Source organism: Aegilops tauschii, chromosome 3 (genome assembly GCF_002575655.3).
Source record: "Aegilops tauschii subsp. strangulata cultivar AL8/78 chromosome 3, Aet v6.0, whole genome shotgun sequence".
NCBI lineage: Eukaryota > Viridiplantae > Streptophyta > Magnoliopsida > Poales > Poaceae > Aegilops > Aegilops tauschii.
Genome location: NC_053037.3, coordinates 624,570,134 through 624,713,531, shown reverse-complemented (window position 1 = coordinate 624,713,531; position 143,398 = coordinate 624,570,134). Strand labels below are relative to the sequence as shown.

At 44.4% G+C, this 143,398-nt stretch overlaps 7 protein-coding genes, 1 long non-coding RNA gene, 11 other non-coding genes and 1 pseudogene across 19 annotated transcripts; 9 read left to right on the top strand and 11 right to left on the bottom strand.

The window, feature by feature from the left end:
- Positions 1 to 55,467: 55,467 nt before the first annotated feature.
- LOC109766783 (small ribosomal subunit protein uS19m) lies at positions 55,468 to 58,054 on the top strand. Its single transcript, XM_020325569.4, has 4 exons — positions 55,468 to 55,673; positions 55,788 to 55,855; positions 55,977 to 56,288; positions 57,646 to 58,054. The coding sequence occupies exons 1-3, from the start codon at positions 55,593 to 55,595 to the stop codon at positions 56,260 to 56,262; spliced, it is 435 nt and encodes a 144-aa protein (XP_020181158.1). The 5' UTR covers positions 55,468 to 55,592; the 3' UTR covers positions 56,263 to 56,288; positions 57,646 to 58,054.
- A 2,274-nt stretch (positions 58,055 to 60,328) lies between these two features.
- TRNAM-CAU (transfer RNA methionine (anticodon CAU)) lies at positions 60,329 to 60,415 on the top strand. The gene is given in 2 exon segments: positions 60,329 to 60,366; positions 60,380 to 60,415. It is a non-coding gene; the product is annotated as a tRNA-Met (tRNA).
- Positions 60,416 to 62,126: 1,711 nt separating this feature from the next.
- Positions 62,127 to 62,200, top strand: TRNAI-AAU (transfer RNA isoleucine (anticodon AAU)). Its single transcript has one exon. It is a non-coding gene; the product is annotated as a tRNA-Ile (tRNA).
- Positions 62,201 to 62,261: 61 nt separating this feature from the next.
- TRNAV-AAC (transfer RNA valine (anticodon AAC)) lies at positions 62,262 to 62,335 on the bottom strand. The gene has a single exon. It is a non-coding gene; the product is annotated as a tRNA-Val (tRNA).
- Positions 62,336 to 62,776: 441 nt separating this feature from the next.
- Positions 62,777 to 64,870, bottom strand: LOC109766784 (uncharacterized). Its single transcript, XM_020325570.3, has 2 exons — positions 64,573 to 64,870; positions 62,777 to 63,412 (listed from the first exon to the last, which is right to left on the bottom strand). The coding sequence occupies exons 1-2, from the start codon at positions 64,732 to 64,734 to the stop codon at positions 63,260 to 63,262; spliced, it is 315 nt and encodes a 104-aa protein (XP_020181159.1). The 5' UTR covers positions 64,735 to 64,870; the 3' UTR covers positions 62,777 to 63,259.
- A 7,250-nt stretch (positions 64,871 to 72,120) lies between these two features.
- Positions 72,121 to 72,671, top strand: LOC120976306 (uncharacterized). Its single transcript, XR_012181115.1, has 2 exons — positions 72,121 to 72,299; positions 72,401 to 72,671. It is a non-coding gene; the product is annotated as an uncharacterized lncRNA (long non-coding RNA).
- A 2,883-nt stretch (positions 72,672 to 75,554) lies between these two features.
- On the bottom strand, positions 75,555 to 76,275 carry LOC109766781 (metallothionein-like protein 2C). Its single transcript, XM_020325567.4, has 2 exons — positions 75,970 to 76,275; positions 75,555 to 75,861 (listed from the first exon to the last, which is right to left on the bottom strand). The coding sequence occupies exons 1-2, from the start codon at positions 76,104 to 76,106 to the stop codon at positions 75,762 to 75,764; spliced, it is 237 nt and encodes a 78-aa protein (XP_020181156.1). The 5' UTR covers positions 76,107 to 76,275; the 3' UTR covers positions 75,555 to 75,761.
- Positions 76,276 to 79,001: 2,726 nt separating this feature from the next.
- LOC109766780 (metallothionein-like protein 2C) lies at positions 79,002 to 79,672 on the bottom strand. Its single transcript, XM_020325566.2, has 2 exons — positions 79,392 to 79,672; positions 79,002 to 79,279 (listed from the first exon to the last, which is right to left on the bottom strand). Exons 1-2 carry the CDS (start codon positions 79,526 to 79,528, stop codon positions 79,180 to 79,182), a joined length of 237 nt encoding a protein of 78 aa, XP_020181155.1. The 5' UTR covers positions 79,529 to 79,672; the 3' UTR covers positions 79,002 to 79,179.
- A 3,569-nt stretch (positions 79,673 to 83,241) lies between these two features.
- Positions 83,242 to 83,315, top strand: TRNAI-AAU (transfer RNA isoleucine (anticodon AAU)). Its single transcript has one exon. It is a non-coding gene; the product is annotated as a tRNA-Ile (tRNA).
- A 65-nt stretch (positions 83,316 to 83,380) lies between these two features.
- Positions 83,381 to 83,454, bottom strand: TRNAV-AAC (transfer RNA valine (anticodon AAC)). Its single transcript has one exon. It is a non-coding gene; the product is annotated as a tRNA-Val (tRNA).
- Positions 83,455 to 96,777: 13,323 nt separating this feature from the next.
- On the bottom strand, positions 96,778 to 96,909 carry LOC120962191 (small nucleolar RNA SNORA57; annotated as a pseudogene).
- Positions 96,910 to 99,319: 2,410 nt separating this feature from the next.
- LOC109766779 (11S globulin seed storage protein 2-like) lies at positions 99,320 to 101,282 on the bottom strand. The gene is made up of 2 exons (XM_020325565.3): positions 100,295 to 101,282; positions 99,320 to 99,686 (listed from the first exon to the last, which is right to left on the bottom strand). Exons 1-2 carry the CDS (start codon positions 101,248 to 101,250, stop codon positions 99,536 to 99,538), a joined length of 1,107 nt encoding a protein of 368 aa, XP_020181154.1. The 5' UTR covers positions 101,251 to 101,282; the 3' UTR covers positions 99,320 to 99,535.
- Positions 101,283 to 104,810: 3,528 nt separating this feature from the next.
- On the top strand, positions 104,811 to 104,884 carry TRNAI-AAU (transfer RNA isoleucine (anticodon AAU)). The gene has a single exon. It is a non-coding gene; the product is annotated as a tRNA-Ile (tRNA).
- A 61-nt stretch (positions 104,885 to 104,945) lies between these two features.
- TRNAV-AAC (transfer RNA valine (anticodon AAC)) lies at positions 104,946 to 105,019 on the bottom strand. The gene has a single exon. It is a non-coding gene; the product is annotated as a tRNA-Val (tRNA).
- A 1,008-nt stretch (positions 105,020 to 106,027) lies between these two features.
- LOC109766778 (vacuolar protein sorting-associated protein 25-like) lies at positions 106,028 to 107,674 on the bottom strand. Its single transcript, XM_073495810.1, has 5 exons — positions 107,626 to 107,674; positions 107,317 to 107,370; positions 107,083 to 107,171; positions 106,912 to 106,981; positions 106,028 to 106,305 (listed from the first exon to the last, which is right to left on the bottom strand). Exons 1-5 carry the CDS (start codon positions 107,672 to 107,674, stop codon positions 106,184 to 106,186), a joined length of 384 nt encoding a protein of 127 aa, XP_073351911.1. The 3' UTR covers positions 106,028 to 106,183.
- Positions 107,675 to 107,998: 324 nt separating this feature from the next.
- Positions 107,999 to 108,072, top strand: TRNAI-AAU (transfer RNA isoleucine (anticodon AAU)). The gene has a single exon. It is a non-coding gene; the product is annotated as a tRNA-Ile (tRNA).
- Positions 108,073 to 108,510: 438 nt separating this feature from the next.
- TRNAI-AAU (transfer RNA isoleucine (anticodon AAU)) lies at positions 108,511 to 108,584 on the top strand. Its single transcript has one exon. It is a non-coding gene; the product is annotated as a tRNA-Ile (tRNA).
- Positions 108,585 to 108,649: 65 nt separating this feature from the next.
- TRNAV-AAC (transfer RNA valine (anticodon AAC)) lies at positions 108,650 to 108,723 on the bottom strand. The gene has a single exon. It is a non-coding gene; the product is annotated as a tRNA-Val (tRNA).
- Positions 108,724 to 121,820: 13,097 nt separating this feature from the next.
- Positions 121,821 to 122,462, bottom strand: LOC109766777 (metallothionein-like protein 2C). The gene is made up of 2 exons (XM_020325563.4): positions 122,220 to 122,462; positions 121,821 to 122,109 (listed from the first exon to the last, which is right to left on the bottom strand). The coding sequence occupies exons 1-2, from the start codon at positions 122,354 to 122,356 to the stop codon at positions 122,010 to 122,012; spliced, it is 237 nt and encodes a 78-aa protein (XP_020181152.1). The 5' UTR covers positions 122,357 to 122,462; the 3' UTR covers positions 121,821 to 122,009.
- Positions 122,463 to 126,339: 3,877 nt separating this feature from the next.
- Positions 126,340 to 126,413, top strand: TRNAI-AAU (transfer RNA isoleucine (anticodon AAU)). Its single transcript has one exon. It is a non-coding gene; the product is annotated as a tRNA-Ile (tRNA).
- Positions 126,414 to 143,398: the final 16,985 nt, after the last annotated feature.

Here is a 143,398-nt window from a genome sequence, read left to right as displayed (position 1 = left end):
AAGCACAGTCTTCAAAGGTAACAAGCGTCGGATCCACGCAGGATCAATCTCTTCAGTGATGCTCAATCACTTTGGGTTTGTAGGTGTTTGGGTTTGGGTTTTCCTCACTCGATGATTTTCGCTCAAAGTCCTCGGAGGATGGGATGCTCTCAAATGACAAGTGTCTGTTTCTCTCGGAGCAGCCAACTAGCTAGTGGTTGTAGGGGGCGGCTATTTATAGCCTAGGGAGCAGCCCGACATGATAATACATAAATTCCCTTCAATGATATGACCATTAGGTGGGTAGATATTTTGGGACAGCTAGCGCGTAGCACGGCAACGGTCGGAAATTTGAGTTCAAATTCCTCAGGGCTATCATGTTCCTCACTATGTAGGCAATCCACACTAGCGAATTCCTAACTCCTCAGTCAGAACAAGTTCCTCAGAGTCCAGAAGAACTTCGTCTCTGTCACTGAAGAATATGACTGAAGTGTATGAGATCTCCAATGGCTTCACTCGAAGGGATCGGTAGGTGTAGGATTTTGAGTTGAGCATCACATGGAAATTTTTCCTTAGTATTTCCTCGACCCCCTTTAACAGTACGGTGTTTCCTATGACTCAAGAAAGAGAAAATGAAAGTACGAAAACAAAAGTCTTCACGCTTCATGTTCCTCAAATAAATACCAAGTCTTCAAGGTCACACCAATTTCTTCACTTTCAAAGTCTTCAGAATGTCTTCAGAAATCCAAAGTCTTCAGTCGAAGAACTTCGTTTTTAGGGGTCGACTTTCTCTGTAAATATCAAACTCCTCATAGACTTATAGTCCTGTGTACACTCATAAACACATTAGTCCCTTAACCTATAAGTCTTCAATACACCGAAATCACTAAGGGGCACTAGATGCACTTACACCTGCGAAACAGAGGGGTTAGCACGATGATGATCATATGAGGAACTTTGATCCACGTGAGGAATTTGGTACGTATGAAGACTTGGATCCATATGAAGAATTTGGTCCATATGAAGAGTTTGATCTGGGGTTCCTATTCTTCACAGGTGGTGTCATGAGGACATTCACCGGAATACTTTCAAGGCACCTTTTGGGAACCCAGATTTTCTTCATAGGGGAATCGTTCCTGCAGTTAGTGCCAACGTATCTAGCAAATACTTCACCATTCTGATTTTTGAACAGTTTATAGTTGGAGTCAAATGACTCATCAGAATAATGAGGAGAATCACATGTAAAGCCAGATAAGTTGGATGGATCAACTGGAGGTCCCTTTGCAGCAACCCATGAGGTTTTGGGGTACTACTCAGGCTTCCAATATGTACCATCAGCATTGAGTTTCCTCTCAAAGGCAATACCCTCTTTCCTAGGGTTCCTGTTGAGGATCTGCTTTTTAAGCACATCACAAAGAGTCTGATGCCCTATGAGGCTTTTGTACATGCCTGTCATGTACAATTCCTTCAGCCCTGCATCATCAATGATACTAGCAATGTCCTAAGATGAGGAATTAGTGATAGCAGAGACAGTTGAAGAATTTGTAGCATTAGAAGCATTTGAACATTCAGGTGAAGAATTAGCAGATTCACGCTCAATGCACTCCAAACATGGAGGAACAAATTCTTCCTGAGCAGCGCTGATTTGTTGAACAAGTAATGAATCGCGCTCCTTCTGAAGATCTTCATAACTCACTCTTAGCTTTTCAAGATCTTGCTTTCTTTGAAGAAATTCATAAGAAAGCTTCTCATGATCAGATAAGAGAGTGTTATGATGGCCTTGAAGGTTGTCAAACCTAGACTGAAGTCTCTGAAGATTTTCAGTCAAGGTTTTAGTGCGATCCATTTCTTCACCCAACATATCATCACTTTTGTCTAGCATGTTTTGAACCTTTTCAAAAGCCTTTTGTTGTTTCACAGAAATCTTAGCAAGTTTAGAGTAGCTGGGCTTGAGGTTTTCATCAAATTCATTCTCACTTGATTCAGAAGAGGTATATTTGAGTACCTTGGCACCCTTTGCCATGAAGCAATAGGTGGGAGCATAGTCATCATTGTCTTCATCAGCCTTGTTGGTGGAGCCATTTTCTTCAGAGTTGAAGATAGACTTGCTGATGTCTACTACGCAACCTTCTTCTTGTAGACGTTGTTGGGCCTCCAAATGCAGAGGTTTGTAGGACAGTAGCAAATTTCCCTCAAGTGGATGACCTAAGGTTTATCAATCCGTGGGAGGCGTAGGATGAAGATGGTCTCTCTCAAGCAACCCTGCAACCAAATAACAAAGAGTCTCTTGTGTCCCCAACACACCCAATGCAATGGTAAATTGTATAGGTGCACTAGTTCGGCGAAGAGATGGTGATACAAGTGCAATATGGATGGTAGATATAGGTTTTTGTAATCTGAAAATATAAAAACAGCAAGGTAACAAGTGGTAAAAGTGAGTGTAAACGGTATTGCAATGCTAGGAAACAAGGCCTAGGGTTCATACTTTCACTAGTGCAAGTTCTCTCAACAATAATAACATAATTGGATCACATAACTATCCCTCAACATGCAACAAAGAGTCACTCCAAAGCCACTAATAGCGGAGAACAAACGAAGAGATTATGGTAGGGTACGAAACCACCTCAAAGTTATTCTTTCAGATCAATCTATTCAAGAGTTCGTACTAGAATAACACCTTAAGACACAAATCAACCAAAACCCTAATGTCACCTAGATACTCCAATGTCACCTCAAGTATCCGTGGGTATGATTATACGATATGCATCACACAAAATCTCAGATTCATCTATTCAAACCAACACAAAGTACTTCAAAGAGTGCCCCAAAGTTTCTACCGGAGAGTCAAGAAGAAAACGTGTGCCAACCCCTATGCATAGATTCCCAAGGTCACGGAACCCGCAAGTTGATCACCAAAACATACATCAAGTGAATCACGTGATATCCCATTGTCACCACAGATAAGCACATGCAAGACATACATCAAGTGTTCTCAAATCCTTAAAGACTCAATCCGATAAGATAACTTCAAAGGGAAAACTCAATCCATTACAAGAGAGTAGAGGGGGAGAAGCACCATAAGATCCAACTATAATAGCAAAGCTCGCGATACATCAAGATCGTGCCAAATCAAGAACACGAGAGAGAGTGATTAAACACATAGCTACTGGTACATACCCTCAGCCCCGAGGGTGAACTACTCCCTCCTCATCATGGAGAGTGCCGGGATGATGAAGATGGCCACCGGTGAGGGATCCCCCCTCCGGCAGGGTGCCGGAACAGGGTCCCGATTGGTTTTTGGTGGCTACAGACGCTTGCGGCGGTGGAACTCCCGATCTATTCTGCTCCCCGATCGTTTTAGGGTATATGGATATATATATATAGGTGAAAGAAGTATGTCAGGGGAGCCACGAGGGGCCCATGTGTAACACCCTGAGAATCATGCTACAGTAACTCTCTGTGATTAAGCTAATCATGTTGCTAAACAGGGCTTGATCACATTTGAATCACATTTCTTTTCAAACTCCTAATTCAAACTTCAATTAAATTTAAAGTGGAAAATAAAAGTTTTCAAAAATTAAAACAAAAATGTGGCATACCAACTGGAGCTACCGCCGAACCTTTCTCAGGTTCACGATGTGTTCCATGTGTGACAGCTCCGCCGTTGCTTCAAGGACCCAATCCGAGCTGTGGATCACGAAGTGCTCGAATTGCAGCAAGACCTCTCCTATAAGGAGCATCCGGTCCGCATTCTCGACCAAGCTGAACGCCGCACACGTCAGAAGGCGATGAAGTTTCTCAAAGTTCAGTGGTCGCACCATTCTGAAGATGAGGCCACTTGCGAACGAGAGGATCGTCTGCGCGAAGAATACCCCGCACTATTTCCTTCTACCTCCTAAATCTCGGGACGAGATTTCTTGTAGTGGAGGAGATTTGTAACACCCCGAGAATCATGCTACAGTAACTCTCTGTGATTAAGCTAATCATGTTGCTAAACAGGGCTTGATCACATTTGAATCACATTTCTTTTCAAACTCCTAATTCAAACTTCAATTAAATTTAAAGTGGAAAATAAAAGTTTTCAAAAATTTAAACAAAAATGTTCGGGCCATGCCAGATATTGCACTGATAATTATTGTGGAGAAAACCCATTTTTATAAAATGCCTAAATACTTTAAATGAAATAAAACAGAAAAGAAAATGAATAAATAAAAAGAAAATACAAAAGAAAACAGAACAAACAAAGAAAAAAAACAAAAAAGAGAAGGAGAAGCCCCCCCCCACTGGACCCCTGGCCCAACTGGGCCGACCCCCAGGCCCAGCTGGCCTAGCCCACCTCTCCCACTCGCCCTCCCCTTCCCTGTTCCCCCGACCGGGGTCGGAACAGGGCAGGTCCCCGCCGCACCCCCTCGCCGGCGACGGGGGAGGATAAGGACGCCAGCGCCCCCCCGCCTCCTCGGGCCCCTCTCCCACTCGCCCCCCGCTCACCTCTCGGCCTCTGCGCCTCTCCCTTCCCCCCCCCCAGATCCACGCCGCTCCCTCCTTCCCCACGCCCGACGCGGTCGCCGCCGTTCTCCATCGTTCACGCGGCCACCGAGCCCCGTTCCCCTCCCCGACGTGTCCACGAGCTCTGCCGCGTCGAGCCCGTCCTCCCCGACCACCTGCTCGAGTTGGGACCCCCTACATCGCCCCCCAACGCCGTCGCCTTCTTCCTTGGGTCGCCGCCGTCTCCTTCGACTCCGGCGACTGCTGCTGCTACTAAGCCACCCACGGGCCTCCGTGTGCCGCGCGGTGAGCTTCTCCCCCTCCTCCCCTGTCCTTTCGCTCTCGCGCGCCCCCTAGCTGCTTCCCCCCGCGCGCCCGAACGCAGCGCCGCGGAGCTCGCCGCCGGCAAGGCTCCGGTGACCTTTTGGTCACGGGCTCAAGCCCGTTGCACTCCCCACAGCGCGTAGATGCTCCCCAGCCCCTCCGCTTGCTCGATAGCACGCCGTAGCCCCGTTTCCGTCGGGCACCCGTGCGCGCTGCCGCCTCCGCAGCTCGCCGGCGCCGATTCTGGCCAGGTCCGGTGAAGCTACGGCCACCACTGGATGCGGCGCTGCGAGCTCCTTCGAATGAGCCTAGCCCCGCTCCTCCCCGAGCCCCGTAGCGCGATTCCGGCCAACTCCGGCGAGGGGCCGCCGCTGTTTTGGTCGCCGGAGTCGCTCCGGCGCCGGCCGCCGACGTGGCTGGCCTGGGGCCACCCCAGTGCCACTGCCAGTGGGCCCCGTGGGTCCTAGTTGACTGGGTTGACCCAGTCAACTGCTGACTGGGCAGGCCCAGCCACTGACATGCGGGCCCCGCCGCATAATTAACAAAAAAATGTTTTTATAAATAAAACTAATTAATTAATCTAATTAGGCACTGACAGGTGGGGTCCAGTAGTTAATTAATCTAATTTTAGTTAATTTAATCTTCTAATTAGTCCACTGTCTATGACAGGTAGACCCACCTGTCTGGTTTGACTGGTCAGCCGACCTGTTGACCTGCTGACGTCAGCATTACCTCATGATGACGTCATAATTCATTTTTGCTAAATTCAAATAATTCCAGAAATTCAAATAATCTTTGAAAATTCATATCTTTTAAACCGTAACTCGAATGAAAATGTTTTCTATATGAAGTTGCTCAGAACGACGAGACGAATCCGAATACGCAGTCCGTTCGTCCACCACACCTCCCCAACCTATCGAACTAGCAACTTTCCCCCTCCGGTCCGTCTGTCCGAAAACGCGAAACATCGGGAATACTTTCCCGGGTGTTCCCCCCCTTCGCCGGTACCACCTACTGTCGCGTTAGGACACACCTCGCACTGTTCATTGTCATGTCACGCATCGTCATGCTTATGTTTGCATTGTATTTACTGTTTCTTCCCCCCTCTTCTCTCCGGTAGACTACGAGACTGACGCTGCTGCTGCCCAGTTCGACTACGGAGTTGACGACCCCTCCTACTTGCCAGAGCAACCAGGCAAGCCCCCCCCCTTGATCACCAGATATCGCCTATTCTTCTCTATACTGCTTGCATTAGAGTAGTGTAGCATGTTACTGCCTTTCGATATCCTATCCTGATGCATAGTCTATCCTTGCTACTACTGTTGATACCTTTACCTGCAATCCTACATGCTTAGTATAGGATGCTAGATTTCCATCAGTGGCCCTACATTCTTGTCCGTCTGCTGTGCTATACTATCGGGCCGTGATCACCTGGGCGGTGATCACGGGTATATACTATATACTTTATATACATGACACATGTGGTGACTAAAGTCGGGTCGGCTCGAGGAGTACCCGCAAGTGATTCTGATGAGGGGGCTGAAAGGACAGGTGGCTCCACCCCGGTAGAGGTGGGCCTGGGTTCCTGACGGCCCCCGGCTGTTACTTTATGGCGGAGCGATAGGGCAGGTTGAGACCACCTAGGAGAGAGGTGGGCCTAGCCCTGGTCGGCGTTCGCGGATACATAACACGCTTAACGAGTTCTTGGTATTTGATCTGATTTTGGCCATTTGGTCTATACGCACTAACCATCTACGCGGGAGTAGTTATGGGTATCCCGGCGTCGTGGTATCAGCCGAAGCCTTCTTGACGTCAGCGACTGAGTGGCGCGCGCCGGATTGGACTGGAACGCCACTAGGCTAGGTCTGCTTCCGGCCGCGTACGCAACGTGCAGGTGTGCATAGGGCGATGGGCCCAGACCCCTGCGCGCATAGGGTTAGACCGGCGTGCTGACCTCTCTGTTGTGCTTAGGTGGGGCTGCGACGCGTTGATCTTACGAGGCCGGGCATGACCCAGAAAAGTGTGTCCGGCCAAATGGGATCGAGCGTGTTGGGTTATGTGGTGCACCCCTGCAGGGAAGTTTATCTATTCGAATAGTCGTGTCCCTCGGTAAAAGGACGACCCGGAGTTGTACCTTGACCTTATGACAACTAGAACCGGATACTGAATAAAATACACCCTTCCAAGTGCCAGATACAACCCGGTGATCGCTCTCTAACAGGGCGACGAGGAGGGGATCGCCGGGTAGGATTATGCTATGCGATGCTACTTGGAGGACTTCAATCTACTCTCTCCTACATGCTGCAAGATGGAGAGGTCCAGAAGCGTAGTCTTCGACAGGACTAGCTATCCCCCTCTTATTCTGGCATTCTGCAGTTCAGTCCACTGATATGCCCCTTTACACATATACCCATGCATATGTAGTATAGCTCCTTGCTTGCGAGTACTTTGGAGGAGTACTCACGGTTGCTTCTCTCCCTCTTTTCCCCCTTTCCTTTCTATCTGGTTGTCGCAACCAGATGTTGGAGTCCAGGAGCCAGACGCCACCGTCGACGACGACACCTACGACACTGGAGGTGCCTACTACTACGTGCAGGCCGCTGACGACGACTAGGAGTAGTTAGGAGGATCCTAGGCAGGAGGCCTGCGCCTCGTTCGATCTGTATCCCAGTTTGTGCTAGCCTTCTTAAGGCAAACTTGTTTAACTTATGTCTGTACTCAGATATTGTTGCTTCCGCTGACTCATCTGTGATCGAGCACTTGTATTCGAGCCCTCGAGGCCCCTGGCTTGTATTATGATGCTTGTATGACTTATTTATGTTTTAGAGTTGTGTTGTGATATCTTCCCGTGAGTCCCTGATCTTGATCGTACACATTTGCGTGCATGATTAGTGTACGGTCAAAACGGGGGCGTCACAAGTTGGTATCAGAGCCGACTGCCTGTAGGAATCCCCCTTTCCACACTCCTTGGCCGAAGTGGAGTCTAGACATTACAAAACTTTTACTAACATGGCTGTGTGTCTTACGGGCCCACGTCGCCATTGGGTGGTACTAGGATCTTTTACTCCTCGACCTTTACTCTGGGACTCTGAACTCTCTTCTACTCGGGTTAAACGAATTTACTAACTCTAACACTAGGATCACGTGACCGCATTCACCCCAAAGTTGGATAAGCCATAGTTGTTTCTTAGAGTAGTATTTTGAACAATTCACACACTGTCATTTGACTCCTTTGAAACGTCTTTGCTTTCAGATGGAACCCACGAGGCAGGTCGTTCGCCACACAACGGCCATTGGTGCCTCGGGATCACCTACGGTGCTAGCTGAGATGATGACCTATCTGGGTTATCGCTGGCACCCTGAGTACACCGTCTACGAGGAGTACCAGGACTTTAACCAGGAGCAGTACCGTGCCATCGTCCACCTCTACTCTCGGGAGTATGACTCCACTACTGTGCTGCACACCGCACATGGTGTTGGTGTGACCATCGATATGGCTGTCCACGATGCTGCCTATGCTGCTCTGACACGTCTTCGTGGAGAGTATCAGGAGTTGGACACCTCCCCTTTCAGGCACATTGCTATCGCATCCGATGTTGGTGCGGAGGGATACTATACTGCTGCCTACTCCACTGTCACCCGAGAGCCCTTCTACCATCAGAACCTGGTTCTGCATGCTGATGGGCTGGATCGAGCTAACCGAGCTCTTCGCCACGAGATGTACACCACCCGTCAGCACCTTTACCGTGCTCTGACGCTGTTGCACACCTTTGTCCGATCTGGACAGGTACCGCGTACTGCGATCTACCCAGCCAGGACCGTGATGCCCCACGGTGTCGGTTGGCCAGAGGTGGGAGGCTACTCTCCTGCACTTGGTCCTCTTCTGCCACCTGAGCGTCGGGCTCTACACCTGAGTATCCGCAGCCCCCAGTCTGCTGACGTGGAGGGCTATCCGTTGCCTCACTACCAGCTGTCGGGCTACGATTACCTCCACAGTACCTCTTGGGACTGATGTAGGCTTGCTTGTAGTGTTAGATGCATTCGCCGCGAGCCTGTGTGCCGCCTATGTTGTTTTAGTCTATGTACTGAACTCTGTGTACTGAACTCTATGCATGACCCCTTTGTAAGTTATGCCGACTACCATGTAGTAGCTATCGTGCTCCTTTCATTATGCATGTTTCATCATGAATGATTCTTGTCTTTGCAAATATTTCTCAATGCTGAACTACCCCTGTTATATATTAGCAGGATGGTTAGACCGGGTGGTCGTGGTCGTGGTGGCGATGCCCCACCACCACCTGAGTACATGGCTGGTATGATCCAACAGTTTGAACTGAACCGCCAATTCATGGAAAATATGATGGCTCAGTTTCCTCGCCCCAATATGAACCAGCAGCCAGCCCAAGTGACTCTTCAAGATTTCATACGCCTCAACCCAACCATCTACCGCAGCTCAACTCAGCCTCTGGATGCTGATGACTGGCTCCGTGACATCACCTATGAGATGGAGTCTGCTGATGTAGCCCCTGCCAGCTATGTCACCTTTGCTTCCTTCTTCTTGAAGGGACCCGCAGCTCAATGGTGGGACAGCCACAGGCGTACTATGCCAGCTGGAACAATCATCACATGGCCAGACTTCCAAGCAGCTTTCCGTGCCCGCTTCATTCCTCAAGGAGTCATGGACCGGAAGAAGCGTGAGTTCCGCAACCTCACCCAAGGCAACAAAACTGTCGAAGCTTATCAGCGGGAGTTTCTGGACTTGTCTCGTTATGCTGAAGAGGACATTGCAACTGATGCACGCAGACAGGAGAAGTTCCGTGATGGCCTTCAAGCTGACATCAAGCTCGCACTTCTAGTGCATGACTTTGCTGATTTCGCCACCTTGGTGAACAAGGCCATCAATGTCGAAACTGGTCTGCAGGAATACCAGAGCTCTCACAGGCGCAACCGTGACACGGGCTCATCTTCGGGCCCGCCCTCACAGAAGCGTAAGATATGGATCCCGAACAGCATGTACCGTCCAAATGCATCTGCCCCAAGGCAGACCTATGCTGCACCTCGTCTGCCTCCACCACCATCTAGGCAGTCAAGACTTCCGGCTCCACCATCCCAAGCTCCTGTTCCCACTCCCAATAATGGCTTGTGCTTCAGGTGTGGTCAACCAGGACACCGTGCTAAAGAATGCAACCAGAACCAGAATCAACTGGCCCTTCCAGCAACGGGCCGTGGTAACAACCAGCCCCGCAACAACAATGCTAAGTCTTATGGTCGTGCTCATGCCAACCACGTTGATCTCAACGAAGCTCAAGACCAGCCTGCTACTGTGATGGGTACACTCCTCGTAAATTCAGTACCAGCATCCGTTTTATTTGATACAGGTGCATCGCATTCATTCATGTCAGAAGATTTTGCATACAAGCACGATGTTAAATGTGAGGAGATGAACACCTCTGTATTGGTCAAAACCCCCGTGGGACAGTGTCAAACCTCCTTGGTTGGCATCGATGTCCCCGTGGAAATCGAAGGGCTGGAATTCTATGCCTCTCCCATTATCCTGAAGTCGTCTAACATCGACCTCATTTTGGGTATGGATTGGTTGAAAGCGCATACTGCTTCTATAGTTTGCGCCACTAAGACCGTCCATCTGCTACACCCTTCAGATGAGATAGTTACTTACCAAGCCCATCTGGTACAAAATGCCGAGGCAAGGCTCTATGCATTGAATGCATTGAACGCTGCACCACTTGAGGGCATTGAAAACATTCCCGTTGTGCGTGAATTCCTCGACGTCTTTCCTGAAGAACTTCCAGGGATTCCCCCTGCTAGAGCTGTCGAATTCATCATCGACTTGAAACCAGGCACCACTCCTATAGCCAAGCGACCCTACAAAATGCCGCCGCATGAACTCCTTGAGCTTAAGGAGGAAATCGACAAATCTCTTCGCAAAGGATTCATTCGCCCAAGTTGCTCTCCTTGGGGAGCACCTTCTCTCTTTGTCAAGAAGAAGGATGGGACAAACCGGTTAGTTCAAGACTACCGTCCTATAAACCAAGCTACCATTCAGAATAAATACCCTCTTCCTCGGATCAATGATCTGTATGATCAACTGGCGGGTTCGTCAGTGTTCTCTAAGCTCGACTTGAGGTTGGGCTACCACCAGATCCGTGTTCGCGAAGAGGATATCCCAAAGACCGCCTTCGTGACTCGCTATGGTTCATACGAGTACACCGTCATGTCTTTCGGTTTAACCAATGCTCCAGCCACCTTCTCTCGTCTGATGAACTATATATTCATGGATTACCTCGACAAGTTCGTCGTGGTTTATCTGGATGATATCCTGGTATTTTCAAAGAACGAAGAAGAACATGCTGAACATCTTCGACTTGTGCTGGAAAAGCTACGAGAGCATCAACTATATGCCAAGTTCTCCAAATGTGAATTCTGGCTACCGGAAGTAACCTATCTTGGGCATGTCATCTCTAAGGATGGTATTGCCGTCAACCCTGAACGAGTTCAGGCTATTCTTGATTGGTCTCCTCCCAAGAACGTTAAGCAAGTCAGAAGTTTTCTCGATCTCGCCAGCTATTGCCGTCGATTCGTCGAGAACTTCTCTAAGATCGCCAGGCCTCTGACTAACCTGTTGCATAAGGGTGTCAAGTTCCAATGGACAGACAAATGTCAGGAAAGTTTCGAAGCACTCAAAGACAAGTTGACTTCTGCCCCAGTTCTAGCTCCACCTGATACTAAGAAGGACTTTGTCATTTACTGCGACGCTTCCCGTCAAGGATTAGGCTGTGTCCTAATGCAAGACCGCAAAGTGATTGCTTATGCCTCTCGGCAATTGCGCCCTCACGAAGAGAACTACCCAGTTCACGACCTCGAACTTGCTGCTGTCATTCATGCGCTGAAGCAGTGGCGACATTACCTTCTCGGTAATCGTTGCGAGATCTTCACTGACCACCAAAGTCTGAAGTATCTGTTTACTCAGCCAGATCTGAACCTCCGTCAACAGAGATGGATGGAGCTTGTTGCAGACTTTGACTTGGGTATTTCCTATACGCCAGGCAAGGCTAATGTAATGGCTGATGCCTTGAGCCGCAAGTCTTACTGCAACCACCTCCAGGCTCACAAAGTTCAGCCCTCGCTTGTTGAAGAATTCAGGAAGCTGAACCTCCATATTGTTCCTCCGGGTGCACTCGCTCCCCCTCCTAAGGAGTTTGGCAAGGTGAACCTCCATGTTGTTACCCAGGGTTCCCTCAATACCCTAGTTGCTAAACCAGATCTCGAGGACAGCATCAAAAGGCTACAGAGGTATGACTCTGAAGCCCACAAGATTAAGCGCTACCTCGCAGAAGGAAAGCCCTCATTCTTCACCATTGCTAAAGATGGCACCCTATACTTCAAGGGCCGCCTAGTGGTGCCATGTGCAGAGAAAAACCTGGATATGACACAGGAAGTTATGAAAGAAGCTCATGATACGCCTCTATGTATCCATCCGGGTAGTACAAAGATGTACCAAGACATCCGTCAGAGATTCTGGTGGTCTAATATGAAGCAAGACATTGCTCGTTATGTTGCTGAGTGTGACGTTTGCCATCGTATCAAAGCAGAACATCAAAGGCCTGCTGGAACTCTGCAACCTATCTCTATTCCTGAATGGAAATGGGACCATGTCGAGATGGACTTCGTCACTGGATTTCCCAAATCACAGAAAGGTAATGATGCTATTCTTGTCGTCATTGACCGGCTTTCCAAAGTTGCACATTTCCTGGCGGTCAAGGAAACGATCACTGCTAGTCAACTGGCAACGCTCTATATGTCCAGGATTGTTTCACTCCACGGAATTCCATTGGTTATCAGTTCAGACCGTGGCAGCTTATTCACTTCAAGATTCTGGGCAAGTTTCCAAGAAGCTATGGGAACTCATCTGTCATTCAGTACTGCGTTTCATCCTCAATCGCAAGGGCAAGTTGAACGCGTCAACCAAGTTCTCGAAGACATGCTTCGAGCTTGTGTTATTTCCTTTGGCAAGAAATGGGAGGAATCTCTCCCGTATGCTGAGTTCTCTTATAATAATAGCTATCAAGCTAGTATGAAGATGGCCCCCTTCGAAGTGTTATATGGGCGAAAGTGCCGAACCCCTCTGAACTGGTCAGAAACTGGGGAACGTTCACTCTTCGGTCCGGATATTATCCAAGATGCCGAAGAACAAGTCCGCATTATCCGTGAGAATCTCAAGGCTGCTCAGTCACGTCAGAAGAGTCAGTATGACCGTCATCATAAAGACATGGTCTATCAACCTGGCGAAAAGGCTTATCTTCGAGTCACACCTATGAAGGGTGCTCACCGCTTCGGGATCAAGGGCAAACTAGCTCCTCGCTATATTGGCCCATTCACTATTCTCGAAAGGCGTGGAAAAGTGGCATACCAACTGGAGCTACCGCCCAACCTTTCTCAGGTTCACGATGTGTTCCATGTGTCACAGCTCCGCCGTTTCTTCAAGGACCCAATCCGAGTTGTGGATCACGAAGTGCTCGAATTGCAGCAAGACCTCTCCTATAAGGAGCATCCGGTCCGCATTCTCGACCAAGCTGAACGCCGCACACGTCAGAAGGCGATCAAGTTTCTCAAAGTTCAGTGGTCGCACCATTCTGAAGATGAGGCCACTTGCGAACGAGAGGATCGTCTGCGCGAAGAATACCCCGCACTGTTTCCTTCTACCTCCTAAATCTCGGGACGAGATTTCTTGTAGTGGAGGAGATTTGTAACACCCCGAGAATCATGCTACAGTAACTCTCTGTGATTAAGCTAATCATGTTGCTAAACAGGGCTTGATCACATTTGAATCACATTTCTTTTCAAACTCCTAATTCAAACTTCAATTAAATTTAAAGTGGAAAATAAAAGTTTTCAAAAATTTAAACAAAAATGTTCGGGCCATGCCAGATATTGCACTGATAATTATTGTGGAGAAAACCCATTTTTATAAAATTCCTAAATACTTTAAATGAAATAAAACAGAAAAGAAAATAAATAAATAAAAAGAAAATACAAAAGAAAACAGAACAAACAAAGAAAAAAACAAAAAAGAGAAGGAGAAGCCCCCCCCACTGGACCCCTGGCCCAACTGGGCCGACCCCCAGGCCCAGCCGGCCTAGCCCACCTCTCCCACTCGCCCTCCCCTTCCCTGTTCCCCCGACCGGGGTCGGAACAGGGCAGGTCCCCGCCGCACCCCCTCGCCGGCGAGGGGGGAGGATAAGGACGCCAGCGCCCCCCCGCCTCCTCGGGCCCCTCTCCCACTCGCCCCCCGCTCACCTCTCGGCCTCTGCGCCTCTCCCTTCCCCCCCCAGATCCACGCCGCTCCCTCCTTCCCCACGCCCGACGCGGTCGCCGCCGTTCTCCGTCGTTCACGCGGCCACCGAGCCCCGTTCCCCTCCCCGACCTGTCCACGAGCTCCGCCGCGTCGAGCCCGTCCTCCCCGACCACCTGCTCGAGCCGGGACCCCCTACATCGCCCCCCAACGCCGTCGCCTTCTTCCTCGGTTCGCCGCCATCTCCTTCGACTCCGGCGACTGCTGCTGCTACTAAGCCACCCACGGGCCTCCGTGTGCCGCGCGGTGAGCTTCTCCCCCTCCTCCCCTGTCCTTTCGCTCTCGCGCGCCCCCTAGCTGCTTCCCCCCGCGCGCCCGAACGCAGCGCCGCGGAGCTCGCCGCCGGCAAGGCTCCGGTGACTTTTTGGTCACGGGCTCAAGCCCGTTGCACTCCCCATAGCGCGTAGATGCTCCCCAGCCCCTCCGCTTGCTCGATAGCACGCCGTAGCCCCGTTTCCGTCGGGCACCCGTGCGCGCCGCCGCCTCCGCCGCTCGCCGGCGCCGATTCCGGCCAGGTCCGGCGAAGCTACGGCCACCAATGGATGCGGCGCTGCGAGCTCCTTCGAATGAGCCTAGCCCCGCTCCTCCCCGAGCCCCGTAGCGCGATTCCGGCCAACTCCGGCGAGGGGCCGCCGCTGTTTTGGTCGCCGGAGTCGCTCCGGCGCCGGCCGCCGACGTGGCTGGCCTGGGGCCACCCCAGTGCCACTGCCAGTGGGCCCCGTGGGTCCTAGTTGACTGGGTTGACCCAGTCAACTGCTGACTGGGCAGGCCCAGCCACTGACATGCGGGCCCCGCCGCATAATTAACAAAAAAAAATGTTTTTATAAATAAAACTAATTAATTAATCTAATTAGGCACTGACAGGTGGGGTCCAGTAGTTAAGTAATCTAATTTTAGTTAATTTAATCTTCTAATTAGTCCACTGTCTATGACAGGTAGGACCCACCTGTCTGGTTTGACTGGTCAGCCGACCTGTTGACCTGCTCACGTCAGCATTACCTCATGCTGACGTCATAATTCATTTTTGCTAAATTCAAATAATTCCAGAAATTCAAATAATCTTTGAAAATTCATATCTTTTAAACCTTAACTCGGATGAAAATGTTTTCTATATGAAAGTTGCTCAGAACGACGAGACGAATCCGAATACGTAGTCTGTTCGTCCACCACACCTCCCCAACCTATCGAACTAGCAACTTTCCCCCTCCGGTCCGTCTGCCCGAAAACGCGAAACATCGGGAATACTTTCCCGGGTGTTCCCCCCTTCGCCGGTACCACCTACTGTCGCGTTAGGACACACCTCGCACTGTTCATTGTCATGTCACGCATCGTCATGCTTATGTTTGCATTGTATTTACTGTTTCTTCCCCCCTCTTCTCTCCGGTAGACTACGAGACCGACGCTGCTGCTGCCCAGTTCGACTACGGAGTTGACGACCCCTCCTACTTGCCAGAGCAACCAGGCAAGCCCCCCCCCCCCCTTGATCACCAGATATCGCCTATTCTTCTCTATACTGCTTGCATTAGAGTAGTGTAGCATGTTACTGCCTTTCGATATCCTATCCTGATGCATAGTCTATCCTTGCTACTACTGTTGATACCTTTACCTGCAATCCTACATGCTTAGTATAGGATGCTAGATTTCCATCAGTGGCCCTACATTCTTGTCCGTCTGCTGTGCTATACTATCGGGCCGTGATCACCTGGGCGGTGATCACGGGTATATACTATATACTTTATATACATGACACATGTGGTGACTAAAGTCGGGTCGGCTCGAGGAGTACCCGCAAGTGATTCTGATGAGGGGGCTGAAAGGACAGGTGGCTCCACCCCGGTAGAGGTGGGCCTGGGTTCCTGACGGCCCCCGACTGTTACTTTATGGCGGAGCGACAGGGCAGGTTGAGACCACCTAGGAGAGAGGTGGGCCTGGCCCTGGTCGGCGTTCGCGGATACATAACACGCTTAACGAGTTCTTGGTATTTGATCTGAGTCTGGCCATTTGGTCTATACTCACTAACCATCTACGCGGGAGTAGTTATGGGTATCCCGGCGTCGTGGTATCAGCCGAAGCCTTCTTGACGTCAGCGACTGAGTGGAGCGCGCCGGATTGGACTGGAACGCCACTATGCTAGGTCTGCTTCCGGCCGCGTACGCAACGTGCAGGTGTGCATAGGGCGATGGGCCCAGACCCCTGCGCGCATAGGGTTAGACCGGCGTGCTGACCTCTCTGTTGTGCTTAGGTGGGGCTGCGACGCGTTGATCTTACGAGGCCGGGCATGACCCAGAAAAGTGTGTCCGGCCAAATGGGATCGAGCGTGTTGGGTTATGTGGTGCACCCCTGCAGGGAAGTTTATCTATTCGAATAGCCGTGTCCCTCGGTAAAAGGACGACCCGGAGTTGTACCTTGACCTTATGACAACTAGAACCGGATACTGAATAAAATACACCCTTCCAAGTGCCAGATACAACCCGGTGATCGCTCTCTAACAGGGCGACGAGGAGGGGATCGCCGGGTAGGATTATGCTATGCGATGCTACTTGGAGGACTTCAATCTACTCTCTCCTACATGCTGCAAGATGGAGAGGTCCAGAAGCGTAGTCTTCGACAGGACTAGCTATCCCCCTCTTATTCTGGCATTCTGCAGTTCAGTCCACTGATATGCCCCTTTACACATATACCCATGCATATGTAGTATAGCTCCTTGCTTGCGAGTACTTTGGATGAGTACTCACGGTTGCTTCTCTCCCTCTTTTCCCCCTTTCCTTTCTATCTGGTTGTCGCAACCAGATGTTGGAGTCCAGGAGCCAGACGCCACCGTCGACGACGACACCTACGACACTGGAGGTGCCTACTACTACATGCAGGCCGCTGACGACGACTAGGAGTAGTTAGGAGGATCCCCGGCAGGAGGCCTGCGCCTCGTTCGATCTGTATCCCAGTTTGTGCTAGCCTTCTTAAGGCAAACTTGTTTAACTTATGTCTGTACTCAGATATTGTTGCTTCCGCTGACTCATCTGTGATCGAGCACTTGTATTCGAGCCCTCGAGGCCCCTGGCTTGTATTATGATGCTTGTATGACTTATTTATGTTTTAGAGTTGTGTTGTGATATCTTCCCGTGAGTCCCTGATCTTGATCGTACACATTTGCGTGCATGATTAGTGTACGGTCAAAACGGGGGCGTCACACCATGAGGGTGGAGGGCGCGCCCAGGGGGGTGGGCGCGCCCCCTGCCTCGTGCCTTCCTCGTTGCTTTCTTGACGTGGACTCCAAGTCTCCCGGGTTGCTTTCTTTCCAAAAATAACTTCTCCAGAAGGTTTCATTCCGTTTCGACTCCATTTGATATTCCTTTTCTTCGAAACACTGAAACAAGGGAAAAAACAGAAACTGGCACTGGGCTCTGGGCTCTGGGTCAATAGGTTAGTCCCAAAAGTAATATAAAAGTGCATAGTAAAGCCCATAAAACATCCAAGATGGATAATATAATAACATGAATACTTCATAAATTATAGATACGTTGGAGACGTATCAGTATCCCCAAGCTTAATTCCTGCTTGTCCTCGAGTAGGTAAATGATAAAAGAAATAATTTATGAAGTGTGAATGCTAGCAGGTGCATAAGTTTGATCAATGATAATTTCAATCACCTTTTCTAGCATCATTATATGTCATAACAGTAGCTCAACTCATAGAACTTTGCATGATCAAGTAACAAACTATTCACATGTTAAAGTGTAGATCATAAACTTTCTTGAAAACTAACAAACCGTGTTATTAGTCATCAAACAATTACAATTCATCTTATTTTCAGGAAGAGTCTATGTCAGAGCTTTGATTTAGCAAACTCCACATACTCAACTATCATTTAGTCTTCCATGATCGCTACCACTCAAAGCATATTTTTAGAAAAAATAGTATTCATCGAACACATAGAAAGATAGGGGCTTAATATTTTGCCTCCCAACCTTTACCTCAAGGGTAATGTCAACAGTAAAAATTCATGCTCAAATATATTTGAATGGCCATATATGCTTAGATCTTTCCATCACATGATGCTTGCCAACTAAAGAGTAGGTTGGAATGAGAAGGAATACTACTGACTCTTGCATAAAAGCAAAAGATAGGCCCTTCGCAGAGGGAAGCAGGGATTTGCAGAGGTGCCAGAGCTCGAAGCAAAAACAGAGATGAAAATAATTTTGAGAGGTATGCTTTCATTGTCAACATAACGACCAAGAGTTCCCAATATCTTCCATACTAGATACATCATAGGCGGTTCCCACGCGAAAAGGTAAAGATTTTATTCCCCCTCCACCAACGATCACACTCCACGGCTTGTCCGAAACAACGGGTGCCGTCCAACTTTCAACAATCCTGGGGGAGTTTTGTTTAAATTATTTGCGAATTTGTTTTTGATCTTTTGATCATAGGACTGGGCATCCCAGTTACTAGCCATTTTCTCGTGAATGATGAGCGGAGTCCACTCATCGTGACAATAACCCACCTAGCATGGAAGATACTGCTAGCCCCTGGTCGCTACATGAGCGATTCGGGCATACAAAACAGATTATTATTTGAAGGTTTAGAGTTTGGCACATGCAAATTTACTTGGAACGGCAGGTAAATACCGCATATAGGTAGATATGGTGGACACTCATGGAAGAAACTTGGTTCAAGGGATTCGGATGCACAAGCAGTATTCCCGCTTAGTACAGATATTTTGGCTAGCAAAGGATTCTAAATAGCAAGCACCACATGTTAGAGGATCCATAACAATATAACTTCTATACAAATATACCCAAGCATAACTCATTATGTTGTCTTCCTTGTCCAACTTCAACTAAGTTGCTCAGGTTTGAAAATAATTAATGGGGATCACAATCATAGAAGATGTCCAAGATAGTATATTTATATGTGAAATCTCTCTTCCTTCAATATTCTTTCATGAATTGTTCAAGTGACCAATACAATGTTTGCTAACCTTTAAAAAATTTACCACCTCTACTACGTATATGTGAAGGCATTACTCCCCATGGGAAAGGCATATGAAACATATATAATTTCAGATTTATGATATTCAAATCATTCAACTATTTACTCATAGGATATAAGTGAAGCACACGAGTAAATGACAAAGGTCCAAAAAGATATGAGTGAAGATCAATGAGTAGTTAAATAATTATGTAGCCAAGTGAAGACTCTCTCTCATTTAAGAATTTCAGATCTTGGTATTTTATTCAAACAGCAAGTAAGGCAAAATAAAATTACATTTCAAGGATAGCACACATCATGCGAAGAAGCAAAAACTTAGGTTCAACCGATACTAACCGATAATTGTTGAAGAAGAAAGGTGGGATGCCTACCGGGGCATCCCCAAGCTTAGATGCTTGAGACTTCTTGAAATATTATCTTGGGGTGCCTTGGGCATCCCCAAGCTTGAGCTTTTGTGTCTCCTTAATTCCTCTCATATCACGGTTTCCTAAATGTCAAAAGCTTCATCCACACCAAACTCAACAAGAACTCGTGAGATAAGTTAGTATAAACCAATGCAAAAACCTTATCATACTATACTGTAGCAAATCACTAAAATTATTATTCAAGATTGAATACTAAATGCCTCTGCATATTTAATAGTCCTATCCTCAAATAGAATCATTAAAGAAGCAAACATATGCAAACAATGCAAACATAACAGCAATCTGCCTAAACAGGACAGTCTGTAAAGAATGCAGCAAGATCCATACTTCCCTAGCTCCAAAAATTATGAAAGAAAATTCCCACTGTAGTAAATTTATCAGAGCTTATTATGCAACAGGTTTCAACATTTTATCACATTCTGAATTTTCTAGGGAATTTTTGCAACAGCGGTAAACTTTATGTTTTGAAACAGCAACATGTATACTTGCAAAATAAGCATGGCAAAGGCTATCCTTGACATTTTTATTGAAAATAAAGATGCAAAACATTATTATAGATAACAGCAAGGAAATACTAACAAAATAAAATGACGCTCCAAGCAAAACACATATCATGTGGTGAATAAAAATATAGCTCCAAGTAAAGTTACCGATGAATGAAGACGAAAGAGGGGATGCCTTCCGGGGCATCCCCAAGCTTAGGCTCTTGGTTATCCTTGAATATTACCTTGGGGTGCCTTGGGAATCCCCAAGATTAGGATCTTGCCACTCCTTATTCCATAGTCCATCGAATCTTTACCCAAAACTTGAAAACTTCACAACACAAAACTTAACAGAAAATCTCGTGAGCTCCGTTAGCGAAAGAAAACAAAACACCACTTCATGGTACTGCAATGAACTCATTCTTTATTTATATTGGTATTAAACCTACTGTATTCCAACTTCTCTATGGTTTAGAAACTATTTTACTAGCCATAGAGTCATCAAAATAAGCAAACAACACACGAAAAACAGAATCTGTCAAAAACAGAACAGTCTGTGGTAATCTGTAACTAATGCAAACTTCTGGAATCCAAACAATTCTGAACTAAATTTCTGGACGTGAGGAATTTGTCTAGTGATCAGGTGCAAAAAGAATCAACTAAATAGCACTCTCCAGTAAAACATTGTAGCTAATCTCGTGAGCGCTAAAGTTTCTGTTTTTTTACAGCAAGATCATATAAACTTCACCCAAGTCTTCCCAAAGGTTCTACTTGGAACAAACACTGATTAAAACACAAAACCACATCTAAACAGAGGCTAGATGGATTATTTATTCCTAAACAGAACCAAAAAGCAATAAACTAAAATAAAATTGGGTTGCCTCCCAACAAGCGCTATCGTTTAACGCCCCTAGCTAGGCATGTTGATTTCAATGATGCTCGCATAAAAGATAAGAATTGAAACATAAAGAGAGCGTCATGAAGAATATGACTAGCACATTTAAGTCCAACCCACTTCCTATGCATAGGGATTTTGTGAGCAAACAACTTATGGGAACAATAATCAACTAGCATAGGAAGGCAAAACAAGCATAACTTTAAAACTTTAAGCACATAGAGAGGAAACTTGATATTATTGTAATTCCTACAAGCATACATTCCTCCCTCATAATAATTTTCAGTGGCATCATGAATGAATTAAACAATATAACCAGCACCTAAAGCATTCTTTTCATGATCTACAAGCATAGAATTTTTACTACTCTCCACATAAGCAAATTTATTCTCATCAATAGTAGTGGGAGCAAACTCAACAAAATAACTATCATGTGATTGAAAATTAAGATCAAGATGACAAGTTTCATGGTTATCATTATTCTTTATAGCATACGTGTCATCACAATAATCATCATAGATAGGAGGCATGCTTTCATCATAATGAACTTGCTCATCAAAACTTGGGGGACTAAACATCACTACAAAAAAAATACACTTCCGTGATGATACGTGTTTGTCACAGTAGGTCGCGTTTTCTGTCATGCATGTACATCCTTGACAAATTTATGACAGAATCAAGATAGTCATACCTGTGCTGCCGTAGAAGTGTTCCATGACATTGCCAAAATTATCATCACGGAAGTGTCCACTTCCATGACGATAAATCGCGCGTCACAGAAGTGCTTTCGTCAAGGGTGACCGACACATGGCATCCACCGTAATGGAACGCCGTTAAGCTATCGGGTCGGGTTTTGGATCCGATAACCCGTTAATAGCCCCGACCAATGGCGATTTTCCACGTGTAAAATCATCATTGGCTGGAGGAAACACGTGTCGGCTCATCGTTTGGACAGATGTCATCCACTCATTGGACGGAAGGCGCCTATGATACGTCGACACGTTGCACGGCCCAACAGAGGCCCATTCCTGTGAAAAGACCGGCCCGTTTGACTTGGTCAAAAGGTGGCGGGCCGGCCCATGGAAAGCCTGTTAACGGCCTGTTCGCATATAGCGCATTTACAGCCCGCTAACCCAAGGCCCATTACGCCCTATCCGAATTAGGCCCAGTAGCGTCATTTAGGCCATCCAATATGATTCCAGCCCGTTTTCACTTCTGGCCCATGTATGGCCCATGACGTCTTTCGGCCCATATGAGGCCCTATGTAACTCTTGGCCTATTAATGGCCCGTGGTGAAACTGGCCCGTACTGAACAGTGTATCACTTTACACCCATTAACGGCCCGTGGTTAAACTGGCCCATAATGAACAGTGTATCACTTTATACCCATTAACGGCCGTGGTGAAACTGGCCCGTAATGAACAGTGTATCACTTTATACCCATTAACGGCCCATTATTCCGTTGGGCCGTTTCCAGCCCATGTTATCTTTCGGCCTTCTCAGAGCCCATTTATTCTTGGGCTCATTTCCATCATTCATTTACTTATGGCCCGGTACTGTCATTTTCTGCTTGTGGGCCAAATTCAGCCCGTGGTTACAGTCGGCTCGTTTGTGGTCCGTTAATACGTTGGGCCATTTTCATAGCGTCATCAAATACGGCCTATTAACGATGGCCCGTTATGGTCAGCCCATGAACGGACGATTCCAACTCTAGCCCGTTTACAACCATAATGCGGCCTATTATAGGCCCATGTTTGGCCAATCGATCATACGGCCCGTATAAGGCCCATTGATGATACGGCCTGTATAAGGCCCATTGTTTCTACGGCCCGTAGAAGGCCCATTGTTTCTACGGCCCGTAGAAGGCCTACTGTTTCTACGGCCCATAGAAGGCCCACTGTTTCTACGGCCCGTAGGAGGCCCGGTGTCACTACAGTAAATATTAGCCCATGGTTATTGTGGCCTAGTTTTAAAAAATAGGTTATTGCAGCCAGTAGCAAACCGCGGAAAAAGAACTGCACTAACTACAAGCAAACAAATAAACAAGAAAACAAGGAAATAAATAAGCAAGCAACTTATGCTAGGCTATCACGGCTATTACACATATTACATCCACTGGGCATCAAAGTTCGCCACCAGTGCAAATATAGGGAACAAAGCAGCATATAAACGCCGCAGCAAAACAAGTCCAGAACTGAAACCACTTGAGAAGAGTTCAAGAAACAATATCCTGGGTACCCATAATGCTGGCAAGATGCTTAGCAAGCTTATTAACTTTCTCTTGTTTGGCGCTTAAATCCTCCAGCGCTTGCTGTTGCACAAGAAAGTACGCATCTGAATTCTGCAGGGACTTCCTCAGTCCTTCGGCTTCTTGCCGCAGCACAGCTGACTGATGCCTTTCAGCTTGTAGCTGAGACTAAAGAAGCCGAAGTGATTCAGACAGCGAGTTCGAAGAGCTTGTGCCAGCGGTACTGGCCAGTAACTCGAACACTACATCAACGCAGGACTGTGGGGTTTTCTCATTGTCTACAAGATCGTTTTTATCACCTTTCTTGGAGACCAACAGGGTTGTCTCACTATCTTGAACCTTATCTGCATTACTTTCTCTACCATTGCATAGTGGGGTGCTCTTCTCCAATATTCTGTTTGCATACTACAAGAGAAACAAGCAGACACATCACAGGTTTAGCTTGTAGTATACGAAACTCATTTTGGTAAACCGGTTCAGTAGTAAGGTGGACAGGATAACAGCATGAAACAAACATATATCTATGTACTATGGTCACTGTATTGTCCATATCATTCTAGTTTATGTTCCCTAATCAAGATAGAGACACAGTTCAACTCATATATTTTTAAGACACGGCAACATAGACAGAATATAAGTGTGAGAAACTACACAGCATTGGCAGCACTTGTAATGTGCATCACATGAGAACATAACTGTTTATACAACTTAAACTGAAATCAACATAGAGCAACAAGTTAGAACAACAATCCAGTTAAAGAAATAGGTTTAAAACATACCTGTTGCGCCATTGGAGTTTCAATTGGATCCTTCAAATTCGAAAGTAGTTGGTATGAGTAAATACAGTGATGCAACAGCAAAGGAGTATGGACCATAGCTACGGAATCTGACATGAGAACAGTTGCTCTTCTGCTTTAAACGTGGAGTTTGGGTTAGCTGTGGTGGTCTTCGTGCTTTGGGCACTGCAGTAGCTTTACAAACTGCTCGTGTGGGGGTACTCTGTGGTGGACATGGTGCTTTGTCAACTATAAGTGGGTTACTATCCGCTGGGGTTGCGGTTAGATGGGTTGTAGCTAGTTCTCTGCCCAACGGTGTAAGTGTGCAATCTGGAAGAGTCTCGATTATATGTGGTGGGGCTAGTTTGTGGGCCAGTACAACCATGGTTCTATCTGCATCGACGGGTAGCACTGTCTTTTGTGAAGAACGGGTTTTTGCTCCCTTAGATACTGCCATCACCCCCTCCAATTCAAACGGCTGATAAACAAGAAAAGAAATTGAACGTACAGACATTGTATGATAGACAGATGTGGTAATTCACATATATGTTGTCTAACCAAACAGGACAGCATGACACAATTTCACATATATGATGCCTAACTAAACAGGATAGCATGACACAGTTTCAGATATATGATGGATAACTTAACAGGATATAATGGCATAATTCAACATATGATGAGTACCTAAACAGGATGACATGACAAAACTATATGATGTCTTTCTAAAATAGGTTGGGATGAAATAATTCACATACATGTTGTCTAAGTACACTAGTAGAAAAAGGGTCAAATGTCAAGCACATTAGTGCCGGTTTACTTTTGAGCCGGCACTAATGTGTGCATTAGTGCCGGTTCCAACGGCTAGCCAGCCGCTTTCATTAGTACCGGTTCGTGGCCGACCTTTAGCATCGGTTCGTGCCATGGACCGGTACTAAAGTGAGTGGTGGCAGGATGTTGTCAGTCTGGGGCCCCTCCAGCACCTTTAGTACCGGTTCATGGAACAAACCGGTGCTAAAGGTCGTCCTACATAAACCCTTCGTCCACCCGAGCTCGCGCTGTTCTTCCCCTTTCCCCTCTCCTCTCTGTTCTTCCCCTCTTCCTCTCGAGCTCATCACACATTTTGCCCAAAATTTGTCAAGATTTGAAGGCCCCCATCCATTCAAATGATCACAAAGGTTAGCAACTTTGTCCTTTCATCTCTCATTGCTAGAATAGCTCTTGCAATGCTTTGTATAGTGATTAATTTATGAGTTTAGTAATTTGGTAGAAAATATATGTGCTAGTATTTGATTTATATGCAATTTGTGGTCAAAACTAACACTTAGTTTGCATATGTAGGTGTGGTTTACTTAGTGCCTTCTAAATCTCCGTCGTAACCACAGTCGATCGCCCGCACCGTTCCGTCGCCGGCACCACCTTGTGGTGAGCCTCTTGTACATGAATGTTTTACATTACCAAATTGATGTTTGTATGATTTGGATATATACGTATACAGGATGGCATGATATAATTGACATAATTGATTCATATACTAAGCAGCTGGCACTCGCATGTATGATCTCTAAACTAAGCAGATAGAATTCAATATTGTGCATATGATGTCTAAACTAAGCAATGCAAGACACCATATGCATCATATGAGAAATATAAACATTGCAACTTAGAGCATACACCTCAGGTGGGATATAGGACTGGTCATCTGTCTCTGAATCCTCCTCTAAGGAGCTCCCTGTAACCATCGAGATATATGCTTCAACAGGTACCATTGCCTGCTCTGAAGACCTTGTTTTCACTCTAGATTTTTCCATAACCGGCTCAAATGGCTGATACACATGAAGAGTAGTTCAATATACACAGATTGTCGACAAATGGAATACGTAATGAAAAAAAAAGATGGCATGAGATAATTCACATATATGATGCCTGGCTCCATGGCGGTGCATAATTCACATATATGATAACTGGCTGAAAAACATGGCATTGCATAATTCACATATCTGATATAGAAAGCAAACAGGAGGCATTCACACAAAGCATGTCTAATATAAGCAGATGGCATGGCAATGCAAGACACCATATGCATGATATGAGCAATATAACCCAGCCAAGTTAGAGCATGCACCTCGGGGGGGAATACAACTGGTCATCTCTCTCTGAATCCTCCTCTGAGGAGCTATCTGTAACCAGCAAGAAATCTGCATCGACAGGTAGCACTGACTGCTCAGAAGACCTTGTTTTCACTCCAGATTTTCCCATGACCGACTCAAATGGTTGATGCACAGGAAGAGTAGATGAATGTATAAACATTGTTGACAAATGGAATACATTATGGAAAAAAATGGCACAATACAATTCACATATACGATGACTGGCTAAACAGGATGGCATTGCATGATTCACGTATATGATGCCTGGCTAAAGAAGATGGCATTGCATAATTCCCATATACTCCCTCCGTTCCTAAATATTTGTCTTTTTAGAGATTTCAAATGGACTACCACATATGGATGTATATAGACATATTTTAGAGTGTAGATTCACTCATTTTGTTCCGTATGTAGTCACTTGTTGAAATCTCTAAAAAGACAAATATTTAGGAATGGTGGGAGTATGATATAGAAACCAAACAGGTGGCATTCACACACAGCAAATCTAAACTAAGCTGATGACATATAAGATGTATAATGTAAGCAATGCAAGGCGCCATATGCATGATATGACCAACATCAGCATGCCAGGTTAGAGCAAACACCCCAGGTGGTAAACAGGCGTGGTCGGCTCCTTCTGAATCTCCATCTGAACAGTTATCTTCCTCTGGAATACAATCTGGAAATGCAGGAGGGGGGCCACTTCGCCCACCATGGAGCGGCGTCTGCATGACATTATATTCGCACGCAACGGTCTTCTCTTTTTCTCTACATGTTCAGTATGATTGTGTACAATATATGACATGCATAATAAAAAAATAGTTAGATTTTGTAAGGCCTAAGGGGTGCATGCAAAAATCAAGACTGATGGTAGCAAACGAGTGGATGGATCCAAAACTAATGATAGCATGTAGATTATAGCTTCAGTTTAAAAAGATAGACAATGGATCATCTATTGTTTGTTGCCCACCCAACATGAACCACATAGAAGACCCCAGATGAACCAGATAATAGACAGATACTATTCGTTGCTGGCTCGATATGAGACCCATGGGCAATTCAAAACTCAAGATTGAACGATAAAGTAGCAGGTAATAATAACTGATGTATAACGTAAGCAAACACGAAAGACTGCGACCTCTCTTCCGGAACTGTGTAGTCCTCAGGTTCATCTGCTCAGTCGATGATGGTAATGCAGTTGGCGTGGCTGCCGGCAATGGGGAAGATGATCTGAGGCGGTGAAAGGAAGTTTGCAGGGGGATCTCTGCTGCAGTGAACGCTTCTGTCGATGGTGCAGCTCAGGTGGGGTGGATGACGGCCCGGCAGGACATAACACACAGAGTTTTCTTTGACGCCTATCTAAAAATGAAGTAAATCTGTAAGGGCTCCTTAGAATTGGAGGATTCTATAAACGCAGGGACAGGAAAAACACAGGAATAGGATAGGAATGCACGTGCAAACAGAGCATTTGGAAACATAGGATTTTAGTCAACCTGGGTGTTTGGCTCATATGAATTGGAAGAACAGAGGAATGGAGAAACAAACTGATGCGACGAGTGTACAACCTCTTTGGCATAGCCTTGTGGACCTCAGCATCATTGGGTTGGACGTGGAGGATGGTGATGATGCTGGTGTGACTGTCGGAGGCAGGGAAGAAGATCCGAGGCCTCTGGAAACGGTGCCGAGGGTACTGCTCCGCTGTGATGGACGGTTCCGTCGTTGGAGCAGCTCTGCTAAGGTGTACGACGACGAGGCTGAAGCATGACAAGACAGACAACGTTAATCTGAAGTGGGACCCTAATATCATCTACAATAGATGATGTAAAATACATCACCAAAAAGTGCTAGATGTAAAACGCATCAGCCGCGCCACGGCCGCTCCAACAGATGTTGTAAGTACTGTTCACTCTGAACTTAACTGAAGAAAATGAACTTCACAGTCGAAACTGAATTTTACTGTCGAAACTGATTGAACTAGTAACAGAGCATTGCAATAGATGTTTAGGGCGTTCGAGCACTAGTAGCAGAGAAGCAGTGATCTAAATCAGCAAACGCTCGAGCAGGGAACGCACTAGCAGAGAGCAAGTTGTGCAGTAGCACCGCGAGCGAGTGCTAAAGCAGCAACTCCTGTAGCTGCTCGAGGTCGTGCAGCAGCAGCAACAGCAGCGCAAGCGAGAGCAAGAGCAGAGCAGCAGCACGAACAAAAGTAGGAGCAGTGCAGCAGCGCAACCAACAACAAGAACAGAGCTGCAGCGCGAGCGAGAGCCGGAGCAGCTGCAGCTAGTGCCGTTGTGGAAGTCGCCGCCGAGGAAGCAACGACATGGGGGAGAGACGCCGTGGATGATGTGGCCGGCGACGGCGCCGTCGTTGGAGACACGCCATGTCTGCTCGATATCGAGCACCGGCAGCCCCGTGAGATCAAATAAAAGATAAAATGCAGCGGTGAGTGCAGAACCTCCTTGGTGGCGCCGAGTTGGCCTCGGCTTCATCGGAGGAATTGGTGAGGGTGCCGCGGTTCCGGTGGGGCAGGTCAAGACAGCGCTGTGGGGATTGAGGTGGCGCGATAGACGAGGCAAACGTCGGGGAAGCTCCTTGGAGGTGGAGGACGGGGCGGCTGATCCGGCGGGACGACGAGATCGACAACGGATCCTCATCCGGTGCGGTGGATGAGGGACGGCAAGCTGTTGCGGTGGACGACGTAGTCGGGGAAGAGTCTCCGGCTGGGCGGCGGTCGGGAGGCCGACGGAGGAGCGTGGGGTTTCGCGGGTTTTGGCGGCCTCGGTGTACGAATGGGGGTGAAGGGGGAGGGGGAGCCAAGCTTAGGGACGCGCTTGTCTGAAATGTAGGGTAAGTTACCAGCGTACCCCCACCGGTTTTGACACCGCGACGTGGAGCTTCATTTCCGGCTGAGGGGTAGAAGGGGGATTTCACGTGTCTGGGTTGCGGGAGCGATTTCGGATGAGGAGGGAGTTCTCGCGCGCGTCCAAATTTCGGGATAACAAGGCGGGGCGCGGGTTGAAGAAGCGGGAGTTTCAAAGTAGGTGAGACAAAAGATACTCGAGCTTGAAAATTTCGGGATAACAAGGTGCGGATTCCTTGTTCGGCAGAACAAACTTAATGTGTAAAAAAACAATTCATACAAGACACAAGAGAGTCATGTCCCCTTTTACTATATTGCTATAGATGCCATTGAAAAAACTACAAGAAAAATGTAAAAAAAAATCGGGAGAACAAGATTACCCTGCACAGTACCAAATCGATTCGCACTTCCCTCAACAACAACAAAAAACAAATCAATTCCCACCAAAGAAAGAGTAATGTCCCTTTTTATATGATTACAGATGCCATGATCTCGAATTTCAATTTTTGAATCCACGTTATGTTGAATTCGAATATATCGTTAGGTGACCTTGCGGTTTATAATTGATGTAGTCGTACATTTTGATCTTCCATCATATATGAACATTTTACTCCACTATGTGAACATATATATTGTCGTCTACCATATGGACTAAATTTAAATCATTTTTCCTTATTTGAATACGATTGTTGTCAAGTTATACAATAATTTAAATATTATATTGATAACAAAAAACATACATATAGCAGTAATCATATTTCACTATGAACTACATGTACCATACGCTCTCCAATTCAAATATTTGTATCCATTTTATGTTGAATTCAAATCATAGTACATTATTGGTCTAGGTAGCGAGATGTTTGGGATAATCAAAACCCTGTTTTCATACGTATAATTTTTGGCTGAATTGGGACAAGTTTTGGTATAAGCCTCTTGCAAAACCGGAGATTCTCTCAACAAGCCTCATGGTTCCGAGAGGGAACGTGTCACCTTTGTGTGCGAAACGATATACGCTGCCTCCCCCTGATTTTATTTACAGAGGCAACATAGAACTATATGAGTGCCCTGTTAAATTTTGGAATTATTTCGGGTTCATTTGGCCTTTTTATACATTAATTGAGTTTCTGGACTTTTAATGTGCATAATATAAATATGAATTGCATGCACATGCTCCGGTGTACCAAAGTGGGTTGAAAAATCACATGTGTGTCCTTGGTTGAACTTCTAGGTCCCATGGGAGAAATGAGAATGAAATTCAAACATCTGGGCGTCATGACTCGGCCGAGAACATCGAGAAACTTTGATTTTAAATTCATGTAAATCCAAAACTCGCCTGGAAATCATGAAACTTGGCATGGTGTCATGTCATGGCACTAACATGTTGTGGTAAAAAATTGGGCCGATTTGGAAGCTCGTGGTTCTAAGAGGGAACGTGCCACCTTTGAGTGTGAAACGATATACGCTGCCCCCCCCCCTTGAGTTTCTTAACAAAGGCAACATAGAACTACATTAGTGCCCTGTTAAATTTTGGAATTATTCCGGGTTCGTTTGTCGTTTTTTATACATTAATTGAGTTTCTGGTCATTTAATGTGCATAAGTCAAATTTGAACTACAAGCACATGCTCTCGTGCACCAAAGTTGGTTGAAAAATCACATTTGTGTCCTCGGGTGAATTTCTAGGTCCCATGCAAGAAATGAGAATAAAATTGAAACATCTGGGCATCGTGGCTCGGCCAAGAACATTGAGAAACTTGGTTTTAAAATTCTTGTAAATCCAAAACACGTCTGAAAATCATGAAACTTGGCATGGATGTCATGTCATGGTACTACCATGTTGTGGTAAAAAAAATAGCCGAATAGGAACAGATTTTGGTATAAGCTTCTTGCAAACCGAAGCTTCTCTCAAGAAGGCTCGTGGTTCTGAGAGGGAACGTGCCACCTTTGAGTGCGAAACGATATACGTTGCCCCCCTTGAGTTTATTTACAAAGGCAACATAGAACTACATGAGTGCCCTGTTAAATTTTGGAATTATTCCGGCTTCGTTTGGCCTTATTTACACATTAATTGAGTTTTTGGTCATTTAATGTGCATAATTCAAATTTGAACTACAAGCACATGCTCCCGTGCACCAAAGTTGGTTGAAAAATCACATCTGTGTCCTCGGGTGAATTTCTACTCCCTCCTTCCATCTATATAGGTCCTAATGCATTTTTCGAGGCTAACTTTGACCAAACATTAGAGCAATAATATATGACATGCAACTTACACAAAGCATACCTTCAAATTTGTATGTCAAAGGAGCTTCCAATAATACAATTTTCATAGTATACATCTCATGTGCTATTAATCTTGTCAATAGTCAAAGGCTGTCTTGAAAAACACATTAGGCCCTATATAGATGGCCCGGACACTCGTGTGGCAGTTTCATGTGTAGAGTAGTTTAGGATAGCGTGTACCGTGCCTGTAAGCTTAAAATCGTTGGGGTCGGCTCCATGCTATGTGGCCGTCTCGAAGTTTTTTTTTAAAAAAAAAATAGTCTTCTGGCCCTACCTGACACCCTGGTGATTGTAGTTTGCACGCTCATCTGGTCAAGACAGGAATATATATTTTAATTTGTTTCTTTTTTTTTGAAAAGGGGGGACTCCCCGGCCTCTGCATCAGAATGATGCATACGGCCACATATATTTTAATTTGTGGTGGGTAAATGTTAGAGGTTGCAGCAAATATATTGTACACTGCGGGTCTTTCAGCCAAGTTTAGAGGCAAGCATGTGGGGCCAGTGCTATGATGTGTCACGTCAACTCGTACAACGAGGAGAAGCTTGATTTTACTACATGCCTTCTCCCTCACCCATGCGTGCGGTTGCTCGCAAACAATGACAGGCTTTTGCTTAGTAGTACTTCTACAACAAGCTATCCGTCCCGCTCGCGGTGGACGGACATGCAGCAGTGGATTCGACACTGTAGACGCAGTAGTAGTAACATCATTGTTCGTCTTCTCGACGAGGCGAAGAGCCAAGCGCAAACCGAACATTGCAGTTGCGAACATTGGAGCACGCATATAGCCAGGCTCTTGCATGAGACAAAATTGCTATGTGAGCCCACTATTGTACTAGTACGTACAACTACTTGCTAGTATAGCCCTGTAAACCAGAAAGGAGTATTTGCCCTTCTAGAGATTTCAACAAGTGACTAGACTACACCGAGACGGAGTACATATGGAGCAAAATGAGTGAATCTGCACCGTAAATAAATACGTACTAGTTCTATCGTTTTCCTCTCCGAGGTGCACAATATTGAGTATACTGACTAGTCTCTTTTTGACACGCATTTACGTTTTTTTTACACAGTACAGACGCAAGCGCTCATATACACGCGCATACACTCACCCCTATGAACGCATACACGCACGGCACTATCATCTTGAAATTTATGAAGTCACCATAGGCACCTCGTCGTCGACGGGTCCATAGGTGCTTGAATGCCAAGGAGGGAGAGGGTAGCGGTTCCCGAGACGTTGAACGGTCAATGATGCATCCTCAATTACATGCAGAGGGAATTAATTGGAGAAGCAGAATAGAGCCAGCACGATGTGAATGCAACACAGTTTGGACTCTCATATAATAAAGGCGCCCCACCACTCCAATCCATCTACTCCCAAGTCTCTGCGCAACACTGCTCACTCCAATCCAAGACCAAGTGACCAGAAGCCACAAGCACCTATGGAGGCGATGGACGCGAGCGGCAGTCGGCTGTGCCAAATCATGCAAGGTGCCGGCCTGCGGCCCCGCACCGCACAGCGTTTCCAGACGGTGCTGGCGGCCGCAGGCATCATAGCCCTCGCCGACGCTGGCTTCGCCTCTCGCATGGACGACATGATCGTCAACTCCATCCACAAGTTCACCGCCGTCAAGAAGCGCGCGGACGACCTTGCCGTACTGCTCCAGCCCGCGCGCCCAGGCTCCTCATTGCCTGCCACCCTCATCGGCCTCCATGGTGACGAACTCTTTCAAGCCCTGGTGGCCCTGCAGGTGCCGGAGGTCGCGACGAAGAATGTGCACCTCGAGGCCGCGCTCGCCGCGCAGCGCCTCGCCATGCAAGAAACCGTCGACCTGCACATCCACGTCTACGAGGAAATCGTCTACATAGGCCACTACAAGGCAAGCAAGTACAGAAAGACGTTGGCCTTCTTCGAGCGGCTGGAATCTTTGGACGCCATTGTTCAGAAGCACGTCGACCTGGCCACGAAAGCCGCTGCTACTTAGGCGTCGTTCGGTGGGCCGACGCCCTGAGTCGAGGAGGTGGACGTCGTCGATGGATGCATCTCTTCTTCCCTCCTGTAACCAGCACTGCATTGCCTCGTGGCCTTAATGTTTTATTAGTATAGTACTCCCTCCGTTCCCAAATATAAGTCTTTCTAAAGATTCCAGCAAGTGACTACTACATACGGAGCAAAATGAGTGAATCTACACTCTAAACTATGTCTACATACATCAGTATGTTGTATTCCATTTGAAATAGTATCTAAAAAGGCTTATATTTATGAACAGAGGGAGTATATGGCATTTTTATTCCAATCGTAACATTTCCACTGTGAGGTGGGGCCGCAGTTGAGCAAACCCACCCCGCCCACCGGGCGTCAGCCGAGTTTAGAATTAGAAGAGAGAAACGAGGGAGGAGAGCTAGCTGTAGCACGGACGCTGTTGTCAGATGGGACTCGTGTTTATAGAATAGGAGTACTGAGCACTCGTGCCTCTTTTTTTTTGAGGGAAAAATTAGTCGTATGTCTAGTACCACTAGTTGGGTGCGCGCGACCTATAGCTGTCATCACTTTAGGTCTCCTTTTCGAACCGCAGCTACGCTTCACAGTACATATTATTTCACGCATTTATCCTCCTATATGTACTCCTAGGCTATTTCCACGTGCTCCCATTCGCCGACATGTGGGACATAGAGCATCTGGGTCGTAGTGCATGCACGACTCGGAGCATATGCCGGGGTACTTTACATTTCAGACCTCACGAATTACATGCAAACCCCCCATAGAAGAATAAATAAATGAATGAATTACTACATGAAACCGGATTATTTTCGTGGAAACCGGAGCACGTTCATTAAATTTTGGACATAACACGTTTATAAAAAATGACCGGACCGAAACCAGTCTAAGGGCCTCTTTGATTTTTCCCGCAAAAAAGGGCCTCTTTGATTCGCAGGATACTGAAAACACAGGAATGGGGAAAGTATGATGGCGATGAACCGAGACGAGGAGAACTCTAACTCAGTTAGAGGTTAGAGTTAGATTCTAACCCTGAACTAACTCTAAACCAAAGAGGTGTATGGATGGCAGGGTTAGATTGACAATAAATGCTCTATCTCAATCATTTGACTACTTTGGACCCTATTTCCTGCCGGATTTGGAGGGTGCTTGGATACGTTTTAGTTCCATGACTAAAAGTAGTGGGACTAAAACTTGCTAGCCTCACCCATGCTTGGATCCAAATACTAAAGAGACTAAAATCAAGTTAATGAGCATTTATTATCCTCCAAACCCTCCAATCCAGAACTCGCCTGTGTTAAAGGAGAGGAGTTAAATGAGGAGAGAGAGGACTAATCCACATTTTAGTAGGGGTACCCCTGACTAAAAAATTTTAGTCTCAAGACTAGTTTTAGCCCCGCTTTAGTCAGGGGTGCTTGGAACTTTAGCCTCTTAAAGAGACTATTTTTAGTCGGACTAAAATAAGTCCCTTGTATCCAAGCACCCTCTTGGTGTGGCCGGCTCTTCTGTGGCCTCCTCCCGCTCACAATTGACATAAACGAACCATCTATACAAATCAAGCATGCAAAACATGATAATTTTTACTTTGTCCATACAAATGAGATATCCCACTTAAACATACAAGTCGTCAATCAAGCTTCACAAAATAAAAAAACACTTCATGAAACAAAGAATGAGCTAACTCATCACGGAAGTCATTCACGATAGGGAGGGAGCCCGGAGCCCCTCACGCACCGAGGGAGGAGCTCGCCATCGTCGCTCTGGAGGAAGGCTCTGTAGAGCCCAAGCCCTGGGAACCCCTCCGACGCCGGACCTTGCGAGTTGAGGTCGACACCGGCATGGGTAGCAGGGCCGCTTGCCGCCGACTGGGAACTTAATCTTTGGGCCTCTAGAAATAATGCAAGCCTGTAACTAAAATACCTAGAAAGGTGAACTGAATCTTTGGGCCTCTAGAAATAATGCAAGCGTGAAACTGAAATACCTAGAAATGTGAACTAAATCTTTGGGCCTCTAGAAATAATGCAAGCCTGAAAGTGAAATACCTAGAAAGGTGAACTGAATCTTTGGGCCTCTACAAATAATGCAAGCCTGAAACTGAAATACCTAGAAAGGTGAACTGAATCTTTGGGCCTCTAGAAATAATGCAAGCCTGAAATTGAAATACCTAGAAAGGTGAACTGAATCTTTGGGCCTCTAGAAATAATGCAAGCCTGAAATTGAAATACCTAGAAAGGTGACCTGAATCTTTGGGCCTCTAGAAAGATTTATTACCTCCTCAAGCAGCATCAAACAATTCCATGCGTGCACCACAAATCTATACCAAGTTTGATCAGGATCTACTTTTCCAAATAAATATTAGCGCTAGAGCAAGCAAGATCAATGATATGGCCGTGAGACAGAGAAGGAACGAACAAACTCACCCCTCTCGCGACCTCCCTGGTAGATGCGCCGCTGCCGCGCACGACAGAGGGAGAAAAACGACTGGTGAAGGGGGAGCGGGCGACCTTCGAAGGCCGGAGGGAGAGGGCGGCTGGAGTAGGGCGGTGGAGGCCGGAAGGAGAGGGCGGCCGGAGGAGAGAGAGGGCGAGCGACCCTATGGGGAACAGAGAGGAGTCGTGCGAGAGGGGGGAGCGATCTGGTGCGGGCAGGGGAGATTTTTTTAGTTCTCTTTTAGTGGGCCCGAGGATAACTAACCCAATTAGAACCTCTCCACCGGGCTAGTTTTTTTAGCTGGGTTAGAGCAAACTAGCTCAAACTAACCCCCTCTTGTTTCGATAATTTGAGGCTATTTCAACCCAAACTAGCTCTAACTCAGGGATCCAAACAAAGAGGAGTGTTACTGTACATGCTACAGTGTGGACCGTAGCACATTGTTTTTATGGCCATATCACCACATTGTTTTCTACTGCTGGTTCACTGGGCTACCGTGGTTCGCACTGCTGGTTCACTGGGCTGCTGTGGTTCGCACTCCTCCGATCTGAGTAGTACTCTAGTATAGTACTAGTATATACCGCATCATTCTTTGCTCCTTCTAACTACTCCGACATGTGGGAGAGCCAGCATCCGGGTCGACGTGTCATGCACCAGATTAGAGCGCGGAACGGAAGGGGGCATCACCCCGGTCGGAGCGCCAGTAATTCATGACTATAGTGAGTGGTCATATCACAAGTCTTTCCAGCAGTAACGCGCCGTCAAATCGCACAGCCCCACTCGCTCACCCTCCTCGCCTCTCTATCAAACCGCCTACCCGAAAACTGCCGCGCGTACTGCCCGGGAAAAGACCCGCCCTCAACTTTTAACTACGCGAAAATAGTTCGAGCTTGTTCGTTCTATATAAATACAGTACTTACTGTATGTTTACTCACCCGTGGGGTTGTTCAATGATTGGAGGGGCGGGGAGCACAAGTGAACAATACTGTAGTACTACTAGTAGTAAGTAGGAGTCATACAGTAGTCACCTTAAATAGAGAGTTTCTTTTCTTTAATGCCGTGTACACAAATTGAAACGCTTGTTGTGGAGAGAAAAAAGATAATCACTCCACTATATATGGACGCACGGGCCTGAGCGCTTGCTTTACTAGGGTTGCTCTCTTCATTCTCTCATCCTCTCCAGATATAAACAAGACAGCGGTAGCGACATTTTCTCTCTGCTCACCGCTGGTCACAGATCCGGCCGGATCCCTTCGGCCGGTGTGTGTAGAGGACTAAAAGGTGCATCGTTCACGCGGTCATCGCCGCCGAGGGAGGAAACCCACAGCTGCCGGAGGGGCCCGATCCTCTGCCCGCGCCGCGCTCTCTGACACAGCGCCGGCTCGGGAGGTCCTCCGACCCTTCTTCCTCCCTGCCGTATTGTCCGCAGATCCGACCTGCCGCCGCTGACATCCCGGCGACCCTCAGGTATAAGTTCTTCGAAAGCGGCCTTGCTCTACTGCCCCAGCTCCCCACGTGTCTGCATGTGCATCTTTTTCTACTCCCATCAGCTCTTCCAAAGCCACCTAAATTTTTAGTATTATTAAAGGTAAAGCTACTTCATGCATTCGAATCTAGGGCTTTGTTCAAACAACAAAGAAAGGGGGGAAAGTTGTAGCATGAATCTAGGACTTGATTCAAAGAGGAAATAATATGGTGAAAGTAGTAGAGACCGGATACCCAACCGGTCTCTTGGTTGAAAAGGGAAATAATGGGAAAACGCAGTACAAACTGGATAAGGAACAGATCTATTATTGGTTGAAAAAAGGATAGAAAGTGGCGGCTGGTGGACAAGTCAACAGAGTATGTCCAGGATTAGATTTGCTGCCATCACATAGTAAAAGGTCTCCAGGATTAGATTTGCTGCCCTCACATAGTAAAAGGTCTCAGGATTAGATTTGCTGCCCTCACATAGTAAAAGGTCTCAGGTTTAGATTTGCTGCCCTCACATAGTAAAAGGTCTCCAGGATTAGATTTGCTGCCCTCACATAGTAAAAGGTCTCCAGGATTAGATTTGCTGCCCTCACATAGTAAAAGGTCTCCAGGATTAGATTTGCTGCCCTCACATAGTACAAGGTCTCCAGGATTAGGTTTGCTGCCCTCACATAGCATGAACAAACTCGGTAACACCACTTTGTGCCTCCTTGTAGGTACATTGTGCTGATGCGTCCACTATCGCATGTCCTTATACCAACCTTTTGCTGTTGTTAATGTAAGGGCGCATGTAAAATGAAGCGATCACACTGTTACCTTAGGGACATGTCTGACCAGTGTTATTGTTAATCTAATGCCTCCAGTGATAAGATGCAATTAAACTGTGTTACAAATGGCACTCCTGCTGTTTCCCCAGTATGATAAGTAAGTTGCTCCTTTACGCTGCTGAGTGTCCTGGTGTCCCCACGGTCCCATGCCCTTAAACCAACTCTTTAGCTGATGTTGATTTACTGTGTCTGGTAAACAAGCAATGTCACCATTAAAGTAATCCCATATTTGAGGAATCTCATTGTTGATCGTAATGCTTCTGGTAACATGAAGCATTGCTGACGTTTTAAAATTTCTACTGTCCTTGCGTGATTGCCATGAACATAATTAAGATGCTTCTTTTCATTTTGTATATGTTTCGTATATTCTTATTGACCAACAACTGTTTACTTTCTATCTTTTTGTGCAGATAGAGATATCCATTTCACCTTGTTGCTATTGTGACCTTTTGGTGAACTGCACAAAACACTTTTTTGGAATGAGTGTCTTGTGCAGTTCTACTAAAATGTTACATGGGCAACATCTCTCAATTTTGGTGGAACTGCACAAAATGGTGATTGGAGTTTCCAAAATCTCCATCAAATTCTGCTGGTAATCTCGTGCAACATTTTATTAGCCTTTGCAAGATGAGTCGTAGCTGAATGATGCAATCTTTGCTTCATTTCAGGCGAACTGCAGAAAAAGTGGCATGAATTGAATCATCGGGTGGAGCTGCAGGATGACTTCCACTAGTGCCACTATTATAGTAATCATGCTCTTTATTATCTGCGCTGTGCAAACAGGAATACTCAACTAGAGATGTTGTGACGGTCAAGAGCATTCGCCAAGTTCTTCGATTGTATGACATGGCTAGCAAAGATGGATTTAATCCCGATATTCACTTTGTCAAAAGGCTCTAATGGGTTGGTTCTGAATCTTGCAAGCTGGGAATCAGTGAGATGTGTAGGCATCTTTGTTGTACTTGTTATTTGAATCTTATTTGTTGGTTCTGAATCTTGCAAGCTGGGAATCAATGAGATGTGTAGGCATCTTTGTTGTACTTATTATTTGGATCTTATTTGTTGGTTCTGAATCTTGCAAGCTGGGAATCAATGAGATGTGTAGGCATCTTTGTTGTACTTGTTATTTGGATCTTATTTGTTGGTTCTGAATCTTGCAAGCTGGGAAACACGGCATGATGATGCAGAGGACAACAACCATAACAAACAGTTCAAACTTGGTAGTATTATCTTTGTGAAAGTGCAACAAATGTGCTGATCGTGAGCGTCCTGAGAATAATAATTCTAATTGTTGTGCATGTTGATCCTGTGGCACTGATAGAACGAGCGAATGCATTGCTTGTTTTAAGTATAAATTTCTATTAAAGCTAATTAAATTTAAGTAAAGTGACCACTAACTCTTGTTATTACAGTACCAATACAGACTCGCTCGTGAACCGACGTGTGGCCGAGGGTGCATCTTCTGCCGGGCGTGCAGCGGACGAGGGAGGGGTAGTAACTGTTGTCGCCTGTACACACTCAGCTTACTGTTGAGTCCAGTTCCCCAAGAGCTGAAAAATGAACTGCTGCCGCCGCCTACACACTCGTTCACTCGAAGAGACTCCAATGGCGATCCGAGGGGTGAGCCTGCTGGATATGGACTTCAGCAAGGAGTTCCCCTTTGAGTTCGCCGTTCAGTCCTATGGCTGCACCAAGTTGAATGTGATGTACACCAACGATACGGACTCGATGAAGCTCTGCCTCGTCTCAGTCCTATGGCTGCACCAGGTTCTGGAGCATTCGCCCGTTTCATCGGCAGCGCCGACTGCACCTTCGCTACGGTAGAGAGAAGGAAGAACGCGACGATTCAGCCATCTAGTGCAACAAGCTTGTCGGCATCCAGAAGCAATACAAGATCATCAGCAACGGGCAGGAGAAGGACTCCGTGGTTGACCTCGCTGAGACCATCATCGACCCCTGATACGCCAACATGAAAGAAGGTGACCTGAACACGTGGGAGGTACCTCTGAATCTAGCCTACATAACCTACGCGGCCAAGGACGCATACGCATGCTACGACATGTCCAGGCAGTTCTTGGACATGAGGGCGTGTCTGCTTCCCGTAACCGACGAGTACACGAACAGCCACAGCGTCATGATCAAGCGTGCCAGGAAGGTCTAGATGTTGTACTTTATCTGTTTATAAGCACCTTTATCATCTGAGTGTTTCATGCATTAGCCTATGTGTCGTAATTATTTGTTTTGTCCGAAATATTTCTTTTAAGAACCCATTAACCTGATTGCTTTTTTTAGTGGCTATTTGCTTATGTATGTAAACTAGTTCACTTGTCCGTAAAAAAAACTAGTTCACTCGGCTGCCGTGCTTTGAATCTCCTTCCTCCCAACATATTCCCCTCCTCAGGTGGACCCAGCAGGTCTCTGAATTTTCTCCCACTTTCTTTTTCGATGTAAACTGAGTTTTCTCCCAGTACTTTCCCCTAGAACCAACTCAACTGTCCCACGTCTAGCCTAAAAATTAATAATACCCCACGTACTATTAACTCATCAAATTAAAATGATATTTTATTTCGTAAGTTGAAAGTTCTTACAAAATAATAATAATAATTGTTTATATATAACTTGGCAAGTTAACTCCTAGTGATTGCGTACATAAGCTTGCAAAGATTTTACTGACGTGCAATCATGTGTTTATGTTTTTATAACATTTCTCCGTCTAGCCCAACATGATATTTTCACCCAGCCCAGCAAGTCCGCGGATTTCGAGAAAAATGCAAATGGGATTTAAACGGGCTGCATAGATGCTACATCATTGTTTCACCCAGCCCACCAAATGGACTAAAAAAACAAATGGACTGGCTGACATGTGGGCCAGTAGGTCGAAGCCTAAGAAGGCGTTGGATTTACATCCAACGGCCGGCATTCTTCTTCAATCTCTCGTCTTCTTCCCCCAGCGCTGCCGGAACCGCCTGCTCCAGCCTTCGGCGTCTAGCGGCGTTGTTTTGCGCTCCTCAGCGAAACGCTACCCCGCCGACGGCCAGGCCATCCCTCCACTCCGCACCTCCTGTTATTCTCTGCCGAGTGTAGGACCACCCCGCACCCAAACCAGTCAAGTTTCCCACTCCTCTCCGTCTGCGACTCCACTGCCGCGTCTTCCCCATCTCCGGGTCGTTCCAGTCTAGGGCCCCGCTGTCGTCCACCGCCTCGGTGTGCTCGGCGCGGCGTGGTCAACATACGAGAGTCATCGGAAGAGGACTGTACGTGGAGAGCCTGACGGCTGGGACCCACGAGGTCCATGGTCGCACGCAAGGAAAGTTCCTCCTTATTACGCACTGTACGTGCACTGTACGTGGGAAGGGCTTCTGTATTTCACGAAAAAAATGTTCCCCCCGCTGACAGGTCGGACCCACCAGCTATATCTTCGCACACAAGGAAGTGCCTCCTTATTACGCACAAAAAATGAATACCCCCTGCTAGCTGGGACCCACCATAGTGGGTGGCTGACTTGTGGGCCTACTAAGTTGACGAGGACGGAGGGCTTTGTCAACTTAGTCAATCTGAACGATTCTAGCTCCAGTGACCGTACGATGTCCATCCAACGGCCATAGTGCTTCTTCAACCTCTGGTCTTTTTGCTCCAGCCGCCCAAAGCAGCGCTGATCGTGTCGCGTGCTCCTGCCTCTCGTGGCCGGTTGTGATGCCGCGGAGGCCTCACCGCCCCCTACTACTCCCACCGCTGGCCCAGGGTATCCCTCTACTCACCCACACCCCCTGTTATTCTGCGGCGACGGCAGCCTCACGCCGCAGCCGAACCAGTGAACCCTCGTACTCCTCTCCGCGTGGGCATCCACTGTCGCGTCTTCCCCGGCTCCGCGTCGACCCCTTCCTAGGCCTCGCCGTCGTCCACCGCCTTGGTGCTCTCGGCGCGGCGTGGTCAATGTGGTCAACGACTGACTTCCATCGGAAGAGTACTGTACGTGGAGAGGCTGACAGCTGGGTCCACAGCCACAGCCCAGTTTTTTTGTGATTTCCCAAGTAAGTCGCTTTGTCAGGCCTGTTGGGCTGCCAATCTTTCAAGACGAGGAGAGCTTCATTCGGCTGGCCGAGAAAATGGCCTATCAGTAATGAGAAATGGGTTGTACATTTTTAAAACACATCAAACCGGCAATTAGTTTCAAATATCTTTTTTTATTTCGAGATTTTAAATTACATTAATTTTTATGCGTGGAGAATTTGTTGGATTTTATATTGATATACATTTATTTTTAAAATCAGTTTGAATGTGAGTCAAAATTTCGGGATTAAAAACAGTTCGGACCGCACCGAAATATGCAAAATTACATATAATTGTTTAACCGTGGCCACTGTAATGCTAACAAAAAGAATATGGGCTCCACAAAAACCTTAAGAATTAGCAAATGGGCTGTAAATTATTAGAAATGATGGCAGATGGGTTGTTTGCTGTTTTCCACAGATTTGAGGCTTTCCTAAAAAAGGTTGACGCACAAGCAGTGACTGTTGGATGTCCATCGAATGGCCGCCGTGCTTCTTCAATCTCTGCTCTTCCTGCTCCAGCCGCTCAAACAAGCGCCGGCGGGACTGCCTGCTCCCGCCTCCCCGCGGCCGGCTGTGCTGCCGCGCAGGCCTCACCGCCCCACCGTACTCCCATCGCTGGCCTAGCCATCCCTCTACTCACCCACACCTGCTGTTATTCTCCGGCGACGGCAGACGGACGAACCAGTAAACCCTCGTACAGTCGTACTCCCCTCCGCGTGGGAAACAACTGCCGAGTCTTCCTTGCCTCCGTGTCGTTCCCATCCTAGGCCTCGTTGTCGTCCACCGCCCTGGTGCTCTCGGCACGGCCTGGTCAACGTGGTCAACGACCGACATGCATCTGAAGTGGACTGTACGTGGAGAGGCCGACAGCTGGGTCCACGGCCGCACGCAAGGAAATGCCTCCTTATTACGCGCAAAATAATGATTCCTCCACCTGACATTAGGGACCCACCGAAAGGGCCTCTGTATTTTGCGAAAAAAAACGTTACCGCCGCTGACAGCTCGGACCCACCAGCTATATCTTCGCACGCAAGGAAGTGCCTCCTTATTACGCACAAAAAAATGAATACTCCCCCTGTTAGCTGGGACCCAGTATAGTGGCAGGCTGACTTGTGGGCCTACTAAGTTGACGGGGATGAAGGGCTTTGTCAACTTAGTCAATATGCACGATTCTAGCTCCAGTGACCGTACGATGTCCATCCAACGGCCGTAGTGCTTCTTCAACCTCTGGTCTTCTTGCTCCAGCCGCCCAAACCAGCGCCAGTCGTGCCTCGTGCTCCTGCCTCTCGTGGCCAGCTGCGATGCGGCGGAGGCCTCACCGCCGCCTACTACTCCCACCGCTGGCCAGGCCATCCCTCTACTCACCCACACCCCCTGTTATTCTGCGGCGACGGCAGCCTTACACCGCAGCGAACCAGTGAACCCTCGTACTCCTCTACGTGTGGGCATCCACTGCCGCGTCTTCCCCGGCTCCGCGTCGTCCCCTTCCTAGGCCTCGCCGTCGTCCACCGCCCTGGTGCTCTCAGCGCGGCGTGGTCAACGTGGTCAAGGAACGGCTTCCATCGGACGTGGACTGTACGTGGAGAGGCTGACAACTGGGTCCACGGCGGCAGCAAGGAAGTGCCTCCTTATTACGTGCAAAATAATTATTCCTCCACCTGACAGCTGGGACCCACCGGACGGGCCACCGTATTTCGCGAAAAAACGTTTGCCCCTGACTGCTGGGACCCACCAGCTACATCTTCGCACGCAAGGAAGTGCGTCCGGGCAAAAAAAAACAATTCGCCTCCCTGACTGCTGGGACCCACCAGCTACATCTTCGCAGGCAAGGAAGTGCCTGACAGTCGGGACCCACCTGGTCGAAGGGTACGTAGCGTTGTCATTCTGGTCGCGAACGTGTACGTACATATATACTGATGGATGTAGAGGCGCGCACGTGTCGTAGTAGGGGCGCGCACGTAGCATGTACACGTACGTACAGCGGCCAGGGTGCAAGAAAGAAAATACGGCCACGTATGTGTACATACGGGCGGGGTCTCGAACGCTTACTCGCGCATACGTACGGCCAGGGCTCATGTACATGGCTGGGTTGGAACGGAGAAATGGTGTCGTCGTCGTGTTCATGGGGAGGCAACGGAATGCGTCGTGTTCATCGGGAGGCAACGGAATGCGTCGTGTTCATCGGGAGGCAACGGAACGCGTGGGAGCCAACCAGCTGGGTCGGAACGGAATGCGTCGTCGTGTTCATCGGGAGGGCTTGGACGGAACAGTCAATGAAAACGAGGCCTGGCGTACCGCAGAACGGAGGAAACGGCCTTGTGTTCGACCGGCCACGTTTGAAACGGGATCCTGTTCATCGGGAGGGGTCTGGCGTACCGCAAAACGGAGGAAACGGACTTGTGTTGGAGCGCTACGGTCGAAACGGGGGTCTTGTTCATCGGGAGGGGTGTGGCGTACCGCAAAACGGGACTCCACAGGACACTGTTCATCTCCACCGTCGACCCCCTCCAGCCTCCACGGGCTACTGTTCATCCACCGTCGACCTCCTCCAGCCTCCACCTGGGACTGTTCATCCACGGGCTCCTGTTCATCCAGCCTCCACCATGCGCTACTCCACCGGCTACTGTTCAACCAGCCCTCTCCACAGGCTCCTGTTCAACCACCCCTCCACGGGCTACTGTTCATCCAGCCCTCCACCGTCTACTGTTCATTCTGCCCTCCATGGGATGGTCCTGTTCATCCTGCCCTCCACGGGGTCCTGTTCATCCAGCCCCAACCGGCTCGATCGATCGGGGTCCTGTTCATCCAGAGGCAACACCACGGGGTCCTGTTCATCCACCCCCACCGGGAACTGTTCATCCAAACCCCCCAGCAACGCTCACTGTTCATCCAGAGGCAGCATCGACCGACTTCAGTTAGCAGCAGTAGCGAAGGAATCGCTCGATCGGGTTCAGTTAGCAGCCATTGATCGATCGCTCGGGTTCAGTAATGCGTAGCCTGCAGTGCAATCGCTCGGGTTCAGTTAGAGCCCAATGCCTCGCTCGGGTTCAGTTAGAGCCAACGCCTCGCACACACGCGCGTACGTGTACGAGAGAAACGCGCATCGCTCGGCCCCCGACCTCCCACCGTAACTGGGAACTCCCCGAAATTTTCCTCGCCCTCGCTTCTACCACGGTTTTTTCCGTCATGGACGGCCAAAAGAATGTCATGCAGCTGCGTCTCCGGCCCGCCCAGGACGAAAAGCCCATTTTCTGTCATGATTTTTTGTCATAGAAGTAGGAGCCCACCACATCTATGATGATACCGGGTTTTGTCACAATTATCGTCATAGAAGTGTCATATGTATGACAGGAAAAAAATTCGTTCGGCCCAAAACATCACGGATGTGTCTTTTTTTTGTAGTGCATATCATCTTCATCAAACATAGCATCCCCAAGCTTGTGGCTTTGCATATCATTAGCATCATGTATATTCAAGGAATTCATACTAACAACATTGCAATCATGCTCAACATTCAAATATTTAGTGCCAAACATTTTAATGCATTCTTCTTCTAGCACTTGATCACAATTTTCCTTTCCATCATTTTCACGAAAGACATTAAAAAGATGAAGCATATGAGGTACCCTCAATTCCATTTTTTTGTAGTTTTCTTTTATGGACTAAACTAGTGATAAAACAAGAAACAAAAAGATTCGATTGCAAGATCTAAAGATATACCTTCAAGCACTCACCTCCCCGGCAACGGCGCCAGAAAAGAGCTTGATGTCTACTACGCAACCTTCTTCTTGTAGACGTTGTTGGGCCTCCAAGTGCAGAGGTTTGTAGGACAGTAGCAAATTTCCCTCAAGTGGATGACCTAAGGTTTATCAATCCGTGGGAGGTGTAGGATGAAGATGGTCTCTCTCAAGCAACCCTGCAACCAAATAACAAAGAGTCTCTTGTGTCCCCAACACACCCAATACAATGGTAAATTGTATAGGTGCACTAGTTCGGCGAAGAGATGGTGATACAAGTGCAATATGGATGGTAGATATAGGTTTTTGTAATCTGAAAATATAAAAACAGCAAGGTAACAAGTGGTAAAAGTGAGCGTAAACGGTATTGCAATGCTAGGAAACAAGGCCTAGGGTTGATACTTTCACTAGTGCAAGTTCTCTCAACAATAATAACATAATTGGGTCACATAACTATCCCTCAACATGCAACAAAGAGTCATTCCAAAGCCACTAATAGCGGAGAACAAACGAAGAGATTATGGTAGGGTACGAAACCACCTCAAAGTTATTCTTTCAGATCAATCTATTCAAGAGTTCGTACTAGAATAACACCTTAAGACACAAATCAACCAAAACCCTAATGTCACCTAGATACTCCAATGTCACCTCAAGTATCTGTGGGTATGATTATACGATATGCATCACACAATCTCAGATTCATCTATTCAAACCAACACAAAGTACTTCAAAGAGTGCCCCAAAGTTTCTACCGGAGAGTCAAAACGAAAACGTGTGCCAACCTCTATGCATAAGTTCACAAGGTCACAGAACCCGCAAGTTGATCACCAAAACATACAGCAAGTAGATCATGTGAATATCCCATTGTCACCACAGATAAGCACATGCAAGACATACATCAAGTGTTCTCAAATCCTTAAAGACTCAATCCGATAAGATAACTTCAAAGGGAAAACTCAATCCATTACAAGAGAGTAGAGGGGGAGAAGCACCATAAGATCCAACTATAATAGCAAAGCTCGCGATATATCAAGATCGTGCCAAATCAAGAACACGAGAGAGAGTGATCAAACACATAGCTACTGGTACATACCCTCAGCCCCGAGGGTGAACTACTCCCTCCTCATCATGGAGAGCGCCGGGATGATGAAGATGGCCACCGGTGAGGGATCCCCCCTCCGGCAGGGTGCCGGAACAGGGTCCCGATTGGTTTTTGGTGGCTACAGAGGCTTGCGGCGGCGGAACTCCCGATTTATTCTGCTCCCCGGTCATTTTAGGGTATATGGATATATATATATATAAGGTGAAAGAAGTATGTCAGGGGAGCCACGAGGGGCCCATGAGGGTGGAGGGCGCGCCCCCCTGCCTCGTGCCTTCCTCATTGCTTTCTTGACGTGGACTCCAAGTCTCCCGGGTTGCTTTCTTTCCGAAAATAACTTCTCCAGAAGGTTTCATTCCGTTTCGACTCCGTTTGATATTCCTTTTCTTCGAAACACTGAAACAAGGGAAAAAACAAAAACTGGCACTGGGCTCTGGGTCAATAGGTTAGTCCCAAAAGTCATATAAAAGTGCATAGTAAAGCCCATAAAACATCCAAGATGGATAATATAATAGGATGAATACTTCATAAATTATAGATACGTTGGAGACGTATCACTTGCTGATGAATGCAGTAGCGAGAGCTAGACTCGCCACACCAGGCTCAGACTCCTCAGATGCCTCCTCTTCCTCATGTTCCTCAGATTCAGCCTCGGAGTCCATTTCCTTGCCAATGAATGCCCGAGCCTTCTTGGAGCTGCTCTTCTTGTGTGACAAAGACTTCGAGGATTTTGATGATGAAGACTTTGAAGATTTCTTCTTCTTCTTCGCATCATCAGAACTGTAATCCTTGTATTTCTTCTTCTTTGATTCCTTTTCCCACTGAGGAAAATCTTGAATGTAGTGACCAGGTTTCTTGCACTTGTGGCATAGCCTCTTCTTGTAGTCACTGGATGAGGAATCATTGCTCCTTGAGGATTTTCCAAAGCGACCACGTCTTGAGAACCTCTGGAATTTCTTCACGAGCAGTGCTAGCTCCTGGCTCAGTTCTTCAGGATCACCAAGGCTACTACCAGAATCTTCACCTTTAGATTCAGAGACAGCCTTGGCCTTCAGGGCACGTGATCTGCCATAGCTCAAACCATAGAGATCTCTCTTCTCAGCAAGCTGGAACTCATGAGTGTTTAGCCTCTCGAGGATATCAGCAGGATCAAGTGACTTGTAATCAGCACGTTCTTGTATCATCAATGCCAGAGTATCAAATGAGGAATCAAGCGATCTCAGCAATTTCTTCACCACCTCATGGTCGGTGATGTCAGTGGCACCAAGTGCTTGAAGTTCATTTGAGATGTCAGTGAGGCGATCGAAGGTTTGCTGAACATTTTCATTGTCGAGTCTTTTGAAGCAGTTGAAGAGATTGCGAAGAACGTCAACTCGAGAGTCACGCTGTGTTGAGACTCCTTCATTGACTTTGGACAGCCTATCCCAGATAAGCTTAGCAGTTTCCAAAGCACTCACTCTTCCATATTGCCCTTTGCTCAGATGACCACATATGATGTTCTTCTTTTGAGAATCGAGTTGCTTGAATCTCTTCACATTAGTAGCGTTCAGAGAAGGTGTGACTGAGGGAACACCATTTTCCACAACATACCAGAGATCGTTATCAATTGCCTCAAGATGCATCCGCATCTTATTCTTCCAGTAAGGGTAGTCCGTCCCATCGAAGGTAGGACACCCAGCAGAGACCTTGATCATACCTGCGGTCGACATAACTAAAACTCCAGGCGGTTAAACCAAAATCACACAGAACAAGGGAGTACCTTGCTCTGATACCAATTGAAAGTGCGTTATATCGACTAGAGGGGGGTGAATAGGTGATTTTTATGAATTCTTCACTGAGGAATTTGCTGGTGAGGAAATTCCTTAGTGAAGAACTACTTGCAGCGGAATAAGTAATCAAAATAAACATAACAGAACACAAGCATGGTCATCATCACGAAATGAAGACAAGCACGGAGTACAGAGAGTGTAAACACAGGATGACACAGGATGAAGACAAACAGACTAAAGAAATTGAACTGAGGAAATTGAGAAAGTCTTCAGTCAAAGTCTTCAAACACAGATATGAACAAGTGCACAACACAGTTATGAGGAAATGAAAGAGTTGAGGAAATAGAACCAGTAAGCTTGGTGAAGACAATGATTTGGTAGACCAGTTCCAATTGCTGTCTCAGTTGTATGTCTGGTTGGAGCGGCTAGGTATTTAAACCTGAGGACACACAGTCCTCACTGTATTCTCCTTGAGCTAAGGTCACACAGACCTCGCCCAATCACTCGTGGTAAGTCTTCAGGTGACTTCCAAACCTTCACATACTCGGTCACTCGGCGATCCACAATTCCTCTTGGATGCTCTAGACCATGACGCCTAACCGTCTGGAAGAAGCACAGTCTTCAAAGGTAACAAGCGTCGGATCCACGCAGGATCAATCTCTTCAGTGATGCTCAATCACTTTGGGTTTGTAGGTGTTTGGGTTTGGGTTTCCTCACTTGATGATTTTCGCTCAAAGTCCTCGGAGGATGGGATGCTCTCAAATGACAAGTGTCAGTTTCTCTCGGAGCAGCCAACCAGCTAGTGGTTGTAGGGGGCGGCTATTTATAGCCTAGGGAGCAGCCCGACATGATAAGACATAAATGCCCTTCAATGATATGACCGTTAGGTGGGTAGATATTTTGGGACAGCTGGCGCGTAGCACAGCAACGGTCGGAAATTTGACTATCAAATTCCTCAGGGCTATCATGTTCCTCACTGTGTAGCCAATCCACACTGGCGAATTCCTAACTCCTCAGTCAGAACAAATTCCTTAGAGACCAGAATAACTTCGTCTCTGTCACTGAAGAAATTGACCGAACTGTATGAGATTTCCAATGGCTTCACTCGAAGGGATTGGTAGGTTTAGGATTTTGAGTTGATCATCACATGGAAATTTTTCCTTAGTATTTCCTCGACCCCCTTTAACAGTACGGTGTTTCCTGTGACTCAAGAAAAAGAAAATGAAACAACGAAAACAAAAGTCTTCACGCTTCATGTTCCTCGAATGAATACCAAGTCTTCAAGGTCACACTAATTTCTTCACTTTCGAAGTCTTCAGAAAGTCTTCAGAAATCCAAAGTCTTCAATCGAAGAACTTCATTTTTAGGGGTCGAATTTCTCTGTAAATATCAAACTCCTCATAGACTTATAGACCTGTGTACACTCACAAACGCATCAGTCCCTTAACCTATAAGTCTTCAATACACCAAAATCACTTAGGGGCACTAGATGCACTTACAGATGGGCATCCTCAAAATGCCCTAGGTCTTCGTGAGCAAGCGAGTTGGATGCACACCCACTTAGTTTCTTTTGTTAAGCTTTCATATACTTATAGCTCTAGTGCATCCGTTGCATGGCAATCCCTACTCACTCACATTGATATCTATTGATGGGCATCTCCATAGCCCGTTGATACGCCTAGTTGATGTGAGACTATCTTCTCCCTTTTTGTCTTCTCCACAACCACCATTCTATTCCACATATAGTGCTATGTCCATGGCTCACGCTCATGTATTGCCTGAAGATTGAAAAAGTTTGAGAACACCAAAAGTATGAAACAATTGATTGGCTTGTCATCGAGGTTGTGCATGATTAAATACTTTATGTGATGAAGAGCATAGCCAGACTATATGATTTTGTAGGGATAACTTTCTTTGGCCATGTTATTTTGAGAAGACATAATTGCTTAGTTAGTATGCTTGAAGTATTATTATTTTTATGTCAATATTAAACTTTTGTCTTGAATCTTTCGGATCTGAACATTCATACCACAATTAAGATAATTACATTGAAAATTATGCCAAGTAGCATTCCACATCAAAAATTCTGTTTTTATCATTTACCTACTCGAGGACGAGCAGGAATTAAGCTTGGGGATGCTTGATACGTCTCCAACGTATCTATAATTTTTGATTGTTCCATGCTATATTATATTCTGTTTTGGATGTTTAATGGGCTTTATTATACACTTTTATATTATTTTTGGGACTAACCTATTAATCGGAGGCCCAGCCCAAATTGCTGTTTTTTTTCCTATTTCAGTGTTTCGCAGAAAAAGAATATCAAACGGAGTCCAAACGGAATGAAACCTTCGGGAACGTGATTTTCGGAACAAACGTGATCCAGAGGACTTGGAGTCTACGTCAAGAAAGCAACGAGGAGAGCACGAGGCAGGGGCGCACCTACCCCCCCCCCCCCCAGGCACGCCCTCCACCCTCATGGGGCCCACGTTGCTCCATCGACGTACTTCTTCCTCCTATATATACCTACGTACCCCCAAACCATCAGAGGCATCCACGAAAACCTAATTCTATCGCCGCAACCTTCTGTACCCGTGAGATCCCATCTTGGGGCCTTTTCCGGCGTCCTGCCGGAGGGGGCATTGATCACGGAGGGCTTCTACATCAACACCATAGCCTCTCCGATGATGTGTGAGTAGTTTACCTCAGACCTTTGGGTCCATAGTTATTAGCTAGATGGCTTTTTCTCTCTCTTTGGATCTCAATACAAAGTTCTCCACGATTCTCGTGGAGATCTATTCGATGTAATCTTCTTTTGCGGTGTGTTTGTCGAGATCCGATGAATTGTGGGTTTATGATCAAGATTATCTATGAACAATATTTGAATCTTCTCTGAATGCTTTTATGTATGATTGGTTATCTTTGCAAGTCTCTTCGAATTATCAGTTTGGTTTGGCCTACTAGATTCATCTTTCTTGCAATGGGAGAAGTGCTTAGCTTTGAGTTCAATCTTGCGGTGTCCTTTCCCAGTGACAGCAGGGGCAGCAAGGCACGTATTGTATTGTTGCCATCGAGGATAACAAGATGGGGTTTATATCGTATTGCATGAGTTTATCCCTCTACATCATGTCATCTTGCTTAAAGCGTTACTCCGTTCTTATGAACTTAATACTCTAGATGCATGCTGGATAGCGGTCGATGTGTGGAGTAATAGTAGTAGATGCAGGCAGGAGTCGGTCTACTTGTCACGGACGTGATGCCTATATACATGATCATACCTAGATATTTTCATAACTATGGTCAATTCTATCAATTGCTCGACAGTAATTTGTTCACCCACCGTAATACTTATGCTCTTGAGAGAAGCCACTAGTGAAACCTATGGCCCCCGGGTCTATTCTCCATCATATTAATCTTCCAACACTTAGCTATTTCCATTGCCTTTTATTTTGCTTTGCATCTTTATTTCTCTTTATCATACAAATACCAAAAATATTATCTTATCATATCTATCAGATCTCACTCTCGTAAGTGAACGTAAAGGGATTGACAACCCCTTTATCGCGTTGGTTGCGAGGTTCTTATTTGTTTGTGTAGGTGCGAGGGACTTGAGCGTGGTCTCCTACTGGATTGATACCTTGGTTCTCAAAACTGAGGGAAATACTTACGCTACTTTACTGCATCACCATTTCCTCTTCAAGGGAAAAAACAACGCAGTGCTCAAGAGGTAGCAAGCATATATGATTCTTCGACTTGGGGACAGATAAACTTCATTTAATTCATACAATAATGTCTGGATTGAGCTAAACAATAATCTAAACTAAAAATAAAAAGAACTAAGCATAAAAGCAACATAGCAGGGCAATGTTCCAGGGGTTCGTCGCGAGGAAGACGGTCTCAATGCATCGAATACAGTATGCTCCATTCTATAGCACTTTGTGCATGATCAAGGGTCCGTACCTTGGCGGAGAAAGGTTGTCAAGCCCCTTCGTGTCCTGTATCATACGTAAAATGAGGTCGCCGATGTTGAATGCCTAGCCTCATACCTCACGCGCTTGATAGCGGCGAAGTTGATGCTAGTAGATATCCAATCTGGCTACTGCGATCCCCCGTGCTTCCTCCAGGGGATCTATGTCATCCTGACACTCCAGCTCAGCGCCATGCTCCATGTAGCGATGTAGTCGGGGAGCATCGTGTTTGATGTCACTGAGAAGGATGGCTTTGATGCATATACCATAAAAGGAGTGTAGTCGGTAGGTCAGTTAGCGTAGTCGCGAGGCTCCACAGGACAGAATCGAGCTCGTTCATCCACTTCCCGTCGGCTTCCTTTGATGTGACCAACACCATTTTTAATCCACTGAGGAACAACCCATTTGCCTGCTCGATACACCCATTGGATTGCGGATGCGCCACAGAAGCAAAGTTTAATGTAATGCTGCATGAAGCGCAATAATATTTGAACTGTTTGGACGTGAAATTCCTCCTGTTGTCCGTGCTGATGCTATGGAGCATGCCGTAACGGTGTAGGACACCTGATAGGAACTTGCTGGCCGGCTCGATAGCTTGCCTAGTTACCGGCTTTGCCTCTTTCAACTTGTTGAACTTTTCAACCATGACTAGGAGGTATCCGAAGCCTCCCTCGGCCCTTCTCTAACCCTAGACCACAATAGCCCATGTTATGGGAGTTGTTTTAATGGCTGTAGTTGGTAAATGACTGACTTTAGCAACACGTTCATATCCCACGCAAAGTGTGTGACTATTTCAGATGCATCTTGCCTTACTGTTGTGTAACGCCCAACATGCGGTCCTAGTCTCATTGAACATTTTTCAATCCTCGCTAAGGATAGAAGCGCATATCGGTTGCCCCAACATGTGACTAATATCATACACGCAAGTGTAACATGTCAGAAACAAGGTGGACATCACAACAAATACAACTACACATGAAAAGATGAGATACAACGAAAATCCATCTCTGCACCCGTGCTGGCGAAAAAAATCAAAACAAATACTAGAAAAATTCAAAAAATTCTAATTTTTTTTGTGGTAGACAATTTGATGTGTGAGGTCCGCTCCAATTTTCACATCATTTGGACATCTGAGGAGCTCTCAGCAAAAAAGACAAATTAGGGGTCTGTAAAAATGTTTAATGTTCATGTACTGTTTTGGCCCTATTTGTCTTTTTTTCTGAGAGCTTCTCAGATGTCCAAATGACTTGAAATTTGGAGCGGGCCTCACGCATCAAATTGTCTACCGCACAAAAAAATTTGGAATTATTTGAAATTATTTTGAATTTTTTATGTTTTTTTAACCGGGTGCAGATGAGCATGGGCACCGAAACGCCCTACTCGAGATACAAGGATAAACATATGACATACAAATGTAATACATAGCTATATCACCAATCAAAGGCCACATGACCCAACATTACATTACAAGCATCATCCACAAGGCACAATCCAAGTACGGATAAGAAGCAAATATGCCTAAGAGGCAAGAGAAATAAGCAACACAATTTCTAGACAAGTGGCAAATGGGAGGCTTGCAAACAAGTGGTAGGTAGCGAGACCAAACAATAGCATCAGGACATCTAGTAAACAAAGCTAGTAATGTTTTCCAAGGTAAAGATCATTCCTGCCCGGAATCCCGTTTTGAAGAAGATCGAAACCACGAAGCGTAGTCAAGCAAATCCTCGCACTACGTGTCGTTACTGAGAGCTATTGGGAAAAAGCAAAACTGGAAATAAGCAGACGATATGGTAAACAACAAGGCATGGCATAATGCACAATCAACATGATGCATGGCAAGTTAATGGTCTTAACATGGAAACCTACAACTTAGCAAAGTTAAATGAAGCCTTGATCCAAGTGTGGTAGAAATCAAGTGAAACTTCATATGCAAATTAATTGTTGTAATGTTTCTGGACAGAACAATAGGTACAAGTTCTTAACTATGCATGACCATGGATACACATAATTCCACTACAAATGCATATAAAGGACATCACAAATGGAGTTACAGAACTCTAGATATGATCGAAACAAGAATCGAAAGGCTACAAGTGTAACCAGGAACTAAATGATGTTGGGAGCAACAAATTGGAAAACCATTTGCATTTCTAGAATGCAAGGTTTGAGCAGGCCCAAATGCATATAAAAATACATGGGATTGTACAAAGGATGTGAAAGTTGTGCATAGGACAAAGTGAGGGGGTGCTTTGCCCAAACTTGGTGCAAACATGAGTTTGGTTTGCTCAAATTTGAGAACAAAGTGCACCACCAGAAACATAGCAAAATTCTGGTCAAGAAACATACACCATTTGCCAAATTATGTGCAAATCCTATGCAGTGCCGACTTATACTCAACGACAGCTTTGAAGTCCATGAATCTCAAGTTCATCCACTCATGCTCTGCACGAGGTTGAATGGTGTACCTGAGTTTCTGGTCTATCCTTCAGGGAAATCCAAGGAGTCTTGGGGTCCCTCTCCTACAGGTACTCATTCTTGAGAATAGTGTAGAGATGATGCCCTGGAAAATGCAGAACCTGCAAATTCTCGGTCCTTGTCGGGGGCGTACCCTCGACTGCACCTTCGGCGACTGTGTTTCCCAAACCTCTTTCTTGCAGTACGATTTCAACATCCGAACTCCAGGCGAGGTAGTTGTGCCCATCAATGCTAAGTTCAACAAATTCTTTGTTAATAAAGCCATACAAATTTACTCGAAGTCCAGGGGCTTCATCGCAAAGATTAGCTCCTTTTTTTTCCACACAGGAAAATAGGCCTGGTCCATCTTCATCTGACGGGTTGGGCCAAAGGCCACGGCCCGCTTACAGTGTGGTTCCAGGTAAGGAAGATTTGCTCCTCCTCCTCCTCTCCGTCTTTCCACGCCGCCGCCACCCGCTCCTACGGGGAGCCGATCCCACGCCTGAGCGCAGCAGCCATGGCGATTGCTTCTCTCATCGCCTCCAGGTTCGCCAGGTCCGGCCACGCCCTCCCCGCCGCCGCCGCGGCCATCTCTCAGGTGCCGCCTCCCCCTCCAACTCTTGCCCCTTGCTCAAATGCAAATCTTGGTTGTTCCTGAGCCGATGTTGATCTGATTTGTTGGTTTGTTCCACCGCGCGCGCGATCTGGTCAGGCGCCCAGGGCCCAGCACGCCACATCTCCGCTGCTCTCCGCCTTCGGACCAGTCACTCGCGCCTTCAGGTAACCACCATCACAAGCTCAGCTCACTACGTATGTGCAAACACAGATAACTAGCTGATCCGCTCAACATTGAAATTGAACCGAATGTATGTCCTGCCCTGCTGTGTGTGTGTGTGTGCAGCTCAAGGCCTCTATGGAAGGGAGCGTTCGTCGACGCGTTCCTGCAAAGAATAAAGAACAAGAGGGAGAATCTCAACGGCAAGAAGATCTGGTCCCGCAGGTCTTCCATTCTGCCGGAGTTCGTCGGTTCCACCGTTCTCATTTACAACGGCAAGACTCACGTCCGTTGCAAGATCACCGAGGGGAAGGTCGGCCATAAGCTTGGGGAGTTTGCTTTTACGCGGAGGCGGAGGCCCCATCGGGCCATTTTGGCGAAGGGCGGTCAAGGAAAGGGGAAGAAGAAGTAAGAAAAGGGAATGTGCGTGTATGAAAGGTGAGGTTACGATATTGTTATTAGAAATGAATTTGGATATCAATCAGCTGATACTGCACAAAGTTTACCTTGCTGCATTGTAAGGCTCTTTTGTTATCCTGAAATGAAATGAAATTTCCTTTAGTTGCGGCTGGAAATAATAAAAACATTCAGTTGGTGCTAACTTGGGTCTTGTTGCACAACAATCTGTGTTGCCTGTATTTAGCTTCCAGCCTAACTTGAGAGAAATGATGGAACACAGGACAAATAGATCTTGGTGTGCCTATCTTTTACTCCCTCCGTTCCATAATAGATGACTCAACTTTGTACTAACTTTAGTACAAAATTGGGTCATCTATTTTGGAACGGAGGGAGTAGCTATTAGTATGTTGTGCCCAATTTCCAGTCTTCATTTTGAAAATGGATGTCTAGGTAGATTGTAGATTCCAAACTATATTCTTATTAGATTGTACTCCCTCTGTAAAGAAATATAAGAGCATTTAGATCACTAAAGTAGTGATCTAAACACTCTTATATTTCTTGATGGAGGGAGTATATAGTTTCATTACCATACCAAAAAGATCAGAAGTATACGAAGATTGGTTGGGTAGATCACAAGTTATGCAATCTGAATTCAACCTCTTCTCATGTGCATTACTCTCTTTTTCTTCACTGTAGCCCATTTATCTTGTACCACAATTTCAACCTCTGGACATGATTGAATTAAATTTTCGTGATAACCGTAAAGTTGTAGATTAGTTTGTATAGATAACTGATACAAAATTGTGAAGTGAACTTATATTATAAGAGAGGTGACGTGTCAAATCGTAAGAGCGTGTCTTTTATTTTTTTAGTTTGACAAGTGTTTTAAGCAGCTGTACCTTATAATTATAATTCTCGGGTTCTAGTGCCGCACGGCAGGTTTCATCTTCACTGGCAAATCTGTCACATGGTTATGGCAGGTGACTGTGACGTTCAATATTTGCGATCAATATCCCATATTTTACTTGCGATCAATATCCCATATTTTACTTCTCTTATTGGGGTTGGGTTAAAGTGAATTCTCCTTCCTGTGCAATTGAGCTACATCTCTTTGTAAACTCTGTGTGATATGTCAGACTGCAGACAAAGACTGAGCCAGCCTGTTAAGCATCTGTGCTATGACATCTTATCTTGGTTAGAATGAGAATGCAATTGAGATGTATGGCCATAAATGAGTGGGATTGTTGTCGATGGTTATGAAATAAATATAGAAGCTTGGCTTGTTAAATGTGTTTTCAGTATGGTTGCAAAGATCATGGGGCTTTCTGGTTTTGTGCGATACTTACTTTGTGTCACTTTCTCAGCTGTTTATCTCACTCTGTTCATAACTTTTCAGGTGGGTTCAAGGACGGTGGGATGAGGGCATTGTTGAAGCACAAGCACTTGAATCACCTTAATTTTCTGGACTGCGTTTTATTTCTTACAAGAATAATTATAGCAGAAAGAATGTTTAGCTCGTCTTACTTGAAGATTTTCCATGGACTCTGTTTGTTTACTCTGCTAGTGGTTCCAGCATAACTCTAGAGTACTACTTCTATTCACTCAAGGCATTGCTCTTATATTTTTTTGGGCCTTACTGAGGTCTGATGCCACAACCTGCCAAGTGTCTTTACACCTGGTTCTATGAGTGAGTGATTGTAAGTTTTGCTTCAAAGGTTGTTTTCAGCCAAATAGTGATGTGTATCTTGCTACAGTTCCCTTGCAATAGGAGTATCTTGCTGATTGCTGCTTTGCATCGGCTAGGATGGTTGCCTTGTGCATCTGTAAATATGTACTATGTATCAATATATGCGAGTGCAGGTGTGGAGAGGCTACCCATGTCAAAGGCTACTGCAGCAGCAAGAGTGCACATCGACGTGATACAGAGTAGGGCGGCTGGGGACTGGAAGTTTGATATGCCAAAATCTCGAAAAAGTCCTGAAATTCAATTGAATAGTAGGTCACAATTTAAAATTTACGCATGGATGAGATGAAATGAAGTGTTTGTACATGCAAAATCTAGGCTGAGTTGCTTAAACAGGATGAGAGAGTGGTCCACAAAATTAAACCTGATACGGTTTAGAATTTCAGACCATCTGGATACATGTAAAATGAGATTTTTTTTTTTTTTTGATTTGGACGATGCTCCAAAAATTTGTACTGCGCTATAACTGCAAAGTTTACAAAAGGAAAGTTCAGGTCAAAGACGAGTAATGACAATTTTCGGATTCGTGAGAAAAAAGAACGGTTTGATGGAAGCTATAGCTGATATTTTAATCAATCAACTACTTCCTCTGTAAAGAAATATAAGAGCAATTAGAACACTATTTTAGTGATCTGAACGCTCTTATATTTATTCACGGAGAGTATTTTAAACTGGTACTGAAAAAATTACTGAGAAACCGAGATTAAGCAAGCGTTGGAGATGCTTCATTGATTTTTTTTATGCTTTTAGGTTCAACATATATTTGCACGTCTATATATTAACATCAACATAATGATACATTCTCTTGCTTACTTGATATATTTGCACGTCTATATATTAAATGATTCATTTAAAAAATATCAACATAATGATTAATCATTGTGTTACAATTTATACCATCCGCTCCTGCCGAACAGAGACAACCTGAATTAAGGCCTCTTTGATTCATAGGATTTGATTGACATGTGAATAGCAAAATGGTAGGATTGGGGTGTCATGACATCTTTAATTCTACAAGCTTGTAGGAATCAACAAATGATGTTTGATGCACCATGCATAGGGAAGTCACAGAAATTTATTTTTCAGTGGATTGTAATTGAGACTGGATTTTCTACTCCCGGGAGCGGCCACACCTTTCCCCTCTTCAATCTCAAGTTCATGGTGGATGCCCAAGTACTCCAAAGCATTGGCACCTACATTCTGAACATAAGCATAAAACAATAAAATTCAGAATCTCACGTATAGTATTCCCAGACTAATTAATGAAACAAATTGCCGAAGCACAACCCAAATCATTCCTACTGGCGAGCTCCTCCTCTAAATTGACAGAACAACCCAAAATCAGAGCTTCCTGCCGCGGCTCGATTCGTAGTCATACCCGAGGCTCGACTTGTCGCCGGAGAAGGGACGACAAGGAGAGAGGACTTGTTGCTGTCCACGTCGGGTCGATTATTTTCAACGTTGGCAAGGGTGACACAGCGTTTCAAACTTACAGCAGGGGCCCACTACTTACTTGGACGCTTCATGCTAGTACTTGTTTCCACTCTGCTGCTCCTGGTAGCCCAACAAACAAAATGCATTGCCTTTGCAGTAAATTAATGAAGGGACCTGCTTTGTTTCTGTTGACGTATAATGTGCTGCCTAGTCTTTTTCATCAGATCGGTCTTTTGGTTGCATTGGCTAGAGCATGCACTTCTACATGGTATCAGAGCCAAGAGGTCTTGAGTTCAGACCCGGCTGACGCAATTAAATTGCAGCCCACTTTCGGTCCACGTTTAGGCCTGAGGGAAGCACACGTGAGGGGGAGTGTTGACGTATAATGTACTGCCTAGTCTCTTCCATCAGATCGGTCTTTTGGTTGTATTGGCTAGAGCATGCACTTCTACAGTTTCGATGTTCCGTATGCTACTCCTTCAACACACTAATCAGCCTTGCTAATAAGGATATAAACGAAACAACGTTCTTCCATGATCTTCTCTCCTCCAAGGTGAGTATTGCATCGTTGATTAATGTTTATCTTGATGCGGTGAGGTGAGACGGGATCGATGATCCATGCATGGATCATGTTATGAAAAAAAAAATTGTTATGACCGCCTGCCGGCCACTATCTGTTTTCATTCCTGACTAGTTTTGTTTAACTTGCTGGGACATGAAATTGAACAAAACAAGTGCATGGGCTTGATCACATGCGTTGTTTGTTCCCCGAAAGTACACTTTGATGGCACAACCTATACCGAAGTAGGCTCCACGAACTGATTGATCATTGCTGTATCGATGAAAGCACATATGAGAGATACCACGGTTCAATAAGGTTAATTTGAGAAGTCACCACAACGGGGCGGTGGCGCAGTTGGCTAGCGCGTAGGTCTCATAGCTAAAGCGAGTGATCCTGAGGTCGAGAGTTCGAGCCTCTCTCGCCCCAATTTTCTTTTTTCTTTTTTGCTTTTCTCCAGATTATTTTTAAAAACAATTCCTGCAACCATCCTTTCTTCTGGAATACAAAAAAAAAAAAACACTTCACCAATACTTTCCAAATTTCCCCTTTTTTTAGATTCTTTTTCCTGCAACCATCCTTTCTTCTGGAATAAAAAGATTCCACTTGCTGAATTTTCTAAACCTTAGCAGGTCGGGTGCTTTTGTTTTGTTCGTCTGCAAGTGTAACTGCACGAATTTCGCGCCATTCATGCTGCTCTGTTCCTACTTACTCAACAAGTGTCATCGCTTCTGTAGCAGGGCGAGTCTTTTCCTTGCAAACTGAAGCTGGCACACCTGCACCCCCTCAGGTCTTGACAACCAAGTTGTCCAGATTGATTCGCCCCGCTCTGCTTGTTTAACTCTAGAACACGCACTCCCGGTGCTGCTTCTTTCTCATGGGAAGATTATTAGAGGCGACAAAACGATGACGGAAAGGGCTAGAGCATTGGATCTTGATACATATGGGGTACCCTTTTTCTTCAGAATCAAGCCAAGCACAACAACATACAATACGTAATTTTCCAAAATACATGCACACATGGTAAGACTCTGAAAGCCACATGACACATCAATATATGATCAAAATCAACGCAAGGATTAAAAAATTGTAACAACTCTCAGTTGTAGATGGCATGCTAGCGGGCTCATCACCGGCATCCATCTTTTGCCAGAGAAACAAAAATGAAATAAAAAAAGGAATCTTGTGTTTTTTGTATGATAATATATGTCCTTATTATTATGTAACGGTTGCATGATGATTTGCGCACACATCACATCACATTAAAGTCGAAAACAGTGACAAAAAAGATTCCAACAAAGACAAATATTTACAAGCATGGACAGTGAAATGGGAAAACTAGACAAGGACAAAGATTTATCGCAGTATTTTGTAGATGGCTCCTACAAGCAAATATGATTTTCCTACTTGCTCCCTTGAATGATTTTTCTTCTGGTTCATCGTCTTCTTAATGTTTTCTTCTCATCATAAAATCGATATACAACTTGTAGCGCCATGCATATGTCCATGGCTCTAAACATCGCGAACCAAAGATTGACATGGTGATGATCGATTAAGTGAGGTCGCCAGTATTTCATATGGCGTCTTGGGTGCTCCATGGCACCGTTATATTCCAATCCAGGAATACAAACGGAGGGATACCGCGCAAAAGGTCCATAAGAGTGTCCTCGCTCAAAAAGAAAAGAAAAAAGCAATTTGGCTATGTGCATCCTGTGATGCAGAAGTCGGGAGTTATTATTTTCTCTTGAATCGCTTATAGTGGGTATTTGTAGCTGTCATTACTTGCCTGCTTGCACATATTTCCGTTATCACTATGTAGTTGTTGCAAGATGATTTGCATACATATCCATCACAGATTCACAAATACAGATGGCAAAAAGGCCACAATAGCTAGGAAATACTTACAAACGTGGGCAGTGAAACGGGAATCTAGATAGCCAAGGACCAAGATTTGTTGTTGCATTTCGCAGATCGGTTGGAGCAGAGATGGATTTTCTTTTGATTCATAGCATCAGCTTAGCAGCCAAAAGAGGCTCCAGTGATCTTCTTACTCTTTTCTTCTCATCATAAGGGGGGCTTGCGCGAGTTTTATTCAGTTAATACGAATATGAAAAATGAAATACAGTTCAAGCAACAATAAGGCCTATTAGCTCAGCTGGTTAGAGCGTCGTGCTAATAACGCGAAGGTCACAGGTTCGAGACCTGTATGGGCCATTAATCTTTTACATTTTTGAAAATGCACAACGAAAAATGCGAAAAAACAAAAGAAAAAGGATGGCTTCGCCCGGGTTCGAACCGGAGACCTTCAGTGTGTTAGACTGACGTGATAACCAACTACACCACGAAACCTTTGGTGACATGTTGCTCTGAAAAGATTACATAATATTTAGATCCAGTAATCTAACGTGATGACTAAACCATCCAACTATTTTCAGCTGGAAAATCATGCCGCATTAAAGCTAGAAAATCACGCAGCTTATATATATATATATATATATATATATATATATATATATATATATATGCTTAAATTAGGTTCATAGCCCAACCAGCAAATTATATATAATGGTTGGCTCAACATTAACTGTGACTGAACTGTTCTTCCAAACAAATTCTCCCCATTGTCAAAGATCAAATAGATAGAGAGATGAACTATTTTTGCAATACGAATAGCTCTTCTTTTCATCAAATCCCACACACAATCACATATTTCGCGGTGCACAACCAACACATTTAATCAGAAAGTAGCATCAGTATACCCGCATAAGATCTGGGATCACACCATGATGATAGATCTAACCAAGAGCATATATTCGGTGGACAGGTTTCGTGCGGTACATTCATCAAACGTTTCACAAGAGAGCAAGCTTGAAATTCTGCTGCCAGGAATTTAATGTCATCGGTGGACAGCAACAACAGCCACAATGAGCACACTAGCTAGCTACCACTACCAGTGACATCGAATGGCCGGCAGCTCTCTCCCCAGCTCCGGCATGATCACCACCACGGCATGAACGACTATTATGAGGAAAATGGTTAAGTTGCCCTATGAATTTTACTGGGGCAAACTCGAATGTATAGGGTCCAACTAAAACTCCCGATCACCAAGTTTCGGATCACAAACAAATAAACTATCAAGCTGAACATGATCAGCACCAAATAAACCACCATTTTGTACCAGCCGTTCATTGCTTATTCAGTGGGATGAGCTGGTTCTCTGGACATGCCGTCAGTCAGTAAAGAACAGGCATTTGTGTTGGGCTCTGAGGATCTTCAGGCAGATGACTTGGTACCAGTTTGTTGAGTTGTAGCACCAGAAGCTTTTGGCGCAGGTGGCGGCGCAACATACATCTTAGCTCTGCGAAGAACCTCAGCAACAATCCAATGCTTGTTCTTGCTCAACGGCCTAGAAGGATCCAGCCTAACCTGGAGAGATATGGATGCAACCATCATTTATAAGAAGAAGAAAATTGTTCTAGTTTATGTTATGCTACAGCTTGAGTGAATAAATGAATCATAGTGCAAAAAGAATACTAGTCTCCAGTAAGTACGCAGATAAATAGACTACACCACAGGACAAAACAACGCAAACTCATCAGTCTATTCGACAAATTTATATGCAGTCACACAAGCTTCTTTATAAAACCAAACCGCTCCTAAGTAATGTGGATCTCTTGGTGCTGAAAGCAAAATTTGTCCAGCAGAAAACATATTATGAGCAAATTGCAGAGTAACCTACCGCCTCAACTGAACTGATATGCATACAACACCAAGTCCAAGCAATATTTCCAAATGAAACCATGGTATCCTAGAATGTTATGAAGGATGGAAGGAGAAAAAAATTCCATTACCGTAACAACAACCTTCATCACTAAAGTATTGAAGAGGCAATATTGTTTACTCTAAGATGGCAAAGAATAATTGGGTTTCTCCAAGAAACTAGTTAGCTTAATGAAACTTGAGCTTACAAGCCGAAAAAAGTCAACCAGATCTGTCTTATTTGAAGTTTACAGAAGAGAGTTATGCAAGGAAATAAACTGCTCAATCTAGCTAGCTTCAGCTGATAATATTATAGGTTGTCGCTGCACACGGGTATGGCTGCCGCTGACACGGGCATAGCAAATTGTACAAGTAGAGCAAGACAGACAACCGGTGAGCTGAGAGAAGACGACGGACTCAATTGTGCTATTTATTCGTTCGAACCTGCAATTAAGCTTCTGCTGTATGGACCAAATCCCCCCTAACCACGAGTAAAACTGGAAGCCCTCTTTTCTGAACTCTAAACCAATAAAATTTCATACTCACTTGACATTACCAGATAGATCCCTACTCTGAACTCTGAATTTCATCATACTCATTTGAAAACTTCACTAGTCACTTTTAATAATAATCCCAGACCCCTAATCTGAACTCTCTGAACTTGACTCTCATTTGACAAAGAAAGTCCAGCTCGGTCTACTCGATACAGGTCGATAATATGCAAGAAAGATTGCAGAAATGGGTCTGGATTCGGCACATCACAATCACATCGAAGGTGACAGTTGACAACAGAGGGAGGGAGCAGGCGGTTTGGGTTACTGACGTACCCTGTCGCCGATGTTGCAGGTCTCGGCCTCGTCGTGCGCCATGAACTTGGAGGTGCGCTTCACGTAGCGGTTGTACACCTTGTTGTGGAAGAGGCGGTCCACCGCCACCACCACCGACTTCTGCATCTTGTTCGAAACCACGATCCCCACCACCGGCTTCATCTCTTCTCTTCTCCTCTCCTCCTCCCCCGACGAACGGACGTTGATGAGATTAGCGGCGGCGGGCGGCGGGCGGCGGCGAGTAGGTTGAGATGCGGAACGCCTGCTGCTGTTTTCCGCTAGGGCACGAGGCGACACTGACCCAGGCGAGAGCGCGTATCGGGGCCGAGCTGGGCTGTGCTCAGAGGCCCAGCCGCTCGCCCGAGAGGACAAGTTGCTTGCTGGGCCTGGGCTAGCGGCGCAGGCTGGTCCAGTTCGGGCGCGTGCTATTGTTGGCTTAAAAATGTTTTTTTTTTTGGCAAGGGGAGCTTTTCTTTTTAGATGAAAGGGAGGAGTTCCCCGGCTCCCATTTTACTCCCTCCGTTCCTAAATACTTGTCTTTCTAGGCATTTCAACAAGTAACTACATACAGAGTAAAATGAGTGGATCTATACTTTAAAATATGTCTACATACATCCGTATGTGATAGTCATTTGAAATACCTAGAAAGACAAGTATTTAGGAACGGAGGGAGTATTAAGGAAAGGAAGCCACAAAAACCCAAGTACCACAAAGCCTTGCAGGCAGTTCACACACCCAAAGCCACAACACCCTCCAACACGAGGACTTACACAAAGTACTTAAAAACCACACAGGGAAATCCATCTTTTGTAGTCCACGCTGCAAAAGGCTAACGACTTACATCTACCAGTGCCAAACCATGCCGGCCTAGCTCTATGACATGCAAACTAGCGAAGCCAGGATGTTGAAGTCGAGCGTGAGGACCGGGCTCTCCGCCGAGGCCGCTTGTGCTTCAGCCGCGTAGGCGGTTCCTGTCATTTGAGGTTGGCAGGAGTGCAGTCCATCAGATTCACCCCCACTTGAGCAGGAAAGGGCGTCTGATCAGTTGTTGTAGATGTCCTTCGAAGACTTCCAGCGGAGCCAACATGTGCTCCTTGTAGATTAGATTCCCTTTCTTGACGAGCTTTATGACTAGCCACCAAATCTGCTAGACGGAAATCCATACCACACCGTTAACGATCATGTCATTTCTACATTTTCATATATATAGCACAGAGAATAGCAGAGCAAATGGTATTAACATGGTCTAACAGCTTGTCAGCAACCCATAGGGATGCAATGGATTCTCGATTACTGCCCATAGATCTTCCTAGCATAGAGCTAGGAGTGGACCAAATTTCTTTAGCTACTACACATTCAAAAAGGAGGTGACTAACTGTCTCTTTGCATGTGCAAAATACATAGTGTTTAGGTTTCTTAAAGATTTCTTTTCAACAGATTATCCCCACTCCTCATTTTATTGTAAAAATAGTAGCCAAAGCAATGAATCCTGGGGGGGGGGGGGGGGGGTACAATGAGTTTCCACACTAGATGTAGGAAAACTGGGATTACCCCTCTAAAATTGACAATGGTGTATAAGGAGCTAGAAGAGTATTGTCCAGAAGCCTCAAACTGCCAGACCAAGGAGTCACAGTTTTGAGATAAGATTATACTTTTGGTTATCTCTTCTAGGTCAAACCAAGTACATATTTACACAATTAATTTATAGGCTACCCGCCGCAACGTGCGGGAAATGATCTAGTTCTATAAATGGTCATTGGACAAAACTGCAAATCTGTGAATGGTCGCTGAACTCCACTATTGGATTGGGAGTTGAGATACTTTAGGTGGTCACTGCAAATGTTTTGTTTTATACCTAACTGTTAATAGGGGGTTTTCATAAAGTATACATTAAGTGGCCTGAGATCTCTCAACCAGATCATGTGCCATCCATATCCAATCCAATGGCTTAGGGCGGCTTTTCTGTTCTTGCACCATAGTCTCAACTTCTATTTTAGTTGCCCCTCAATTGTGGGTTGGCTTGAATAACCAGGATTTAGGAGGGCAATTCGATTGATATTGGTCGGCTTAGATCCAAGTAAGCTGCCCCACCGCGCTCTGCTCTACTTTGTTTTCCCCCATTTCTTTCCCTTTTGTTGTGGTATAATACTAGAGCAACTTTAACTTAATCCAAAACTCTAAACTAACTAGAATATTAGAACATGCTTGATGAGGTGAGGTCGGTGTCCACCAAATTGGTTTCCCTAAAAAGACAAAAAATTTGGTTGTAAAATTTTAGATTTATGGGATTTTTTGTAGTTTCCATTCATTGTTTTGGTATGCCGTGAACTCATTTGCGTCATACTACATACACATGTGTGACATGCTACAATGAGTTTCCACACTAGATGTAGGAAAACTGGGATTACCCCTCTAAAATTGACAATGGTGTATAAGGAGCTAGAAGAGTATTGTCCAGAAGCCTCAAACTGCCAGACCAAGGAGTCACAGTTTTGAGATAAGATTATACTTTTGGTTATCTCTTCTAGGTCAAACCAAGTACATATTTACACAATTAATTTATAGGCTACCCGCCGCAACGTGCGGGAAATGATCTAGTTCTATAAATGGTCATTGGACAAAACTGCAAATCTGTGAATGGTCGCTGAACTCCACTATTGGATTGGGAGTTGAGATACTTTAGGTGGTCACTGCAAATGTTTTGTTTTATACCTAACTGTTAATAGGGGGTTTTCATAAAGTATACATTAAGTGGCCTGAGATCTCTCAACCAGATCATGTGCCATCCATATCCAATCCAATGGCTTAGGGCGGCTTTTCTGTTCTTGCACCATAGTCTCAACTTCTATTTTAGTTGCCCCTCAATTGTGGGTTGGCTTGAATAACCAGGATTTAGGAGGGCAATTCGATTGATATTGGTCGGCTTAGATCCAAGTAAGCTGCCCCACCGCGCTCTGCTCTACTTTGTTTTCCCCCATTTCTTTCCCTTTTGTTGTGGTATAATACTAGAGCAACTTTAACTTAATCCAAAACTCTAAACTAACTAGAATATTAGAACATGCTTGATGAGGTGAGGTCGGTGTCCACCAAATTGGTTTCCCTAAAAAGACAAAAAATTTGGTTGTAAAATTTTAGATTTATGGGATTTTTTGTAGTTTCCATTCATTGTTTTGGTATGCCGTGAACTCATTTGCGTCATACTACATACACATGTGTGACATGCTACAATGAGTTTCCACACTAGATGTAGGAAAACTGGGATTACCCCTCTAAAATTGACAATGGTGTATAAGGAGCTAGAAGAGTATTGTCCAGAAGCCTCAAACTGCCAGACCAAGGAGTCACAGTTTTGAGATAAGATTATACTTTTGGTTATCTCTTCTAGGTCAAACCAAGTACATATTTACACAATTAATTTATAGGCTACCCGCCGCAACGTGCGGGAAATGATCTAGTTCTATAAATGGTCATTGGACAAAACTGCAAATCTGTGAATGGTCGCTGAACTCCACTATTGGATTGGGAGTTGAGATACTTTAGGTGGTCACTGCAAATGTTTTGTTTTATACCTAACTGTTAATAGGGGGTTTTCATAAAGTATACATTAAGTGGCCTGAGATCTCTCAACCAGATCATGTGCCATCCATATCCAATCCAATGGCTTAGGGCGGCTTTTCTGTTCTTGCACCATAGTCTCAACTTCTATTTTAGTTGCCCCTCAATTGTGGGTTGGCTTGAATAACCAGGATTTAGGAGGGCAATTCGATTGATATTGGTCGGCTTAGATCCAAGTAAGCTGCCCCACCGCGCTCTGCTCTACTTTGTTTTCCCCCATTTCTTTCCCTTTTGTTGTGGTATAATACTAGAGCAACTTTAACTTAATCCAAAACTCTAAACTAACTAGAATATTAGAACATGCTTGATGAGGTGAGGTCGGTGTCCACCAAATTGGTTTCCCTAAAAAGACAAAAAATTTGGTTGTAAAATTTTAGATTTATGGGATTTTTTGTAGTTTCCATTCATTGTTTTGGTATGCCGTGAACTCATTTGCGTCATACTACATACACATGTGTGACATGCTACAATGAGTTTCCACACTAGATGTAGGAAAACTGGGATTACCCCTCTAAAATTGACAATGGTGTATAAGGAGCTAGAAGAGTATTGTCCAGAAGCCTCAAACTGCCAGACCAAGGAGTCACAGTTTTGAGATAAGATTATACTTTTGGTTATCTCTTCTAGGTCAAACCAAGTACATATTTACACAATTAATTTATAGGCTACCCGCCGCAACGTGCGGGAAATGATCTAGTTCTATAAATGGTCATTGGACAAAACTGCAAATCTGTGAATGGTCGCTGAACTCCACTATTGGATTGGGAGTTGAGATACTTTAGGTGGTCACTGCAAATGTTTTGTTTTATACCTAACTGTTAATAGGGGGTTTTCATAAAGTATACATTAAGTGGCCTGAGATCTCTCAACCAGATCATGTGCCATCCATATCCAATCCAATGGCTTAGGGCGGCTTTTCTGTTCTTGCACCATAGTCTCAACTTCTATTTTAGTTGCCCCTCAATTGTGGGTTGGCTTGAATAACCAGGATTTAGGAGGGCAATTCGATTGATATTGGTCGGCTTAGATCCAAGTAAGCTGCCCCACCGCGCTCTGCTCTACTTTGTTTTCCCCCATTTCTTTCCCTTTTGTTGTGGTATAATACTAGAGCAACTTTAACTTAATCCAAAACTCTAAACTAACTAGAATATTAGAACATGCTTGATGAGGTGAGGTCGGTGTCCACCAAATTGGTTTCCCTAAAAAGACAAAAAATTTGGTTGTAAAATTTTAGATTTATGGGATTTTTTGTAGTTTCCATTCATTGTTTTGGTATGCCGTGAACTCATTTGCGTCATACTACATACACATGTGTGACATGCTACAATGCAATGTAATTTTGGGAGTCTTAACACAAATGTTGTGCTCGCATTGTTGCATGCGCTGGTTTCTAAGTTGCACGGAATTCTTCAACAATTTGTTGTGAGTGAACATGTGGAATCTGCAGAATAAATAATACACATATGCGTTTTCGAGGTATTTACAAATGTATTTTTACATGGGACCCACCCGGTGTGAAGCATGCTATTGTTGTGATGGGTCTATATAATATTGTTGTGCCGATTTTTCATTTATACTTTGCAATGAGGGAAAAGATATTTTGTATCTCCAAAATAAAATTTTACATCATCCCATAATACACATGTACTCTCGCTATTATAGTTTATAAAGCACACATGCACATTGGGATTTAACTTTGACCATCAATTAGACCAATACTATATGAGTCATGCGACACAAAAAATATATTGATATAGATTTTGAGGTGGACGCCAGCGACTGGCAAGAGGCATGGGGCCAACTCAGCTTGCTTATCTTGTGGTGGTTCAAAATAGTGCAAGATTTGACAATGCATTACGAAAAAGGGTTTACCCCGCTTTATATTATAAAGCACCACCGATTACAACCGCGAGCCGATACAAACACACACCCCACTACCACACCACACACCCAAGGCTAGATACAAGGGTGCCGGGCACCAACCCACCACTCCAACGACTACAAAGCACCAAAAAGATGAACAAAGAAGCGTCGCTTAGAGCCGACGGAGATCACCATGAGCAATCCTCCGAGGAGAAATGAGACGGCCAACGGCGGAGCGAGGACTCCAAAACGATGCCTCCAACAAGGGAACGACCAAAGCCGCCACCGTCTGATCCCGCGGATCAAGTTTTCACCCGGAGTAACCTGAAGGGAGAGGGAGCACCGCGACGGAGCCTACAGGGAGGGTACGACGTCCACGGACGCCGCCACCGTCGGCCAGTACAGAGACTGGACAAGTGATGTACCCCGGTGCACCAATCCCTCCAACGCAACCTCACTCCGCCAACCACCCGCATCCATGCCGCCCGAGCAGCCATGTCTGCCCGCCCGCACCCGAGCCGCGCAATCCGCCCAAGATCAACACGCCTCCCACCGCCAGGGCCGCCGCCCTGCATCCAGACCGTCCTGGAATCATCAAAGGAGCAAGCTTTGGCCAGTGCAAACCCCAACCATCGCCGAAAACTGCAACGACTGTCCCGCCTCAGAGCACCGAGTCAGCAACCAACAAGCACGGCGACGGGCGGCTCGACCTCGTCGAAGCCCCCATCCTACTGGCCTTCCCACCAGAAGCACTCTGCTTCGCCCCACCACGGCCATTGGCACCAACTAGCGAGAGGCCACTGACGGCGCGCGTCCGTCGAAGAGGGGGAGAGAACCACCGCCACCGCATCCAAGGAAGAACCACAAACAGCCTGCCCGTGCCGCACGCCCCAGCCGGGACGGAGACCCGGCCGGACCCCAGGACGCACACGCACCGCCACCGCCACAACCACGCCACCAGCACTGCCACCCCTAAGCACGGCAGCGCCGGCCGCCCGCGGCTCCTGCAGAACCCAGCCCTCGCCGCTGGAAGGAACCCCAGCGCCAGATCCCGCGGGATCCAACCGGGGCCATCCCGCGCGATCCGCCCGACGCAGCCACCCCATGGATGAGCAGCTCCACCACGCCAGGGGCCGGCCCAGCCAAGCCGGCAGCCGCCCCCAGCCCGCGCCGCCGCAGCCCTCGTCGCTGGCCACCGGATCTGACGAAGCAGCCGCTGCTGCCCCGCCGCCCCCAAGCCAGCACGCCCCACCACCAGCTCCACGCAGCCGCCGACGCGCCGTCGACCCGCTGCGCCCGTCGCACAGCAGCCCGGGGCGCCGCCGCGCCGCCCTGCGCCAGCGCCGCGCACCTCGCCTGACCCATGTGTCTCGCGCCACAAGGCCCCAGGGGAGGTGGGAGAGGAACCCCGCCGCCACCGACGCCAGCCGGGCTTCGCCTGGTGGCGCCCTCCGGCGGCTGCGGGGAGGGGAAGAGGCGGGGAGGGGGAGCTGGCGGGCGACGGCTAGGTTTTCGCCCTGCCGCCCGCGAGAGCGGCTCGGGCGAGATCTGATTCCAGTCCTTCTTCACAAATATTCCGCTCCACCGGACAACCTTTGCCGGTCGAGCATCCCCAGCGCCGTGCAAATTTACACAGTTTTAAACAAGGCCTAGTCAAACATGGTGATTTAGTCAACTCAAGACAACATACAATTTTAGGTTTAGCTAGTTGCATATGAAGCATGCAATTCATATTAATTGTTTTGTTGAAGTCAATTGAATTTCAATGCACAATGGCGTTTGCGATTAAAGTGGCTAGACATTTTTTGTAATAAAAAGAATGTTTGATCAATGTCACCGGCGACAAAAGATGACTCCATTTTTTTGAATGGTCATGCTTATTTTGTAGTATAAAATTAAAGCCCGTAATTATTGGATAAACATTACTCATATATTCTTTGCCTTTTGTCATTTAATTTCTCACCTAACATTAAGTGCTTCCATTTCTGGGGTGTGACTCACCTCTATCTCGTTTGCTAAGTTTAACAAGTGTTTAAATGCTTTAATTTTTGTCCCTTTTAATAGGCCAATATAAGACAACACTCCAAGACATAAACATTAGTCCCATAGCCAAATTAAAACAGACGAAGAGAACACATATTTTCCTTCCTAGTTCAAAAAAGGAGAGAACACCCTTGGGATGGACACACGGGCTGCTATTGTTTGCTTCCTAGTGGTGCTAGCACTTGTGGGTACTCCTATTTCTGCAGGTATGTTTAATTATGTCCATCAAACAAGTATAATCTAATCTAATGGGGGTTTGCCGCTAATCTTCTAATATAATGGTTTGTATTTTCTTGGTGTTGTACAGATAGTTGCACGGTCGTTGACGACGGCGGGGAGTTTTTCTGCACCAAGCCGCTGTGCAAGGCCACATGCGAGGTGTTTGCACGTGATAGGAAGGGCAGCCTCAAGGACTACCATTGTGAGAAGAAAAACGCCATCAAGGCTATTTGCTATTGCAACATTTGCTAGTAGAGACTGAAATACTGGCTAGTAGTTACTTCAGGATGGACCAAAGTATGTTATGTATAACATCATATTGAGAGCAAGGAATAAACAATTTATTACTTGATTGTTAATTAGTTTTATTTGGAAGCCATGTGGAGTCATTCGATGTTTGATTGTTTGCCTATATTTCGTTTGAGTTAGTTATTGTAACTATATTTTTGTGAAACCATTAGGAATTAAATGATTATCGAGTTGAATCTTATTACATCTATCAAGTTAAACCGCGTGCTTTAGTTAGGAAACTCCTAACTACATATATATAGACTTTAAGTTCAATAAGGGATTGGACTGCATTGGTTTCGTCAGCCAACCTAGTGTTCTGTTGCAACCTACTCTGATAGATACATGGACGACCAGGGTAGTGGATTAGGCTAGGAAGTAGACGAACATGGCTGCTCCAAACAAGTTGCATAGGCTGCCATGGGTTTCTTGAGCGCCGGTCATCTTTTTCTCAAGAGTTCTTATCATGTGAAGTTTCTATATTACCCTTCCTAAGTAAAGGGCATGTTTTAATCTAGACCATTGATCTGCTCAAAAATTGCGAAGCTTTTTTTTGGGGGGGGGGGGGGGGGGGGGGTGTTAAATCCACGCAGGTCGCCGGTTAGTGACCTAGCGCGTACCCCCCGTCCCGCGCTAGGTACACATTTTGGGCCGGCCCAAGTAGCTCCTTTTCGGTTTTGGGAAGGTTCTAACACCTTTGCAGACCTGTTTTTTTTTATTTCTTTCCTATTGGGTTATTCTTGTTTTTCCATTTATTTTTATTTCATGTTTTTACTTTATTAGATTATTTCTTTTTTCCATCTTAGTTTTTACTTTCTTTTTTCCCTTTTTCTTTTTAAATTTTTGAACTTATTTTAAAATTCATGAATTTTTTAATGAAATTTTAACATTATTTGAAATTGTGATCACTTTTCAATTTCACGAACATTGTTTTATGAAATTATGAATAGTTTTCAAACTCACGAACATGCTTACAAATTCGTGAACATTTTATTTAATCGTGAACATTTGTTGAATTCCCATTTTTTTATTGAGAACATCTTTTTCTAAATTGTGAACATTTTTTTTGAAACTCGTGAACATTTGAGTCAGTGAATAATTTTTGAATCAGCAAATATTTTTTGAAATCTGGGAAGAATTTCTGACATTCATGAACATTATTTGTTTGACGAACAATTTTCGAAATTAATTTAAATTTTTTGAATCAACGAACATCTTTGTAATTGAGAATCATATTTTATTGTTTTGACATTTTTTGAATTTGCGAACATTTTGTTCAAAATCATGAACATTTTTCAATATGCGAACATGTCTTTCAAATTACGATCATTTTCTTGAATGCACAAACATTTTATGATTTCTTTAATATTTTTTCAAAAATTGACAATTTTGGAAAATTTGGAACTTTTTTTGAAATCCTATATTACTTTAAAAAGAAATAAAACAAAAAAAGAAAAAAAACGGCGCGTCTTGCCCCGCGAATGGGCCGGCTCAAAAGGGCACGCAGGGGAAGGGGATGCCCACTGGCTCGATTACTATCGCATAGCGTGCCAAATAGGAGCTCCCGGGTGGGATGGGGTGTTGTAGAGCACACCTCAAATTTTATATCAAGGAAATCATCAGCGAATCCAATGTTTTAAATTTTGTTTTACCAGTACGATATACATGAGATTCACTCTTTCCATTTAACATCCGGAAATAATAATGCTTGTTTCTTTGTCATCATCACAAAAAAGCGTATGATATAGGCACCAAGGCATAAGTCATCACGCCATCGATTTCGTGATGTTTTAATTGTTCATGATATAGATGTCGCCGCTAGGGCACTACTACACTACGAGTAAGGGGAACACGCCCATCGTCAACCATGGCAATCTAGTTATGAAGTACTACAGCTGGTGCAAATAGTACAGTGAACTAAGACGCGGTAATTTAGACAGCAATACGATTCTCTCTTTGCTTCTCCTCAAGAAAAGTCTAGTTTCTCCTCGTGCCGGTGCCGCCGCCGATCCGCTCCATCTCTGATGGCTTTTGGGCCGTGGAGGTGCGGAGATCTCGGCCCCGCGCCAGCGGGAGGGACCCGTTCTCATTTTTGTTAGGTTTAACGTCTTGGTTCGGACTGTGTAGCGGTGGCGGTGACGGTGTCCCTTAGGAGGAATAATGTCTCCCACGTCCAATCCCCGTCCTGATGGTGTGAATAGCGTCGTCGTCGGATATTTGGAGGTGTGTTTCTGTCGGATCTCACAGGATTTGGTCAGTGCTGGTCTTCAGTGGATCTATTTGGATCCAATTTTTGTTCGTCTTCGTTCGTGTGGTTACAGGTTTGATCTTTCTGATCTACAACTCTCTTCATCAGCGATGATTGCTACTCTGGTGCCTGGTTCTTTGGGGCCTTAGCACGACGACTTGCCGACTGTCTACTATAACAAGGTTTGCTCGGCTCTGGTGAGGGAGGGGCGATGAAGGCGGCACGCCTTCGGCTCGCTGCAGTGCGTGTAGTCGTTGCTAGGTGGTCTATGGACCTAGTTGTAATTTTTATTACCTCTGGTGTTCTCTATGGTCTATACTGCTATGATTGATGAATAGATTGGAAATTTCTCTGGAAAACAAAAAAACTAAGGCGAGACAATAAGTGTTAACTTTGTATATGTATCTCATACTCAACTTCGGGCAGTAATATTCACACGTATCAAACACTACGGCCCTGATTGGATTCTCGTTTCACAGAGCAATACCCCTGTAAATTTACCCTTCTCCATCCATCGTTTTTTACCAGGTGTGGCCGATGATATACACCTTGTAAAATAAATACAGGTGTATAAAGATACACCGATTCCAAGGCGGTGCATACATTGCTTCAAGAGAGCATTCAGCTGGTCTATTAACAACCCATGCACGTCGCAAGTTGATAGTAAACACGGGCCAGAAGCTGGTCTATAACACAAACACATGTATAGGTTAAACCACGGGAGATTTTATTTAGGGGTCGGTTTACATGCATGGGAGTGCACCTGCTCTGCTCATGCTGGCAGGTGCTTACATACATACAAAGACCCTCGACCAGGTGGCGTTACACATGGTAGTAGATGGACCGATCGATCATAGATATGATGCACGCGCGCGGCAGGTGCATGCATGGTCGATGATCGATGATCAATGATCTAGCAGCTGCAGCAGGAGCAGCCGCAGCTGGTGCCGCACTTGCACTGGGTGCAGCCGCAGCCGCCGTTCTCCGCCGCCATCTCCATCCCGCTGGAGCTCCTGCATCCATCCATCCATACCAAGATCAACATACAGTCATATTATTACGATCGAGTGCATGATGATGTATGAGTTGACGAGGAAATTTTGTTAAGAGAAGGAACTTACGCCTTGTGGGTGGCGGTGGCAGAGACGAGGAGGGTGGCGCCGGCGGCCTCAGCCTCCGGGTACATGTTGCAGCCGCCGCAGCCGTTGCCGCACTTGCAGGCGCTGCCGCAGCCGCAGCTTCCTCCGCAGCAAGACATCTTCGAGGTTGCTTGGGATTGGATGGAGGCCTTGATTGGTGTTGGACTCTTTTGTGCTTCTTGCTTGCTGGCTTAACAATGGCAGGCAGCGAGGGCTATTTATAGGCGAGTGAGCAAGGAAGGATGAGGAGGAGAAGATGAAGAAGGAAATGAGAGATGCTCCACTTTTGGGAAAGGATGGACGGGAGCAACCGCGTGGGGAAGAGGAATATAGATAGGGCCGCCTCCTCCCATAATTTGATTCCCTTTGTCTCTAGTCTCTACTAGCATCTTTCTTACATCAACGGAGCCATGAAAGGAACTACAGCCAGCATTTGTGGGTATATCGAATTATTGGTGTACCTACTAACTCCCGTTTCAAAATATAAGTTGTACTAATTTTTTTTTCTGAAGTCAAATCTTCTATGTTTGATCGAGCTTATAAAAATAAATGGTTTCCAAACACAGAGACGTTTTATTTTAAATTTGGTCAAACATAGGGAATTTTGTTTTTTTAATAAAAAATGCACCTTGTATCTTGGAACGGAGGGAAATACCTTAGGCAATGACCAATCATTGCACTATAAGATCATTATTATTTTCCAAACAAGACCCCCCGCGGCCCACGGCATACATTGATGCATGCAGCCATAACGGTCAAGTTTAGGGTTGCTTGACTTCGTAGTGGTATTTCTCGGTAAATTATGAATTACGAATTAAACCAATATCAAACTAAATTCTGAAAGCATTGTAAAATAATAATAGGCAACTCTCTTTTGTGCATGCCCTTAGTGAATATATTCAGCCGATAACCCTCACTCAGTGTTTTTTAATGTCAAGACAAGGAAAAAGCTATGTCTTCTTAGGGGGAGGTTGCCGAAAATATTTGTTATTTAAGAAATCTTGGCGGCTCTTGGTTGCCATAGGCTTGGCAACTTTTTCAGTTTTAGTGTTATAAGCTGAATTTTACTGAAATTTTAGTTTCCATCCTACATGCATTTCAATAACTATCACACTCCCACTATTTTTAAAGATTACATGCCACATCCTTTTGCAGGATTTTAAAAAGACAGGAACCGGAAAAATTAACATACAGATTTCATGTCATGCTGTGTTGAATTCTGTGGGAATTGAAGATGGAGTAAATGTGTAAAATATAGATGTTGATTTATTGCAAGAGGGAAAAAATACAAGAATTTTCTCAAGCGTTAGGTGCAAGCACATAGTTGTCATTGAACCAACGAAACTATTTCCAATAGATTTGGCTCGACAGAAATTTTTCTTACGTATACATGTCAATTCGGCCATAGAAAATATCATTATGGTTCTCAGCCCTACTAGTCCTGTAGGAAAATATTCTAACAATTGGAATCTCCAAATTTTCTGTAATGATCCCTTTTAAGTTTGAACAAAAGAGATCATAATTATTTGGAAGTCAAAACAGATCTTTAATTTCCAGCTGACCTCATTTGATTTTTTTTGTCATGTGTTGAAAAATCTCAAAGCCTATTGTCAATGTAGATCATTGAGTATTATGTATGCTTGTGGAAATTGATGATTTTTATGACATGCACAAACAAATACAAAATAAGTAAACATGTGAATATATAAAATGCATTTGAATGTTTTTTTAACCCCCAACCGTCATCTTGTCATTTTCAGGCAGATCGCAAATCAACTCACTATTTTTTTTGTTTTTTACATATGAAAGCAATGCAAAAAAGGTGAGAGGGAAATTGAGTGGGTGGTGCCAAATTCTTGTCCCCACCTGTAGAAAGCTCCATCTATGGCCAGACAGTTCTTGAGTTATTTATATTTCTTACATAATTGGGTAAATATAGTGACTTGTCTACGTAGTGGAGTTAAAATAACACCGATATTTTGCGTGCTGTCTTGGGTGCTCCACACCGCCCATTACTTTCCATTCAGTTATATAGAGAAGTGAGCTATTGATGATTTTATTTTATGGGAGGGAATATCGATATTGTTGACACAATTTTTTTACACAAGATATAGTGTTCCAGCTCAGAACATAGAAAACAATTTTCGTTATCTGCACTCTGTGATGCAGAAGCCAAGCGTGAATTTTTTCATCAAAGGGAGGGATATCGAACAGTGGAAACAATTTTCCCACGAGATATAGTGTCACCGCTTAAAAAATGGAGGACGTAATTTGGCCGTGTGGATTCGGTGATATGAAGCAGTGGTCGAGAGTGAGTATTTCTGCCCCGAGAGCTTAGACGCAGCTATGGACATGACAGGTTAATTAGGAGATGCGCTTTGAGCGGTAATATATCATTGCCATTATTCGGGCGCTTGCGTAAATGGATTTATTATTATGTAGTTGCTGTGGGAATATTTGCGCACACATCACATCACAGAAAGTGAGAAACAGTGACAAAAAAGGAGACTCCAATAGGGTCGAATACCTGCAACATAGGCGGTGAAAATATGGGAAACTAGCCAAGGACGAAGATCTATTGCTGCATTTTGCATGCAAGGAAAAACAATGATAATTTGGCTTCGCCATGTAGTGTGTTAGACTGACGTGGTAACCTACTACACCACGAGACCTTAATGTAATTTTTTTTTAATATAAGACGCATAAGATAGACAGATCAATACATCCTGCAAGATACGCATACCATCGTGTCCCGTTGAGATACACCATTTGCAAATAAATTCATGCGCTATACCTATATTTCAAGATGAATAGGGATAAACCACAAAACAAGGCAGTCTGATACAGAACTCGGCAACAGAAGAAGAAAATACTGCTGCAAATGGAACCATAGAGAAGAGGAAAACGACAGTTTGAGGAGAAGACCAAGAACAAAAGACCGGCCTCTGATCCTGCTCGTGCATAAGAAGAACCCGAAAGCAACACTAATAGGAGGAGGATCTAACAACACGATGTAAGCAAAACCACGGGAGATTTTATTTAGGGGTTTACATGCATGGCATGGCACCCGCTCTGCTCATGCAGGCAGGTGCGTACATACATACAAAGACCCTCGATCAGGCAGCGTTACATGGTAGTAGATGGTAGATAGATCATAGATATGATGCACGCGGCGCATGCATGATCAATGATCTAGCAGCTGCAGCAGGAGCAGCCGCAGCTGGTGCCGCACTTGCACTGGGTGCAGCCGCAGCCGCCGTTCTCCGCCGCCATCTCCATCCCGCCGGAGCTCCTGCACGTACCCCATCCATACCAAGATCAACATACAGCCATATTGTAACTAAGATCGAGTGCATGATGATGTATGAGCTGTGGAGAAAATTTTGTCAAGAGAAGGGACGTACGCCTTGTGGGTGGCAGTGGCGGAGACGAGGAGGGTGGCGCCGGCGGCCTCGACCTCCGGGTACATGTTGCAGCCGCCGCAGCCATTGCCGCACTTGCAGGCGCTGCCGCAGCCGCAGCTTCCTCCGCAGCAAGACATCTTCGAGGTTGCTTGGGATTGGATGGAGGCTTTGATTGGTGTTGACTAGGAGCTTCCTGTGTGCTTCTTGCTTGCTGGCTTGAGGAACAATGGCAGGCAGCGAGGGATATTTATAGGCGAGTGAGCATGAAGGGATGAGGAGGAGAAGATGAAGAAGGTGATGAGAGATGCTGCACTTTTCGCAAAGGATGGACGAGAGCAACCGCGTGGGGAAGAGGAATAAGGATAGGGCCGCCTCCTCCCATAATTTGATTCCATTTGCCTCTACTAGCTTCTTTCTTACAACAAAGGAACCATGAAAGCAACTAGAGCCAGCATTTTGTGGGTATATCGAATTATTGGTGTACCTACTAACTCCCGTTTTCAAAATATAAGCTCTACTGATTTTTTTCAAAATATAAAATGTTTCCAAACATAGAGATATTTTATTTTAAATTTGGCCGGGCATAGAGAAATTTGTTTTTTCATAAGAAACTACACCTTGTATCTTGGAATGGAGGGAAACTATGAATCTAATCTTTTGGAAAAATAAGTCTCTTTGCTTAAATTTTAGAACTTAGAATTTATTACCCTAGGAATAAAACCTAATCCTGGTCAAGTTTAGGAATGCTTGACTTTATAGTGCTATTTCTCGGCAAATTATGAATTCTGAATTAAAGGAATATCAAACTAAATTCTGAAAGCCTAGCAAAATAATAATAATAGACAGCTCTCTTTTATGCATGCTCTTAGTGAAATTCGGCCGATAACCCCCACTCAGTGTTTTTGAATGTCAAGACAAGGAAAAATTTATGTCTTCTTAGGGGGAGGTCGCGAAAATGGTTTTTATTTAAGAAATCTTGGCGGCTCTTGGTTGCCGTCAGGGCCGGCCCTGGGGAGGGGCAGGGGGGGCGGCCGCCCCGGGCCCCCAAAGTTCGGGGGCCCCTCCCCAGGTTACATAGGCTATATGTCCAGCGAGGCAGAAAAAAATGCCCTATCGGGCTGGCCGGCTAGGCCTCACGCAGCATGCAGCAGCACGCACGCAGCAGGCCAGCGAGCCACAGCGGCAGCAATCGTTTCTTTCCTTTTTTTTCACGTAAAAATAGGAGTGATTGATCCCTTCCTATTTCATCGCGCATTGACGCAGCAATTTCTAGCGGCCGCCGAGGCTTCGATTGTTCGCCACTGCGTGTGCGACGCTTCTTTCTTCTTTTCTCCTAATCCTAATTTAGATCGTCAGTCCCTCGCCGCCAATTTCAATTCGCCGGGGCCCCATCGTAATCCGGCTTTGGTTTCCATCGATCGCTGATTCGGCTATTCGAGGTATAACATGTATTCTTATTGTGGTTCTGTAGATGCATAGCGGGCCCAGTGGCACTGTTCAACAATTAATGATATTTTTTCAGCATTGTGTCATCATATCATCTGGAAGAAAATATGCATCTGTTAGCGATAAAAGGAAAAGAAAGAAAATACAAGGTATAACACAATATTTTAAGATGTATATATAGAGATCAGGGGTTTTCTGCTAGTTTGATAATTGCCAAAGTTATTACAAATGAAATCAGTGTAGGTCCATTGTTTCCGGTAAGACGTCATGTTACGAGGAAGAAACAATTTGACGAAAGGGATTGTTGAGAAGAAATTCTAGAATTTGAGAAGGCTGTCCAAGTTAAAAAAATTGTTTTGGTTGATAGCGATCAATTCTTTGAAGGGTAGATTTAAAGAACCTATGGTGTTTAAAGATATATTTGGATTTTTTTAGCTCGGAAACTATGAAGTCATTGATGATAATGACTTGAAGAGTGGCAGGAACTTTCTCTCTTCATAGTTCAGGTGATGTTGAGGTATATGATCTTATTTCTGAATTGAAAATTGCGGGATTCAATTTGCCAGAGATTTCGAGCATGTCAAGAGAAGTTGGTTGTTATCCTGATATCTCCATTGCTTATTGCATCTTATATACTATACCTGTGACTAACATATAGGCCAGAAGAAGCTTTTTGAAGTTGAAATTATTGACGAACTATCTGAGGTCACCAATGACCCAAGAGAGGTTATATAGTTTGGCAACATTTGGAATCGAGAAGAAATTATTGGATGATATTGACAATGACCCCATCATAAGTGATTTGCATCAAGGAATGTTAGAATTATTATTAAAAGTAATATTTATAATGTATTTGATATGCATACTAGTATTGGATGCATTTAAGTGCTTGATAATACATGTACCTATATTCAATGTTATTGTTAAGATGTTTATATTGAGGGCCCCAAATTTTACTCTCACCCCGGGCCCCCAAAATCTTAGGACCGGCCCTGGTTGCCGTAGGTTTGGCAACCTTTTCAGTTTTAGTATTATAAGCTGAATTTTACTGAAATGTTAGTCTCCGTCCTACATGCATTTCAATAACTATCACACTCCCACTATTTTTTGAAGATAACACACCACATCCTTTTGCAGCATTTTAAAAAGATAGGAACCGGAAAAATTAACATACATATTTCATGTCATGCTATGTTGAATCTTATGGGAATTGAAGATAGAGTAATGCGCAAAATATGGATGTTGATTTATTGCAAGAGGGAAAAATTCAGGAATTTTCTAAAGCATTAGGTGCAAGCACATAGCTGTCATTGAACCAACGAAATTATTTTCAGAAGATTTGGCTCGACATAAATTTTCCTTCCGAATACATGTCAAGTAGGCCATAGAAAATATCATTATGGTTCCCATCCCAACTAGTCACGTAGGAAAATAATCTAACAGTTAGAATCTCCTATTTTCTATAATGATTCCTTTGAAGTTTGGACCAAAGAGATCATAATTGTTTGGATGTCCGAACATATCTTTAATTTCCAGCTGACCTCATTTGATTTTTTTGTCATGCTTTGAAAAATCTCAAAGCCTATTGTCGATGTAGATCATTGAGTATTATGTATGCTTGTGGAAATTTATGTTTTTTTTGACATGCACAAACAAATACAAAATAAATAAACATGTGAATATATAGAATGCATTTGCATGTTTTTAACCCCCCCCCCCCCCCCCCCCCAACCCTCATCTTCTCATTTTAAGGCAGGTGGCAAATCACCTCACTTTTTCTTTTTACATATGAAAGCAATGCAAAAAGGTGAGAGGGAAACTGAGTGGGTGGTGCTAAATTCTTGTCCCCATCTGTATAAAGCTCCATCTATGGCGTTCTTGTCTTATTTATTTTTCTTACATAATTGGGTGCATATAGTGACTTGTCTACCTAGTGGAGTTAAATAACACACCGATATTTGGCGTGCCGTCTTTGGGTGCTCCACACCGGCCATTACTTTCCATCCAGGTATATGGACAAGTGAGCTATTGATGGTTTTATTTTATGGGAGAGAATATCGATATTGTTGAAACTTTTTTTACACAAGATATAGAGTGCTAATACATAGTTGCCATTATTCGGTCGCTTGCATATATGACTTTATTATTGTGTAGTTGCTGTGGGAATATTTGCGCACACATCACATCACAAAAAGTGAGAAACAGTGACAAAAAAAGGAGATTCCAACAGGGTTGAATACCTGCAAACATAGGTGGTGAAATGGGAAACTAGCCACAGGGGGCACTAAAAGATGCTTTTGATATCAAAACGCCACTTTAGCAGGGACCATTAGCCCTTGTGGTGAAGGTACATAATATTCAGTATTTATAGTATAAATACGTAAAAACTGATCAACTGATAAAAGGCCTATTAGCTCAGCTGGTTAGAGCGTCGTGCTAATAACGCGAAGGTCACAGGTTCGAGACCTGTATGGGCCAAATATATTTTTTCCTTTTTTTTACTCATTGGAAAATGCGAGAAAAAAAAGAAAAAAAAAATTAGATGGCTTCGCCCGGGTTCGAACCGGAGACCTTCAGTGTGTTAGACTGACGTGATAACCAACTACACCACGAAACCTTTTGTGACAATTTGCTACCAAATACTTAGAATACCTATAGATCTACTAATTTTGCAATAGTTTTCACTGTAGAAGCTGCAAACATGCAAACTTATATAAAAGCTTAAATGCACTGTATAGCAGGTTTCAACACAACTGTGACTCAACTGCTCCCGTTTTCTCACGTCAGTTGTACTTATATAAAAGCTTAAATGCACTGTATAAACAGGCAAGTCCACTAATCTTAGAAGAATTTTCCGTTAAGACATACATCTTAGCTCTGCTACGAACCTCAGAAACAATCCAATTCTTGTTATTGCTATAAACAATCCAGCTATTATACAAAGAACACTAGTCTTCAGTAAGCAAATAAACATAATATCATAGGTCAACACGACACAGACTTGTTAACCTGTTCTTTTTTTGTTTTTGCGAAAGGACTTGTTAACCTGTTCAACTGTGGGTCTGCAATGTCATACAACTTTTTATATTCATCACAGTCACACAAAGCTTCTTTATGAAACCAAACATCAACAATTGTTCAACAGAAAACATATTATGTGCAAATTGCAGAGTCACCGCCTTTACTGACATGGGATGCATGCACACAACATCAAGTCCAAGCCATCTTTTAAAATAAGATGTTGGTTATATGAACTTTTTAAGTTGCATACATTGTTCTGACAATATCGTAAACTCGTTCGTGCCATACCACACACACACACACACACGCACACACGCACATGTAATTTGCGTGATATTATCACATATTTTATGTTCTCTTACATATTTCTTGGGTATTAGGACATACTTTATGTTGTTCCGGGATATGATTTTGTTCTGAGAGAATCTGATCTCCTCGAGCAACTTTCACATATTTCATGGCTGTCATGTTTGGTGACTCGCTCTCTCAGCCGGGAATAATTTCTCATCTTTTTTATTTTCTTGTGTCATATCTTTTGACGTCGTCAAACAATATTTCACTTCAGAGATATTTTCTCATGTATCCTTTTTGAAGATACTTCGATGTTAAAATGCCTTCATTTACATCCTTAATGACTTTTTCTGTTGTAGAGATCGTACTTGCTCGTAGCTATTGAATGATTTCGTGTGTGGTCAAACTGTTCTTTGATATCCAATTGTTGGATAAGATTTTCCATGGTGGCTTTTGGTCGGAGATTTTTTTCCCAGCTTATAGAGTTTTTGTAGGGATGGCAGTTTTGCCCATGGGTATGGGTACCCGCGGGTATCCTACCCGAAAACACCAGGCATGGGCAAGACTCTGCAAGATTTTGTATCCATGGGTAATGGGCACCCATACCCGCAAAATATATGGGTAGGGCATGAGTATGAAATTGTGCCCATGGGTAATCCAGTGGATACCAAGAAAAGGTAAATAAATGAAAGTAACTCCTATGACATGTGGGGTGAACATACAAATCATAGGGCCTAACCCTAAATCCCTTATTACCTAAACAAGCCATAGCTCATAGGTATGCAACCACCAGCTTGCCACTCCTCCAACGTCCTATGTGACTCCCCAAAATGATGAAATCTGGACTCATTGCCGCCACACTCTTGTCCAACTCTTGATCCAGCGATCCCCAGCTCCCACCGCTACCTCCAACTGCATAGGGATTCCGCCAATCGCTGCTCGTACTCCCTTACCATCCAAGAGGCCACCTGTTCGAGGAGGCAGCGTTGGTGCTAGACTGGTCTCAAATGATCAGTTGAATTTGAGACTCATTTCTCTATTTTTTTTGAAAGAAATGCAAATGCCATATATTGTACCCACTGGATACCCATTGGGCATGGGATACCCGGCCGGTATGGGTATGGGTTTCAATTTATACGCATGCGTATTGAAGTGGGCGGGTATAAAAAATTGTGTGGGGATAGGGGTTTGGGCAGAAAAGGGTTGTACCCACCCATACCCTACCCATCACCATCCCTAATTTTTTGGGGTGATAACATACACTTTCATGTCCTCGTGCATTTAATTAATTCCGCTTGAAATAGTAGGATGAAGGGGAGATGTGCTCCTTCAATAGGGAAAAGGAGTCCACAAAGAAATCAAGAATAAATGACGGGGTGGGGTGAATATGAGATGAATGGTGGTTCTCAAAGGAGAGCATCTACTTAGGGACTGTTAGGTAGCTCTCCTCAGCCCCAAACTTCTCAACTCGAACATGCATGCGTGTGTGCATTGGGTAGAACTTACATGCATTCCCGAACCCTTAATCCTATCCAATCGACTATATATGATGATTAACGAGTTTGCTAATGCTCGAAGAAAATGGGATGAGCACTCATGATCTAGATAATATTCCGGTTAATCAGTTATCATCTCCAACAAACTAGATCGAAATACTGATCATTATCGAACCAACAACATGAAAATACATGAAATTAAATAAAAAGGGAAAATGATTAAGATGGTAAATTAAACAAGAGCATATGATCATAGCAAAGAAAGAACGTCTTTAGTTTTTCCTCCTCTATTCCTTGGCGGCTAGGGCAAACTCTGCCCTCCAGACTTCGCCGGTGAGCACGTGGAAAAACATCCCCTCTGCCTGCCTCTCTGGCAGCTGGTGGAGAGGAGAGCAATCTCGATGTCTCTGCTCTGGTTAGTAGTTTAGGCTAGGGTTTTTCAGTCCTTGCAGGTGAGGTGCTCGGGCGGATGACGTCGGTTCTTCTTCGAGATTGTTATTCAGGCTCTGATCCTCCTTGATTTCGCCCGTCTAGACGTAGTCGACGGAGCTCCGGCGCAGGTTCCCGCAGTACCCTTGGGGCTATGAGATTAAGGTTTCTCGTCACGTACCGAGAATTGGTGTCAAGTGCTTCTGATCTATTCATGATTCAACAGGGATGACTACGGCTCAAAGACACTGGTCCTTAGGGGCATGTGCACGAAGACTTCCCAGCTGTCATCGACAAGTTCAAGCCGGCTCTGTTAGGGGAGCGGCGATAGCGGCGCGTCGATGGCTCGTTCTGGCGGCGGTAATGGTCATTCGGTGGTCTTAAAATCTCGATGTAAATTTTATCATGTTTGAGGTGCTTTGTACTTCTGATGAACTTTGATAATAGATTTGGATCCTTTTCGCTAAAAATGAGAGTATATGATCAAAGGTAAAAATAGAGAGGGGCACGTGATCAACACTTAGAGTAAAACATGGCACATGATGAGACCCCGCGAATGTGGGCATGTATAGAGAATCCTCGTCTCCTCCATTATCGCAACATACACCATATGTGAGCCAAGATGGCAGGCAAGGCATCCACCAACAAGCACCACTCGGATTTATCCAGCGAGATACCACCAGGGGAGATGATCCAAAAAAGAAATCCTTACCAACTTACGTACTGATCTTGTATATCACCTCTCTCCGAGGATGTTACTTGATATCTATCACATACCCCATGACATGACACGTCAGCCGAAACTTATAAAATGATTGAATGTATGTTTCTGCTGAACAAAGCAGTGCAATTTCGAGCCCCCCTTAGTAATCCGAAGAAAAACAACATATCCACTATTAGCTACTTCTACAAGATCAAGATCCCCTGCGAACAACCTCCCTACTAGCGGGGGCTAATTGCTAGCTAAGAGCATCTTTAGCTCTTCCCCAATCCTTTAAACCCTCAAATGACCCCGTAAAACTTAAGTCCTCAAGTCATAAAAAATTGCGCCTATCTCTTCCCCAAAATTCTTCACTCATCAGATGCTAAATTTTGCGCAAATACTCATTCAAACACAAATTGAAACTAGATTTATGTAACTTACTGCTTAAGTATACAATACTTCCACTCATTAAAACTAAAAGTACCTAATTATCGGAACTCCTATTCTTCTCCCGAGATCAAATGAGATTTGGATGAACAGTAAAATAAAAAAAGAATACAAGTTCAAAAACTTTGAAATGTTTTTATGGCAAACTTTATAAAAAAAATTATGTGCTTGAAAAATTTCAGCACGAAATGACATTAGAGGAAGTCATGAAAAGTTGAACACTCCAAAATTATGTGCTTTAAGAATAGCATTTTTGCAGCATCTTTTTTTGCCACGACTTCTCGGATGTACACAAAACATTTTTTAAAGTTTACCATTAAAAAAATCATATTCTTTTGTCTTTTTACTTTTTTATTTTACTGCTCATCATGGAGCATTTTAGCTCGGACCAGATACTCCACGTCCCTTAATTATATAATACTGATCCTAGATTAGAGCTAGACCGTCCTAAAACTACTCATCGTCGAACAAGAGGTTGATCAATGCCGCCTTGCCAGAGCCAAACACCTCATGGTCTTGGGTTGCCCTTCGAATCTACGGGTGCTAAAAACACTAAAGTGGTGTTTTTTTGGCACTTCAATGATGGCTTGGCGCTCATGGAACTGAAACATAGCACTGGTAAGTATACCAAACTTGATGGAGATGAGATTAGATTTACCATTTTCAATATTTTTGTAATAAAAATCTTATTTTCTTGCTTGAAAGCAATTTGAGGTAGAAACGGTAATATACATGTAGGATTTAGACTCATCTTGGATAAAAATTTTCATTTTAACCCAACTTGTCATGTGGGTTTGGAATTATTTTTAGCCGCCACAAGCCTCAGGAAGAACTATCTAGCTAAGCCTAGGCTCAGTGACAGTTAGCTTGGATAAGAATCTATTGGAATTTTCCAGTTAGAGTTTTCCATTTGGGTATGAATATTATATAAAGCTAGGGCTAATCTATGTTGTACGAAGAATCACTAGTAGAAAAAGGGCCATTTGTCCCGGTTCTTAAGGGCCTTTTGTCCCGGTTGTTGAACCGGGACTAAAGTGTCGTTACTAATGCCCTGGACCTTTAGTCCCGGTTCTTACATGAACCAGGACAGATGGGCCTCCACGTGGCCCGTGCGGCGAGCCCAGGCAGGAGGCCCTTTGGTCCCGGTTGGTGGCACAAACCAGGACCAATAGGCATCCACGCGTCAGCAGCTGGCAAGAGCTGAGGTTTTTGTTTTTTTATGAAAGGGGGTGGTTTAGGGGGTAATTTAGGGTGTGTAAGCTAGCTAACAGAGAGAAGTGTCCTCTCTTATTTCCATGCTTGGTTTACCAACGCTACTGCTATGCCTAAACATGGATTGGATTGAAGTGAAGGCAACAAGCATGTGGTGCATGTCGAAAGTAATATTAATCCTAACTTGATCAAGTTGGATTAGTACTACTTTCGACATGCACCACATGCTTGTTGCCTTCACTTCAATCCAATCCATGTTCATTTCACCCACTGATATATAATAACTCTTCATGCCCGCATCATGCATCATCGTAATAATAAGTCCTACTAATCATCATCATACAACTTCTACTCGTTATTAATAACAAGTCATACGCTCATCATCCTCATAGTCATCGAACCAACCCTACTTAATTGTTCTAGGCACATGATCATCAGTATTAGGTAGGACCTAAATACCCTCTTTAAGGTAAAATAGCATAAAACAATATAGACCCTGACTCTCCATTATGGAGAATGGAGATCATCCTGTCTCCAATTCTTGCGCTTCGCTTCCTTTTGCTTCCAAGAACCTCCTTACGACCGTCCATACATTTTTTCCATTCTTTGATTGTCATGTCTCCACTTCTTTTAGAAATCCGGTATGGACAGTTGAGATTCGTAGGATGACCTGGCAGTATGTTCAAAACATCAAGGCGACCACCATGCTGATACATCAGATGAGGCACACAATCGTTCGGGATTATCTGTTGAAAAACATAGTAATAACTTCGTAGTTAGCAATGATGTACTAGTTTGAGAAGTATGCAAAAGATGCAAGGATGTCGTAATAGTAAAAAATCTTACCAGGGTATCTCCATGGAAGTTACTGTTGTTCAACACATGCACTAGTGGCACGTATTGACCATAATGTTGAGGAGTTTGATTGTAGATATTGTAATTCTCAAGATCAGTACAAAATGCGATCAGATGATTTTTCTCCTGATAAGTTAATTCGCAGTCATCATAGTGGGTTTTGTCTACCATCTTTCGCACATTCTTTGAAGAATGAAAATAAGTTGTCAATGGAAATAAGTTGTCAATGGAAATAAGTTTTCAATGGAAATAAGTTGTCAACATTTTGAAATAAACAATATAAATTAGTTAATAACTATGTTTGAGAAACTCACATAGCGGTAGAATTGGAGGCGTATCAACAAGGACCCAAATGTCCAGATTGTTTTGCTCGATTTCAGGATCACCAAGATCCATGGTGACAAGCATATCCTCATGAAAACCATACATCTTGCCAAGTGCTTCCCAATTTTTGCAACCAAAATGGGTTACGCTCTCAGAATTGTACAGTTTTACTTCGAAATCCATACCATGATGGGTCCTTAGGTGAATTTTCTTTGTTTCCATACTTTCATGGTCTTCAAAACCCATCCTCTCCAAGACATAGCGTCTTGCATAGCATGGGATAAGCGAGTCGAATTGTAAAAGATGATAAGTACGCACTGAAATATATAGTTGAAGTCGTGCTTAATTACGAAAAAAACACTTGTCGTTGTTGCGTACCGTTTCAACATCGAAGGTCTCCTCGAGCTTAATGCTGAAGCGTCGATCTTCGTCCAGCTCAATGAACCTGTCGCACTGACCTCGGTCGTCGTGGCACCAGTCGCACTCCCCCAGGAGACTTTCGTCGTCCGAGTACGACATTTCCTATGTTCATAATTCAAATATTAAACGTCTACAATTAAATATATGTACTAAAAAACCTAAGTTAGATCATTATTATTCATTACGGGTTGACTATCGGTCTGTCGAGTCTTTTCTTGAAAACTCTCAGCTCACGTGGTGTATACATTCGACTGTTGGTGATGGTCGCTCCTCCTTTCATCCCCGAGTGCATTACACCAAAATGTCTAGCACACGGGAATGAAGGAGAAGTGACCCCATGACAATAGTCGGGATTCTTCGTCCTCTCATATATATATGGTGGAACTCTCCCTCACTGATTCCTCTCTGACATTTGCGACCGTCGGTGATGGTAGCTCCTCCTTTCGTTCCCGAGTGCATTACACCAAATTGTCTAGCACACGGGAACGAAGGAGAAGCTACCCCCACGACAACAGTCGGGATTCTTCGTCCTCTTATATATGGTGGAGACTCAACAGACTTAAAGTCAACCCGAAATATCGTTTAATTATCTTTCTAAAACCGGTTCGTGGCTGGTCTCACCTCAAGGTCGGAGGGGGTCGGTGACGGGGACGACGGCGGGGATGATGGAGGGGGGCTCCTAGATTTCTGCCAAAATAAAAACCCTATAAGCTATCAACTAATCATATGCATACGCCTTGCATAGTGCTCTCCAATTTTAGCATTCAAAGTAGGAGTAGTTTTCCAATTTGAGCATTCAATAAGCAAAATCAAATCACAAAATAAAGTAGTATTCAAATTAGGATGCATTCAATTATAAGCAAAACTACATCTTCTCCATGCGTCCGTATATCGTCGAATATTATCACTAATACACCTCGAATACTATCATACATATAACATCGCTAGTACAGCTAGAACCGTAGCGCCCGACGGGTATCGGCGCGGGCGGTGGACACCCAAAGAGAAGGAACCATCACAGGATCATAGCTCCAGTGAGATCCCTGAAGAACCTGCCAGGTATTGTCGAACCTGCCCTCCAACGCAACCATGTAGCAACGGACGTGCTCGTCCTCCTCGCTGACACGGTGACGTACCGCCTCCGCGGTGTCCGGAAGCCTCGGCACCGTCACTGGCCCACGCGACCGCCACCAAACAAGGATCGGGTCAACGACGGGCTGGCTCCTCACCAACCTACGCCCCCCGGAAGGTAGCACCTCCCAAAACCAGCCCGGCGGAGCCCAGTCCCGGACATGGCCCCTCTGATCAAGCCGGCCTCCTCCGCCGAGTCGACGATGAGGATGCGGGATTGGCATCGTCGACGTCGATGCGGGAATAATTGCTTTAACGAAAAAAATAAACTAGTTCTATTAATTTTCTTGCTAAAAATAAACTACTTCTATAGTAAAATAAACTAGTTTTATTAAATCAACTAGTTCAACTACTAAGCACACTTACTATAAATAGAATAAAGTAGTACTTACTAAAAATAAACTAGTTTAACTAGTTCTATTATTTTTCTAACTAATTCTATTAAACACTTTCTCTTCTTATTCTATGAACAAAATTGCAACAGAAAAAAATCATAAAAATTCTATGAACAAAAAAAAACTATGAACAAAATGACAATAGAAAAAATCATAAAAATTCTATGAAAAAAATTGACATATTCTTTGCATATATATGAACACACAAACATTTGCATATTCAACAATAATATCACAAAAAATCTATGAACAGAAAAAAAAATCTAACTTTTGCATATTACAACAACTCAATTAACCACACATCTAAACTACACATCTAAATTAACTACACATCTAAATTAGGAAAATTCATATGAGCTCACTAAGGGGGCGGCGATCGACGAGGAGGCAGGGCACGGGGGCGACGGTGAGGGGCACGGCGAGCGGGCGATGAGGAGGCAGGGGGCGGCGACGGCGACGGGCGATGAGGAGGCAGGGGGGCACGGGGCGGCGACGGCGTCTGGGCGGCGCGGGACGACGTCGGAGGCAGCGGCGACGACGGCGACGGCGAGGCGCAGAGGGGCAGCCTAGCGGCGTCGTCGGGGCGGGGAAGACGAACAGAATAAAAAATTTCACAAGTGCTAGTTATATAGACTAAGCATTGGTTCCGGTTCGTGCCAACAACCGGGACCAATGCTCCCTTTAGTCCCGGTTGGTGCCACCAACCGGGACCAAAGGCCTCTTTTCAACAGCCCAAAGGCCTTTGGTCCCGGTTGGTGGCACCAACCGGGCCTAAAGGGGGGGGCATTGGTACCGGTACCAATGCCCCCCCTTTAGGCCCGGTTGGTGCCACCAACCGGGACCAAAGGCCTTGTGCTGCTGCACCCGCGTCGAAAGTTTAGTCCCACCTCGCTAGTTGAGAGGGGCGCGCAGTGGTTTATAAGCCCCACTGCCGCACCCCTCTCGAGCTCCTCTCCATTGCAGGTTACGTGCCTAATTGTCACTGCTATGCCTGATGGGCCTACTGGGCCTTCTACGGGCCTGAATCCTGGCCCATCGATGGGTTTCTAGTCGTATTCAGGCCGTGGTGGCCCAGTAGGTAGCATATTTTTTATTTTTTGACTGTTTTTTTTGCTTTCTTTATAAATACTTTGTTAATTTTAGTTTCATAAATGTTATTAAAGTTTATTTTATTTTGTTTCTACTTATATATTTTATTAAAGTTTATATTATTTTGTTTCTAATTACTTATTTATTTTATTTTGAGCTATTTTAAATGAAAAGCATTTTAAATGAACTCTGAAAAGGTTGAAAGTTGGCATGGTATTATCATTTCATCCACATAGCATGTGCAAGAAAGTTGAGAGGGTTACGGCAAAAACTGGATGCACTTCGTGTACAAAACGGACAATCTCTTTCGAAGTATCAGGATTTCATACGGAAACTCGTCTGTTACAAAGGGATTTCGAATGAACTACGAAAAGGTTGAAAGTTGGCATGGTATCATCATAATAGTTGTGGAGAGAACGTCTTCAGTTTTTCTTCGCTTGTGTCCTTTCCTTATTGCGCCGTAACAATGGATAATCTTCATCATTTATCAGGATGCTGGGGTCAGCCTTGACTTTGAAGGGAGGAATTTCATGATACTTTTCATTATCTTCGGACATGTCTGACTTGCCCTCCACTCCCACGATGTCCCTTTTTCCTGAAAGAACTATGTGGCGCTTTGGCTCATCGTATGATGTCTTCGCTTCCTTATCTTTTCTTTTTCTCGGTTTGGTAGACATGTCCTTCACATAGATAACCTGTGCCACATCATTGGCTAGGACGAACGGTTCGTCAGTGTACCCAAGATTGTTCAGATCCACTGTTGTCATTCCGTACTGTGGGTCTACCTGTACCCCGCCTCCTGACAGATTGACCCATTTGCACTTAAACAAAGGGGCCTTAAAATCATGTCCGTAGTCAAGTTCCCATATGTCCACTATGTAACCATAATATGTGTCCTTTCCCCTCTCGGTTGCTACATCAAAGAAGACACCGCTGTTTTGGTTGGTGCTCTTTTGATCTTGGGCGATCGTGTAAAATGTATTCTCATTTGTCTCGTATCCTTTGTATGTCAATACAGTCGAAGATGGTCCCCTGGACAACGAGTACAGCTCATCACAAACAGTGTTGTCACCTCTGAGACGTGTTTCCAACCAACTGCTGAAAGTCCTGATGTGTTCACATGTAATCCAGTCGTCGCACTGCTCCGGGTGTTTGGAGCGCAGACTGTTCTTGTGTTCATCGACATACGGGGTCACCAAGGTAGAGTTCTGTAGAACTGTGTAGTGTGCTTGAGACCAAGAATATCCGTCCCTGCATATTATTGAGTCCCCTCCAAGCGTGCCTTTTCCACTCAGTCTCCCCTCATACCACGATTTAGGGAGACCTATCTTCTTAAGGCCAGGAATGAAGTCAACACAAAACCCAATGACATCCTCTGTTTGATGGCCCATGGAGATGCTTCCTTCTGGCCTAGCACGGTTACGGACATATTTCTTTAGGACTCCCATGAACCTCTCAAAGGGGAACATATTGTGTAGAAATACGGGGCCCAGAGTGACAATCTCGTCGACTAGATGAACTAGGACGTGCGTCATGATATTGAAGAAGGATGGTGGGAACACCGGCTCGAAACTGACAAGACATTGCACCACATCACTCCTTAGCCTTGGTATGATTTCTGGATCGATCACCTTCTGAGAGATTGCATTGAGGAATGCACATAGCTTCACAATGGCTAATTGGACGTTTTCCGGTAGAAGCCCCCTCAATGCAACCGGAAGCAGTTGCGTCATAATCACGTGGCAGTCATGAGACTTTAGGTTCTGAAACTTTTTCTCTGGAATATTTATTATTCCCTTTATATTCGAAGAGAAGCCAGTCGGGACCTTCATACTGAGCAGGCATTCAAAAAAGATTTCCTTCTCTTCTTTGGTAAGAGCGTAGCTGGCAGGACCTTCATACTGCTTTGGAGGCATGCCGTCTTTTTCGTGCAAACGTTGCAGGTCCTCCTATGCCTCAGGTGTATCTTTTGTCTTCCCATACACACCCAAGAAGCCTAACAGGTTGACGCAAAGGTTCTTCTTCACGTGCATCACGTCGATTAAAGAGAGTACCTCTAGCTCTTTCCAGTAGGGTAGGTCCCAAAATATAGATTTCTTCTTCCACATGGGTGCGCGTCCCTCAGCGTCATTCGGAACAGCTAGTCCGCCGGGACCCTTTCCAAAGATTACGTGTAAATCAGAGACCATAGCAAGTACGTGATCACCGGTATGCATGGCGGGCTTCTTCCAGTGATCTGCCTCGCCTTTGAAATGCTTGCCTTTCTTTCGACATTGATGGTTGGTCGGGAGAAATCGACGATGGCCCAGGTACACATTCTTCCTGCATCTGTCCAGGTATATACTTTCGGTGTCAGCTAAACAGTGCGTGCATGCGTGGTATTCCTTGTTTGTCTGTCCTGAAAGGTTACTGAGAGTGGGCCAATCGTTGATGGTTTCAAACAGCAACGCATGCAGGTTAAATTCCTCCTATTTGTGCTCATCCCACGCACGTACACCGTTGCCATTCCACAGCTGTGAAAGTTCTTCAACTAATGGCCTTAGGTACACATCAATGTCGTTGCGGGGTTGCTTAGGGCCTTGGATGAGAATTGGCATCATAATGAACTTCCGCTTCATGCACATCCAAGGAGGAAGGTTATACATACATAGAGTCACGGGCCAGGTGTTGTGATTGCTGCTCTGCTCCCCAAAAGGATTAATGCCATCCGCGCTTAAAGCAAACCATACGTTCCTTGGGTCACGTGCAAACTGAGCCCAATACTTTCTCTCGATTTTTCTCCACTGCGACCCGTCAGCAGGTGCTCTCAACTTCCCGTCTTTCTTATGGTCCTCACTGTGCCATCGCATCAACTTGGCATGCTCTTTGTTTCTGAACAGTCGTTTCAGCCGTGGTATTATAGGAGCATACCACATCACCTTCGCAGGAACCCTCTTCCTGCGGGGCTCGCCCTCAACATCACCAGGGTCATCTCATCTGATCTTATACCGCAATGCACCGCATACCGGGCATGCGTTCAAATCCTTGTACGCACCGCGGTAGAGGATGCAGTCATTAGGGCATGCATGTATCTTCTCCACCTCCAATCCTAGAGGGCATACGACCTTCTTTGCTGCGTACGTACTGTCGGGCAATTCGTTATCCTTTGAAAGCTTCTTCTTCAATATTTTTAGTAGCTTCTCAAATCCTTTGTCAGGCACAACATTCTTTGCCTTCCACTACAGCAATTCCAGTACGGTACCGAGCTTTGTGTTGCCATCTTCGCAATTGGGGTATAACCCTTTTTTGTGATCCTCTAACATGCGATCGAACTTCAGCTTCTCCTTTTCACTTTCGCACTTTTCCCTTGCATCAACAATGACCCGGCGGAGATCATCATCGGGCACATCGTCTGGTTCCTCTTGATCTTCAACAGCTTCCACCGTTGCAGCATCACCGTATTCAGGGGCACATAGTTGTCATCGTCCTCTTCTTCTTCGATGTCTTCCATCATAACCCCTATTTCTCCGTGCTTGGTCCAAACATTATAGTGTAGCATGAAACCCTTATAAAGCAGGTGGGTGTGAAGAGTTTTCGAGTCAGAGTAAGACCTCGTATTCCCATAGCTAGGGCATGGACAGCACATAAAACCATTCTGCTTGTTTGCCTCAGCCACTTCGAGAAAATTATGCACGCCCTTAATGTACTCGGAGGTGTGTCTGTCACCGTACATCCATTGCCGGTTCATCTGCGTGCATTATATATAATTATGTGTGTCAAAAGTAAGAAAATTAGACAAGTATCTATGTAAAGTAAGATTTTTTTTTCAGAAAGAAGATAAGAACAAGAGGCTCACCACGGTGGTCCCGGCAACGAGATCGGCGCGGGCGATCGACGGCGGTGAAGACGGGGACGGGGCGTGACGGACCGCTAATATAAAGCTAGACAAATCTAGGGAAAAATGAAGCTCGGAGGTCGAGCTTCGAGAGGAGAAAGCTTAACTAGTGTGGCTCGGGCATTTCATCGAACACCTCATGTGCATAGGAGGTGAGCTAGAGCACCCAATGCCCTCCCCCTCGCTGGCCAGCAAAAAACAGAGCACTGTGGAGTGCTCTGCTCGCCGGCGATGGGGTATATATAGGCAACTCATTTGTCCCGGTTCGTGGATGGAACCGATACTAAAGGCCTTCCTTCTGTCCCGGTTCCTGCCACGAACCGGGACCAATGGTTGCGGGCCAGGAGCGAGGCCCATTGGTCCCGGTTCGTGCCAAGAACCGGGACAAATGGGCCCAGACGAACCGGGACCAATGCCCACGAGGCCCCGGCCGGCCCCCTGGGCTCTCGAACCGGGACAAATGCCTCCATTGGTCCCGGTTCGTGGCGGAACCGAGACTAATGGGCTGGCCAGGCCCGAACGAAAGCCCCTTTTTCTACTAGTGAATGGATAAACTAGAGGTAATCCTCGGAAAACATTCCGGCATGTATCAACACACGATGCAAGCGAAGCTTATGCCCTGACATAAGTTCGTGGTGGTACTTCATCAGTAATACATACACAGGCCATACATAATTCGCAAAAAAGGAAAAAAAAGTAATACATAGCATAGACCATGCATGCCCCTTGCTCATAATAAATAAAAGTTGTCTTATGGTATATCATTTTTTTGATGGTGGTCTTATGATATTAACTGTGGCTACTTAGGATCCTCATTTTATGTTGTGGCTTTTGTTGCAGAACTCACGACAATTGATCATGGTGTCCTGATGCGTGTTTTGAGGCTGTTGGAACAGAAGGGAAAGACAATTATCTTTAAGGGTACTTCGGTGAATGACAAAGGCGTCAAATTTTCTGCTTAAACTTTGTTCCAACTAATAGATGAATAATAATCTTGATGGATGTCATTGAACATAATACATCTCGTCTTACCCGTATGTACGTACACTGATGACATCCTTCTGGTCAGCATTGTTCAAACGTCAGTATTTATTTGATGTCCCAGACTGTTGTAATTAGCATTTGATTCATTTCTTGAGTACCATACTTACCTATAATAAAATCGCCGCATGTTGTGTGCCTCATAAGGAGGCGAAACTAATTTTAATCAAATTTCAGATACATTGAGAACCAAGAAGCATTGTTTGATATATTTGAGCTTGTTATGTGGGAAAAAAATCAAGGAAACGGGCACGCTTAATATGTGGAAGAAAGGAGTGTATTCTGGATATCCATGTCAATTTCTTGTTCAATTGAGTCAGATTCTTGTGAGGAGCTCTCTTGAACCTTGATTGAACCGCACTATCTGTGCTAAAAAGTATTCGTACAGAAGAGAAGCTTTCTTTTTGTGTTATTAGTATGACTATCACGCAAACATAGAAAATCTTAATTTGGTTTTCATGAAGTCGATTCCTCTCTCGCCTATCATTGGCTAACATATATATAAGTCACGAGGAATCAATCAATTTGTAGATTCTTCTTTATGTTACACGCAAGATTATCAGTCCATGTCACCCTTGTCGCCATCCATCAATTAATTTATTCTTGTTCAGAGAAGAAAATCATCATCTGCCACCAATATGAAAAAAAAATTTGAGTTGTTACTTCTAGTTCAAGATAAGTTGTATATATGTAGAGTGGACATGTAGGGTACAATGTAATCTCACCGATATAATATTCATCACACTACTAGGTTTGCATGAGATGGTTATAAGTTATATTGGAAATAATGTAGTCAACTGTCCCCTATGTTTATACACTCGTGTGCCATGGTGGTCCCTGAACTTGAGAATCACACATTGTATTACCGTCTCAACTGAGGTCCAAATCACACATTTGGGTTTAAGCCAAAGATTTAATATGCTTGTGACCATTCTGCATGTTGCCAATGTGTACTCAAATTTATGCAATCTTATAAGCTCGGCACATTAGTGTAACCACCTAACATGTGCAACCACACGGGCTAGCAATTCAATCAGTTGTTTTATTTGTATGGCTTCAACAAAAAAAATGTTTGTATATTAGAGACATCTTATCGGTATTTATTTATGCAATGGGGATATATTTGGCATTTTGGTATGAAACAAAAATTTATTACAGAATTATCTCTTAGTATACAACTATATGCAGAATTGTAGATGTATGGGTAACTATTTTTCTTAATTAGTTGACCAAGCCATGCTTTTCGGAATGCTTGAAATTGCATTCTATAGGGGTTGGACATGGACATAAAACTAATGCAATGGTGCATCAACTTAAATCAAGTTGATACAACTCCTCAAACAAAATTTATGAAAATCCCACCATATGCTTTCATAGGCTGACTTTAAAGCCCTTTCCATTTGAAATTTTTCAGCAGGACTTGAAATCAGATAGATACTTGAATCACGGGACAGTCACACACACTCACCAGTACATCACGTATTCCATTCCATTTCTCTATGCTCAAGTTTGTTTGAAAGTGTGAAAGTTCAAACTTGCATTTTTTGTGGAAAAAAAAAACTATTGATCAAATTATTCGTTAATAGATAGCTGGGAGTGAGCGTGCACCCACACAACAATGACAAATTACAACTGCGGGAATGTATCCATACACCACTTGCATTGATTGAACATTAACTGATCTAAAAGAGCTTGATAAAGCCTAACCTGCAGGGGTGCATGCACCGCACACACAACAGTGACAAATTACCCACTGCAAGAATATATCGATATTCCACTTGCATTGATTGAACATTAACTGATCTCAAAGAGTTCCATAAAAACTAACCAGCGTGACAAATCCATCAAAGGCTTATTATTACATAATCCATCAAACGCGAGAAACTTCAATTTAACTAACCCTGGGCGACCCTAATGAAAACATAACCTAAGGTGTTGCCAAGCCAATGATGGACAGATGTGCGGATGGTCTAGTTGGGAGCAAAGAAGATCTCGGAGTCAAGCCTCTTGGAGCGGAACATCTTTTCCATCTCTGGCGTGGTGTTGAAGGCCGTCTCTAGCACCTCCGGCGATATCGCCTTCCACACCGACGTCCTACCAGCCAAGTGGCTAAAGATCGGGCTGCAGTTGTTGCACACAACACAAGCATTAGTTAATCAAATCAATCGATATAACTATATATAAGTGCAATAAACTTGAATATGTCGGAAACTTTCATTTTGGGAAAATGCAAAACATGCCACAATATTGTGCAGCTAATAAGGGTATATACAAAAATGTTAAACATACGGGAGGAATCCAGTCTGTAAGAAACATCCGTAGTTGCAGCTAGAAATAAGTTTATACTTGAATTGTTGCAATACTGAAACAGAATATAGCGAACAAAAATAATGCATCAGATCTGATACACACAGCTATATGTTCCCTATATTTTTGCTACCAAAATGCAGTAAGAAAAGATACAGTGGCATTGTTTAATCCACAATTATTGAATAAATTTGAATATGTTGCAGGAAACTTTAATTTCAGTAAGGGGAAAGGATGCCACAAAATTGTGCAACAAACTAGGGCCACGTATACTTGAATTTCTCCAAATTGAAATATATAATATACCGAACAAAAAATTGCTATGAGATCTGATATACAGTAGTGCTTGACATGCTTGATGTAGCAAGAAAATATACAGCAGATCGAACGAGAATAAAAATAAAATAATACGTAGTACGTACTTTGGCGTGGTGATGATGGAGAACCACTCCATGCCGGTGTCGTCGGCGATCTTGGAGACGACGAAGAACCTGGGCACGATGAAGAGGCAGCCCGCCTCGGCGCGGGTCTCCAGCACACGGGTGCCATCGATCCCGACGACCTGGACGCGGCCGCCGCCGCGCACTATGTAGGTGACCTGGTAGGCCGAGTCGCAGGAGAATCCCGGCGAGCACATGGACTTACCATCGATCCTAACCAGGTCAGAGCCCAGCCCAACATCCTTCACCGGCGGCAGGTTGGCCGTGTTGAGCACCACCACGCGGCCGCCGCCCGGGATGTCCACGTCCAGCGGCGCCTCGAGGCAGTTGAGCACGACGCCCTGGCGGTCCTCGACGCGCGGCTCCGGCATGCGGTGCCCCGCGGCGATCTTGACGACGCCGGAGCCAGGCTGGGTGGAGACGATCTTGGCGGCGGCGTCCTGGTCGAGGTCCCAGGCGCGCGCGACGAACTCGGTGGAGAAGCCCGTGAAAATGCCGGCGGCGCCGGTGAGCTGGAAGTTGGTGAAGCGGCCGGGAGTGTGGCCCTTGGAGGTGTCACCGAGGAAGAGCACGACCATCTCCGCGGAGGCGCCCTCGGCGTTGTGCCACCAGGTGACGGCGCCGAAGGGGAGCGCCAGGGTGTCGCCCTCCTTGACGGGGATCACCTTCTCGCTGGCCGCCTCGGGGAGGACGAGGCCGCAGGCGCCGGCGCCCTGGAGCACGTAGGCGATCTTGGCCGAGTCGGAGTAGCTGGGGAGCGCGAGCCCGCCGGCGAAGAGATGCAGCTTGGCGGCGCCGATGGAGGCCGCGCCGAGCATGGGCAGGTCGGCCGGCGACCAGTCGTAGTAGGCGCCGCCGTCGCTGCCGTAGGCCTTGGCGGGCTTCTTGGGCGACAGGTCCATCGACATGACCTCGGCGTTGGAAGTGCGCTGCACCATGGTTGTCAAGATGAGATTGTACTACGTGGGCGAGGAGAAAGATCGATGTGAATGGGATGGAGGAAGTGGATGCGGATGGTGCATATTTATAGCTGCGGGTTAGATAGATAATCGCTAGTTGTTAGAGCTAACTGATCGATCGATCCTGATGGATAACGATGAGTTTCTTGCGGGTTGGATATGCAAGCATGCAGGAACGGATCATACGGACGATGGACGAATTATCTACTTATGTTTTCATTTTGCAGATCGGCCCGTGGCATTCTTCTTTTATTTTATTTTTTGACAAACGATCGGCCGGTGGCATTAATGTGCCTGAGCATGCACGTTGCACCACTGAAAGTCAATTCATTAATTTAGTACAAAAAACGAGAAAAGAGAAATTCAGGCGCACCATAAAAGAGTAGCTCAAGAAAAAACGTAGGGGAAAAAACTCTAAAGACGCTAACACGGCTAGGGCAAAATTTCCCCTCCAGACTTCACCGGCGAGTCTGTGGGCCCGCCTCCCCTCTGCATGCGGCTCTGGTGGTCGGTGACGGGGAGGAGAATCCCGCGCCTCTGCCCCGGTTAGTAGTTTAGGTTAGAGTTTTTTTAGTCCTCGCGGGTACAAATGCTTCTTCTTTGAGTTTGTCTTCTGGGCTTTGATCCTCATTGAGTTCGTTCGTTTGGACACAGTCGATGCAACTCCGTTCTTCCATTTGGGCATAGTCGATGGAGCTCCGGCATAGATTCATGCCATCTCCTTTGGGCGGTGAGGTTAGGATTTCTTGTCGTGTGGCGAGATTTGGTGTCAGCTACTTCAGATCTATGCAAAAGTCTAAAGAAGACCACTGCGGCTCCAGGGCGCTGGTCCTTAGGGGTATGTGCACGAAGATTTCCAAGTTTTCACCCAGAAAGTCAAAGACGGCTCCGGTAGGGGTGTGGCGACAGTGGTGCGTCGGCGGCCCATTTTGGCGGCAATAGTGCTTGTTCGGTGGACTCGAAATCTCGGTAATTTTTTTTATTATGGTTGAGATGTTTTGTATTTCTGATGAACTTTTATAATATAAAAGTTCATCAGAAGTACAAAACATCTCAATAAAAAACATCATTGATGAGCCAAAAACACTACTGCAATGTTTTGAACACCCGTGGATTCGAAGGCAACCCACGACCATGAGGCGCCGGGCTCCGCAAGGCAGCATTCATCAACCTCTCATTCGATGATCAGTAGTTTTAGCACGGTTTAGCTCTAATCTAGGAGCACTATTGTATAACTAAGGGACGCGGAGTATCTGCTCCGAGCTGAAATGCTTCATGATCAGCAGTAAAATTTAAAAAAGAAGTAAAAAAGAGCTTGGTTTGGCGCCGGGGTGTTCATGATAGATACTTTATGTCAAGAAGACCGAGCTATGCCATGCTTACACGATTAAGTGTTTAGGTAGCATTTTCTATTTTGAAAGGCAGTGATTGTTTTCTAGCATTCTTGCATATTATCGTTTTGATATCAAACTAATAGACTAATGCCTTAAACCACTGGCTTTGCAATATTCATACCGCAAATGATTACATGATTAATAACATGTTGGATAGCATTTCACATCAAAAATTCTACTTTTATTATTTACCTACTCAAGGACGAGCATGAATTAAGCTTAGGGATGCTGATACGTCTCCAACGTTATAATTTTTGATTGTTTCATGCTATTACATTATCACTTTTGTATGCTTTATATGTCATTTTATATTATTTTTATGGACTAACCTTAGTGCGCAGTGCCAGTTCCTGTTTTCTGCATGTTTTTTTCAGGAAGTCCATACCTACAAAAGTCCAAACACGACGAAATGTTTGACTTTTTTGTTGACAAAAAGGGACCCTGAAAATTTCGGGAGAGGACCAGAAGACCCACGAGGTGGCCACAAGGCAGCGGCGTGCCCTGGGGGATAGGGCGCGCCACCCTGGCTTGTGGGCTCCTCGTGACTCCATTTGCCATAATTCTTGGCCTATAAATTCCTGTATATTCTGAAACCCCCGAAATGAGACCCGGAACAATTATTTTCCCGCTGCAAGCCTCTGTTCCGAAGCAATCCCATCAGGAGGCATTTTCTGGTACTCCACCGGATCGGGGGGGGGGGGGGGGGGGGAGGGGTAAACCATTGGAAAGGAAATCTTCATCAACCTTGCTGCTTCCATGATGATGTGTGAGTAGTTCCCGCAGCACCTAACAGATCCATAGCAGTAGCTAGATGGCCTTCTCTCTCTCTCTCTATCTCTATCTATCTATCTATCTCTCTTGTTTGATCCTCAATACAATGATCTCTGAGATCAATTCAATGTAACTTTTGTGGTGCGTTTGTTGGGATCTGATGAATTGTGGGTTCATGATCAAATTGTGAGTCCTTAGAGATCTCTTTTGATTGCATAATTTTGTAGCCTTGTATTTCTCTCTGATCTATCCGTCTTCTTTGGCCAAGTAGATTGATTTATCTTCTAGTGGGAGTGGTGCTTGGTAGTAGGTTCAATCTTGTCGTGACCTTGCTTTGTGACAGGAGGGGTGATAAGGCATGTATTGTATTACTACTAGGAAAAAGCCTAGCAGTAGCCGGGTTTTTTGCCTAGCAATAGCGCGGGTGACTGCGATACTGCTACGGCGCTACAGCTAAAGGTTAGCAGTAGAGTTTGTTTACCCGCGCTACTGCTATATCTACTTATTAGTAGCGCTTCCTGCAAAAAGCGCTACTGGTAATTAGTAGTAGCGCGTCACACAGCCCGCGCTACTATTATTATTCCGTATTCTATTTTTTATGTCGTATTCATACACCTTTATACAAATTTTCATACAGTAGCAATTTAGAGATTTTTTTTACATTATAATGAGTTATTAAATCACTAGGTGAAAGAACCGATTAGTTTCAAGTGACTTGGTCACTTAGGATCCATCCACTTGAAACTAATCCGCAGTTATTTCACCCAATGATATAATAACTCATCATCATCATCATCCTATCCTATATACATAAGAAGTTCATCCCCACTACTATATTTATCTTCACATGAAAATTTCAACAACCGAAAGTTCCTCGAGAAATAGGAAAGTAACCATTTCATCCACTGCCCAACCCTAAATTAACAAAGATGCAATATTATTTAGATACGACATGAAGAGACAATGCATTGAAGTGGTTGTATCTGAAAACGATTACTTCCAAGGACGACGCATTAAGAGACAATGCATTGGGAGTGCGGTAATACGTATTCAATAACATTTACAATAACAAATAGTATATATGATGTAAAAAATATAATCAATGTTGAATCTAATAGTATTGGTTTGGTATTGCATATGTTAATAAGTATTTCATAAGCTTGATCAAAATTTATAAAGTTTTATTTTAGGCAAAATAATATGCAGAGTAAATAAAAACGAAGATAGTAATAGTAAAGATATGATTGATGGGCTCCGTTCCATAATTCTTGTCGTGGCTTTAGTAACTGTTTTCCCTTGTGGTTATATAATATATAGCCTTTCTGGTGATCGTACATCATATATAGAGGGAAGAAAACGTGCAAATCACCAAGAGGCCTATTAGCTCAGCTGGTTAGAGCGTCGTGCTAATAACGCAAAGGTCACAGGTTCGAGACCTGTATGGGCCATTAATCTTTTACATTTTTGAAAATGCACGACGAAAAATGCGAAAAAACAAAAGAAAAAGGATGGCTTCGCCCGGGTTCGAACCGGAGACCTTCAGTGTGTTAGACTGACGTGATAACCAACTACACCACGAAACCTTCGACTGCACATATTTAGTTTTGGTGGAACATATAGAGCTAACCTAAGCTTAAATAATAGCCACCTGATATTAATTTTCTGGCACACAGACAGACATATGAACTAATTTTCAACGGATGTATTCTTTTTCTTCAAAAGCCCACACATAATGGGCACACAGAGAAGCCAAAACTCCACAGCCAACAAACTTATTCACATAGTGGCATCAATACAATACGCGATTCTCAAGTTCAGGGATCATCATGTTGAAATGAGATGTCCACGCGAGTATAGAAACATAGGGTGATGAAATATTACATGGGTGAGATATTTTCTACATATATACAACTTATCTACTCCCTCCGTTCCCAAATATTTGTCTTTCTAAACATTTCAAATGGACTACAACATACGAATGTATGTAGACATATTTTAGAGTATGGATTCACTCACTTTGCTTCATATGTAGTCATTTGTTGAAATCTCTAGAAAGACTTGTTGAAATCTCTAGAAAGACAAATATTTACGAACGGAGGGAGTAGAACTATAAGCAACAACTTAATATTTTTCTTTTCTTTTCAATTTTTTGGTGCAGAATAAGAAAGGGGCTGCACCTGGCCTCATTAACAGATTTTATACAGCCAGTGTTCTAGACAACAATGTATCATTGCTTGAATCAAGCAAGAAAGAAATGAGACCTGCACTAAGGTTCAGTGTTAGATAGAGAGGGGAGAATCGGTTCAAAAGAGGTGGTCACAATAATCGGCCTCAATTGAACTGCAATGTGCAATAAATTGACACAAATTCCCAGATTCCACATATGAAGCATGCTTTCTTGATAAGTTTCGCTTATTTGCTCAAATAGGAACAAGCCCTAATATATCAAACAATGCATAGTTCTCAACATATAGGAAATTTGATTAGAATTGGAGGCACTAGTTGAGCCTCCTTATGAGACACACAACATGCGATTTTATAGGTATATATGCTGCTGAACAGATGAATCAAAGGCTGGCTAATTACAACAGTCCTGGACGAGAAATAAATACTAACTGACATTTGAACGATGCCGAACAGAAGGATGTCATCAGTGTACGTACGTACATACGTACAGATAAGAGGGGATGTATCATGTTCCAGGACACCCATCAAGATTATTATCCATCAGTTAGTTGGCACAAAGTTTAAACAGAAAATTTGACGCCTTCATCGTCCGCTGAAGTGCCCTTAAAGATAACCGCCTTTCCCTTTTGTTCCAACAGCCTCAAAGCTCGCATCAGGACACCGCGATCAATTCCAGCAAGTTCTGCAAAACATGCCACAGGATAAAATGAGGATTCAAACTAGCCACAATTAATACCATTAGACAACTTTTATTTATTATGAGCAAGGGGCAGGCATGGCCTATGCTATGTATTACTTTGTATGGCCTATGCATTACTGGCGAGGCACCACCGCCAACTTATGTCATGGCATAAGCTTCGGTTGCATCGTGGCGTGATACAAGCAGGAATAGGGTTTTTGGAGGATAACCTCTGGTTTATTTATTCTTCGTATAACACAGATTATCCCTAGCTTTATAGAACAGTCATCCCTAAAAGGAAAACTGTAACTGCATAATTCCAATAGTCTTGTCCAAATTAACCAACCAGGGAATCAGAAAAAAAAACTTATCACTAAGACTAGGCTTAGCTAGATGGCTCCTCCTGAGGCTGGTGGCGGCTACAATAATGCCAAATCCACATCACAAGTTCGGTAAACATAAAAATATTATCCAACTGCTAAGTCTAAATCCTATATGTATACTACCGTTTCTACCGCAAATTATTTTCATCAAGCAAGAAAAATAAGCGTTACAAAAATATTGAAAATGGTAAATCTAATCTCATCACCATCCAGTTTGTATACTTACCGGTCCCATGTGTTTCAATTCCAGAGCGTATATCTTCAATTGTTGTTACTTCCAACCCATTTTCCTTAACCTACAAGCATAACACAGAAACAAATATTAAGTCACTGACACTATTCATTGATAAACTGATAGCTTTGAAAGGAACATGTTTAAAATAATACAAAGTCTTACAAAGTCTAATATGTAGTTAGCCCAATCTTGAATCCGCAGCCAAAGGATGAGACACTTCTTGTGACCTTTGTCAATCCACTCTGCGCGACCTGCAGTTTGAACTTGGCTTTAAGTAGTGTCAAAACACAAAACTAAACACAGGCCAGGGGTAATAAAAGCATCCCTCATCTAGAAAAACAAAACTACACACAGCTAAAACAATAAGCAAAAGATTTCATGTTGTGCAGAATAAACCTTCACTAACAAGAGCTGCAAGGAATGCTTCCTTTGCTTCATAGCTTAGAGATCCTGAATAATATAAAACATGTAAGTTCAGTGCAACGTCAATAGAAATGTCCAAATGCATAATAAACTAGTCGAGTAAATAAAATTTTCATGTACACACTAGTCCGCCATGCTCAAAAGGCTCCATGGTAGGCCCTAGGAACACATTACCATCATACCAGATCACTATGACATACATTTTCCACACAGTAAGACATATTTTTCTGAACTGCAGAAGAGTAGTAGTCAAAACACAAGGTTCAGATAAATACAACTTACTCTCAATCTTTGGATTGGAGAACAATGGAAAATCTTCTTCCAGGGACATTTTTTATATACAGGATTAGCATTTTCCAAACACATGCGCATCATATTTAAAAAATTAATATTTTTTTATGTCTACCTTTTTCCATAAACATTGTACCATTTCTGTATACATCAGGAACAGTTTTTATATACACCTTCAAAAATTTACAAATACACGATTAACATTTTTGAAAACATGTATTTTTTATGTCTAGTTTTTTCCAGACAGATTATACATTTTTTGTTACGCCAGGAATTTTTTTGATCTTCTTACTCTTTTCCTCTCACCAAAAGTCTTATTCTGTTTTCGGAAGTATAGTGGGTAACTCTTTCCAAACTTGCAAAAGGCCTATTAGCTCAGCTGGTTAGAGCGTTGTGCTAATAACGCGAAGGTCACAGGTTCGAGACCTGTATGGGCCATTATATTTTCTTTGTATTTTTTACACAGTAGAAAAAAATTGAAAAATAAAAAAAGATTTGTTGGCTTCGCCCGGGTTCAAATAGTATATATGATGTAAAAAATATAATCAATGTTTAATCTAATAGTATTGGTTTGGTATTGCATATGTTAATAAGTATTTCATAAGCTTGATCAAAATTTATAAAGTTTTATTTTAGGCAAAATAATATGCAGAGTAAATAAAAACGGAGATAGTAATAGTAAAGATATGATTGATGGGCATGAACTCGGCCAGTGACCAATTTAACCAGCACCCTCTCCGTTCCATAATTCTTGTCGTGGCTTTAGTAACTGTTTTCCCTTGTGGTTATATAATATATAGCCTTTTGGGCGATCGTATATCATATGGTCGCAAAGCAATAGTTAGAAGAGGGAAGAAAACGTGCAAATCACGAAGAGGCCTATTAGCTCAGCTGGTTAGAGCGTCGTGCTAATAACGCGAAGGTCACAGGTTCGAGACCTGTATGGGCCAATTTGTTTTTTTTCTTTTTTTTACTCATTGGAAAATGCGAGAAAAAAAAGGAAAAATAAATTTGATGGCTTCGCCCGGGTTCGAACCGGAGACCTTCAGTGTGTTAGACTGACGTGATAACCAACTACACCACGAAACCTACATGAAAATTTTGTCCAACACTTTTAAAATAACATTACAAGCTGGAAATTTTTATAACTTATATATGCTTAAGTCACTGATCCACAAGAAAAGAAGTCATCATGTGAACGCATGCAGAGCTTGATTGCAGGCCAACGATTATCATAATATAGTTGGCACATTTTCAGATAAACTCTTCCCTTCAGATACCAACAGAGTTTTCCGTTAAATGAACTCTTCCCATTTTCAGAGATCAAAAGAATATTCCGTTAGACAAACAGATCAACTTATTTTCAAACGGGGCCATACGAATATAGCTCTTGTTTTACGAAAAGCCGGCACATAACCGCACAAAGGGAAGACATTTCACCAACAGATATATTCGGATAGTAGCATCAGTACACCCAGATATGATCTGAGACTACACCACGGTGATAGATCTGACTAACAGCATATATAGTTTGTTGTGCGCCGGTACATTCAAACGACGGTTTTACATGGACAAAAGAGCAAGCTTGAAAACATGAACAGACGGTTTTGTCGAACACATGAACAAAAGAGCAAGCTTGAAATTATGCTGCTGGAAATTTAATGGCACCGGTCTACAGCAGCAGCAGCAGCCGCAAAACATGAGCATGCTACTTGGGCTCATGGAAATGCACCATCTGTACAGCTAGCCATGTAAATAATAGGCCCAAGGCCGTTCGTGTGTGTAAAAACTAATGGGCCAAGGAAAAAAATAAAGTAAAAATGCTACTGAGCTGATTTCCATGCAACTAGAGTAGTAATTCTAAAAAAAAATGCAACCAGAGTAGTATCAATCACATAGAGGAATTGTCAGTTCGGTGCAGTGGGAGTTGTTAGCTGCAGCGATACCGGAGCGTTCCTTGGTTCGTCGGTTGTGGTGTTTTCTCAAATGGTTGATCCGACAATTATGGAAACTCTGACATGCAAGAAAGCACAGGCATTGGCCGCTGATCTTCTTGTTTGAAGGTTATTTGTTGCTGATTGTTTGTCAATTGTGAAAGATATTGAAGAAGGTTCAGGGGGGCCATCATTTGTGAGATCAGTGCCACAAGGAATGAGTTTCAGGTCTGTAGATCAGTGCCCATGAACACAGCAACAGAAGTTTTGAAGCTCATGACCTTACAATGATACCTATGAACATTCCAAATGAATAAAGTTGAGAAAGTTTCCCCAAAAAAGCATAAATGCGAAAAAGAAAAAGGAAAATGCTATGAGTCGATTTCGATATGCTTAATTGTTTTTACTGGATCTTTGGCGTTGTTTAACCATATGTCATTGATAATATACTCCCCCCGTTCCAAAATAAGTGTCATGATTTGAACTAAAACCACAACACTTATTTTAGGAAGTAGTTTGTAGTATTGCCCGTTTCCTTTTTATGTTATTTGATCGATTCGAAAGCCATGTTGGCGGACCATGACATGTCCTTCGCTTTCTTAAACTCCCACGTGTTTGTTTTATTTTGGTTCACCGGATGGTGTATTTCACCTGATGTGTGCCTTGCTATAAGTTTAGCAGGGAGGTACCAAAGTAATCCAGGAGTGGATCACTGGACAACGGTCAAGAACATCCTGAAATACCTGAAAAGGACTAAGGATATGTTTCTCGTTTATGGAGGTGACAAAGAGCTCATCGTAAATGGTTACGTTGATGCAAACTTTGACACTGATCCGGACGATTCTAAATCGCAAACCGGATACGTGTTTACATTGAACGGTGGAGCTGTCAGTTGGTGCAGTTCTAAACAAAGCATCGTGGCGGGATCTACGTGTGAAGCGGAGTACATAGCTGCTTCGGAAGCAGCAAATGAAGGAGTCTGGATGAAGGAGTTCATATCCGATCTAGGTGTCATACCTAGTGCATCGGTCTAGGTGTCATACCTAGTGCATCGGATCCAATGAAAATCTTTTGTGACAATACTGGTGCAATTGCCTTGGCGAAGGAATCCAGATTTCACAAGAGAACCAAGCACATCAAGAGACGCTTCAATTCCATCCGGGATTTAGTACAGGTGGGAGACATAGGAATTTGCAAGATACATACGGATCTGAATGTTGCAGACCCATTGACTAAGCCTCTTCCATGAGCAAAACATGATCAGCACCAAGACTCCATGGGTGTTAGAATCATTACTGTGTAATCTAGATTATTGACTCTAGTGCAAGTGGGAGACTGAAGGAAATATGCCCTAGAGGCAATAATAAAGTTATTATTTATTTCCTTATATCAAGATAAATGTTTATTATTCATGCTAGAATTGTATTAACCGGAAACATAATACTTGTGTGAATACATAGACAAACAGAGTGTCACTAGTATGCCTCTACTTGACTAGCTCGTTGATCAAAGATGGTTATGTTTCCTAGCCATAGACATGAGTTGTCATTTGATTAACGGGATCACATCATTAGGAGAATGATGTGATTGACTTGACCCATTCCGTTAGCTTAGCACTCGATCGTCTAGTATGTTGCTATTGCTTTCTTCATGACTTATACATGTTCCTATGACTATGAGATTATGCAACTCCCGTTTACCGGAGGAACACTTTGTGTGCTACCAAACGTCACAACGTAACTGGGTGATTATAAAGGTGCTCTACAGGTGTCTCCGAAGGTACTTGTTGGGTTGGCGTATTCGAGATTAGGATTTGTCACTCCGATTGTCGGAGAGGTATCTCTGGGCCCACTCGGTAATGCACATCACTTAAGCCTTGCAAGCATTGCAACTAATGAGTTAGTTGCAGGATGATGTATTACGGAACGAGTAAAGAGACTTGCCGGTAACGAGATTGAACTAGGTATTGAGATACCGACGATCGAATCTCGGGCAAGTAACATACCGATGACAAAGGGAACAACGTATGTTGTTATGCGGTTTGACCGATAAAGATCTTCGTAGAATATGTGGGAGCCAATATGAGCATCCAGGTTCCGCTATTGGTTATTGACCGGAGACGTGTCTCGGTCATGTCTACATAGTTCTCGAACCCGTAGGGTCCGCACGCTTAAAGTTTCGATGACGGTTATATTATGAGTTTATGAGTTTTGATGTACCGAAGGTTGTTCGGAGTCCCGGATGTGACCACGGACAAGACGAGGAGTCTCGAAATGGTCGAGAGGTAAAGATGGATATATTGGAAGCCTATATTTGGATATCGGAAGTGTTCCGGGTGAAATCGGGATTTTACCGGAGTACCGGAGGGGTTACCGGAACCCCCCGGGGGTTTAATGGGCCATAGTGGGCCTTAGTGGAGAAGAGGAGGGGCGGCCAGGGCAGGCCGCGCCCCCCCTCCCCCTATAGTCCGAATTGGACAAGGAGGGGGGGCGCCCCCCTTTCCTTCTTCTCCTCTTCCTCCCCCCCACTCCTAATCCAACAAGGAAAAGGGAGGGACTCCTACTCCCGGTGGGAGTAGGACTCCTCCTGGCGCGCCCCCTCCTGGCCGGCCGCACCTCCCCCCTTGCTCCTTTATATACGGGGGCAGGGGGGCACCCTAGAGACACAACAATTGATCGTTTGATCTTTTAGCCGTGTGCGGTGCCCCCTCCACCATAGTCCACCTCGATAATACTATAGCGGTGCTTAGGCGAAGCCCTGCGTCGGTAGGACATCATCATTGTCACCACGCCGTCGTGCTGACGAAACTCTCCCTCAACACTCGGCTGGATCGGAGTTCGAGGGACGTCATCGGGCTGAACGTGTGCTGAACTCGGAGGTGCCGTGCGTTCGGTACTTGATCGTCGGATCGTGAAGACGTACGACTACATCAACCGCGTTGTGCTAACGCTTCCGCTTTCGGTCTACGAGGGTACGTGGACAACACTCTCCCCTCTCGTTGCTATGCATCACCATGATCTTACGTGTGCGTAGTATTTTTTTTGAAATTACTACGTTCCCCAACAGTGGCATCCGAGCCTGGTTTTATGCGTAGATGTCATATGCACGAGTAGAACACAAGTGAGTTGTGGGCGATATAAGTCATACTGCTTACCAGCATGTCATACTTTTGTTCGGCGGTATTGTTGGATGAAGCGGCCCGGACCGACATTACGCGTACGCTTACGCGAGACTGGTTCTACCGACGTGCTTTGCACATAGGTGGCTGGCGGGTGTCAGTTTCTCCAACTTTAGTTGAACCGAGTGTGGCTACGCCCGGTCCTTGCGAAGGTTAAAACAACACCAACTTGACAAACTATCGTTATGGTTTTGATGCGTAGGTAAGAACGGTTCTTGCTAAGCTCGTAGCAGCCACGTAAAACTTGCAACAACAAAGTAGAGGACGTCTAACTTGTTTTTGCAGGGCATGTTGTGATGTGATATGGTCAAGACATGATGCTAAATTTTATTGTATGAGATGATCATGTTTTGTAACCGAGTTATCGGCAACTGGCAGGAGCCATATGGTTGTCGCTTTATTGTATGCAATGCAATCGGCCTGTAATACTTTACTTTATCACTAAGCGGTAGCGATAGTCGTAGAAGCATAAGATTGGCGAGACGACAACGATGCTACGATGGAGATCAAGGTGTCGCGCCGGTGACGATGGTGATCATGACGGTGCTTCGGAGATGGAGATCACAAGCACAAGATGATGATGGCCATATCATATCACTTATATTGATTGCATGTGATGTTTATCTTTTATGCATCTTATCTTGCTTTGATTGACGGTAGCATTATAAGATGATCTCTCACTAAATTTCAAGATAAAAGTGTTCTCCCTGAGTATGCACCGTTGCCAAAGTTCGTCGTGCCCAGACACCACGTGATGATCGGGTGTGATAAGCTCTACGTCCATCTACAACGGGTGCAAGCCAGTTTTGCACACGCAGAATACTCAGGTTAAACTTGACGAGCCTAGCATATGCAGATATGGCCTCGGAACACTGAGAACGAAAGGTCGAGCGTGAATCATATAGTAGATATGATCAACATAGTGATGTTCACCATTGAAAGCTACTCCATTTCACGTGATGATCGGTTATGGTTTAGTTGATATGGATCACGTGATCACTTAGAGGATTAGAGGGATGTCTATCTAAGTGGGAGTTCTTAAGTAATATGATTAATTGAACTTAAATTTATCATGAACTTAGTACCTGATAGTATCTTGCTTGTCTATGTTGATTGTAGATAGATGGCCCGTGCTGTTGTTCCGTTGAATTTTAATGCGTTCCTTGAGAAAGCAAAGTTGAAAGATGATGGTAGCAATTACACAGACTGGGTCCGTAGCTTGAGGATTATCCTCATTGCTGCACAGAAGAATTACATCCTGGAAGCACCGCTAGGTGTCGAACCTGCTGCTGGAGCAACACCAGATGTTATGAACGTCTGGCAGAGCAAAGTTGATGACTACTCGATAGTTCAGTGTGCCATGCTTTACGGCTTAGAACCGGGACTTCAACGACGTCTTGAACGTCATGGAGCATATGAGATGTTCCAGGAGTTGAAGTTAATATTTCAAGCAAATGCCGGGATTGAGAGATATGAAGTCTCCAATAAGTTCTATAGCTGCAAGATGGAGGAGAATAGTTCAGTCAGTGAGCATATACTCAAAATGTCTGGGTATAACAATCACTTGATTCAACTGGGAGTTAATCTTCCGGACGATAGCGTCATTGACAGAATTCTTCAATCACTGCCACCAAGCTACAAGAGCTTCGTGATGAACTATAACATGCAAGGGATGGATAAGACGATTCCCGAGCTCTTCGCAATGCTAAAGGCTGCGGAGGTAGAAATCAAGAAGGAGCATCAAGTGTTGATGGTCAATAAGACCACCAGTTTCAAGAAAAAAGGCAAAGGAAGAAGAAGGGGAACTTCAAGAAGAACATCAAGCAAGTTGCTGCTCAAGAGAAGAAACCCAAGTCTGGACCTAAGCCTGAGACTGAGTGCTTCTACTGCAAGCAGACTGGTCACTGGAAGCGGAACTGCCCCAAGTATTTGGCGGATAAGAAGGAAGTATATGTGATATACATGTTATTGATGTGTACCTTACCAGAACTCGCAGTAGCACCTGGGTATTTGATACTGGTTCTGTTGCTAATATTTGCAACTCGAACAGGGACTACAGATTAAGCGGACACTGGCTAAGGACGAGGTGACGATGCGCGTGGGAAATGGTTCCAAAGTTGATGTGATCGCCTTCGGCACGCTACCTCTACATCTACCTTCGGGATTAGTATTAGACCTAAATAATTGTTATTTGGTGCCAGCGTTGAGCATGAACATTATATCTGGGTCTTGTTTGATGCGAGACGGTTATTCATTTAAATCAGAGAATAATGGTTGTTCTATTTATATGAGTAATATCTTTTATGGTCATGCACCCTTGAAGAGTGGTCTATTTTTGATGAATCTCGATAGTAGTGATACACATATTCATAATGTTGAAGCCAAAAGATGCAGAGTTAATAATGATAGTGCAACTTATTTGTGGCACTGTCGTTTGGGTCATATTGGTGTAAAGCGCATGAAGAAACTCCATACTGATGGACTTCTGGAATCACTTGATTATGAATCACTTGGTACTTGTGAACCATGCCTCATGGGCAAGATGACTAAAATGCCGTTATATGGAATTATGGATCGAGCAACTGATTTGTTGGAGATCATACATACTGATGTATGTGGTCCAATGAATGTTGAAGCTTGCGGCGGGTATCATTATTTTCTCACCTTCACAAATGATTTAAGCAGATATGGGTATATCTACTTAATGAAACATAAGTCTGAAACATTTGAAAAGTACAAAGAATTTTAGAGTGAAGTTGAAAATCATCGTAACAAGAAAATAAAGTTTCTACGATCTGATCGTGGAGGAGAATATTTGAGTTACGAGTTTGGTCTACATTTGAAACAATGCGGAATAATTTCGCAACTCACGCCACCCGGAACACCAAAGCGTAATGGTGTGTCCGAACGTCGTAATCGTACTTTACTAGATATGGTGCGATCTATGATGTCTCTTACTGATTTACCGCTATCGTTTTGGGGTTATGCTTTAGAGACGGCCGCATTCACGTTAAATAGGACACCATCAAAATCCGTTGAGACGACGCCTTATGAACTGTGGTTTGGCAATAAACCAAAGTTGTCGTTTCTTAAAGTTTGGGGCTGCGATGCTTATGTGAAAAAGCTTCAACCTGGTAAGCTCGAACCCAAATCGAAGAAATGTGTCTTCATAGGATACCCAAAGGAGAATGTTGGGTACACCTTCTATCACAGATCCGAAGGCAAGACATTCGTTGCTAAGAATGGATCCTTTCTAGAGAAGGAGTTTCTCTCGAAAGAAGTGAGTGGGAGGAAAGTAGAACTTGATGAGGTAACCGTACCTGCTCCCTTATTGGAAATTAGTTCATCACAGAAACCGGTTCCTGTGACGTCTATACCAATTAGTGAGGAAGTTAATGATGATGATCATGAAACTTCAGATCAAGTTGTTACTGAACCTCGTAGGTCAACCAGAGTAAGATCCGCACCAGAGTGGTACGGTAATCCTGTTCTGGAGGTTATGTTACTAGACCATGACGAATCTACGAACTATGAAGAAGCGATGGTGAGCCCAGATTCCGCAAAATGGCTTGCGGCCATGAAATCTGAGATGGGATCCATGTATGAGAACAAAGTGTGGACTTTGGTTGAGTTGCCCGATGATCGGCAAGCCATAGAGAATAAATGGATCTTCAAGAAGAAGACTGACGCTGACGGTAATGTTACTGTCTATAAAGCTCAACTTGTTGCAAAAGGTTTTCGACAAGTTCAAGGGATTGACTACGATGAGACCTTCTCACCCGTAGTGATGCTTAAGTCTGTCCGAATCATGTTAGAAATTGCCGCATTTTATGATTATGAAATTTGGCAAATGGATGTAAAAACTGCATTCATGAATGGATTTCTAGAAGAAGAGTTGTATATGATGCAACCAGAAGGTTTTGTCGATCCAAAGGGAGCTAACAAAGTGTGCAAGCTCCAGCGATCCATTTATGGACTGGTGCAAGCCTCTCGGAGTTGGAATAAACGCTTTGATAGTGTGATCAAAACATTTGGTTTTATACAGACTTTTGGAGAAGCCTGTATTTACAAGAAAGTGAGTGGGAGCTCTGTAGCATTTCTGATATTATATGTGGATGACATATTGTTGATTGAAAATGATATAGAATTTCTGGATAGCATAAAGGGATACTTGAATAAGAGTTTTTTAATGAAAGACCTCGGTGAAGCTGCTTATATATTGGGCATTAAGATCTATAGAGATAGATCAAGACGCTTAATTGGACTTTCACAAAGCACATACCTTGACAAAGTTTTGAAGAAGTTCAAAATGGATCAAGCAAAGAAAGGGTTCTTGCCTGTGTTACAAGGTGTGAAGTTGAATAAGACTCAATGCCCGACCACTGCAGAAGATAGAGAGAAGATGAAAGATGTTCCCTATGCTTCAGCCATAGGCTCTATCATGTATGCACGGCTGTGTACCAGACCTGATGTGTGCCTTGCTATAAGTTTGGCAGGGAGGTACCAAAGTAATCCAGGAGTGGATCACTGGACAGCGGTCAAGAACATCCTGAAATACCTGAAAAGGACTAAGGATACGTTTCTCGTTTATGGAGGTGACAAAGAGCTCATCGTAAATGGTTACGTTGATGCAAACTTTGACACTGATCCGGACGATTCTAAATCGCAAACCGGATACGTGTTTACATTGAACGGTGGAGCTGTCAGTTGGTGCAGTTCTAAACAAAGCGTCGTGGCGGGATCTACGTGTGAAGCGGAGTACATAGCTGCTTCGGAAGCAGCAAATGAAGGAGTCTGGATGAAGGAGTTCATATCCGATCTAGGTGTCATATCTAGTGCATCGGTCTAGGTGTCATACCTAGTGCATCGGGTCCAATGAAAATCTTTTGTGACAATACTGGTGCAATTGCCTTGGCGAAGGAATCCAGATTTCACAAGAGAACCAAGCACATCAAGAGACGCTTCAATTCCATCCGGGATTTAGTCCAGGTGGGAGAGATAGGAATTTGCAAGATAGATACGGATCTGAATGTTGCAGACCCATTGACTAAGCCTCTTCCACGAGCAAAACATGATCAGCACCAAGACTCCATGGGTGTTAGAATCATTACTGTGTAATCTAGATTATTGACTCTAGTGCAAGTGGGAGACTGAAGGAAATATGCCCTAGAGGCAATAATAAAGTTATTATTTATTTCCTTATATCATGATAAATGTTTATCATTCATGCTAGAATTGTATTAACCGGAAACATAATACTTGTGTGAATACATAGACAAACAGAGTGTCACTAGTATGCCTCTACTTGACTAGCTCGTTGATCAAAAATGGTTATGTTTCCTAGCCATAGACATGAGTTGTCATTTGATTAACGGGATCACATCATTAGGAGAACGATGTGATTGACTTGACCCATTCCGTTAGCTTAGCACTCGATCGTTTAGTATGTTGCTATTGCTTTCTTCATGACTTATACATGTTCCTGTGACTATGAGATTATGCAACTCCCGTTTACCGGAGGAACACTTTGTGTGCTACCAAACGTCACAACGTAACTGAGTGATTATAAAGGTGCTCTACAGGTGTCTCCGAAGGTACTTGTTGGGTTGGCGTATTTCGAGATTAGGATTTGTCACTCCGATTGTCGGAGAGGTATCTCTGGGCCCACTCGGTAATGCACATCACTTAAGCCTTGCAAGCATTGCAACTAATGAGATAGTTGCGGGATGATGTATTATGGAACGAGTAAAGAGACTTGCCGGTAACGAGATTGAACTAGGTATTGATACCGACGATCGAATCTCGGGCAAGTAACATACCGATGACAAAGGGAACAACGTATGTTGTTATGCGGTTTGACCGATAAAGATCTTCGTAGAATATGTGGGAGCCAATATGAGCATCCAGGTTCCGCTATTGGTTATTGACCGGAGACATGTCTCGGTCATGTCTACATAGTTCTCGAACCCGTAGGGTCCGCACGCTTAAAGTTTCGATGACGGTTATATTATGAGTTTATGAGTTTTGATGTACCGAAGGTTGTTCGGAGTCCCGGATGTGATCACGGAAAAGACGAGGAGTCTCGAAATGGTCGAGACATGAAGATTGATATATTGGAAGCCTATATTTGGATATCGGAAGTGTTCCGGGTGAAATCGGGATTTTACCGGAGTACCGGAGGGGTTACCGGAACCCCTCGGGGGTTTAATGGGCCATAGTGGGCCTTAGTGGAGAAGAGGAGGGGCGGCCAGGGCAGGCCGCGCGCCCCCTCCCCCTATAGTCCGAATTGGACAAGGGGGGGGGGGGGCGCCCCCTTTCCTTCTTCTCCTCTTCCTCTTCCCCCCACTCCTAATCCAACAAGGAAAAGGGAGGGAGTCGTACTCCCGGTGGGAGTAGGACTCCTCCTGGCGCGCCCCCTCCTGGCCGGCCGCACCTCCCCCCTTTCTCCTTTATATACGTGGGCAGGGGGGCACCCTAGAGACACAACAATTGATCGTTTGATCTTTTAGCTGTGTGCGGTGCCCCCCTCCACCATAGTCCACCTCGATAATACTGTAGCGGTGCTTAGGCGAAGCCCTGCGTCGGTAGAACATCATCATCGTCACCACGCCGTCGTGCTGACGAAACTCTCCCTCAACACTCGGCTGGATCGGAGTTCGAGGGACGTTATCGGGCTGAACGTGTGCTGAACTCGGAGGTGCCGTGCGTTCGGTACTTGATCAGTCGGATCGTGAAGACGTACGACTACATCAACCGCGTTGTGCTAACGCTCCCGCTTTCGGTCTACGAGGGTACGTGGACAACACTCTCCCCTCTCGTTGCTATGCATCACCATGATCTTGCGTGTGCGTAGGAAATTTTTTGAAATTACTACGTTCCCCAACTGCAACAATGTGCAAGGAGGAGGATGAGATATATTTTGTGGAAAATATGTTGAAGCAACGACATGCTATGATCTATTTTTGTGAAATACTTGGCAGAGAGTGAACAGAAAAAAACCATCTCCACATAAATGAATTTGTACCACTTGGATATGATAGCGAATAAGATTTGGAGGCGTCGCTACTGAGAACAAAGATGTAAAGTTGAGGGAGAAACAAGATACCTCCCTACAAGCTAAAGAGACACATGTTGAGAATGGACACAACAAAGTTGAAGATAGGGAAATGGTTATTCATAAAGATTTTTCGAGAAACTTCCGATCTATGAATCTTCAATCATGTGGCAGTACAACAAATATACGAAAAAAATATTACATCTAGATCCATAGACCACCTAGCGACGACTATAACCGCTGAAGCGAGCCGAAAACGGGCTGCCGTCATCACCCCTCTCTTGCCGGAGCCGGGCAAAACTTGTTGTAGTAGATAGTCAGGAAGTTGTCATGCTAAGACCCCATAGGACCAGCACACCAGGACAACAACCGCCGCCGATGAAGTGAATTGTAGATCGGAAGGATCCAACCTGAAGACACACGAACATAGACGAACGAAGACCAGATCCGAGCAGATCCACCAAAGGCAACCACCGACCGAATCCTACAGAATCCATTGGAGACACACCTCCACATGCTCTCCGATAATGTTAGACGCACCACCGGGACAGTGGCAGGGAGAACCTTTTACATCTCTAGGGAGCCGCCAATGTCTCGCCTTCCTGAGCATGGCACAGACCCTAACGAAATCCATTGGAGCCCTCCCGTCATCAAGGGTCGGGATCCACTGCACCTCCGTAGTCCTAAAGACACAGGAGACGAGGCAGATCGGCGGCGCCGCTGATGGGAGGAAGGAAACCTAGCCACATTTTCTCTTGGGATGAGAGACGAAGGGAGGAGAGACGCGTGCACATTCAAGTCTAAAATTCATTATTCATAAAGATTCATTGGTGCATACTAAGGAGAATAAAGAGGATATACATGATAGGGTTTGTCATATACCCAGCTTCATCCAAGTCAACATGAGCAAAAAAAAAAATGGTGCAGTTGCTCAAATTATGTTGCCTTCATACGAATAAGTAGCAAAAGGGCAAGTGCGGGGATGGGGGAAAAAAAGAAAAGTGAGCCGCAAGATCATAGCAAGGTGATTGCAAGCTCTTGGACCACTAGCGAACATCTGGATGGACATAATTCACAGTGTCCCCAAGAAAACGACATACTCCCCCCCCCCCCCCCCCCCCCTACATATTTTGTGCCATGAGGTAGAAGAAAAATGAAGTGATAATTTTCTTATGTGGGAATATAAGTCCGGCATAGGAATTTAGGTCGTCAATTTTAACTTGTGAAACATGTTTTTTTCCAATAAAGGGCACTTTTATTAACTCAAAATGTAGCATCAAGCAGATACAAATCGTGATGGGCAACACCTAGCCTCTGCAGAACTAAGATGCAGAGAGCCACACACCAACAATCTGAGAGAAAATAATAATATGGAAACAACACAACAACAACAGTAAAGTGAAATAACAATATGTAGCATCGATCAGTTTAAAATATATCATTAATATGTTTTTTGGCGGTGGATAAAAAGGGGGAATGTCTTGCTAATATTGTCGTGCCAGATCTGGTGCGAAGTGTAATACTATCGTGTCGGAACCTGTGTAAAGCGAATAATTCTTGCAAAGCGAACCTGGTGTGCAAAGTGGCGCTCATGATTTATTTCCGTCTTGTTTTGGCGAAAGGATTCCTTTTAGTCTTAGTTTGCTTTCCCCCAAAGGGAATATATATTTTTAAATCTTTTGTCGAGGTCTACAGTTTAATTAATTCGAAGCTAGAAACTTGATCTTCTCGTAATTAAGATTAATAAGTATGGGTGGTACAGCGGCATCCTTTTTATTTTCCAGCATCAGCATGCTATGGTAAGATGCATCTCCACTGATATTTTCAGTTCATCAGGTACGTCTTCGGCATTTACTAGATATTTATTGTGAGCAAAAAGTCACAACATCCTTAAATCTTTTGCTTATGACCATTTCTAGTAATATTCTCGGCGCTCTCAACTCTTAAGCAGTGTTTTTTCTGCCATGAGGAAGAAGAAAAAGAAGGTGATGATATATGCATACCACAGACGACACATGTATAGTTAATCAAGGGAGGTTTTATTTAGGGGGGCCTGTTTACAATCATGGCATGGCACCTGACTGCTGATGCAGGTCAGGTGCGTACATAAAGGCCCTCGATCAGGTTGCGGTTACATGGTATGGTAGTAGTAGATCGATATGATCGATGATGCACGCACGGCACGGTGCATGCATGATCGATGATGGATCTAGCAGCTGCAGCAGGAGCAGCCGCAGCTGGTGCCGCACTTGCACTGGGTGCAGCCGCAGCCGCCGTTCTCGGCCGCCATCTCCATCCCGCCGGAGCTCCTGCACGTACCCCATCCATACCAAGATCAACATCCAGTCATATTATTACGATCGAGTGCATGATGATGTATGGGTTCAGGAGGAAATTTTGTTAAGAGACAGAAACTTACGCCTTGTGGGTGGCGGTGGCGGAGACGAGGAGGGTGGCGCCGGCGGCCTCAACCTCGGGGTACATGTTGCAGCCGCCGCAGCCGTTGCCGCACTTGCAGGCGGTGCCGCAGCCGCAGTTTCCTCCGCAGCAAGACATCTTCGAGGTTGGGTTGGAGCTTCGGAGATGGAGAGGCTTTGAATGGCTATGAGCTTCGTGTGTGCTTCTTGCTGGCTTGAGGAATAATGGAGGGGCATGGAGGCCTATTTATAGGCAGGGGGCAGGAGGAGAAGAGATGCTGCACGCACGTATAGGCACAGGCACTTTGGCAAAGGAAATTAAAAGGATGGAGGCGAGCGGCCGAGGGACCACCGCGCTTAGGGAAGAGGAATAAGGATAGGGCCGCCTCATCACTCAATTTGATTCCCTCCGTCCATATCTCTACCTTGCTTCTTTCTGTCTGTCTTTCTTACAAGGAACTATAACCAAAATTCATCTGTGGGAATCTAGCTAGCTATTGTAATGTAATTTTATTTGTTCATGTCGTCGGAGAAAATATCGATCTCGGCCGATAACCGATGATGGCTATGCTTCAAGATTCAGGGATTATTTCAGGAATGATTTTATTTCTTGGTGAAATGTTACGAGTATTTACGTCAAAATTTGAACCAAATTCCCAAATTTTAGGAAGAAAATGTCTTTTGTACAAATTTACTAAGGGGGACAAGAGCGCATTGGAGCATCTCTAGCAGACCATCCAAAATATGTAATATGTATCTCCGTATGGTTTATCATGTAAAAACCTTCCACCTCTTACTCATTTCCATCTCCATCGCATCTTCCAATTTATGTCTTACATTTTTCTATAATATCATATAACTACCAATTCAACTATGATTTCCAAGGGAGCGGATTTGAGGCACACAAGTGCGGGGGCACCGAGTCAACCCGCGCGTGCTTTTTCCCTTGTTTCTTAGGGAAGTGGACTATGTCATCGACTTGTTTCTTACGTGGGGTTATTTTAAATATCACTGATATTTCGTGTAGGGCCTCCGGCACCCCAGTTCAGTGGTACAGACCGCATTATGCTATTATTTTCATATTCATGCAGTAACTACATACTTCCTCCGTTCCTAAATATTTGTCTTTTTAGAGATTTCAACAAATAACTACATACGAAGCAAAATGAGTGAATCTACACTCTAAAATATGTCTATATACATCCGTATGTACGGACGGAGGGAGTATTTTACAGCGAGGGAGAAGGAGCAAGAAGGAGAGATGAGATGAGAGATGCTGCACGTACGCACGCACTTTGGCAAAAGGATGTACGCAACCAACCGAGGGATCAGCATATAGGGAAGACGAATAAAGATAGGGCCGCCTCCCCCCGTCATTTGATTCCCTTGGTCTCTAGCTAGCTTCTTTCTCGATATAAGGAACTAGAGCCAATATTCATTTGGTGTTGGAATTGATTTATGTAATTACATTTTTGTGTGATAATCTGCTATTATAACTAATTCATGTTATCACAGGAGAGGAAGGATCTTGGAGATGTTTATCTGTATTTTTTTCTTTATTTGTCATACTTTTGAAAAAACTCAAAACCAATCATAATGTACATGACCAGGTATTATGTACGCTTGTAAAAATTTATGATTTTTCATGCCTTGTGCTGTCAAATAGAAGTAAATATGTGAAAGAATAGAACACCCATTCAAAAATTTAACACAGATCGCATATCAACTCACTTTTGTATATTTGCAGATGAAAGCTATGCAAAAAGGTGAGAAGGAAACTGAGTGGGTGGTGCCAATCACCCCTGTGGAAAGCTCCATCTATGGCTACACAGTTCTTGACATAATTATTCTTCTTACACAATTGGCCGCATATGATGACTCTGTGCATGTTGTGGAGACAAATATCACCAATATTTCGCATCTCGCCTTGGTGCTCCACGCCACCGTTATTTTTCATCCAGGTACATATCTGGACAAAGAATATTGAGGGATATGATGAAAACATTATTTTATTTCTCAGTGGTGCGCGGAAATTGATTTTGGAGCTTCGCCTCCATGAGGCCCTTTTTTGGAAAATTCAAAGACCAGTTTTTGAAGTTCCAAACAATCAAGAAGAAACACACATATAAAAGAATGTATATAGACATGACCGGTCGATAGAGATGTGCCTTGAGCACCATTCGCCAGCCTGCATGTATGGCTTTATTATCATGTAGCTGTTGCAGGATGATTTGCACACACATCACATCACAGAAAGTCAGAAACAATGATAGAAAAAGATTCCAACAGCGACGATTACTTACAATCATGGACAACGAGATGGGAACTAGCAAGATCTATTGTTTCATTTTTGCAGATCGCCTCATGGAGCAAAGATGATTTCTTCTCTTAGCTCGACCCCTCTGATGATTTTCTTTTCTTTTGATTCATTCTCTTATTACTCTTTTCTTCGCACTATTCACCAGATTTATCGTGGCGGAGCTTAGTTAGGGCCAAAGTGGGTATGACTCTCCGACAAATTTTTTTTTTTTTTTTAGAAAAGGAGGATGGCTCCCGGTCTCTGCATCTGGGCGATGCATACGGCCACTTTATTAATTATTTTCACAAGACCTTACAAAGTAATACCACAGTAAGACTAAAGCCGCCGTCTTAAGCAACAAACTATCGCTACATCTATTCAGTTGATGAAGGGGCGCAGAAAGCCTGGGCCTAATACCAAACAAACATCGCAGCCAAACCTAACATCTAAGACCTGAGGACCCATCCAGTACGCCTGCCGGGCATGGGTCTCGCCGGTCCGGCGTGCTCTCAGAGGCCGCCGCTGCCAACTGCCACCGCTCCATCTTTAGAACTGTACTGATGCATCAACCTTGCTCGGTCTAGCTATCGTCGACGCCACCACGGCGCCCAACGGCACCTCCTTCCTGCGCGCAAACAGCTGTGCATGTCGCGGTCGCCATTGATACACCTCAGCACCGTGCTGCCAAGTACCACCAGCCGACACAGCTTGAAGTCTTTGGAAGATCTGTCGTGCGTAGCACCTGCCGACCAGGCATGACAAAGCGTAGCACCTGTCGGTCAGGCATGACTTAACATCTCCACCGAAGCTCCGTGCAAGACGAAGCCGCTCCACCTCCTGCCTCTGACTTCTAGCACTGCTCCACAAACGATGCTCCCAAGAGAGAAACGACACCGCAATGCCGCCATCGTCCGATCTGGAACACCAGATCCTAGGGTTTCCCCCCGAGCAGCACGAGTGGGTCGACAGTAGTTACACGACGATGCCTCCATCAAGGTAACGACGTAGAACGCCGCCATCGCCTGCCAACGGCTCGGTTTTCACCAGCAACCATGTCTCCCCAACTCATAGCCGGGACTAGATGATGGATCTCGAGATCCGATCACCAAGCCTCTGGCCGGCCATCTCTGACGAAGAAGATGACCACCACCATTGGCCAGCGAGACGACGCGAGATGAAGTAGGGCGCTGCCAGCGTGCGTCCTGGCCAGCACCACAGGCGCTCGGCCCGTCCCGGACCACGCCTCATGGCCGAGGGCAACGGCAAGCGCTGCCACGACGAGGACGCAGACTGGAAGCCCAGATCCGGCCCACCCGCGCGCCGCCATGTGGCCACCACCAAGCGCCGTTAAAGGGCAGCCCCGCTGCCGTGAGGGACGCCGCCCCACGGGCAGCAGGCGCCAGCCACCGGCGGAACACCGCCGCGCGCCACCGGCCGCCGCAAGATCGCCACCGGCCGCCGCGAGATCTGCGCGAGAACGACGAGGACGCCCCGCCGCCACCTTCCCTGGGGAGCACGCGGGCTTCGCCGCTGTCCCCTCCGGCGGCGGCGAAGCGGGGGAGGGGCGGCTGGCGGCGCGGTTAGGGTTTCCCCCGTGCGCCAGAGGCGACGCGCGGGGGAACACAGGAAAGGAAAAGCCCGTTTTAACACTATTTAGGCCAAAACTGACATAAAAAACTAGGTTAACCCCTTTCATGTCTGGCCATGGCTCATCTATCACCCTCTCAAATCTTGTTGGAGGACCGGCACTGCACATGTATTAGTCGATCACGTTTCACTAGTAATAATAACTAAAAAGGGGACAACATTGAATTTGTACGAGTGGCCTATTAGCTCAGCTGGTTAGACCGTCGTGCTAATAACGCGAATGTCACAGGTTCGAGACCTGTATGGGCCAATTTTTTGTTCTTTTTTAATTTTTACACAATAGAAAATGTGAACCCCTCAAGAAAATAAACACAATAGAAAATGCGAAAACCCTTGTTAACAAGGCCCAGACCGCAGGCCGAGGGGTTCGCTCGTTCTGCTCCGGTTATCCTTCTTTTCTTTTCTTGTAACATTTTATTTTGTTTTTATTTCTTTTTTCACCGGTTTCTTTGATTTTTCTTTTCTCTTTCGCTATACTTTGTGTTTTCAATAGTTGTCTTTAGATTTTTCATTTTTGTCTTACTTCTGGTTTTCTTTTCTTTATTTCTTGGTTTTGTTCGTATTCTTTGGTTTTTGTTTCTTTGTCTGTTTTAATTAGTATCTTTGCTCAACACATGTCTAATTTTTCTCAGTACATAATGCATATTCCTAGCATACATGTGAAACATTTTTTGATACACTTTGGAATTTTTTCGAACATTTGATACACATTTTCTAAAAATGCATGTTCTGAATACTTTTTTGAAAGCATGTTAACATTTTCTGAAATACATGTTGTACTTTTTTAATGATAGAAAGATTATTTTGAACTACACAGACATTTTTTACACTACATAAATATTTTTAAAAATTTCACTGGTTTTTTGACACACGTGAATATTTCTTACGGCGTCATGTACATTTTGGTAATGGAAATAAACGTTTATTGATATACAGGAACATATTCCTACATTGTATCGTCATCTTTTTAAATATCAGGAACATTTTTTTGAACCTTTGGAATTTGTTTTAAATGTCAAGTATATTTTTTAAGGGTACGAAAAATGTTTTTAGGATGGCATGAACACTTTTTACATGGCATATACTTTTTCAAAAAATGTCTCAAACACATTTTGCAACTCGTGAATTTTTTTTACACAGATGTTTTTTAGTACCTAACAATGTATATTTTTTAAATGTACGAAACATTTGTTTTGATTTACACGGATAGTTTTTTTTCTCTCGCAAAAAACAAAAGATAGTTTTTTCTTACATTATGTAAACATTTCTTTAATGTTAGGTACATTTTGTAGATACGTGACGTTTTGTAGATGTCATAAGCATTTTTTTGTAAATGTCACAACATTATCATTTTTTTGTACACGTTTAACTTTCTAAAATGCATGATTAACATTTTTTAAAATGTCACAAGCATTAACCATTAATTCATTGAGGCCATGCAGTTTTTTTTAGAAAAGGAAGAGGACCCTCGGCCTCTCCATCTGGACGATGCATGCAACCACTTTATTAATTTTGTCTCAAAAAATCATTTTATTAATTATTCACACAAGACATTACAAAGTCATACAACAGTAAGACTAAAACCACCGTCTAGGCAACATCTGTCGCTATTCCTATCTAGTTGGTGTAGGGATGCTGATAGTCTGTGCCTAATATCAAACAGACCTCGCAGCCAAACCTAACATCTAAGACCTGAGCTCCCAACCAGGACGCCTGTCGGGTATGGGGCACCCACACTACTAGGGAAAAGCCTAGCAGCAGCGCGGGTTTTTGGTCTACCAGTAGCGCGGGCACCGGCGCTACTAATAGGGCGCTACAGCTAACCCATAGCAGCAGCGCGTGCGCGCCCGCGCTACTGCTATATAAGTGTAGCAGCAGCGTGCTGCGTGGAAGCTCGCTATTGCTAATAGCTCTAGCGCGCTTTGGCCGTACGCGCTACTGCTAACTTTCCTCCACTCGCTACTGCTAATTTTAGTAGTTTTTGATTTTTTTTCCTGCATATTTGTTTTGTATTTGAACAGGCTTTATACAAGAATCTTTAGCACATACAAATGTCATCATCATACACATACAAATCGCTGCGAGATCACAAATGTAATCATAGAATATACATACAAATAGTCTCATCATAATCATCATCCTACACAAAGTGGTATCTCATCATCATCTCAAAAATAACGATACATGCAAGTCTCGAATACTTGTAACTACAACGTCATCCATCTAAACAATGATATACGCGAGAAGTGCTATCACTATGAGTGATAGTGGAACTATGCAGTACATGAGGCGGCGGTCATGAGTCCTCTCTCGCGCTCGCCTGAACCTCAAGTAACTAGCTTGTGCTTCTTGTCTGCTTTTGAAGCCTTTATGGCTGGCGCCCGAGACCCCCTGCACTTGCGCCTGACACTCATGCCACTCGTCATACACTCCCGGAACCTTCCCTTCGTACACCACATAGCACTTCGCCATCAAGAAACTAGGTACCTGTTAGAGATGCATCTTCATCAAGAGGATGTACAATCATATGCAACAAAATATACTAGAGCAACACGAAAAAGAAAGGGTTAGCAACTAGATGCAACATACCGTACGCAAACTAATTAACTAGAGGTACGCAGGTCATCGTACGCAAACTAACAAAGTAGTGTTACGCAAGTTCGGCAGGGACCGTGGACATCACAAAGTTTCATCGCTACAGAAAGTATACAAGTTCAACTGACACATATCATCATCATCGGCATCGTAAATCACTAGAAGTTCCATCCTTCCGTATCATCGAGGATGGACCCTAGCTTCTTGAACGGCATGAGGTCTAGACGTTGCATGCCTATGCGAGTTCGGACGTCAGCTCGCGATATAGGGCCATGGTGGAAGATCCCCTTCTCATCGACGACTTCTTTCATGATGATCGTCGCAATGTCCCTTTGGATGCGAAAGAAGTCATCTCTAAGTTTATAATCCGCTTCTCCATGAGATTCTAGCCACTTGTGGATATGATCATCATTTCTGCTTGTCATGCGAAGCTTTTGGTGATCTGTGCTGAACTCAATCATGAGATGGACGATGTAGAATCCATCCTTCTTGCTTGGTTTTGGGACATGGATGCAGGAGAAGTTAGTTTTATGCGCGAAACCCATCTTCTTGTTCCTTTGTTTCTTGATCTGCATGTGGCCACCTCTAATGCTGAAGCCTTGGATAGCATCATCTAGAATATTCATTATGTGGGTGTAGTCCTTTTTCTCGTAGTCTCTGGAAGGATCGAAATACACGGCGTGGGAGACTCGCGGGTAAAGAACGATAAGGACGGCGCGCCCGTTGCTGCGGGGAAAAGACACCTCAAATTATTCTCCATATGAGCGAGAAGGAATGATTGAAATGTACGAAAGGGTTGTCCGGAACTGACTTACTTTGGATGATAAGGCAGGAGGACAATTTCCTGGTCCTTATTATGTACCATGAAGTTTTGGAGGTAGTCCCTAGTAGTTTCACGCTCAAAGTCGCCGAGACTCAAGAAAGACTCGTGCATGTAGTACGGATCCGCCACACAGATTTGCGAGACTTCTTCTCTCTTCATGACGGAGCTCGTATGTAGCGCAAAAAGGCGGATGATTGTAAAATCGAGCCGCCTTGTCAGAAACATCTCAAAGATATGGTCAAACCGCAGGAAGAACACCTCCGCGGGCCGTGTGTCGACGTAGCACTTCCCCTCAGGCACACGAGCCGCGTATGTCGGATATCCTGGGTCCTTTGAGGCTAGTAGGCTTTTCTTAGTCGACAGCACATGGTCGTGCAGTCTCCTGAGATCCCCTGATAGTGCCTACAGCGGTTTCGGCGGTAGCATCGGCTCGCCCGTGAGATGGAACATGGCCGCACCTTTCACGGGTACACGCTCTTCAGAGTCCATCGTCTGGCTGCTATGTGCTCTGGCTTGTTTGGAGGCAGCTATCTTCCCCGATCTCTTCCTCTCCTTTTTCTTGGGCACACCTTCCAGACCCTTCCTTAACCCCTGCCCCAGTGTTCCCGGGCTAAGTACTGTACGACCCTCGCGCCCGGCTAGTTGAGCCTGTGTTGAGGCGGCATCTTCAGGTGTGTCATGTGAGGATTTCATGAAGAGAGACTTTTTGCAATCCCTGCTACGACCTTCCTGCCCGGGCATATCATCCATATCCGCATTAGCATGCTGATAGCCCGATTCGTCATATGGTTGACTCATCATATCTATGTCACAGTCATATGCGTTTGTATTGAGGAAACCCATAGGGTCGACCTCCGTCTCATCATCCATTCTCTGTTCTACAGGACCGATTACATCAGCCAGTACTATTGCACCCCCTTCATCACGTCGTCCGCTGCTCTCACCCAGCACTACAGGAGCTGGCAATTGCGTAGGCGGGGTGGTGGTCTCCGCACCTGCTTGTTGATGTGTGGTTATTGGTGTGCTCTCGGCCGGCTCCAGACGAATAAGATTCTTCGGCCATAGCAGCACCCAACCCTTGCAGCTTCCAATCCGCGGCGGGGTCTCGTCGTCCTCTCCCACATGCTGTACTAGAGGAGGCAAATCCTCGTGCCCCGATTTCACACTGGACAAGCTAAACCTGAAGTGCCCAGCGGGGATCGGCTGGTTGTGGAACGTGGGTTGCAAGGGGTTCATTATCATAACCTTTCCCACGTCCACCTTCTGGCCTTTGATCAAGTAGAGTATGGTGCACGGGGTTTCTTTGGCCTGCAAACACAGATGTCTGTGGCGTAAAACATCCGAAAGGCAACGAAAATGGAATATTATATATATATATATATATATATATATATATATATATATATATATATATATATATATATATATATATATGTCAGTGCGACATGTAATTACCGTGACGGCGTCGAGCTCAGCCAAAGACGAAGGGCCACCTAGCGCGCTAGAGACTGAGGACGGGCTGCTATGAGCGGGAGCGGCTGCGAGAGGAGGCCCAGTTGCGTAAGCAAGTGTGGTGTGGTGGTGTTGTTGTTCATGGAGTTGCTCCCGACGAAACCGGGCAACGGGAAATCATGTACCGTCTTGTCTGGATTTTCCTTCGTCCAGTTGATGATAGCTGGAACCAAGTTAGTAGCAAAATCATTTCTGCAGGCAGTTACAGCTGCATTGACTGCCTGCTGTAGCAACTCATTTTTCTCCTCGGCTGTTTTTTTCGCGTCCTCAGCTGCTTTTTTCTCGACCGCAAGCTTCACCTTCGCGTTGATGTCCGCCTGACTAAACTTCTTTTTCTGCTTCTTGGCCTCCGGGCCCTCGTTGTAAAACACCTTCCACGTGGCGCCGTCTCCAGCGCCGTGCACACGACCATATTGCGGCCGCTGGCCCAAAGGGAGTCCCTTAAGTTCGTTCAAGGCCTGGTTGAGAGGGGTGTCCCACTTGGGCCTCATCGGAGAAGTAGAGCTTTCGGCTGCAAGCTGGTGTTGCTTCTCCTGCAGAAGGAGGGTGAACCGTTTAGGAATGTGTAGTCGACTAGATATGGAGCTAAATGTAAGGTGGTAAAAGAGTAATTACCAGTAGTCTAATCAATTTCCTCGTCATCTGGTCCGTGTAAAAAACCTTCTTTTCCTTGTCCCACTTGTAGCGGGACGTGATGAAGTCACGCTCCAAGGGGTTGGTGAACTTCGTGAAGGGGTCTGGGATACCCGCGGCTTCACGTTCCGCGTCCTCCTTATCCCATATGGGCCTTTTACCGAGGTAGCCACGGCTTCCGAGGCGATGCTTCCCCGTGTTCCTTTGCTGAAGGCTCTTGAATTTCGCAGCCTTAGCCTTGGCTGCCTCGGTAGCGCAAGTGTCCTTGAACTTTTTGAACTCCTCTTCCGTAAGTGTCGGATTTTCCTCCAGAATCTTGGACAGGGGTTCCTCAGCCTCAATAGCTCGTTTCACCCTCCCTTTCCAGGAGGCCAAATCATTGCTGAACATGCCCATGGCGTGATTGTTAATATTTTTCATCTTCGGATCATCCCACGGTTGTTCTATGTTATCATCCCGGTCGGGGAACTTGAATCTCTTGTGCAACTTCGTCAGGAGCAACTGCGTCAAATGTTCTTTACTCCTTAAGTCATCGTCGTTGATGCTCGCGCATTCCCGTAGGATGCATCCTACTTGGTTCCCATAGCACTTGCAAGGTTCTTCCGGCTCTAATGGCTCAAACTTGCCAGGTGCCATCTTTGTGATCACTAGTCGTCCAATCCATAGTTTGTTAGGTTTTCGTATCCTCTACTTCTTCGGCTTGTTCTTTTCGGTAGCAGCATCGGCGCCGGTACCTTCCCCGCCGGTCTCGGCGCCGCCATCGGTCTCGGCGGCGCCAACGGTGCCGGAGCCGTCGGTGTCGATGTCGGCGTCAGTACCATCATCGAGGCCGACCTGCAAACCTCTCTTAGCAGTCAAATAGTCGAGGTACTCTTGTTCACCCTCATAATCCATCTCGTCTGCATCTTGGTCAGAAGGCCCAGTTTCTTCGTTGTTCGACATGTTTCCTATGATTAAGTCTCCTCGTTTAATTCTAAAAGTATGAAAAAAAATGAAAAATGACATAAAAAGGAAATCTATGTTTGCCGGAATCTCGTTTCCCAGCAACTCCCAGCACTCGATATGCCTACTATCTAGCACAAATCATGCCAAAATTCACGGAAAATTTCGGCATGACCTTTGCTAAAAAAAAATGGACATATCGAGCGCCTGAAATTCACCGGAACGGAAATGAATCAACATTCCGGCGTAACATAGGCCACTCGGATCATTTACCCTGCACATAATCATCATTTTCCAAATATGACATGTCCAAAACATCACATGTCCAAATGACATGTCCAAATTCCAAACATGACATGTCCAAAACATGACATGTCCACATATCACATGTCCAGTTCAAATTTGCATATAAATTCAGCCTACCTAAATTTGCTTTAACAAGGCATGTTGATTTGGACAATTGCTTAAATGCTGCCTTTTCTTTTAACTACAATTGCTTAACCCTAAATTTATGTCCTATTTTAAAACCTAGCTAAATTCATAACTAAATAGATAACCTAATTAACCTATTGCCCTAACTAAAACCTAAGTAAATTAACCGAAGAACCCTAGCTAGCAGAGAGAGGAGGAGCGCGGGGGGGGGGGGGTTACAGACGGTGCAGGGGCGAGGAGGCAGGCCCGACGACGGTCGAGGTTGGGAGGGAAGGAAGCAGAGGGAGGCGTGGCGCGTCGGGGTCGGGGGCGAGCACCGGGGTCGGAGCCGAGGCCGGGGTCGGGGTCGGGGGCGAGCGCCGGGGCGTGGCGAGGGCAGGGCCCCGGCGGTGCGACGGGGAAGAGAGAGTGGGGATTTGGGAGGAAAAGAGGCGGGATGAAGCCGAGAGAGTGAGGATTTTGGGTTAAGTGGACGTAGCAGTAGCGCGTTTAGAGCAAATGCGCTACTACTATTACAGGCAGCTATAGCGGTTTTATACGGAAACCGCTACTGCTACCTTGACTAGTTGTAGCTCTTTTTCAGTAAAGCGCTACTGCTATAACCAGTTTCACTTTTTCTTTTCCTTTATTTTCTCTCACTTTTCTTTTCTTTTTTCCCGAGAGCAGTGAACAAAGGGAAGGCGATATATATTGCATCATTTGACGGTTAAATATGTATACAAAATAGGAACATATATATTACATCATTGGACCCATGCATAATAATGGCTAAGTGTGTATACAAAATAGGAACATATATATATATTACATCATTTGACCGATAACATACGGTTCCTCAGCGTTGACATTTTCGTTTTTGAGTCGGCTTCTTTCCCTTCTTGTTCGTTGAAGAATAATTGAGCCCCTCATTGTGACTTTGCCTTTTCCATGGAGTACGATTTTTCTTAGGTAATGTAGTATTGATTCTTCTTTTGACATATACTTCATCATCATCGTCATCTTCCCTCATTGGGTTGCCGTACTGATCGTAGTCTTCCTCGTTGGCGACTCCATCCATTTCAATGATGTTCCTTTTGCCTCTCCTCACGACAACACGGCTGGGATTGCACGGGTCGGTTATGAAGAAGCATTGTGTCACGTGCTTAGCGTGTACCCATGGCTCGTTTTTTGCGATAGCGTTCACGGTAGCGCTCTTGGCGTCGGGTATAGTCATGGTAGTGAAATTCCGGTTTTCTCTTTCGACATTCTTAGCCCATCTGACACGGAACATCGTCGTGTTGTGCAGTCCAGTGTAGTCAAGCTCCCAGATCTCCTCGACCCTTCCGTAAAATCTTTCAGTTGCGCCGTTGTCGCTGCCGGTCATGCATTCCATCGTCACCCCTGAGTTCTGATCATCACTGTCCATATCTTTGGCCTCCGTGTAGAACGTGTATCCGTTGATATCATATGCCTGATAGGTTACGAGGTTGGGCGAGGGGCCATGTGCTAAGGTGTATATGAGCAATCCGTCCTTAGAGCCCTCCTCCGGGGGATTAGCAATAATATGCTCTTTGAACTAATGCAGGAAAGTGGAGTTGTGCTCTCTAGTAACTTCGCGTCCGTCCTGCATACCCCCGGTCACGATACTTCTTTGCGATAATTTCTTTGTGCAGTGCCACGAAAGGATCTACCTCGTCTAGGTGTAGTAGCACTACCAATTTTGCTCTGTCAGAGTCGTTGCGTCGATCTGAGTATGCCACGTTGATACGTCTTCAACGTATCTATAATTTTTGATTGTTCCATGCTATATTATATTCTGTTTTGGACATTATTGGGCTTTATTATACACTTTTATATTATTTTTGGGACTAACCTATTAACCGGAGGCCCAGCCCAGAATTGTTGTTTTTTTGCCTATTTCAGAGTTTCGCAGAAAAAGAATATCAAACGGAGTCCATACGGAATGAAACCTTCGGGAACGTGATTTTCGGAACGAACGTGATCCCGAGGACTTGGACCCTACGTCAAGACATCAACCAGGAGGGCACGAGGTAGGGGGGTGCGCCTACCCCCTGGGCGCGCCCTCCACCCTCGTGGGCCCCACGTTGCTCCACCGACGTACTTCTTCCTCCTACATATACCTACGTACTCCCAAACTACCAGAGATGGAGCCAAAACCCTATTTCCACCGCCGCAACTTTCTGTACCCATGAGATCCCATCTTGGGGCCTTTTCTGGAGCTCCGCCGGAGGGGGCATCGATCACGGAGGGCCTCTACATCATCTCCAAGGCCTCTCCGATGAAGTGTGAGTAGTTTACCTCAGACCTTCAGGTCCATAGTTATTAGCTAGATGGCTTCTTCTCTCTTTTTGGATCTCAATACAATGTTCTCCCCCTCTCTTGTGGAGATCTATTCGATGTAATCTTCTTTTGCGGTGTGTTTGTCGAGATCCGATGAATTGTGGGTTTATGATCAAGATTATCTATGAACAATATTTGAATCTCCTCTTAATTCTTTTATGTCTGATTGGTTATCTTTGCAAGTCTCTTCGAATTATCAGTTTGGTTTGGCCTACTAGATTGATCTTTCTTGCAATGGGAGAAGTGCTTAGCTTTGGGTTCAACCTTGTGGTGTCCTTTCCCAGTGATAGTAGGGGCAGCAAGGCACATATTGTATTGTTGCCATCGAGGATAAAAAGATGGGGTTTATACCATATTGCATGAGTTTATCCCTCTACATCATGTCATCTTTCTTAATGCGTTACTCTGTTCTTCATGAACTTAATACTCTAGATGCATGCTGGATAGCGGTCGATGTGTGGAGTAATAGTAGTAGATGCAGGCAGGAGTCGGTCTACTTGTCGCGGGCGTGATGCCTATATACATGATCATACCTAGATATTCTCATAACTATGCTCAATTCTATCAATTGCTCGACAGTAATTTGTTTACCCATCGCAATACTTATGCTCTCGAGAGAAGCCACTAGTGAAACCTATGGCCCCCGGGTCTATTTTCCATCATATTAATCTTCCGTCAACAAGCTATTTCTATTTCCGTTTATCTTTGCATTATTTACTTTTACTCTTTATCATAAAAATACCAAAAAATATTATCTTATCATCTCTATCAGATCTCACTCTCGTAAGTGACCGTGAAGGGATTAACAACCCCTTTATCACGTTGGTTGCGAGGTTCTTGTTTGTTTGTGTAGGTGCGAGGGGCTCGCGCGTGGCCTCCTACTGGATTGATACCTTGGTTCTCAAAAACTGAGGGAAATACTCACGCTGCTTTACTGCATCACCCTTTCCTCTTCAAGGGAAAACCAACGCGGTCCTCAAGAGGTAGCAAGAAGGATTTTTGGCGCCGTTGCCGGGGAGTCTACGCACAAGTCAAGCAATACCAAGTACCCATCACAAACTCATCTCCCTCGCATTACATTATTTGCCATTTGCCTCTCGTTTTCCTCTCCCCCACTTCAACCTTGCCGTTTTATTCGCCCTCTCTTTTCCGTTCGCCTCCTTTCGCTCTTTTCTTGTTTGCTTGCTTGTTGGATTGCTTGCTTGTCACGATGGCTCAAGATAATACCAAATTGTGTGACTTTACCAATACCAACAATAATGATTTTCTTAGCACTCCGATTGCCCCTCTTAATGATGCTGAATCTTGTGAGATTAATGCTGTTTTGTTGAATCTTGTTATGAAAGATCAATTTGCCGGCCTTCCTAGTGAAGATGCCGCTACCCATCTAAATAGCTTTGTTGATTTGTGTGACATGCAAAAGAAGAGGGATGTTGATAATTATATTGTTAAACTGAAACTATTACCTTTTTCGCTTAGAGATCGTGCTAAAGTGTGGTTTTCGTCTTTGCCTAAAAATAGTATTGATTCTTGGAATAAGTGCAAAGATGCTTTTATCTCTAAGTATTTTCCTCCCGCCAAAATCATCTCTCTTAGAAACGATATTATGAACTTTAAGCAACTTGATCATGAACATGTTGCACAAGCTTGGGAGAGGATGAAATTAATGATACGTAATTTCCCTACTCATGATTTAAATTTGTGGATGATTATACAAAAATTTTATGCCGGATTGAATTTCGCTTCTTGAAATCTTTTAGATTCGGCCGCGGGAGGCACTTTCATGGAAATCACTTTAGGAGAAGCTACTAAACTCCTAGATAATATTATGGTTAATTATTCTCAATGGCACACCGAAAGATCTACTAATAAAAAAGTGCATGCGATAGAAGAAATTAATGTTTTGAGTGGAAAGATGGATGAACTTATGAAATTATTTGCTACTAAAAGTGTTTCTTCGGATCCTAATGATATGCCTTTGTCTACTTTGATTGAGAATAATAATGAATCTATGGATGTGAATTTTGTTGGTAGGAATAATTTTGGTAACAACGCGTATAGAGGAAACTTTAATCCTAGGCCGTTCCCTAGTAATTCCTCTAATAATTATGGTAATTCCTACAACAATTCTTATGGAAATTTTAATAAGATGCCCTCTGAATTTGAGAATAGTGTTAAGGAGTTTACAAATTCGCAAAATAATTTCAATGCTTTGCTTGAGGAAAAATTGCTTAAAGTTGATGAATTGGCTAGGAACGTTGATAGAATTTCTCTTGATGTTGATTCTTTGGAGCTTAGATCTATTCCACCCAAGCATGATATCAATGAGTCTCTCAAAGCCATGAGAATTTCCATTGATGAGTGCAAAGAAAGAACCGCTAGAATGCGTGCTAAGAAAGATTGCTTTATGAAAGCGTGTTCTTCTAATTTCTATGAGAATAAAGATGAAGATCTGAAAGTTATTGATGTGTCCCCTATTAAATCTTTGTTTTGCAATATGAATCTTGATAATGATGGGACTGAAGATGAGTCACCTTTACCTAGAAGGCGTTCCAAACTTTTGGAGTTTTTAGATCTTGATGCAAAATTTGGTAGAAGTGGGATTGAAGAAGTTAGAACTTTAGATCTCAATGAACCCACTATTTTGGATTTCAAGGAATTTAATTATGATAATTGCTCTTTAATATATTGTATTTCCTTGTTGCAATCCGTGTTAAATTCTCCGCATGCTTATAGTCAAAATAAGGCTTTTACTAAACATATCGTTGATGCTTTGATGCAATCTTACGAAGAAAAACTTGATTTGGAAGTTTCTATCTCTAGAAAACTTTATGATGAGTGGGAACCTACTATTAAAATTAAAATCAAAGATCATGAGTGTTATGCTTTGTGTAATTTGGGTGCTAGTGTTTCCACGATTCCGAAAACTTTGTGTGATTTGCTAGGTTTCCATGAACTTGATGATTGCTCTTTAAATTTGCACCTTGCGGATTCCACTATCAAAAAACCTATGGGAAGAATTAATGATGTTCTTATTGTTGAAAATAGGAATTATGTGCCCGTAGATTTTATCGTTCTTGATATAGATTGCAATCCTTCATGTCCTATTATTCTTGGTAGACCTTTTCTTAGAACGATTGGTGCAATTATTGATATGAAGGAAGGAAATATTAGATTCCAATTTGCGCTAAGGAAAGGTATGGAACACTTCCCTAGAAAGAAAATAAAATTACCATATGAATCTATCATGAGATCCACTTATGGTTTGCCTACCAAAGATGGCAATACTTAGATCTATCCTTGCTTTTATGCCTAGCTAGGGGCGTTAAACGATAGCGCTTGTTGGGAGGCAACCCAATTTTATTTTAGTTTTTTGCTTTTTGCTTATGTTTAGGAATAAATAATATGTCTAGCCTCTGGTTAGATTCGTTTTAATTAGTGTTTGTGCCAAGTAAAACCGTTAGGATAACCTACGGTAATAGTTATTTGATTCTGCTGCAGAAAACAGAAACTTTGCGCGCACGAGATTAGTTTTCATAAATCACAGGAACGTTCTTTTCAGTTGATTCTTTTTGCTGTAGATCAATAAACAAATTATCTAAAACTTCCTAATTTGGAGGAATTTTTCACATTCCAGAAGTTTGCGTTAGTTACAGATTACTACAGACTGTTCTGTTTTTGACAGATTCTGTTTTTCGTGTGTTGTTTGCTTATTTTGATGAATCTATGGCTAGTAAAATAGTTTATAAACCATAGAGAAGTTGGAATACAGTAGGTTTAACACCAAATATAAATAAAGAATGAGTTCATTACAGTACCTTGAAGTAGTGTTTTGTTTTCTTTCGCTAACGGAGCTCACGAGATTTTCTGCTAAGTTTTGTGTTGTGAAGTTTTCAAGTTTTGGGTAAAAGATTTGATGGATTATGGAACAAGGAGTGGCAAGAGCCTAAGCTTGGGGATGCCCATGGCATCCCAAGATAATCTAAGGACACCTAAAAGCCAAAGCTTGGGGATGCCCCGGAAGGCATCCCCTCTTTCGCCTTTGTCTATCGGTAACTTTACTTGGAGCTATATTTTTATTCGCCACATGATATGTGTTTTGCTTGGAGCGTCTTGTATGATTTGAGTCTTTGCTTTTTAGTTTACCACATTCATCCTTGCTGTACACACCTTTTGAGAGAGACACACATGAATTGGAAATTGTTAGAATTCTCTATGTGCTTCACTTATATTTATTGAGCTATATAGTTTTTGCTCTAGTACTTCACTTATATCTTTTAGAGCACGGCGGTAGACTTGTTTTATAGAAACTATTGATCTCTCATGCTTCACTTATATTATTTTTGAGAGTCTTGAAATAGCATGGCAATTTTCTTTAATTATAATATCATGAGAAAATTTGATACTAGATAATTGTTTTGAGATATAAAGGTGGTAATATCATAGTTGTGCTAGTTGAGTAATTGTGGAATTGAAAAATACTTGTGTTGGAGTTTGTGATTCCCGTAGCATGCACGGATGGTGAACCGTTATGTAACGAAGTCGGAGCATGAGGTATTTGTTGATTGTCATCCTTTTTGTAGCGGTCGGGATCCCGCGATGGTTAACTCCTACCAACCCTTCCCCTAGGAGCATGCGTAGTAGTACTTTGCTTCGAGGGCTAATAAAGTTTTGCAATAAGTATATGAGTTCTTTATGACTAATGTGAGTCCATGGATTATACGCACACTTACCTTTCCGCAATTTTCTAGCCTCTTCGGTACCGTGCATTGCCCTTTCTCACTTTGAGAGTTGGTGCAAACTTCGCCGGTGCATCCAAACCCCGTGATATGATACGCTCTATCACACATAAACCTCCTTATATCATCCTCAAAACAGCCACCATACCTACCTATTATGGCATTTCCATAGCCATTCCGAGATATATTGCCATGCAACTTTCCATCGTTTCGTTTATCATGACACGCTCCATCATTGTCATATTGCTTTGCATGATCATGTAGTTGACATTGTATTTGTGGCAAAGCCACCATTCATAATTCTTTCATACATGTCGCTCTTGATTCATTATCCCGGTACACCGCCGGAGGCATCCACATAGAGTCATATTTTGTTCTAAGTATTGAGTTGTAATTCATGAGTTGTAAGTAAATAAAAGTGTGATGATCATCATTATTAGAGCATTTTCCCAAGTGAGAAAAGGATGATGGAGACTATGATTCCCCCACAAGTCGGGATGAGACTCCGGACTAAAAAAAAGAGGCCATAAAAAAAGAGAAAAGGCCCAAATAAAAAAATGAGAGAAAAAGAGAGAAGGGACAATGTTACTATCCTTTTACCACACTTGTTCTTCAAAGTAGCACCGTGATCTTCATGATAGAGAGTCTCTCATTTTGTTGCTTTCATATACTAGTGGGAAATTTCATTATAGAACTTGGCTTGTATATTCCAATGATGGGCTTCCTCGAAATGCCCGAGGTCTTCGTGAGCAAGCAAGTTGGATGCACACCCACTTAGTTTCTTTTGTTTGATCTTTCATACACTTATAGCTCTAGTGCATCCGTTGCATGGCAATCCCTACTCCTTGCATTAACATCAATTGATGGGCATCTCCATAGCCCGTTGATTAGCCTCGTTGATGTGAGACTTTCTCCTTTTTTGTCTTCCCACATAACCCTTACCATTATACCTTACTCCACCATAGTGCTATATCCATGGCTTGCGCTCATGTATTGCGTAAGAGTTGAAAAGGCTGAAGCGCGTTAAAAGGTATGAACCAATTGCTTGGCTAAAACCGGGGTTGTACATGATATGAATATTTTGTGTGGGGAAGATGGAGCATAGTCAGACTATATGATTTTGTAGGGATAACTTGCTTTGGCTATGTTATTTTGATAAGACATAATTGCTTGGTTAGCATGCTTGAAGTATTATTGTTGTTATGTCAACATTAAACTTTTATCTTGAATCATATTAAATCTGAACATTCGTGCCACAATAAGAAGAATTACATTGAAATTATGCTAAGGACCATTCGACATTAAAAATTCTGTTTTTATCATTTACCTACTCGAGGACGAGCAGGAATTAAGCTTGGGGATGCTTGATACGTCTCCAATGTATCTATAATTTTTGATTGTTCCATGCTATATTATATTCTGTTTTGGACATTATTGGGCTTTATTATACACTTCTATATTATTTTTGGGACTAACCTATTAACCGGAGGCCCAGCCCAGAATTGCTGTTTTTTTGCCTATTTTAGAGTTTCGCAGAAAAAGAATATTAAACGGAGTCCAAACGGAATGAAACCTTCGGGAACGTGATTTTCGGAACGAACGTGATCCAGAGGACTTGGACCCTACGTCAAGACATCAACCAGGAGGGCACGAGGTAGGGGGCGCGCCTACCCCTGGGTGCGCCCTCCACCCTCGTGGGCCCCACGTTGCTCCACCGACGTACTTCTTCCTCCTACATATACCTACGTACTCCCAAACTACCAGAGACGGAGCCAAAACCCTATTTCCACCGCCGCAGCTTTCTGTACCCATGAGATCCCATCTTGGGGCCTTTTCCGGAGCTCCGCCGGAGGGGGCATCGATCACGGAGGGCCTATACATCATATCCAAGGCCTCTCCGATGAAGTGTGAGTAGTTTACCTCAGACCTTCGGGTCCATAGTTATTAGCTAGATGGCTTCTTCTCTCTTTTTGGATCTCAATACAATGTTCTCCCCCTCTCTTGTGGAGATCTATTCGATGTAATCTTCTTTTGCGGTGTGTTTGTCGAGATCCGATGAATTGTGGGTTTATGATCAAGATTATCTATGAACAATATTTGAATCTCCTCTTAATTCTTTTATGTATGATTGGTTATCTTTGCAAGTCTCTTCGAATTATCAGTTTGGTTTGGCCTACTAGATTGATCTTTCTTGCAATGGGAGAAGTGCTTAGCTTTGGGTTCAATCTTGCGGTGTCCTTTCCCAGTGACAGTAGGGGCAGCAAGGCACGTATTGTATTGTTGCCATCGAGGATAAAAAGATGGGGTTTATATCATATTGCATGAGTTTATCCCTCTACATCATGTCATCTTTCTTAATGCGTTACTCTGTTCTTCATGAACTTAATACTCTAGATGCATGCTGGATAGCGGTCGATGTGTGGAGTAATAGTAGTAGATGCAGGCAGGAGTCGGTCTACTTGTCGCGGACGTGATGCCTATATACATGATCATACCTAGATATTCTCATAACTATGCTCAATTCTATCAATTGCTCGACAGTAATTTGTTTACCCATCGCAATACTTATGCTCTCGAGAGAAGCCACTAGTGAAACCTATGGCCCCCGGGTCTATTTTCCATCATATTAATCTTCCGTCAACAAGCTATTTCTATTTCCGTTCATCTTTGCATTATTTACTTTTACTCTTTATCATAAAAATACCAAAAAATATTATCTTATCATCTCTATCAGATCTCACTCTCGTAAGTGACCGTGAAGGGATTAACAACCCCTTTATCGCGTTGGTTGCGAGGTTCTTGTTTGTTTGTGTAGGTGCGAGGGACTCGCGCGTGGCCTCCTACTGGATTGATACCTTGGTTCTCAAAAACTGAGGGAAATACTTACGCTACTTTACTGCATCACCCTTTCCTCTTCAAGGGAAAACCAACACAGTGCTCAAGAGGTAGCACACGTGCAGTTCCCTGCGACCGTTGGAGTGACCTTCTCCTTCGAGCCTCCCATCGTTCTTGTTAACGGGCAAACCAACACTAACACCAGGCGGCTGCAGGTATGCGCCATATAGAAACTTCTCGCAGAAAGAGATGCACTCTTGTATCAGATAGCCCTGGACGATGCTTCCATCCGGACAGGACATGTTACGAACGAATCCTTTGATGATCCCATTCATCCTCTCAAACGGCATCATGTTGTGCAGAAATGACGGCCCCAAGTCTATT

Excerpts from the sequence above, each read along its gene's own strand:
- LOC109766784 (XM_020325570.3), bottom strand. The coding sequence starts at position 64,734 with ATGAAGCCGGTGGTGGGGATCGTGGTTTCGAACAAGATGCAGAAGTCG. Across the intron at positions 63,413-64,572 it reads CCTGCAACATCGGCGACAGG|GTTAGGCTGGATCCTTCTAG; the intron begins GTACGTCAGTAA and ends ATATCTCTCCAG.
- LOC109766780 (XM_020325566.2), bottom strand. The coding sequence starts at position 79,528 with ATGTCTTGCTGCGGAGGAAGCTGCGGCTGCGGCAGCGCCTGCAAGTGC. Across the intron at positions 79,280-79,391 it reads GCCACTGCCACCCACAAGGC|GAGCTCCGGCGGGATGGAGA; the intron begins GTACGTCCCTTC and ends GGGTACGTGCAG.
- LOC109766779 (XM_020325565.3), bottom strand. The coding sequence starts at position 101,250 with ATGGTGCAGCGCACTTCCAACGCCGAGGTCATGTCGATGGACCTGTCG. Across the intron at positions 99,687-100,294 it reads TCCATCATCACCACGCCAAA|CCCGATCTTTAGCCACTTGG; the intron begins GTACGTACTACG and ends CAACAACTGCAG.
- LOC109766778 (XM_073495810.1), bottom strand. The coding sequence starts at position 107,674 with ATGTCCCTGGAAGAAGATTTTCCATTGTTCTCCAATCCAAAGATTGAG. Across the intron at positions 107,172-107,316 it reads TGCAGCTCTTGTTAGTGAAG|GTCGCGCAGAGTGGATTGAC; the intron begins GTTTATTCTGCA and ends TTCAAACTGCAG. Across the intron at positions 106,982-107,082 it reads CTAACTACATATTAGACTTT|GTTAAGGAAAATGGGTTGGA; the intron begins GTAAGACTTTGT and ends TTATGCTTGTAG.
- LOC109766777 (XM_020325563.4), bottom strand. The coding sequence starts at position 122,356 with ATGTCTTGCTGCGGAGGAAACTGCGGCTGCGGCACCGCCTGCAAGTGC. Across the intron at positions 122,110-122,219 it reads GCCACCGCCACCCACAAGGC|GAGCTCCGGCGGGATGGAGA; the intron begins GTAAGTTTCTGT and ends GGGTACGTGCAG.
- LOC109766783 (XM_020325569.4), top strand. The coding sequence starts at position 55,593 with ATGGCGATTGCTTCTCTCATCGCCTCCAGGTTCGCCAGGTCCGGCCAC. Across the intron at positions 55,674-55,787 it reads CCGCCGCGGCCATCTCTCAG|GCGCCCAGGGCCCAGCACGC; the intron begins GTGCCGCCTCCC and ends CGATCTGGTCAG. Across the intron at positions 55,856-55,976 it reads CCAGTCACTCGCGCCTTCAG|CTCAAGGCCTCTATGGAAGG; the intron begins GTAACCACCATC and ends GTGTGTGTGCAG.
- LOC109766781 (XM_020325567.4), bottom strand. The coding sequence starts at position 76,106 with ATGTCTTGCTGCGGAGGAAGCTGCGGCTGCGGCAGCGCCTGCAAGTGC. Across the intron at positions 75,862-75,969 it reads GCCACCGCCACCCACAAGGC|GAGCTCCAGCGGGATGGAGA; the intron begins GTAAGTTCCTTC and ends GGATGGATGCAG.